Source organism: Dromiciops gliroides, chromosome 5, assembly GCF_019393635.1.
Source record: "Dromiciops gliroides isolate mDroGli1 chromosome 5, mDroGli1.pri, whole genome shotgun sequence".
Lineage (NCBI taxonomy): Eukaryota > Metazoa > Chordata > Mammalia > Microbiotheria > Microbiotheriidae > Dromiciops > Dromiciops gliroides.
Window position 1 is genome coordinate 214,833,371 of NC_057865.1, and position 126,080 is coordinate 214,959,450.

Sequence of the window (126,080 nt, forward strand, 5' to 3'; positions counted from 1 at the left end):
AGCATTGATGCTAAGCTGAGTTCAAAAACACAATTAAAAAAAAATTTCCCAATCTGTCCCCTGCCCACTCCCACCCCCCAAAAAACCCCAAACAAACAAACAGACAAAAAACCTTGCTATTGGAACACTGGAGTCTCCAATCCTTTCACCTAGAATGGAAAAGAACAAATTCCAAGGAAGGCAGGAACACATGCCTGTATTTGCAGACCATATGGCCTTGGGGGAAAAGGATCCAAGGCCTTTCCCCTTAAAGTAGTATCTCTCACAGAATACCATAAGCAAGGCAGCCAAGAGACCAGGCTAAGGGTGCTTTAGGACACTAGATAATGAGTGTGATTCAAGACTGAGGCTTTACATCTCAACTTTAGCAATAAAGGGGCAAGGGATTCAAGAGAAGTGAACAATGTAAAATTGAACTGGTTTCCCAAAGGGTAAATATTGGAAGGGAGAAGAGTATAGTTAATGTAGGGGTGATGGCTTGGGAAAGGGGGAAGGGAATAAGTATGTATAGATTGTCTACTAAGTGCCAAGCACTTTGCTAAGTGCTTTTTTCCCTCCATGGGGCAATGAGGGTTAAGTGACTTGCCCAGAGTCACACAGCTAGTAAGTATCAAGTGTCTGAGGCCGGATTTGAACTCAGGTCCTCTTGAATCCAGGGCTGGTACTTTATTCACTGTGCCACCTAGCTGCCCCACTAAGTGCTTTTTAAAAAAAATGTATTTATTTTATTTTTTTTCTTTTTGCTAAGTACTTTTTACAAACATCTTATTTGATCCCCACAACAACATTGTGAGTTAGGTGCTATTATTACCCTTATTTTACAGTTGAGAAAACTGAAGCAAGCAGAGAGTAAGTGACTTGTCCAGGGTCACATAGCTAATAAGCATCTGAGGCTAGATTTAAACTCAGGCCTTCCTGACTCCACGTCCAGTGCTCTATCCATTTTGCCACTAGCTGTCTCTACAGAACTGAATGCTTAAGGGGTGGAGGTCACAGTGTGGATGAAGGGTTTTGGGAATTCAAGGCAGGAGAGGTGGAATGACAATCGATTTTGACCAAATAAGGGAATCTCAGACTTTGCAAACATGAATGCGGTATGTTCATGGATGTCCCATGGATGTGGGTGATGGCAAGCTTAAAGCTATAATCATCTGTGTGTTGCTGAGGTGGGGGTGGAGGAATATGTCATGGGAAATGATAAAGTTGAGGAATTGTGAGGTTAGTGTGTTTGAGAGAGTATCAGTTAAAGCCCTCTAGTATGAAAGGGGAAGCTGAGGAGGAGACAAAGACTTTGAACCAGGCACTGAATTGAGAAAAGGAGAATGTCTTGGAGGTCAGTAAATGACAGCTCCCAGACTTTTGATTGGGTGGTATATATGAACTGAATGAACCTTGAAGGAGAAGCTACTGAGTGATGGTGGTATATGAATGAACCTGGGAGAGGCCGTGTCATCATGAAGGACCCACATCTCAGTGAGAATAAGAAGATGGAAAAAGTGGGAAAGGGAACAATTTAAGAAGAAAACAAGTTTGTTGTCCACGGAGCAAGCACTCTAACTGGGCATCTTAGATTTGTAGCAAAGCCCAGTGAAGAGCCAACACAGCAGCTTGAGGGACATGTTTGACCCAGTCCAGATGAGCTATTTGTCCAGCAGAGATGTGATACCTACAGAGAAGCAAGAAACTATACTCCAGGGGGCGGCTAGGTGGCGCAGTGGATAAAGCACCAGCCCTGGATTCAGGAGTACCTGAGTTCAAATCCGGCCTAGGACACTTGACACTTACTAGCTGTGTGACCCTGGGCAAGTCACTTAACCCCCATTGGCCCTCAAAAAAACCCCAAAACCAAAACAAAAAAAAACAAAAATAAACTATACTCCAAGTAGCAAGAATGATTCAACCAAAACTAGCACCGGGCCCCACAGTTGACTTCATGAGAACTCCAGGGAGAAAAAGACCTCCAAGGTACTCTTTGCCCATTGTGCTTAAAGTTTGAACCCCTTCTCCTAAGGGACCTTTTGTATGCAAGGAGAGAGTGTGCTCCCCAAAACATCAGAGAAAATTATTTAGTCCCATTGTTATTGCTATAGCTTTTCCATCAATCCCTTTTCCAAAAGCCAGCTACCATTAATGGTTAATGGTGAGCATGCTGTGAGGGCACAGGAGCAACGGTATTAGAAACCCCTGCCCCAGAAGGGAATAGTAGAACTGTGATTACTAGTGTGATTTGGGGAAGTTCCCAGGGGAAGTGTTACACAGGCAAAGAAAACCCAATTCTCGTATGTAATGGTTAATGCCGATGCAGGTGGAGATTTGGGAAGAATTGGAACACGTATTCCTGCTTCTGTGTGGGCTGAGCCAAACCGGTTCTCATTTGGAAGTTCTATATAGAAGAGGGATTTTATAATATCAGAACCCCTAGTCATGCCCTAGTTCCTAATAAAAGGAAGAGCTTATAAGTAGAAAAACATAAACTTATAGATTTACTCCTCGTCCTCACTGAAGCAGAGAAGAGCTGAGTCTGGGTAGGATGAGGTGTTTATGCTTCACAGAATTGGAGCTGTGCCTGCTACCACTTTGGGTGGGGCAGCCCATGCTTTGCTACACACAAGCATGCTTCATGTGGTGCACCACCCCTTACCCCCACAGAATGTCAGCTCCTTTTAAGGCAGAGAGTTTCCCTTTTGTCTTTGCATCCCTTGCTCCCTACATAGTGCCTGGTGCATGGTAAGCACTTAAATGCTTGTCACTTGATTCATCTCTCTCTTATACAAAGCATTACTACCCAACTTAAAAATTATTTTTTTCCAGTTTTAAAACATTTTTATTTAAAGTTTGGGGTTCCACATTCTATCCTTTCCTCTCTCCCCTCCCCTCCCCACTCCCTGAGAGGGTAAGCAATCAGATATAAGTTATACATATGCAATTATGTAAAACACTTTCACATTAGTCATCAAAATTGTTTTCTGGTTAATTGTTTTTAACGGACTTAAGACTTCAAGAATTGCTGAGGTGGCAGCTAGCCTGTACCTGATTCTTTCTTCTAAATAGATTTTTTTAATGATGCAAATAATTGCCTCCTAGTTCAGATTTTTGTAATCTCTATAGATTTCTTTTATAAATCAAGCATATGCCTACACATAAAGCAAGGTTGTTCCTATTGAATTCCATCTAACTCTCCATTACTCTCCAACAAACCCTGAACAACAAAGTCTCGAAGGTTGCTACTTCTAAGTCACATGACACCTAGTGATAGACACTGTTGCTCCACCAACCATCACCACACACACAGGAAGACAGAAGGAATGACTCCAATCAGCAACACTGTCAAGGTGCTGTGTTCCCCTTAGGCAATAATCTTTTCTAACCACACATAATAAAATAAATAGGATTACAAAGGAAATCAATTATATTCACATAGAATTGTCAAGATATTTTTCCCACCACGGGGCAACCGGCTCTGGATTCAGAAGGACCTGAGTTCAAATCCAGCCTCAGACACTTGGCACTAGCTGTGTGACCCTGGGCAAGTCACTTAACCCTCATTGCCCTAAACAAAAAGATCTTTTTCCCAGCAAGTTCGAAGACTCCCCCTCCCCCCAACCCATGTTCTGCCTTACACCACTTTGGCTTCCTTCTGCATCTCTCACTGATATGTACCTCTGTGAGAGGTGGAAAACTGGGACATATGTGGAGGGATTTCTGGCTCTTACTTTCCACCTTAACTGGGTGTGATGGAAAAGAAGTGGATTCCATCGGGGGCATTTACCACCTGGGTGACCATGGCAAATCTTTAAGCCTGAGTTTCCTCAGTGGTAAAGTAAGGATGTGAATTGCACTACTTAGCCCACAAGGGTTGTTGTGAAGAAAGCACTTTACATACTTTATAGTCTTTGAGAATAATCAAAAGGTTGGCAGCACAGTGTGCCCCCTTCCAACACCCTCCCCTCCCCACCCCTAATATACAGAGTTTAAGCTTAAAGCTGCATTGAGACTTTGGTGATACCCTGTGTAAGTATAGACTTGGGGGCTTTGCCTCTCCTGTTTCCTCAAAAGCTACAGGCTTTTGACTGATTAGACTCTTTAAAAAAAAATAATAAACATTTTTATTTAAAGTTCTGAGTTTTGGGTGCAGCTAGGTGGAGCCATGGATAAAGCACTGGCCCTGGATTCAGGAGTACCTGAGTTCAAATCTGGCCTCAGACACTTGACACTTACTAGCTGTGTGACCCTGGGTAAGTCACTTAACCCTCATTGCCCCACCAAAAATAAATAAATAAATAAAGTTCTGAGTTTCAAATTTTATCCCTCCCTCCCCTCCCCCCTTCCTGGGTCAGTCAACAATCAGATATAGGTTATATGTGTGCAGTTATGTAAAACATTACCATATTAGTCATTTTATAAAAGAAGCCTCAAATAAAAGAAAAAAATGAAAGAAAGTGGAAAATAACATGCTTCAGTCTGTGTCCAATCAATATCAGTTCTTTCTTTGGAGGTGGATAGTATGCTTCATCGATAGTCCTTTGGGATTGTCTTGGATTATTGTATTGTTGAGAAGAGTTGTCATTCACAGTTCTTCATACTGATTAAACTCTTGCTTATTGGATTAAGGTGAGAAGGGGCAGCTAGGTGGTGCAGTGGATAGAGCACCGGCCCTGGAGTCAGGAATATCTGAGTTCAAATCCGGCCTAGGACACTTGACACTTACTAGCTGTGAGACCCTGGACAAGTCACTTAATCTCAATTGCCTCACCAAAAAAAAAAAAGAAAAGAAAGGATTAAGGTGAGGAGGGAAGGGGGACCTGTACTTGCAAATTAGGGCCCTGAAGAGGAAAAGAGTCTCAAGTCCTCAGGAAATCTGGAGGAAAAGAGCTTAGTGAGACAGGGATGCAACCCGGGTCTTGAGAACAATGGGGAGGCCCCTAGAGGCATGCTCACAGTGCACTGTTTCAGGATTGGTCACCAGTCCTGCCTGCTAGCACTACCAGCAGCAAAAGGATTTGTTTTTTAGCTAAATACATTCTCTGCTTGTCTCTGGATATATTTATGAGCCTCCTGTGCCCTCTGGAGGCAGATCCTAGCACTTCAGTCTTTTCCCCTCTCTCCAAAGGAGACATGCACCTCAGAACGCCCAACCTTGCACAAACTTCTCATTGATCCGGGTGCTATAGAAGCAGGATGAAAGACATCGTGAGGCCAAGAGGGAATTAGAAGGAAGCCAAAGCATAGTATAAAAGGTTCATGAAAACACTTGAATGTCTGAGACACTAAGATAGGAAGGCATTTTGTAAAACATCATATAAATGGGAACCACTGCCAGATTAATCTTCCTAAAGCACAATTTTCGGGGCAGCTAGGTGGTGCAATAGAGCACTGGCCCTGGATTCAGGAGGACCTGAGTTCAAATCCGACCTCAGACACTTAACACTTAACTAGCTGTGTGACCCTGGGCAAGTCACTTAACCCCAATTGCCTCAAAAATAAAATAAAATAAAAAAACATTAAAAAAAAGCACAATTTTCATAATGCCACTCCCCTTCTCAAAAGCCTCAAATAACTTCCCATCAGAGTCATAATTAAACTAGGGTGGGGCAACTGGGGCTTTGCTCTAGAGCCACAATAGGGTGCTAAGATTTAAAGGAAGTCGACAACACTTAAAATCCTTCAGTGGCAGAAAAAACTGACATGAAAGCCCAGTTATCAAGAATAATGAGTCAAAATAGGAGCACCTTACATTAGTAAATCTATATTTCTTACCTTCTCCTCTCTACCTTCTCTCTTCTCTCTGCAGCCAGAGCTTCTCTGTGTCCTGGAGCTCCTGTCTCCTGTCTCCTATCTCCTGACTATAAGACAGTGGCCTCAGATCTCTCTTTCAACAATTGCATTTGTCTTTAAAAGTTGACTTGAGGGGCAGCTAGGTGGCACAGTGGATAGAGCAACGGCCCTGGAGTCAGGAGTACCTGAGTTCAAATCCGACCTCAGACACTTAACACTTACTAGCTGTGTGACCCTGGGCAAGTCACTTAACCCCAATTGCCTCCCTTAAAAAAAAAAAAAAGTTGACTTGAGGGCTCATTATGCTCCAAGTATATTTTCAGAAGCTCACCTCAGGTGCCATAACGGTTAGTGATGTCGCTGTTCTGTATTTACCTGTAATATCAGGTTGTGCTCTCCATTATCTGTAGAATTAAATTAATTTTAAAAAATTAAATTAATTTAAAAAATTAGAATTAAATTAAATTAAAAGGCCCTCAAGGCCTTCCACAGTTTGATCCAACCACCCTTATCTTATACTATTCCCCTTTGTGAACCCTCTGCACCAGTCTCTCTGTGTCTCTCTCTCTCTTTGTGTCTGTTTCTCTCTATCTCTCTGTCTGTCTGTCTGTCTCTCTTGGACACATGCATTTTAATCTCTGTCTCTCTTAATTCACTCAATTCCCCAAGCTTGGAATACCCTATCCACCCCTCTCAAGTTATGGGAAACTTTCCCATATTCCTCAAATGAACCCTTTGGCCTATAGCATTCAGTTAAACAAAATCCAAACACTGCCCACTATGTGCCAGGCATTGTGCTAAGTGTCACAGGGAAGCTAGGTGGCACAGTGGATAGAGCACTGGCCCTGAAGTTGGGAATTTAAACCTCACCTCAGATATTTATTAGCAGCATGACCCTGGGCAAGTCACTTAACCCCAATTGCCTTAAAAAAAAATCACAGTGAGTGAGTGAGATGAGCAGAACCAGAAGAACATGTACACAGTATCATCAACATTGAGTGTTGATCTACTGTGATGGACTATATTGTTCTCACCAATGCAATGGTACAGAAGAGTTCCAGGGAACTCATGATAGAAGAGGATCTCCAAATCCAAGAGAAAAAAAAAGAACTGTGGAGTATAGATGCTGAATGAACCATACTATTTCTTTTGTTTTTGGTGCTGCTGTTTTTTTTTCTATTTTGAGGTTTTTCATCATTGCTCTGATTTTTTCTCTTATAACAGGACTAATGCAGAAATAGGATTAATGTTATTATGTGTATAGATATATATATGTGTATATGTATATAGATATAGATATATAGATATAACCTATATCAGATTACCTGCTGTCTAGGGGAGGGAGGGAGGAAGGGGAGGGAGGGAGAAAAATCTGAAATTGTAAAGCTTGTATAAACAAAAGTTGAGAACTAATCTTTACATGTAACAGAAAAAAGAAAATACCTTATATGTAAAATAAAATAAAATTAAAAAAAAAATCACGGGCCATCTCCAGGACCCAGATAGTTCTGTAGGAGAGAGTGAGGTCAGTGACCTTGCACAGCTCTGCCTCACTTAAATCCAACTCAGTGCAAATCACCTTGATGTCATGATCCTCTTTTAGAATGAAGGACAAACAAGGACAGTGTGAGGGGAAAAAAACCCATCCTCTTCTCAATAATTCTCAGGAACTAAACAGCGATGTGGCAAAGGCTCTTTATTTCCTTCTCATGAGAAGGAGGCACCCTAGTGTGCAGCTAGTGGGTGCAAAGAAAGGGGGTTCGCAGGCCCTGTTTTATACCCTAGTCCCTAACGTGAATGGACCCTCCCCTTTTTCATCACTGGTCCAATTACTCAAGGATTACAATCTATGCGCAAAAACTAGCTAATCAGAACACAGTATTCCCACCCCTCTTCCTTGGATGGACATAACTCAGGAGTGGACCTTATACTTCCTTATATGGACACAACTCTGGAGCGGACCTTATTGGGACCAGGGCTCTTTGAACTATATGATTTTTTTTTTTTGGTAAGGCGATTGGGGTTAAGTGACTTGCCCAGGGTCACACAGCTAGTAATTGTTAAGTGTCTGAGGTCATATTTGAACTCAGGTCCTCCTAAATCCAGGGCTGGTGCTTTATCCACTGCGCCACCTAGCTGCCCCAAACCATATGATTTTGTTAACCTGAGGGGGAGAAGGGGATCTGAGACCTTTGCCCTACAAACAGGTTAGGAGGAGTGTGACTGACTGTTATATCCACATTGAGAGGAGACAACTACCCATTTTTTCACAAACAACAAATAGGATCAATGTCTATTGCTTCTCCTCTCTTCCCTAACAGGATTGACTTTCTCTAAAAGGCAATAAATCTGTCCCCAGGAGCTGATTGACCTCTGCCTCGGTAAAAAAAAATATTAGCTGCTTCATAATCTGTTAACTTCTGGCTGGCTGGTCAATCTGAAAAATTATATTATATTTATTTATTTATTTATTTATTTATTTTGCAGGGCAATGGGGGTTAAGTGACTTGCCCAGGGTCACACAGCTAGTAAGTGTCTGAGGCTGGGTTTGAACTCAGGTCCTAATCTTAAAAATTATAACTGGCCTGTAAATCCCATCTGGGGTGCCATCTGAAAAATTTCTATAGCTGTAATTAGCTGGCTATCTGACTGCTTTTAATTTAATATGGGGAGGCAGCTAGGTGGCGCAGTGGATAGAGCACCTGCCCTGGAGTCAGGAAGACCTGAGTTCAAATCCAGCCTCACACACTTGACACTTACTAGCTGTGTGACCCTGGGCAAGTCACTTAATCCCAATTGCCTCACCAAAAAAAAAATTAATATGGGAAGAGCCAATTGGGAAGATCCCCCTCCCCCACTGCCTCCCACAGACCAACAAGAAACAAGATTAAAAACCTCCTTTCACTTAAAACAAAACCAGGGTTTATTGAGGTGAATAAATTTAGAGATAAAGATAAAGAAGAATAGGACAATATGACCTGACTGCCAAGGTGAAATCTCCTCCCTCATTTCTATGGGTGTGTCTGGCCCCTGCAACCAAGCCTCACTGGGACCAGTTTGCCTCCCTCTCTTCTCTCAGTCCTCTTTACTGACCTACCTTTTTCCTTCAGCCGCACCTTTCTCCTCTTCTCAGTCCTGTAGCTCCTTCTTCACTTCAGTTCTCCTACTGACCCCCCTCTCACTCCATAGCTCCACCATGTCTTTCCTTCTCTGTCAGCTGCCCCTTTTCAGTCATCTTCTTTTTCTCTCTTACCATCAGCTGCCCAACTTGGGTCTGTGTTTCCGAATAATAAACCCTTCTTTATCACCTGAAACTCAGGTTGAGCTGCCCACACCCCCAAGCTAATTTGCTGGCACCGCTAGGACCATGCCTAAGGCCGTCCTGGGGCATGCCCAGAGCTCCAGAAACCCGTGCATAACCCCTAGCTGAGTGGGGTGTGGGTGTGGGGTGGGAGGCTGTTTTGGGGAGAGCAGTTGTGCTGGGGGAGAGGCAGCTCGTTTGGGGCGCCCAAGGCTAATTTTAGCCTCTTATACCTCCCTTAAAGTAGCTACATGGTCATCCAAGGGTATAAAGTCTCACCTATGGGGAATTTGGACTCCTTCAACTTCGTAGATATTTGAATACCACCCTGCAGACCAAAGGGATTCTCATATGGATATGAGGGATGCCACACCTATAGAAGCTAAGTGCCACTGTATCCTTGCTAAGTTAGGGCTAAATAATTCTTTTGTTAACCATTCAATCATTTCTGAGTAACTCATTTTGTCACAGATTGAAACTGGATTAACAGAATATTGACTTTAGGCCCATCTCTAACATTTGGTATTATAGTTGGAAATTGGAATGAGATGAAATAGTCTCATTGCATGATACATGTATAACCTATATGGAATTGCTTCCCTTCTCAATGAGTGGGTAGGGATGAAGGGAGAGAATTTGGAACCCAAAGTTTTAAAAATTGGTTTTTTACATGTAATGCGGGGGGGGGGGGAGTAAATACTAAATAAAATAGTCTCATTGATCACATGAACCAACTTCAGGGAATGGCAATGCAAGGATGGAGGGAGGGGTGATCTGATGACCTGAAATCTCTCCATGACATTCCAGTAGCAAGAATCATGGCTGTGTATGAAGAGTCCTCTCAACGGGACAGGAAGCAGGCTCTTTCTCAGGCAGAGTAATTAGCCCAGTGAGGTCTGGAGGAGGTTGTCCAGGAGGGTCAAAAAGTGCCATGTCCAGAATTGCCTGGTTGTTTTCAACCTTCAGAAACTGGACTGCCAACATCAAATGATTGGAGTGAACTGACTCAGCACATTCATTGACTAGAGAAAGAGATCTCAGCTTTAAGGGACCATGTAATGAAATCTGAGGGACAACTACTGGAGCTGGTAGCTACAAAAGGGAAGGAACCTCTCCTGATGGCTTGGGGGGGGGGGGACTAACAGGCCCATATGCTTTCCAACCCAGGGGTTCCAATTCTACTTCATTCTTCTGAGATTAGAACTATGAGACAGCAGTGAGAACAGAGGTGAGGAAGAGACTTGGGAATTCCCACTCATGGTTAAAAAAAAATTTTCTAGAATTATCTTATTACTGCTCCTGGAAGAAGGGGATTCACTCCCCCAAATGAGTGGAGGGGTCTTCACCACCAAGGAACTGGGTAAGAAGTTCAAACAGAAACCTGATGAATCACTGGAGCAATGACGAATATTCTAATGTAGACGATGCTGAGTTCCATAGGTTTGGGGAGTTACCTAAAGATTATTGTTCCAGAGTTCACTAAATTTTTTTTTTAGAGGTTTCAGACAAGGACTTTCTTTTGGTTTCTTTTTGGGAGGCTAAGATGGAATTTTTTGCATCTGGACCCTTAAAGATGAATTCTGGTTGTGTATAGCTCCCTGATGGGAATCTATGTACAAAGGAAGAGGTGAAGTTACTAAAGGAAATGGATTAGATTTATTGGATTTATAGGTGGGGGGAGGGCTACTCTTCAATACCCTATCACTAGCCCAGGCCAAGTGGTCCAGGGCCTGGAGAGCTCCCTAGGTATGACTAGTTAAAGGCTATGTCCTCTTTGGGGTCAAGACCAATGGAGAGTTTTGCCAATGCCTCCTATGTATACAGTTGTTCATAGGATATGGAAGCACATATCAGAAATATCATATGCTAAATAGCCAGGTTGAAGCCATTACATGAACAGCAGAAATTGGGGAGTGCGTCCATTTCCAATATGGACATAGAGATAATATTCCCATGTTGTGCCAGGCATAGGCATATGTCACCCTAAGGATAAAGCCTAACTCCTTGTCCAATTAGACTCTCTGTGCCAATCAGAACACACACCTAAACTAAGTGTCCCTCAATTTGTTACCAACTGGCAAAATGTCATTTTCCTTCTAATCTACAACTACATCTTCTCTTGCCCATTGTCATCATCTTACCACGGAAGAAGAATCTGTGCCTGTACTGGAGATATCATCATCTGCTCTGTGTCCTTGATATTATTGGTGCTGTTCCAATTCAGTAGCTCATAGGTCTGTAAGTACCACCTTAATGAGATTTACTTTGAACTGCAAAGATGTGGCATCATTTACTCCTAGACTAGATTATTGAGATCTGAGACTTGGTTCTTCCAAAGAAGGGACAAAAAGCCTAGGATTTCTAGCTTTTGTTCTCCCTAAATTTTTTCATCTTCTTTTTTCTTTATGATGACTCTTTTTTTTTTTTTTTAGTGAGGCAATTGGGGTTAAGTGACTTGCCCAGGGTCACACAGCTAGTAAGTGTTAAGTGTCTGAGGCCAGATTTGAACTCAGGTACTCCTGACTCCAGGGCCAGTGCTCTATCCACTGCGCCATCTAGCTGCCCCTTATGATGACTCTTGGAAGGAGAAAGAGCATGTTTGTTTGTTTCTTCTTCTTTTTGCCTTACTACTGCCCATGACAAGAGGATTGCTCAGTAAAAGTCCTGAAAATATTTAAGTGATGGCAAGTCCTCTAGACAGTGGTGTCAACTCAGATAGAAATGGGATTGCTGGGGGCTGCATATTGACTTGAAAAACTACAAGTTAACATTACTTATGTTGAATTGTAGTTTTATTTATTTTGGGTTTTTTTGGTTTTGTTTTGTTTTGTTTTTTTGCGGGGCAATTGGGGTTAAGTGACTTGCCCAGGGTCACACGGCTAGTAAGTGTTAAGTGTCTGAGGCCGGATTTGAACTCAGGTACTCCTGACTCCAGGGCCGGTGCTCTATCCAGTTTTATTTATTTTGATAAACATTTCTCAATTACAGTTTAACCTTGTTTGGGCCTGCACTAGGGAATTTTGCAAGCACAGATGCCAGTAGGACTCAAGTTTGACACCTCCTTTCCTGGATGAGACCCTCAGGACTTTGCTACAAGGACTGAGATATGAGATAGGAACAATATCTACCAGATTTCCCCCTCCACCCTCCTAACAGGGATTAATTTTCCCCAAAAGGCAACAGACAACAGGCAACAGACCTGATTGACTTCTCCCTCCTTTGAAATAGCTCCCTGGTCACCTAAGGGTATAAAAAAATCTCACTCATGGGAAGTTGGGACCCCTCTAACTTAATTTATATCTGAAAACCATTAAGTTACCATACCCTGCCTTGCTGACCAGATGGATTCCCATCTATACTTATAAAAGCTAAGTGCTGCTGTATCCTTCTTGCGTTATCCTTGTTAGAGCTAAGTAAACCTCTCTTTGTTGACTATTCAATGACTTCTGAGTGTCTCATTTTGTCCTGAATTGAAACTGAACTAACAGGGTGTTGGCCTCAGGCCCACTCCTAACACAGGAGCTGTTATTCCTAGCACAATACCTTATACATGATGGGTGCTTAATAAATGCTTCTTGAATTGAAAAAAATTGGATGCACAAGCAGGCATACACAGAGAGACACTTGAGGACACACGTAAACAGAACTCTTAATCCTAGCCATCCTTTAAGAAGCAGTTTAAGTGACGTAAACAATTCACATTTATATATTGAGACAGCTTCATGGTTTTCAAAGTGCTTTCCCCTCTTTCCAGTTAGTGCAAGGATTATTAACCCATTTTATAAATGTACAAAACTGAGGCTCAGAGAAAATAAGTGACTTCTATATAGTCACACTGCTTGTAGGTGACATAGTCAAGATTCCAACCCAGGTCTCTTAACTCTAGGTCCTCTATTCTGCATTTCTTTTCCAGATCTTCCAAGTCAAAAATGTCGTTTCATGACTCAGAACTATCATAGCTCTTCTGTATTTACAATATTTTATAGTATAATTATTTGTTTTATCTCCCCTAGATTAAAAAGATACTTGGGGGGGGCAGCTAGATGGCGAAGTGGATAAAGCACTGGCCCTGGATTCAGGAGTACCTGAGTTCAAATCTGGCCTCAGACACTTGACACTTACTAGCTGTGTGACCCTGGGCAAGTCACTTAACCCCCATTGCCCCCCCCCCAAAAAAAAAGATACTTGAGGGCAGGGGCCCTTTCTTATTTTTCTTTATAATTCCCTCTGTAACTCAGTTGGTTTCTAATTCTCCTTGAAGTGCCCACCCTCTTTTGATTATCTCAATTCATCCTGTATTCCTGTCTGTACATAGTTGTTTGCATAGTTGTCTTTCCCATTAGACTGTGAGCTTCCTGAGAGGAAAAACTGTCTTTTGACATTCTTTGTATCTCTAGCACTTAGCATAGGTGCTTGGAAGAGAGGTGCTTGATAAATGCTTATTGACTGACTACTTAGTGAACGTTTGCTGAATTAAGGATTGAATTAACCGCCTCAGAACAATTTAGTCATTTACCAGCCCTGACCTCTTCTTTAAACTTCAATCTTAAATTTCCAATTGCCTGCTGGACTACTTTACCTGAACCTTGACATATTGGTGTTGAATTTTGTTGAAATCTGTTGAAACATATTTAATCCTCCCCCAAAATCTGCTCTTTCTTTCTACTGACTTCCCAATTTGTTGATGACACCATTATTTGTTTTTTGTCCCAGGCTTAAAATCTCATCTTTTACTTTCTATTTCAACTCTTATACCCAAGTAATTGCCATGTGTTGTCAATGTGATAGTTCCATACTTGAGTGGATTCTTTAAAAACTCCCTGTTCATGCCCTTTGAATGTTTATCCATTGGTCAATAGAGCTTGTTCTTACAAATCTGAATTAATTCCTTATATATCTTGGATAGATCTTTATTAGACAAACTTACTGTAAACTTATCCCCCCAAGTTACCTGTTTCCCTTACACTTTTAACTGTGTTACATTTGTTTGTGCAAAATCAAAATTTTTTTTTGTAATCAAAATGATGTTTTATCTTCTGGAATCCTTTCTATCCCTTGCTTAACCCCTTTTCATGGCTCTAAAATGTAGTTTTCCCTTGTTCCCTCTTGCTTATGATGTCACCTTTTATGTCTGCATCATGTATCTATTTGGAGTTTATCCTAGTATATGATGTGAAATGTTGGCCTTAAACGATTTTCTGCCAAACTGCTTTTCAGTTTTCCCAACTTTTTTTTGTGTGTGTGTGTGACAAATAGTTAAGTTCTTATTGTAGTAACTGGAGTGGTTTATCCAACACTATACTATTGCATTCATTTGTATGTTAGATGCCTAATCTGGGTGAACCAATCAACCTTGCTATTTTTTAACCAGTAACAATATCATTTTAATGATATAATGCTTTGCTGAATAGTTTGAGATCTGGTACTACTAAGCTCCCTTTATTCTTTCTTTCTTTCTTTTTTTATTATTACCCTTGGGATTCTTGTCCTTTCTTTATTCAAACTGAATTTTAATATATTTTTCTAGTTCTATAAAATAGTTCCATGGTAGTTTGGTTGGTATGGCAATGAATAAATAAATTAATATAGGTAGAATTGTCATTTTGATTATATTAGTTTGACTTATTCATGAGTAATTAATATTTTTCCATTTTTTTTAGCTCTGTCTTTATTTGTGCATTTCTAGATAGGACCAAAAAAAGCTAATTCCTCTATATGAACCTTTGATCCCATTTGCTTTGGCCTCTTCAGGACCTTATTCTTGCAGTCACCCCTTCTCTCTTATGCATTTTTAATTTCTCATTCACCAATGGCCCCTTCAGATTTCCCTATGCACAAACAAGCCTAAAAAAATTTCTCAGCAAGTCTAAAAAAAACCTCCCCTTGACCCTTCCTGCCCAGCCAGCTACAGTGCTATTTCCTCCCCTTCACTGCTAAACTCACTGAATAAAAAGAAATTTTCAAAAGTCGTCTGCCTCCACTTCTTCACTATTCATTTCTGAACCCCTTGCAACCAGATTTCTTACCCCTACCACTCACATAGTTCTCCATATTTGTTTGCCTGCCTCCCCCATTGGACTGTGAGCTCCTTGAGGATTGTCTTTTGCCTCTTTTTAGATGCTCAGTGCTTAGCACAATGTCTGGCACATCTAGGATTGATTTACGGATTAACTGACTGACTTACTTGACACTGTACTGTCAAATGTTAACACTTAACTTTCAGTTAAGATGGTGTTCTAAGCCAGACCTGACTCAGGCCAGTGCAGTGGTTCTGGTTTAGAATTGTAACAAAATGAGAGACATTTGTAGACTGTCTATTATCTAAGGAAAAGGAGTTGAATTAACAATAGCACAGAAGGGGGTATTGAGCAAGAATACAGTATTGACTTGGGCACAGGTTCTTTCTGTCTTTCGATGCCATGGCAGCTTGCCTACCAAGCCTGAGGAACAAGTGATTCCTCACATGCTAGGCTTTTGTACTTAGGTGACAAGGAAGCTAAGTCAATGGCTTGACTCTTAGTTTCTTGGATCAATCAAGTTTTGAGGACATTTTCTTTCCCTTTTTTTTGTTTTGTTTTGTTTTGTTTTGTTTTGTTTTGTTTTGTTTTGTTTTAGTGAGGCAATTGGGGTTAAGTGACTTGCCCAGGGTCACACAGCTAGTAAGTATTAAGTGTCTGAGGCCAGATTTGAACTCAGGTACTCCTGACTCCAGGGCCGGTGCTCTATCCACTGTGCCACCTAGCCACCCCTTTTCTTTCCCTTTTACGGAAAACTAGCCTAGGTTGCATGGTAAATGTCACTTGTATGACTTGTGGTGATGTGAAAAGTTGTGGAGGAGCCCACTTCTCCCACAAACATCCCAGTAAATATCTGAAAAGGACCATAAAACAATGATAAAGAAAACCAAAGGAAAATGGAAGTAAGCAGTGGAGGCAGCTGGTAGTGCAGTGGAGTCTGAAGTCAGGAAGACTTGAGTTCAAGTCCCACTTCACACACTTACTAGTTATGTAACCTTGGGCAACTCTTTCAACTTCTACCTGCCCCAGTTTCCTCAATTGTAAAATGGGGTTAATAATAGTATTCACTTCCTAGGGTTGTTTTTTGTTTGTTTGTTTTGGGGGGTGGGGCAATGAGGGTTAAGTGACTTGCTCAGGGTCACACAGCTAGTAAGTGTCAAGTGTCTGAGGCCAGATTTGAACTCACGTCCTCCTGAATCCAGGGCTGGTGCTTTATCCACTGGACCACCTAGTTGTCCCACCTAGGGTTGTTTTGAGGAACAAATGAGCTATTTACAGAACTTGTCATAGTTCCTGAAACACAACAGGCACTTAATAAATGTTTATTTCTTTCCTTCCTTTTTCCCTCTCTCCTTTCCATCCATTCTTCCTTCCTTCCTTCCATCTATCCTTCCTTCCAGTTCTAGTACAAAATTACACAAAACTACAGCCAAAAGTTAGCAGAGGGCTGGAGAAGGGTCCTACCAGGAAAGAAGACTATACAAAATGTAATGGAAAAAATACTCTGAGAGAAACCCATGAGGTACATCTAGAAGGTAAGTATACCTTCACAACAGATCCAAATAGAGTCTCAGAGAAAAGTATGTCCTAGGTACAAGGAATACAACACTCCCTGAAAGAAATTAAACAAGAGATGCAAAATGTGAAGTTAAAGTAAATGATAGGGGCAGTTAGGTGGCGCAGTGGATAAAGCACCAGCCCTGGATTCAGAAGGACCTGAGTTTAAATTTGGCCTCAGACACTTGACACTTACTAGCTGTGTGACCCTGGGCAAGTCACTTAACCCTCATTGCCCTACAAAAATAAATAAATAAATAAATAAATAAAGTAAATGATAGCCAGGGAGGAAGGAGAATTAATAGCTTAGAAAAAAGAATGGAGAACCTTACCCAGAAACTGAGATTCTTGAAAGTTTGACTAGGTCAAAAAGAAAACTCGTAGTATTTGATAAAGCCAAAGACTCCAGTTACTGGGTGAGGACTTGCTATTTCATAAAAACTTCTGCAAAAATTGGAAAGGTGTTGAGTAGAAATTAGGTGTAGATAAACATTTCACACCAAGATAAGCTCCAGATGGATACATAGTTTGGACATAAAAAATGGCATCATAAACAAATTAGAAGAACAAGGAAGAAATTATCTCTCACATATATGGATAGGAACAGAAAATATAACTAAAGAAGGGACAGTGAGGATTATAGAAGATTAAAATAGATCATCTTTATTACATAGTAAAAAGTAAAAAGCTTTTACACACAAAAAACCTAATGAAGCTAAAAATAGAAGGGAAACAGGTAATGGGGGGGAAATTTGTAGTGAATTTTTCAGATAAAGGTCTCATCTGAAATCTAAGGACTGGATTCAAATTGATAATGACAAGAGCCATTGCCCAATGGTCAAAGGAGATCAGAATGTAAAGCACCATGATTTCAAAGGCTTAGAGGCTATTTGCATAAGATTCTCCCCATTGGTGGAGATAATGCTCCATTAGTGGAGACTGGGCATAGATTGTGCTCAATCATCCACACCTGTGTAAAGGACAAAGCTGGCAAGAGTTTGGGGGAGAAAAGAGATCATGGTCTTCTGGTTTCCAGATTTGAGAGAAGAGAAGCAGTTCCACATTCTCTTCAGGTCCCTGAAGGGAGAGACCCTGGGAAGAAGCAGATATGTAGAGGAGCTACCGCTGAAATGATGTCCCTATCCCCAACTTGCTATACTAGAAACTTTGGGGAATTTCCCCTTGTGTGAGATCCAGGATTCTCTTTTTCTCTCTCTTCATTGAGATGACTTATCTCATTCCCAGTGAGATAACTTATTTATTATGTGTATTGTCTGACATTTATTGTCATATGTGTACTTTTTAAAATGTCTGTTTACTATCAGTTTGAATAAATGGGTTTATTTGTTATTTGCTCAGTGTATTTATTATGGAACTTTGTATCAAGCCTTGGATATATAACTTCAGGCATGCCTTTCCTGTTAAAGAATAGCTATCAGGAGCTCAACTTGAACCTAAAAATTATTTCCCCTAGACTAACATTATTAAAGGGAGCAGGTAGACATAATTCTAGCCTGGTAGCACCTTTTTCTGAAGAGAGCCCCAATTGCTTGCCTCCCTTCTTGGTAGGAATAAATCTCTCTTGAGAAGTTGTGGAGGAGAGACTCTAGACGTATTTTTTCTTGTCTCCATGCAAGCCACATTTAGACAGACACATGTGGACACACATTACCTATATGGGCAAAACACACAGTGCATATACATTCATTTTAAAAGGAAACAATTCGGGCTATCAGCAATCATATGAAAAATGCTCCAAATCACTAGTAAAAAAAGCACAAATTAAAGCATCTCTGAGGTTCTGCTTAGTACTTATCAGATTGACAGAGATAACCAAAAAAAAAAAGAAAATAGGAAAATGACAAATACTGGAGAGGTTCCAGGAAAGCAGGCCTACTAATACAATGTTGGTGTATGTGAATTGGTCAAGTCATTCTGAAAAGCAATCTGAAACATGCCACCAAAGTCATTCAGTTTTGCACACCCTTTGACCCAACAATACCACTACTAGGTCTATTCCCTAAAGAGATTAAAGAAAGAGGAAAAGGACTCATATGTACAAAAATATTTATAGCTGCTCTTTTTGTGGTGGCAAAGAACTAGAATGAAGGGATGCCCATTATTCAAGAATGGCTGACCAAATTATGGTGTATGAATAGAAGATTATTATGTCTTAAGAAATGGCAAAATGGATGATTCAGAGAACCCTAGGAAAACTTATATAATTGGAAGCAGAGTGAAGTGTGAAGAACCCTGAGAAAAATTTCTATAATATTGTAGAGAAAGATAACTTTGAAAGATAAGAATTGTGCTCAGTATAATGACAAAACATCATTTCAGAAGCTTGGTAATGTCACTCCCTGAGAGAGTGATGATGAACTGAAATGCAGAGTGAGACATATTTTTGGACATAGCCATTATAGCATTTTATTTTGCTTGATTATGCATATTTATTACGAGGGTTTTGTTTTTCTCTTCCTTTGTGTGGGGGGAAGAGAAAATAAACTTTTGTTACTAGAAAAAAACTTATATTTTTTAAAAGTATTTGATTTAGCAAAACAAAATGCTGTCTTAAAGGCTCTCTTTCCATAAGGTGTCTCTCAAAAACCATTATAGATGAGAGCAACCTATATAGAGAAGAGGTGTGCCACATCTGCAACCACCAACACAAATTGTCAAACTGTTGCCAAAGATCCCCAGGTAAGTCTAAGAGCACTGTTAATAACAGTGCCCCTCAGACCAATGACTCCACTTTTAGCTCATCCCCTGTAGCCATTATGAAGCAGCATTTTGGAGATGAGACCTGGAAACTTCTTCCTCAGAAACTACAGCTACTGAAGACTTAGAAAAAAAAGTTCTCAGCACAAAAATCCTTGGCATTGTTAAATGACTCAAGATCAGAAAGTGATATGATTTTATTAATGCAAATGACACTAAAGAAGATGCATTACCATCTGCTTTGCTACTGTATCATAAAGACTCTTGGGGCGGAGCCCGCACAATGCCCGGAGTCACAGTGAAGGACTTGAACCAGCAGGAGTTCATCTGGGCCCTGGCCGCCTTCCTGAAAAAGTCAGGGAAGCTGAAAGTCTCCGAATGGGTGGACACGGTCAAGCTGGCCAAACACAAGGAGCTGGCGCCCTATGACGAGAACTGGTTCTACACCCGGGCTGCCTCCACCACCGGCCACTTGTACCTCCGAGGCGGGGCAGGGGTGGGATCCATGACCAAGATCTACGGCGGGCGCCAGCGCAACGGGGTCATGCCCAGTCACTTCAGCAGAGGCTCCAAGAGCGTGGCCCGGAGGGTCCTGCAGGCCCTGGAAGGCCTCAAGATGGTGGAGAAGGACCAGAATGGCAGCCGGAAGCTGACACCTCAGGGACAGAGAGACCTGGACAGAATCGCCGGACAGGTGGCTGCTGCCAACAAGAAACATTAGGACAGACCACACCGGATTCACTAATAAATTGCCTTGTTCATTTAAAAAAAAAAAAGACTCTTGGGCCTCTCCATCTTACTTGTAGCTAAAACCCTTCCCCCACTCCCATGTCAGCTGATATAATCAAAGAAAGTAAGGAGTTAGGAGGCAAAGCCAAGATGGCAGAGTACAGGCCAGGACTCAGATGAAAGATACCAACATTCCTCTAAACAACTTTAAAATAACACCCCAAATCAAATTTTGGAGTGACACAGTCAAGAGACAGCTCAGTGGGAGACATTTTTCCCAGCCTAAGATAATTTAGAAGATCCTCAGGACAGATCTGTAACACTGAGGTGGGTTCAGGCCTGGAGTAGGTACAGGAGCACTAGTAGTGGGCCTTAGAGGCAGATGTGATAGCAGCAGCAGCAGCAGCAGCAGCTTTGGGGGCTCTCAGCCCAGAGATGCTAAGGGGGTTGGACAACTTGTCAAAAAGAGATTGCAGGAGGGGCAGCTAGGTGGTTCAGTGGATAGAGCACTGGCCCTGAAGTCAGGAGGACCTGAGTTCAAATCTGGCCTCAAACACTTGACACTTACTAGCTGTGTGACCCTGGGTGAGTCACTTAACCCCAATTGCCTCACCAAAATAAATAAAAATAAATAAGGAAAGAAAGAAAGAGATTGCAGGGGACCCTTTGCTTACATTTGGTGTTAGTTGGCACTGACTGGGAACTCTCTTGCTCATAAGCAGTTCTAGGTCATAGTTCCAGGGTCGAGAGAAGTGTTTATGATTGGTCATAAGGGAGCAGGGGACCTGATCATAGTTCTAGGGCCAAGAGGAGCACTACTACTTATAGCTGTAGAGAAGCATGGACTTCCTGGGTAAAAAACTGAGCAAAGACCAGGAGAGCAGTGACTACACCTCTCCCAGGATAATATGACCTTGGAAACACCAAAAACTTGAAGACTCCCAGAATTAGTTCTGAAAACATAAGCCTGAAGTTTGAGACAGTGTTTTCCCACTCCCAGGTGATCAGAGCCCAACGATAACAGAATGTTCAAAATGAAGAAATGCCCTGGGAAAATGAACAAACAACAAAAAAGAACTTGACCATAAAAAGTTACTATGGTGACAGGGAAGACCAAGACATAAACTTAGAAGGCAACAAAGTGAAAACAGCTACAAGCAATGCCTCAAAGAGAAATGCATATTGGACCAAAGGCCAGCAAGAATTCCTGGAAGAATTAAAGAGATAAGAGTGGTAGAGGAAAAATTGGAAAATGAAATGAGAGCGATAGAAGAAAATTATGAATACAAAATTAACAATTTTGTAAAAGAGGAAAAAAAGTAATGAAGAAAATACCTTAAAAAGCAGAATTGGCCTAATGGTCAAAGAGACACAAAAATTCACTGAAGAAAAGAACTCCTTTAAAAGCAGAATAGGACAAATAGAATAGGAGGTACAAAAACTCACTGAAGAAAATAATTCCTCAAAAATTAGAATTGGTTAGGTGGAAACTAATGACTCCAAGAAATTTAAGAAACAATAAAATAAAGAATGAGAGAAAAGAAGAAAAATGTAAAATGCTTCATTGAAAAAACAATTGACCTGGAAAATAGATTGAGGAGAGATCATTTAAGAAGTATTGGACTACTTGAAAATCATGATAAAAGAAAGAGCTTAGACATCATATTTCAATAAATTATAAAAGAAGACCACCCCAATATTTTAGATCCAGAGAACAAAATAGAAATGGAAAGAATTCATTGATCACCTCCTGAAAGATCCCAAAATGAAAACTCACATGAATATTATAGCCAAATTTTAGAGCTCTCAGGGCAAAGATAAAATATTACAAGCAGCATGAAAGAAAGAAGTCAAAAATACCATGGAACCACAGTCAGGATCACACAACATTTAGCAGTGTCCACATTAAAGGATCAGAGGGCTTGGAATATGGTATTCCAGAGGGCAAAAGAGCTAGTATTACAACCAAGAATAATCTACCCAGCAAAACTGAATAAAATTCTTCAGGTGAAAAAAAAAAGGATATTTAATGAAAGAGAGGACTTCCAAGCATTCCTGATGGAAAAAAAAAAGCTGAATAGAAAATTTGAGATTCAAACAGAAGACTCAAGAGCAACATAAAAAGGTAAACAGGAAAGAGTAATCATAAGGGACTCAATGGAGTTAAAGTGTTTACATTTATATATTGGAAGATGATACATGTAACTCCTAAGAACTTTATCATTATTAGGGCAGATAGAGGGAATCTGCATAATAGAGGACATGGGTTCACACCATGAGTCTATTACGTTGGGGTGATTTCCAAAAAAAGAATGCATGTATGAGGAAGAGGGATACATTGGGAGAAAGAGGAAGGGAAAGGTAGAATGGGACAATTTTTCTCACATAAAGGAGACATGCAAGGATGAACTTATATAGTGGGGGAGAAAATGGGGGGTGGATAATGGCAGGCAATGCTTGAAAACTTCATTGGAAGTGGTTCAAATAGGGAAGAATATACATGTGGGTGTATATATATACACACATGTGTACATATACACATACATATGTACATGTATATACACAGATACATGTGTGTGTCTATGCACTCAGATGGGTATAGAAATCTATCTTATACAATAGAGAGAAAGAAGGGGACAAGAGATATAATGGGACAGGCTAAGGGAGACAGTAGATTGGGGGAGAAAGTGGTTGAAAGCAAGAAAGACTTTTCAGAAGGGACAGGATAAAAAGAAAAAGAATAAACAAAGGAAAATGGGATGGTGGGAAATGCACCATTAGCGATCATAACTATAATTGTGAGTGGGATGAACTAACCCATAGAATGGAGGCAGATAGCAGAATGGATTGGAAACCTGATCCAACAATATGTGGCATACAAGAGACACACACAAACAGAAAGACACACACAGAATTGAAATGAAGGGCTGGAGGAGAGTATTATTTATGATTTATCTGAAGTGAAGAGAACAGGGTAGGCAATCATGATTTCAAAGAAAGCAAAAGCAAAAATAGACCTAATTGAAAGAGATAATAAGGGATAATACATTTTCTTAAAAGGTACCACAGATAATGAAATGCTATAAAAAATGTTACAGCAGGTTTTTCTAATAAAGATTTAATTTCTCAAATATACAGAGAACTGAGTCAAATTTATAAAAAATAAGAGCCACTCCCTAGTTGATAAATGGTCAAAGGATATGAAATAAATCAGCAGAAGAAATCAAAGCTATCTGTGGTCACATGAAAAAATGCTCTAAATCACTACTAATTAGAGAAATGCAAATTAAAACAATTCTGAGATATAACCTCACACCTATCAGAAATAACATACTGGAGGTTATGAGGGAAAATAGGTACATTGTGGGTGGAGAAGTGAACTGGACCAACCATTTTGGAGAATAGTCCAGAACTATGCCCAAAACTGTATATGCCCTTTGATCCAGCAATATCATTACTAGGTCTGTAGCCCAAAGAGATAAAAAAAAAAAAAAAGAAAAGCATCTTTATGTACAAAAATATTTATAGTAGCTCTTTTTGTGGTAGCAAAGAATTGGAAATTGAGGGCATACTCACTGTTTGGGGAATGGCTGAACAAGTTGTGTTATATGATTGTGATGGAGTACCATTGTGCTATAAGAAATGATGGGGGGGGGCGGTTTCTGAAAAACATGGCAAGACCTATATGAACTGATGTGAAGTAAGAACAACTGGGTGATCATTTTGCTCAGTAATAGCAATGGTCATAATGATGATAATTGTGAAAGACTTGGCTACTGTGATCAACACAGAGATCTAAGATATCTCCAAAGGACTCATGATGAAAAAATGCTACCCACCTCCAGGGAGAGAACTAATGAATTCTGAGTGCAAACTGAAGTATAATTTTCTCACTTTATTTTTTTGCCCCCCCTTTTTGGCAATATGGCCAATATAGAAATTTGTTTTGAACAATTTCACATGTATAATTGATATCATTTTGTTTGTCATCTCAGTAGGGGGCAGGTGAGAGGGAGGGAGAAAATTTGGAACTCAAAATTTAAAAAGAATGTTACAAATAAATAACAAATCTTAAAAAAAAACTCAAAAAAGTAAGGCATTAGAGATAAGAACATATTTATATACTAATGAAGTTCAAAGTGTGTATTCTTTGTTATCCCTTTATCAAGTATGAAAAAGTTTTTTTTATTAAAGTGAAGAGGAGATTGGTATTGGTTAGTCAAGGATTGGTCACATCCCTGGAAACCTCTAAAATGTTAAAAAAAATTTATTATGAACTAGAAAAGCAATAAGAAGCATTTCCAAAGAAAGTCTTAAAAAATAGTATATGAGGGGAAGCTAGGTGGCGCAGTGGATAGAGCATCAGCCTTGGAGTCAGGAGTACCTGAGTTCAAATCCGACCTCCCTTCTCCTTCGGAAGCTAAACCAAAGGACAGACACACCTAAAGAGATAAGAGACACCCTAATGGGGCTGAGTTAACTCCAGGAGCACCACCCTTCATTCCAGTTTCCCCCACCCCTCAGGGAGATAATTCTATTAGGTGTGGCTACTACCTGAGTGGCTCCTAGGGGCCAGATAACTCCAGAAGTCAGGACCACCTCCTTTCATTCCAGCTTCCCCTACCCCGAAAGGTAACTTTCCACAGTCAAATGATCACCCCATTGGTGCCTCCACCATTGGTCCTCTATAAAAGTATTTGACTTTCTCCTGCTCAAGGAGATAGGTATCTTAGAGAACCATGTCTCTGTGTCATGCCATCTTTCTACAAGAAGTCCAAGGACTTCCCTCTTGGTTTCCTTTCTCTAGTGCCTAAATAAAAGATTATTTTATCCTAATTGGATTTGTGTGCATAAGGGTATAATTCTTGTTGTGTGTGTGTGTGTGTGTGTGTGTGTGTGTGTGTCCACTGGCTCTATCCACTGTGCCACCTAGCTGCCCCACGGGCGTAATTCTTTTTTTGTTGTTTTTGGTTTTGCGGGGCAATGAGGGTTAAGTGACTTGCCCAGGGTCACATAGGAACTCAGGTCCTCCTGAATCCATGGCCAGTCCTTTATCCACTGTGCCACCTAGCTGCCCCCATGTAATTCTTTAAAGAGGAATACCTAAGGACCTCCACATTAATCATTTTCTCTATAACACATACACACACATATATTAAATGTGGTAGTACCAACACTTTTCTGCTTGTCTATATCACTTTCTGATTCTCTACTCTCTTCTGCATATTTCAAAGTGGCAATCTTTTCTTTCTTTTTTTCTAATTTTTTTTTTGCAGTACTATATTGCCCCATAACCTCTCCCACCAATTATTAACCTATAAACAAGTAAAATCTTTCCTTTATATATATAAAAAAGTAAGAAATATGTTATAAAACCCACCTAACCTGGAAAAAAGATCAAGGAGAATAAGAATTATCAGACTAAATCAAAATCATGACCTTCCAAAAAAGTATAGACACCACATTTCAAGAAATTGTTATGGGCTCAGAGTGATGTGGGCAGGAAATTTGGGGTCCAATTGATCGTGAGTCACCCCAAAAGAATTACAAGACTCAGTGACTCAGTTTCCCAAGTTTTATTGCAATGCTGTGAGTGATCACAGGGAGAGTACCAGAAAAGTGGAAAGGTATTTCTCAAATAAGGAAAGGAAAGACAGTTATATTTATAGTATAGATAAATTGATTATCAGTCTCATTATAATCACTTTGGGGAGGTACAGGGGAGGGCCTGTCCTTCTCATTAAAATATTCTCCACCTTGGGGTGTTACAAGGGAGGGCTTATCCTAATTTGGAGTTCCTGGGGGTCCTAAGCCAACCCCTGAGGTGGGTACCTTTTTCAGTGGTGTGTTTTGGGGGTTTACACATCATAAGTTGAATCTGGGGACAAATTTCGCCTTTTCTGTGCATGTCTCTTTCTGATTACCATGGCTAGTTTCAAAATAGAATCATTTTTCATTAGAATTTCTATAGGTTGTCTTTTTCCTTTATTGTTATTTTGACCTGACCTATTCTGGTTCTTTATGGATGTTGATCACTATGGGTACGAGAACCTAACATAAGTTATCCATTAACTGAGGTCTGACTCCCTTTTAGAGCTAATATCTGAATTAAAGCTTGGGTCTTAGGTTTTTTCTATTAACCCCTTTTTGCCTTCTACATCAAGAGCACCCCCAGAAGTTCTCTGGGGCACATCAAAGAACCTTCTCCCAGAGAAACTAAACCAAAGGACAGACACACCTAAAGAGATAAGTGGAATCAGATCTTACTGAGCTAGCTCCAGGACCCCCACCCTTCATTCCAGTCTCTTCCACCCCTGGGGAGATAAGATTAGGTGTAGCTGCTGCCTTTGTGGCTGGAGGAGGAGAGAGAGATGGCTTGAGAGATCTGCAGCCACCCCTCACCCAACTCCCCCAGCCACCATCAGAGGGGGGTGGTCCTCCCTCAATAGTGGAACTTTCCACAATCAGACGATCACCTCATCGGACCACCATTGGACCTCTATAAAAGTATCTGCCTGTCTCCTGCTCGAGGAGATTGGTATCTCAGAGCCGTGCTCTGTGCCATGCCTTTCTCCCCATGAGAAGAAATCCAAGGATTTCTCTTTTGGTTTCCCTTCCCCAGCCCCTAAATAAACTATTATCTTATTCTATTGGTTTTGTGTGCAAGAGGGTGTAATTCTTTACAGAAGAATTCCTAAGGACCTCAAACCCCCACCCCTATCCCAACCCCCCTACCCTATTTTCCCCACATCAAAATCATAAACAAAAACTGCTTAGCTTGGGACCAGATGGCAAGATGAAAATAGAATGGTCACCTCCTGAAAACAGAAGTCTAAAGATGAAAATTCCCAGGAACATCATAACCAAAATTTAGAGCTTCCTGGTCAAAGAAAAGAAAAAGAGATGAAGCGCCAAGGAGTCACCATAACAATTACACAACACTTAGCAGCTAACACCATAAAAAAGTGGAAATCTTGGAATATGATATTCTAAAAGGCAAAAGATAAAATCTTACAATGAAGAATAATCTATCCAGAAAAACTAAGTATAATCCTATGGTGGGGGTTGGAGGGTGGGGGGGATGGGTCTTTAATGAAATAGAGAATTTCCAAGAATTTCTGACTAAAAGATGAGAAATGAGTAGATATTCTGAAATGGAAAGATAGACTCCAGGAAAAATATAGAAAAATACACATCTGTTTAATTGGAAGGGGATATATGGGAATGAAAATCTAGCTCTTCTAACTCTCCCCAACCTCTCATTTAGGGGTGGGGCATTTAATAATAAATCTCAGGGGGCAGCTAGGTATTGCAGTAGATAAAGCACTGGTCTCAGGAGTACCTGAGTTCAGATCTGGCCTCAGACACTTGACACTTACTAGCTGTGCGACCCTGGGCAAGTCACTTAACCTCCATTACCCCGCAAAAAAAAATAATAATAATAATAAATCTCCACCAATGAGGAGAGAGTCCTATACAATTAGCCCTATGCAGTCATAAATTTGTACCAAGACACTCCTCTGCATAAGATCCCATATGGACTTTGGGAAATATCAATGACTAAATGCAAATCAAGGTGGAGTCCATTTCCAAAGGAAGGTACTTTTGAATCTAAAAGGATTGTTGAATAAGCGAGGTTGATGCTCTTAGGGAATGAAAAGAGGGTGTATTTTATGAATACTATGTTAAAGGTCAGGAAAGAGCATGATAAATAATCTACTTGATAAGAGGACAGTAACAATCCAGTTAAAGAGAACACAGTGCCACCCAGTGGCTAACAGTACCAAAAAAAAAGGTAACTGCTCTTCAAAAAGAGAGCCTAGGCACTCCAGCTGACTAACCAATCAATCTATGAAAGATTCTTTGCCTTGTGAATAGTCAGATAGCTTAATGACCTGGCCAGCCCAACTTGACAATAGCTGACCTTTGGTAGAATAATTTGCTTGGTGCAACTGGCAGCTCCTGCCCATTGGCAGAGCATCCTGCCTTGACTAGTCCAATAGCAGCTGCCCAACAGCTGAATAAATTGCCCATCCCAATCCAGCATCTGTCCACTGGCTTAGGTGACACAACTGGAGCAGTCCCAAATTAGTAGGACTCAGGGGAGAGGCAACATGGCAGCTTACCAACCTGCTTGACTCAACCCAGCCATAGATTGTCATGTTCAGCTGAAGCACCATGTCCTATGAAAAGTCTACCCAGTAGAACTATACCTAGAAAAGATAACCAGATGGCATGCCATGCAGTGAATTTCATGAGAACTCTCTTGAGAAAGAAATGATATTAAGGCCCAGTAAATTGTCTTAGCAATGTGTACCCTCCACATGTTTGCCACACTAACAATTTACTTTAAATTCATGCCTATTTTCCCCCACAGACTCTGGGTTTATTTGTGGTTTGGGGGAAGGGATGCTTTTTAAAGTAGTATTATTGTCATGTCATTTGAATAAATGACTTTGTTAAAGAACTGGATCTAATGTCTGATTTTTAAGAGGAAGTACAGTAGTGGGGGCTCATAAGATATATTTTTTTTAGTGGGCAATGGGGGTTAAGTGACTTGCCCATGGTCACACAGCTAATAAGTGTCAAGTGTCTGCTGAGGTTAGATTTGAACTCAGGTACTCCTGAATCCAGGGCCTTTATCCTTTATCCACTGTGCCACCTAGCTGCCCCTCATAAGATATTTTAAAGAGAATAGCAATTCACAAAACTGCTCTTAAAATCCTGAAAGTATAGCAGCCTCTTCTCTGGGGATCCAATCTACCAATGCCGATGAGACCTGGGGGAGTGAACTAAAATGGGATGTTACATAGATATAGTCAAGCAAAAGAAATTTATGTTGGTGGTAGGCTTGTTTCATTATCAGTGTTCTGGAGTCAAGCTTGGTCATTGCATTGATCAGTGTTCTTAAGTCTTTCAAAGTATTTTCCTTTACATTACTGTGGTCATTGTATAAATAGTTCTCTTGGCTCTGTTCACTCACTCTGCATCATTTTATACAAGTCTACCCAAGTTTCCCAGAATCTATCCTGTTCATCATTTCATATGGCACAATAATATTCCATTCCATTCCTATACAATAATTTATTTGGAAATCCCCCAATTTGGTGATACCTCCACTAGTTTTCAGTTCTCTGCTATAACAACAAAGTATTTCTTCTTCTTCTTTTTTTTGGTGAGGCAATTGGGGTTAAGTGACTTGCCCAGGGTCACACAGCTAGTAAGTGTCAAGTGTCTGAGGCTGGATTTGAACTCAGGTCCTCCTGAATCCAGGGCCAGTGCTCTATCCACTGTGCCACCTAGCTGCCCCTACACAACAAAGTACTTCTATAAATGTTTTTGTACATCTGGGTCCTTTCCCCCTTTCTTTGAGTTCTTTGGGGGTTATATGCCTAGTAATGGTATTTCTGGGCCTAAGAGTATACACAATTTGGTGAATTGGTAGTTCTTTTTCTAAATTGTTTTACCACACTTGAAGATTCATGATAGTATAGGAAGAACCTTGGTAAGGTGTGACCATTTCAATTATACTGGAGGGCATTTGGGAGGGGTATGTGTGTGATTTTTTTCCCCCCTCCTGCTTCCTCATCAGTCTTGATGCATCAAGATGCAAGGCATCTTGCAGCAGAGCTACTTACCACATTAAGCAAAAAACAGAAAGACAGACACAATGAGTTGGGAGCAGGAAGCAGTTTCAAGGAGCACGACCTCTAGCAGTAGAGAAGAAAACAGACTATAGATTCTCTTTTTTTGGTTTGGTTGTTTTTTTTGTTTGGTTTGGTTTTTTTGGTAGAGCAATGAGGGTTAATTGACTTGCCCAGGGTCACACAGCTAGTAAGAGTCAAGTGTCTGAGGCTGGATTTGAACTCAGGTCCTCCTGAATCCAGGGCCAGATTCACTGCACCACCTAGCTGCCACCCGCCACCCCACCCCCCCATTATGGATTCTTGAAAGAAAATCAAGAGTTAAATAAATCAAGCAATTAAGAGTTAAACTTCATTAAAAAAAAAGCAGACCCAAAGGATCCCAGTTCAGTGAATCACAGTTTCTCCCAGTGGGAAGCATCATTAGAACACCATGATGGGGCAGCTAGATGGCGCAGTGGATAGAGCACCGGCCCTGGAGTCAGGAGTACCTGAGTTCAAATCCAACCTCAGACACTTAACACTTACTAGCTGTGTGACCCTGGGCAAGTCACTTAACCCCAATTGCCTCACTAAAAAAAAAAAAAAAAAAAAAGAACACCATGAGAAAAGACAGTCAACAAGTATCGAGTAAGCATTTACTGTGTCAGGAACTGTGTTAAGCACTGGACATATAAAGAAAGACAAAAACATGGTCCCTGCCCTCAAAGAACTTACATCCTAATGGAAGAGATGAAAGGCAAATAACTATGTATATATAAGATAGATAGATAGATAGATTGATAGATACATACATAGATATATAGATAGATTGATAGTATAAATGAAAGGTAATCTCAGAAGGAAGGTGTTAGGAATGGAGGGGACCTGCTACAGAAGGTGAAATTGGAGGTGAGTAGTGAGGGGAGCTAGGAAATCCAGGAGGTGGAGGTAGGGAAGAAGCGGATTCTAGGCCAGGGAAACAACCAATGAAAAGGCTTGGAATTGGGAGATGAAATGTTGTGTGTGTTTCTAACAGCAAGGATACCCCTGTATATGGAAAGGAATAAGATATAAGATTGGTATAAAGGTAGGAAGGGTCCAGGTTGTGAAGGTTTTAAAAACCAGAAAGAGGATTTTATATTTGATCATGGCTTCAGCCACTAGAGTTTGGAGTAGTGAAGTGTCTACTTGGAGGAACAGGATGACATGGTTGGACTTGCATGGGTACCCTGAAATATCAGAGGAATGAGGCATCTCCACCACATGTTCTCTATGAACTCTAAATTTGTGCCCATTTTCCCCATGGATGCTGTGTATATTTTAGGAATGCTCCCAAGGTTTATGGGGGAAATGCTTTATAGCCATTGTTATTAATATGCCTTTGCTCTGAGAAGTGATTTTTTTCCCTATTGGAGTATACTACAAATCACTCAGATAGAAAAAGGAATTAGATGAAGAATTTGGGAAACAGATCACAGGACTGGAACAGGGGTATGATAAAGTAGTGATGGGGGAATTTAATTATTCAAACATCTGCTAGAGTTTCCTATGCCAAAAGCAGAGCAACTAATAATTTTTTATTTGCCTTAGTGATAATTTCATCCTTTAAAAGGTGTTGGAACTGAACAGTTATTTTTTTTTGTTGTTGTTGTTTTTTTGTGGGGCAATTGGGGTTAAGTGACTTGCCCAGGGTCACACAACTAGGAAGTGTTAAGTGTCTGAGGTCAGATTCGAACTCAGGTCCTCCTGAATCCAGGGCCAGTGCTCTATCCACTGAGCCACCTAGCTGCCCAAAGGTGTTGGAACTAAGAAGGGAAAATTCTATCCTGGAACTGATTCTCACTAACAAGGAGGAACCAGTTAGGGTAGAAATAACAGGAACCTTACATATAAGTAACCACTCAGTCCTTGAATCTGGGTTCAGAGGAAAGATAGGTAGAATCCCATGGATCAAGTGCTCCAGGAGAAAGTTACCCCAGGAGAGATGGGAGATGCTCAAGAATAAAATCATGAAGGCGAAAAGGGAAACTTCCAGTGAGAAAGGAATAACAGTATAGATATGAATGTATTAAGGAATTCACCAACTAAGGTAGATTTTTAAAAATTTATTTATTTTTTATTTTATTTTTTTGGTGAGGCAATTAGGGTTAAGTGATTTGCCCAGGATCACATAGCTAGTAACTGTTAAGTGTCTGAGGTCAGATTCCAGGGCCGGTGCTCTATCCACTGCGCCACCTAGCTGCCCCTAACTAAGATAGATTTTTAAAAGAAATAAACAGAAGATGGAAGCAAAGCCAGTTTATGGAAGATGAACATAAGAATACGTCCCCCTAAAATGTGTCTCACTGCTACTGTACTTTAAGTTTATGATTACATTTCCCTTAGTCCTATACTCTCAGTATGTTTATGGGAGGATGTTGGGTATCCTTGCATTGGGGAAAATGCTTTGTAATATCTGTCCTTACTATGCTATTTGAGTACATGCCTTTGCTGAAGAATTGAGTCTCTTGTATGATTAAGAAAAAGCACAGTGGTTAGGACTCAGCCACATGTTTGCCACTTGAACCATAGCAGTATTAAGAGCCAACCCTGGGGGCAGCTAGATGGCACAGTGGATAGAGCACCGGTCCTGGATTCGGGAGTACCTGAGTTCAAATCTGGCTTCAGACACTTAACACTTATTAGCTGTGTGACCCTGGGCAAGTCACTTAACCCCAAATGCCTCACTAAAAAAAAAAAAAAAAAGAGCCAACCCTCTGGGTACTCAACCTGCCAGTAGGCAGTTGATCGAGTGAGTCCTAAGAGGGAGTTACACAAAAATGACTTTACTAAGAGGAGGCCAGTGAACTTGACTTAAATTTCTAGGAAACATCTTGAAAGCATAATTAAAGAGTTGATTGGTGAACACCTAGAAAGGGAAGACGTCATTAGATGACTTCATCAGGAACAGATTATATCAAACTAACCTCATTTCATTTTTTGACAGTGTTACTAAACCAGTAGACAAGGGGAATCCTATAGATAGTTTACCTAGATTTTAGCAAAGACTTTGATAATGTATTATACTCTTCTTGAGAAGATGTAGATATATGGACTAGATGACTAGAAGGTAATTTCAGAATTGGTCGGATGGCTGGATTCAAAGAGTAGTTAATTGTTGGATGAGGTCTCTAACAGAGTCACTTAGCAATCTTAGTCTGGTCTGTGCTATTTCAGATTTTCATTAATGTTTTGGATAAAGGTATAGATGGTATGCTCACTAAATTTTCTTATGAAACACAGCTGGAAGAGACAGATAATACAAGTTTAGGATCATAACAGTCTAGAACCTTAGGCTGATTTTAAAAAGCTGAAATTCAATATAATAAATGTGAATGTCTTACACTTGGGTATAAAAATCAACTTCATAGATACAAGGTGAGGGAGGCATGAATAGACGATAGTTCTAAAAAAGATGTGCATGCTCAATAAGAGTCAGCAGTGTAATGTAGCAGACAAAAATGTAATCTTCAACTGCATCAAGAGAGGCATAGCTTCCAGGAATAGGGAGGCAAGAGTTCCAATGTACTTTGACCTCATCAGATCTTACCTGGAATATTGTGTTCAGTTCTGAGCATCATAGATTAAGGAGGAATTATCAGTATAAACTAGAATGCATCTAGAGGAGGTAACCAGCATGCCCTGGTTGATGAATAGCCTTGAGTTCGTAACATGAGAGGATTGGTTGAAGGAGCTGAGCATGTCTACTCTAGAGACTCAGTAAGGATATTATGCTTGTCTTCAAGTATTTGAAAGGCTGTCCTATGATTAGGGATTAGGCTTCTTTTATTTGGCCACAGAAGACAGAACCAGGAGCAATGGGTGAAAGTGACAAACAAGCAAATTTAGGCTTAATGTCAGGAAAAATTTAACAATCTGAGCTGTTGAAAAGTGGAATGGATTGCCTCAAGAGTGGGTAGGTTGTTCCTCCTTGGAAGCGTTCAAACAAAAGCTTGATGACTAGTTGCCAGGTATGTTACAATAATATGTTCCATCTATTCCAATTCATTCCTTGCACGAATGGATTGGATTTATTGCTGCCGAGGTCCATTTTAATTCTCAGATCCTGTGAGCTGATTGTTTCTACTGGCTGATTGTTAAAGGTAAGCTCACCGGTAGGAGCCTGTGAATTTTAGTTTTAGGACGATGAACCCAAAGACTAACTTTAAAGATAGAGGAGTAGTCAGACCCCCAGTGACCCAACCTGCAACCTTGCAAATTGGAATGCACATTGTGAGGAGTACCCCTAGAAAGAATGCTGCATATTCCCCCAAAGAATGACTCTCTCTGATCATAAATATCAAGGCATAAAATAGGGAGATTTACGTTCACCAAAAGTGTTTGCTACTGTTCTGGTGGGAATCCAGTGCAGAGTCCAAGTTAGAGAGGGATTCCCTATGGATGATGAAGTCCTTCAGATTCTCTCTCTCTCTCTCTTTTTTTTTTTTTTTTTGGTGGATGACTGATTACATCAAGCCCTGAAATATTACAGAGCCTCTTGGAAAAGATGCAAAATGACTCAAAAAAGTTTGGTCCCACTATCCACACAGGAAATACCAAACAGATGAAGAATGTGTATTAGCCAAATTATGATGAAATTAGATGGATAACCTAGGATGTGTCCATTGTTATATGGGACAGATGAGTTGGGCCTAGAATTTAAGAGGAAATTGCAGAGCTTTTTTAATTATCATGTTTCTCCTACAAACAAAAGACCATTTAAAAAAATGTCAGTTTTCTACCAATGGGTTCTTCTTCTTGTTTAATTGTGAGATATCCAACACAATAGTCTACAAAGAATGGAAAATGAATATCACATGGAGGGAACAAGATGGTTGTGTGTAAGCTGAAAGATACTGTCAATGAGGAACTTCAAAGAAAATTAGGAGTAAAAGATGTCATTAGAAAAACATGATAGGAAGAGAAGTGGGCTGGTCATTTGATCAGGGTGAGGGAAGACAGATGGACAGCCAGAGTTGTCCACTAGCTTCACTGGTATCCTTGATATATCAAAAGAAATTGAAAATGGCCTCCATTCATAATGGGCAGACCCACTGTAGCAAACTTAGGGGAGGACATGGTGAAGAGTTGCACAGGATAGGCAGGGATGATATCTTTGTTATTGGAGGAAACATACAAATTGGCAAGATTGTGGACCCCGTTGATATTTAGAATCATAGATTTAGAGCTGGAAGGGACTTCAGAGGTCCTTGAATCCAACCCTTTCATTTTTCACATTAGTAAACTGAGGCACAGTAAGTGTCTGGGATGCTACTTAAACCTAGGTCTTCCTGACCCAAAGTTCAGTGCCCTCCTCATTACACCACAATGCCTCTCAGATCTCATCATATCCCACCCCTGCCAACAGGGATTTGAGTGGAAGAATATGAATATGTGTGCACTGTGCTAGGTACTTGGGATGCTTCCCAATATGAATGCTTTGCAAGCACACACTTAGAATAACCCTAGAACAGACGGCCCATTCTGGGTTGGAACAGCAGAATCCCCGGGTTCCTGAACAAGGACATCACTATCTATCTAGCCTGATGATTCCTTGGTGTCCCCCTTCCCCAATTCTAGTGGAAAGTAGTTGATACAGAAGCCAGAAACCTTCTGGACTTTTGGGTTACTATGCAGATGTATTTGCTAAGGTAATCTGGGAAAATCCATCCATCTTTTCTGTTGCCCCTCCTTCCAGCTCAGCTCCAAGGAAATGATCATATTCTATTTTAAAGAGCCCCTCCTGGTTAATGGAGTGGGCATAGCTGTTCCCACCCACACTCCAGGCCTCCCAAATCCCTTCTTGGCTTTGCCCACTATGCCCCCTCTCCCTACAGTCTGCAAAGGAGTTGGAAGAACACTGTGAGAACTGAAGTGAAAGGCAATGGGGTACCCAAGGGGCACTCAGCTGTGAGCATGATGCCCTTACCCTCTTTAATAATTCATGCCTGAGGAGGCTGGCCAGCACCATGCCCTCATTCTGAGCTGGAGATGTTGCAACCAGGATCCTTATGGGGAGGACGCTGGGATAGAGAGGGTGGAGGACACTCGGCCGTTCCAGGCGCCCCAACCCAGCCTCACAATTGTTTATAGACCTCATGGTGACATGGAGTTAATGCTGCAGCAGCAGGAATTGAGGGATAGATTACAGGAGAGCAAGATCCACAGTGCAGAGGAGCACATGAAGAATCAAAAGAAAAACGCTCTTCACCCTCATAAACACACGTTTAGCTGAGGGTACCAGAACCCCCCACAGTATCTCAACAGCCCTGTCTCCAATCAGCAGTTCCACAATCCCCCTAAACAAAACCTGGGCATCCAATCTCCCAGATCTAGCCTTTCTCCTTAAATCTTTGGAGGTCCCAGTTAGTCCCTTCACTGGGAGAGGCCCTTCAGTAAGGGGTTCCTACCCTTCAGACCCCCAAGCCAGTAAGGAAAGGAAGAGTTCCTTCTTGGGATCCCTGGTTTCAATCTCATCTGCTCTCCCCTCATCTATTTCACTTTGGATAATAATCAAAATAAGAGTTAAGATTTATGTAGCATTTTAAGGTTTGCAAAATACTTCACAGATATCTCATTTTTTCCTCATGACAACCTGGTAAGGTAGGTGTTCTTATTATCACTATTTTACAGATGAGGAAATGGAGGCAAATTGAGATTAGGTGACTTGCCAAGGTCACATAGTTAGTAAGAATCTCAATCAGGTCTATCCCACTCTGGGTCATCACAAAGATGCCTCGTACTGCCTGGGGATTTTGAATTTAACACCCTGTTCCCCAGTGCTGAGTTTCAGGGTATCTGGAAGTACCAAGGGACCCCCAAGGACTAGGGTGAACTAGGTAAATGTTTCCAGTAGAGAGAGCAGCTGTCAAGCTGAGTTTTCCAACCCCCTTAAGAGGACCTTGCATCTAGCAAGCCCAAGAAAGGCCACACCCAGTCTTTTTACTGGAACTTCTGCCATAGTGTAACATTGTTCTTCCTCTGGTCCTTTTCTTCACTCCAAATTCAAGAATCTCCCAATCAGTGGAACAGACATCACATCCTCCCAACCCTGAGCACAAAATAGGAACAGAGGCCAAAGGATATTTAGGCCTCTGGCAAGGTCTAGTCAGCAACACAGTGAGGATACTTGGGAGAAGAATCCAGGTATCTTGCCTGTTTCAATACCTGATTCCTCTATCCTCTGACACTAGGCGTGTGCCCCCCTAACTTTACAGTAATCACTGGGCAGACTAGAAGGCACAAAACCAGCAGAGTGGGTCTTTAAGCCACAGCCCCAGTCCCCCAGAGAGAAACTGATGGGGGATGGGAGTGCTCACCAGATGCTGGGTCCATAAGCAAGAACCTCTTCAGACATATTTATAGCAAGTGCTGTGTCAGGGGATGGAGCCTGAAACTGCCTGGAAGCATTGAATAACATCCTGGACCCAGAGGAGGAGCCCAGAGAAGGGAGGATACATTTACAACAGGAAGGATCGAGGTTAGATTTTGGAAGAACTTCCCCAGTATAATATTCTGTAATTGGTCATAGAGAATGCTTGAAGAAACTCCCTGCCCAAAGGCCTCTTGGAACAGAAGGAAAAAAGCTTTGTTTTAGCTTGGGTTAAGGGATGGACTGTCTCTTCACAGAGACAGAGGGATGGACAATGTGAACTCTGCTCTCTGCCCTTAGCTGCCCTTTTGGTACTGATTGCAAATTCCCTGAGGTCTTGATTTGGGACAGACCAAAGGAAGTGGAGGGGAGGGTGAGTTGATGCTTCCAGACACTCAGGAGTCTAGCTGCTGAGAAGATGGGGGGTGGGGTAGAAGGAAGAGCTTATTGGTTCCAGTAAGAACAGGGATGTGTTGATAGTCCTTTCTAACACCCCTATCCCCAGTCTCTAGTGTACCCCCAAGAGGAGTAGCCAGTACATCCTCAAGATCTGTGAGGTCAGTGATGTGACCAGGGTGGGAGGATGTCGGCAGGAAGAAAAGATTCCAGGTGAGAAGAAAGGGATCTGGATTTAGGACAGGAGGGGGTGGTGGTGGTGAGGGAACTACTAAATCCTATTAGTAATCCCACATGGGAGACCCTTAGGGGAGGGGAAGTTCAAGGCCAGGCCTTGCTTAGGTGAGGGCCTGAATTCTCCATCTACCCACCCTTGGTGACAAAAAGGATATCTCTAACCAGATATCTAGGTTGGTACAGGGGGAGGGGAACAGTGGAGGGGATAGAGTTCTTTAGCTACTCACCCCAATTTTACCCCCCCTCTTCAGGCTCAGAAAGAAACAATTGATGTTTCTATTTAAAAGCAAGGGGGTGGGGAGAAGTGGAAATGGCATTTCTCTAGACTGTAGGCTCTGAGAGAGAGGGAGAGGACTGAGAGAGAAAAGGGGGGGAGATGCTGTAACCAGGCCAGCCCCCACCCCAAAGCTCCTCCCTGGGTAACTCAAGATGCCCCCAAGGCCCAAAGGAGGCACTCCATTAGCTGTGGTCAGCAGGTGGTACAGGGAAGGGGGGGGTGACTTTCTCCTCCAGCTCACATTGCCAAATGGCTGGCACTATCCCTGCCTCACTCCAAACATATACAAAGTAAAAACCCTCAGGAAACACATAGACACACACACACACACACACACAACCAACCTCTTTATTGCCTCTGAATAGTTGAAGCTGAATAATTGGGGTGGGGGGAGTAGGGAGGAATAAATTCAGTGCCTTTAATTGGTCAGGGGTAGGATGGAAGATAAAATTAAAAAACCCACAACACTCTGCTCTTCCAGACTTCATAGTATTAAGATCTTTTAGCCTGGGTGGGGGGGCAGGTTGAGGGTAAGGGGCTAGTATGGAAGGAGGTCAGGCAAGGTGATAAATGGAGAGGGGGAATCTAATATTCCCAGTGACATTCTTCTCCCACACCAGCTCTCGCTGGAATGAAAGGGAGGGTTGTTGTGTTGGAGTTGGGTTGATGGGTAGGTGGAGGAAGCCTTGACTTCTTGGGCAGGTGATCCTGAGGTCAGTGGTAGGGAAAGTAAAGTTCTCAGATCCCTAGATTAGGAAACGATCTAAGGGAGTATTGGGATTGGGATGGAAAAGGGTGAAGAGCATGTTGACTTGGGGTGGGGGTGGGGGTGGGGGTGGGGGATCTGTTTCAGGGTGAAACCAAGGTCCTAATTCATACTGTCTGCTTATCCTGTACCTGGGGGAAGTAAGGTTCCCTCTGTAGAGCCTCGGAAGGGAGGGGGGGGCAGACTCATAGGGTGGGGGAAGATGGGGAAAAAGAAGAGAGACTGGATAAGGTCTTGGCGGGGAAGGGACATAGAGACAACTAGGCTTAGGTTTCAGAAGCAACATTACTACCACCACCCTGCCCCCATCCTTTCCCTCTCCCCCCTCCCCCCCGTCAGGACTTGGGCTTGTCCTGTTTGACGTGCCAGCCGAAAGGGGGTGGGGGGGGGGTGCTGACCCGGGGAACGGTCCCCGTTGCTCCGGCCACTCCTGTCTTCTAGCCTGGCAGCAGCGTCCAGGGATTCGGTCTGGCTCTGCTAGGAACGCAGAGGGCGGGCGTGCTCCGAGGGGGCGGCGGTGCCAGCCAGGATGGAGGTAAGTCCGAGTGGTTTGCGAGTCTGGGAGCAGGGTGGGGAGAAGGGAAGAAGAGGACAACTAAAGGGTCTGGCCCGGAGGGGAGAAGCCAAAGCGAGGAGTCGTGGCGGGAAGTCACAGAACCAGAGTAAGGAGAAAGAATTGGGTTCCACGGAATGGGGCCCGGGAAGGGCTAGGTACTGGGGTCTTATCGCCTATGGCAAATGTCCTCCTCTAGCGCCCAAGGCAGCGCCTCCTGCTGGCCTAGGTGTACCCCGGCATCCGGAGTTCCCCACCCACTCTGGGCTGCGAGATCCCAAAACGGCTGTAAAGATTAACTGCCCCTCCGAGTTTCCCCCGCCTCACTCCACCTCCGCCCAGTATCACCGGGGATCTCAGGTCTGGAGCAGTTGAGGGGAGACTAAGCTCAGTACACGGTGTGCCTGGTTTGGGAGGAAGGACTGACTGGACGACGACACGGAAACCCTGGGACGGGCAGAGGTAGGAGGAGGGGAGAGAGGCGCCAAATGGGTATCGAAGTGGGAACACACACGTGAGCCCAGCTAGTAACTTGGGTTATCGTCCAAGGATACAGGAGCCTGGGGGTCGGGGGTAGGGATGGGAGAGAGGAGACAACAGGGAATTGGGGAACCAGAATGGGATTTCAGTGGATTTAAGCATTAAGAAAACGGCATGTGAATCACTCATAAGTGACATACAAATTGAATAGTTTATTTTCAGCTCTCAGCTCTGCCATTCTTTGTAGCTATACTGAAGTCTTAACTGTTCCTTTTTGGAAGCAAAGGATTAAGCTAGTTTGCAGAAGTACTAGAAGCAGGTGCCTAAGGGATGAATCTCTAACTACTGGGCTCAGGAGTAGTGGGTGCCTCCGGATGCTTCCTTTACTCCCAGTTCCCTCACCCTTGATCCTCTCCCCTTGATTTCTTTAAGGCTAAGTTATATCCAAAGTAATATAATAGGAGATGCCAGGGCAGCTAGTTTTCAGGAACTGGAGTAGGGGGCAGGGATTGAGGGGGCAGTTCATTTGAACACTGAAGTTGATTAGGATGAGAATGGCATGTTCCCCTTCTTCCACCTCCCCCCTCCCCCCCCAACACACCCCGGGTGTTGTTAGGAGTACCTGCATCCCAATATTGCCTGAGGGAGGAAGGAAAGAAGGGCAAAGGAATTGAGGACCTGAAAAGAAAAGACTGAGAGGGAGATGGGACTAACCGAGACAGCGAGAAAAACACAAAATGAGCAAAATATGAAAACGGGGGGGGGGGGAGGGAGGGAGAGAGAGAGAGAGAGAGAGAGAGAGAGAGAGAGAGAGAGAGAGAGAGAGAGAAGGAAGTAATGGAAAGGGAGGAGAAGGGGAGGGAACCGAAAGGGGAGGAGGCTAGTGGAGCGGGTCCGGACTGATGCTGGGTGAGGCCAGGCAAGCAAGCGAGAGCTTGTGTGCCTGGCGGCTGCCTGCCGTGGTCTTGCTCCCGCCTCTGAGCTGCTGGCCCGGGGGTGCCGCTAACCCTGTCTATGTCTTTTTCTGACTCCAGTGCAACGTTTCTGCTGAACGAGGTAACCACGGCCCTAAGCCAGCGGCTTCCGTGGACCGTCTGGGATAGGCGGGTGGGGGGAGGGATATCGGTACAAGCTGCCTTGGGAGGGGTGGGAGGTGCTCAGTTGGGAAAGGTAGCCGCGATGGGGAGCCAGAAGAGAGCCAGAGCGGAGGGAGATGGAAGAATCAATCACTGGTGTGGGCAGAGGAAAGGAAAGGACCAGAACAGGGGGAAACCTGGGTATTTGGACTGGGGTGGTATCTAGTTCCAGGCTGGCGAGGACAGATTGTAGAGGGGAAAGAGGCAGGAGTCAGAGTTGCCTAGGAAAGGGGGAGAAGCTGTGCCCCTCCCCCCACGGTCTTCGAGGATAACCTGAGTTACTGGGGCGGGGGGGGGGGGGTCCGTCCAATCCTGGAAGCAGCTGAGAAGGATGGCTTCCAGGGAAGCCAGCAGCTTCTTCCTTGATTTCCTAATCAGTGCTCTGGGATATAAATTGCTCTTTTAAGGATTGTTATGCCTTCAACTCACCTGCACACACCTCCCCCAATCCTGGCCATCCTAATCTGAGTTTTGCGCTTCCTTCTCTGGGGCCTGAACACCTGGTAGGTGACATCTCACCAGCTGTGATGGTCGGTGGTCATTTATCACTGAGGAAAGATTAGGGTGTTAAAGTCTGATTTTGTCTCCACTCTTTCAGAGCATTCCTCTTTTTGGGAGGGGGTCCCTGGTTCTCTTATGCCTTCAGCTTTCTCCTCTGAATCCCAGTCTGTGCTCTTCCATGGTGAATAATAGGTGCTGCTGGTGAAAACGAATTCCTGATGTAGAATGGGGAGATTTTAGGTTGGTATGAGGCAGGCATGGGGTCCTGGTGGGAAATTGAAGAGAATGAGAGGGGATAACACTTGGTAAAGATGTTGGCAAATCGGGGCAGATCTTGGACAAGGCATTTAGGTGCCTTAGGCAAGTTTTTCAAATTGAATAACCTCTTCCTTACTTGAAAATTGTCTCTCTCCCCTCCACACCTGATGTGATGCTGTACCCAGATTTTGAGTCTTCTATGTAACATATGTAACTTGAAATCATGAAGATGTACTTCCAAGAAGCTTAATATCTTAGAAAGAGAATTAGTTTTGGAGTGAGACAGCTTTGATTTAAATCCAAGGTCTAGTGCTTCTCACTTTTGTGATTTGGACAAGTCACTTTACCTCCTGAGCCTCAATTTCCTTCCTTGTAAAACAAGAGGATTAGATTAGAAGATTAGAGGATTCCTAGGGTCCCTCCCAACTCTAAATCCTACAGTTCTAGAAAATTGCAGCATTCAATATCTTTAATGTTCCTGGAGTGGCACAGAGTGGACTTGGGAAAGGATGGGACACATCTGTGAGTAAGATAAACCACAGTGAGGATAAGTGTACATATGAAGAACATGGACTTTTTTCCTAAGAAGTGGTTCGAATGGTAAACTATATGTTGAGGGAAGTGTCTGCCACCAGTGCCCTGGATTGGGGAGGGGTACCTTTTCAGAACAAGTGGGGACAGGGCTGCTGTTAATGACACTACAAGTGCGGTCAACCAACTGTCCTTGACAATATTCAGGCTATTGCTCCAGTCCTTGCCTTCTCCCCACACTCACAGACCTAGGCTATACCCTGATGTTTTGTTGCCTCTGAATGTGCTAGTTATTCCCTGGAGAAAAGAGGAGTAATAAAGAGGCAGGGAAGGGGCTCAAGGGAGGAAGGGACAGATCTGGTTCTGATAATCCTATTCTCCAGCTCAGAGAATCTGGTGAAATTTCTCTTTGAATTAATGTATGAATGAATAAAACATGGAGATGTAGATAGAAAAGTAAGATAGTCTCTGCTCTCAAGGAGCTCACATTCTAATGGCAGAGACAACACAGTGGAAGGTTTCAGCTGCAAGTCAAATAGAAAAGCCCCATGGTCCTTAGGGTCTAGTGGCAAAGCAGACGTTAATGTTTCTTCATATCATTTCCACTGATATAATTCTGTCAGTTTGTGATGTTGAGATATTTGATTGTGTTGTGTTTCCTTTCTGCACCTTTAGTAGCTGTGGCTGTAACACATACAGCAGCAGTTGCCAGGCTGCATGTCCACAGGGGCTGCTTCCCAGGATGATACCTGTGGGGCACTGGGCTGGAAGCAGTGCTGTGCTCAAAGCTCTTGGGTTCAAGTTCCTGGTCTGTCTCCTTCAAGGGTTGAGGGGTGATGGTGGTCCAGGTACTGGTGGTGGTTGGTCTGACTTGCCTGGAACATACTATTCCCTCTCTTTCCCTCAGGGCACCTGCCACTTTAACTGCCCTCTCTGTGGCAATTAGTTGACAGTTGTTGGGGATGGCTGGCCCCTTCTCCACAGGGGTTGCCTTCCCAGGTGATGGCTGTGAGGGATTGGATGGAAGCAGGATGGGTAGTCTAGGGGTACTGCCACTTCCAGGGTTCCTATTCCCTCTGCCTGTTGGTGGCAGTTGGTCAGCAGTTGTTGCTGGTGATGATGAGGAAGGTGGACCACCTCTCTGCAATGATTTCTCACCATGTTAATGGCTGTGGGGGCTGGGCTGCAAGCAGGAGGTGTTGTCATTTTTCAATTGTTTCTGACGGCTCTCGGTGAGCTCATTTGGGGTTTTCGTGGCAAAGATCCTGGAATGGTTTGCCATTCCCTTCTCTAGCTCATTTTACAGATGAGGAAACTGAGGCAAGGAGGGTTAGGTGACTTGCCCAGGGTCACATGGCTAGAAAGTGTCTGAGGCCAGATTTGAATTTAAGAAGATGTCTTCCTGGATTCCAAGCCCAGCACTCTATCCACTGCTCCACCTAGCTGTCCCTTTCTGGAGAGCACAGCACCACTATTCTCAAGGTTCTTGTACTCAGCAAGATCTGAGTGAAGACTGTGGTCAAGGTGGTGGTTTTACTTGCCTTGAATATGCTACCTCTTTCCTCTACCTCAGGATGCCCTGCTGCTTCCATCCTCAATTCTTTCTCTATACTATGCTGAAAGAATATTAGAGGTGGGCTCAAAAACATTTTACAGAGCAGGGAAACTGAAGTATGGAAAGGAAAATCAATATTGGGGGGCATCTAGGTGATGTAATGGATAAATCACCAGCCCTGGAGTCAGAAGGATATGAATTTAAATCTGGTCACAGACACTAGCTGTGGGACCTTGGGCAAGTCACTTAACCCTCATTGTCTTAAAAAAAAGTCAATAACAGAGTTGAAGTTAAAACCCAGACATCCTGTATCACAAGCTTTAAAACTCAGAATGCTTAAAATGGACAGGCCTTAGAATCTAGTTCATTTATTCCAATTCCTATTTTTTACAGATGAGGAAAGTGAGGCCCAGAGAGGAGACTAAGTGCCTTGTTCAAGGTCACACTAAACCTTGACTTGGTCTAGAGACAAAGGTGAAACTGGAAGCCAGGTCTCCTGATTCCCATTTTGCTATTCATTTTATCATGCTATGATGTCTCCTGCCAGCCTCTTAGAGACCTCTTGCTTCTTAGACTAGGAGCCCCTATTAGTTTTGAGCTCCTGTCCCCTCATTACAAAAACTAATACTGAGGCATCCATTGGTGCCTCCCACTCCCACACCTTCCCTCATTCCCATTCCCACTATTGAAAGAGGAAGGAACATAGCAGTATAAATACTTTTTAAGACTGAATTGGATTGACAGGCTCATTGGTGCACTCTCCATGGTAAAAATGGAAAATATGAAAATGAACAATTACACTCTCAGTCAAGGAGCTGGAGGTCAGAAGGCCCAGGTTTCTCTTTCTTTCTGGATCAGTTTGCCCCCAGAGGGCAGAATCCCTCAAGACCACAGTTTTGAATTTGTGTCTAGACATAACCAAATGATTTTCCCTTCTTATACTGCCCAGAGAATGGGGAGAGGGAGAGCCAAAATGACAGAGGATCTGGAGGAGATCCTAAATGCTTTGAGGTTGAGGAATGTTTTCAGAAATGTGCCACCCACCTTAATCTCTATAGGAAGGAGGGAATTTGACATCTGCACCAATGACTGGGTAGAGATAAGGAGACTTACCCGATACCCACAGGACATTCCAGTTTACATTCATTCCCAGGTCCCCACCCCAAGCTATGTTCCTGCTTTCTTCCTCAGAGTTTAATAATCCAACTCAACAGTGTTTATTAAACATCTGTTTGGTGCAAGCTATGATTCTAGGTAATAGGTATGTCAAGATAGTTGCAACTAGGATCTCAAGCAGCTTAACGGTTTTTAAAACTCTCAAAATAAGGGGAGATAGGTAGCTAGCTAGTTACATACACATACATACATACACACATATACATACACATACACACCCACATAAATACACACATACACACACTCACAGTAGGATAATCGTGAGACAAGGCAAAGTGTGAAAAGTGCAAAGAAGAGATCGAGGCAGTGTTATGAGAAACTTAAAAAGGAGATCACTTTCAGTTGCTGGCAGATGTAGGAAGTAAATTCTTCTTGGAGAAGGAGGTACCTGAGTTAGGCCTGGAAGGAAAAGTGACTTCAACGCATGGTTTCAGGAACCTTCACGTGGGCAGCCTCCCCGTCTAGCCCTCAGCTCTGTCCGAGGTACTGAGGACTCTTTGGAAACAACCAAAGGGAATAATAGCCCTTTCCCCACATACTTCCCAGCCTACTTTGGGGTGAGTTGAGGGAGGGGAGGAAGTTTATTCTCATCAAGAAAAATGACTCTGTGACATTTACTATATCCCCTCGGAGGGACATTGTCCAACTCACTCGAATAGTCCTTAAGTTGGAGGTGGAAGCATGGCCTTTTGCATCAGCTCCTCATCATTCAGACACCTGCTGATCTTTGGAAGGGGCGAGGAAAGAGCAAAACTGCCCGTAGGCTTTGACATGGAGTCCTTAAGACAGATTTAAAGCCTCCTCATCGGCCTTTTCTGTCTTCCAGTCTTGTCTTTTACCCTTTCCCCCCATCCACTCTACTCCCCCCCCCATACCCCTTCCTCTTGTACTCTCTAGGCCTCTCTACTTTCTAGCTCTTTTCCTTTTCCTCTGCGTCCCTCCCTGCTTTGCTCCTTTTTTATTTCTCTCCTCCTTTGCTTAGCTGCCTCCTTTTCTCTCTCCGTCTTTCCTCCCCTCCCCCTCAGCCCTTTGTTTCCCTGAGGAGTATTTCCTGGGTTTCTGTGTGTCTGTCTCCGCATCTTTCCTCGCCCCGCCCAGTCTCTCCCAAGCCCTCCTCCCCTTCCTTTACCCTCCCACTCCCCCACCTTTCCCTTAGTGGAATAGGTGCTTAGGGATCCACCCTACCTCTTTGCCCCCCCCCCCCCACCGCCTTCTTCCTCTCACCCTAGTCTCCCTCCACCCCACCCCGCCCAAGCCTCCCTACCAGGAGCTGGGGGAGGGGGGACGCTGGTGGGCGGGCGCTATTGTTGTAGGGGCCGGAGCTGGATTCCTCAGCAGCGCTCTGGGTGGGACCAGCCTGGTGTGTGGAGAGGGCTGGGAAGAGGGAGGGGAAGGGGGTGGTCGGGGAGAGAGAGCTGAGATTTGAGCTCCTAGCAGCTGGTCTTTTCCTCTCTCTCCCCTCGTCGCCTGCCCGTCTCCCCGGGCTCCGGTGACATCTCACAGGCCCGGGCGCTGCCCTCGCTCCCTGCCCCGGGTTGTCCCCTCCCTCCCCCCGCCCACCCTCACCCCCGCGGCCCTGATCGCTCCCCAGTCCGGACTCCCCCATGTATGACGACTCCTACGTGCCCGGGTTTGAGGACTCGGAGGCGGTGAGTGCCCACGGCGGTGGAGGTGGGGAAGTTGGGGACATCATCACCCCTTCCCCCTCCACCTCCCATTCTGAGATATGAAAAACATCTCTACAGAGGGAGAGGGGAAGGGACTGTCGGAAAGGAAGGAGGATCATCTTCCCGCTGTTTCTCCGTCGTCGTCGTCCCCCCCCTTCCCCCCCCTCCCCGCAAGAGCCTGTGAACTCTGGGGTTGGGGTTGGGGGTTGGGGTTGGGGGAAGAGACCTTAAGGGAAGATGAGGATAGGAACAGAGTTAAGCTCTTGGAGATCCTGGGAGGGGGGAAAAGAAGCTTGGAGTTGGCAGCAGACCTTGAAGAGGTATTGATAGGAGGAGGGATGTCACTAAAGTAAGGGACATTAGGGGTAGGGTTAACGCGGGATTGTAGAAGGAGGGTGGGAGGACAAGGAGCAACAGAACACCAGGGAAGAGTTAAGGGGCTCTGAACTCCTTGGACAAGCCAGGAACAAATGGTACTGGGCTCTGGATGCATTTTGGAAAGATAGTGCAACTTGGTGGATACCAAACACCTGGGAGACTGAGGGGAGTGGGGTACAGGAGGACTGGGCCCCTTCTAGCCAAAAAGTGGTCAGGAGCCTGCTTCGAGAGGGATCTCCCAAAGGGACTCCAAACTGTAGAAACCTTCCCTTCTCCTGCCCTTACCCCCAGGGTAAAGAAGCCTTTGCTTCTTTCCTGCTTTCAAAACTTCCTCTTCTCCTTCCACACCTCCTGCTCAAACTCCTGATAACAGGCTGAGACCTGAGCACTGCACACATAATTGGTCTACCTGGGCTTGATTTGCCCACCAGACTCCTGATATTGCCCACACAGGGCCATTTTGGGGCCAGATGACTCCTTTGCTTTCTCAGCATAAAAAAAAAAATCTGGGCGATGGGGCTGAGGGAGCCAGAGGATGGAGGAAGCTTTTTGCTCAGGGAAACAGGCGACCGATAAATATTTAATTTTCATCTTTGCTTTTATCTCCTGACTCTTTGGAGACAAATCAGCTCATTAGACAAGGATTCTGGTCATCTGAGGGAGGTGAGGTGGTTGGGGGAAAGGGGGAACATAAGTTGGGGAGGACAGAGCAAAAGGTTGGGTAACAAACAGCTTTTTGGTCCCCTGGATGTTGGCCCCTCCCTTCTCTCCTGATTCCATAGAGAAAATTCCTGAATATCCCAAAAGGTGTTTCTATGATTCCAGGTGGAGATAACCCATATTTAGGATATTAACCAAAGAGATTTTTGAAGGGGGCAAGGTTCAAGCCTTCTTCCATCCATCCCTGCCCCAAACCAAATCCTAAGGTTAAATGTGACCTGAGGGATCCAGGAGGTACATCCTGGTGAGGGAAGTAAAGGCACAAGTAGTTCCCCACAATGGTCCCAGTTGGGGGTTCCCTTTGCTCTAGGTTGCACCACAGGGGGCTAATTGTCTGGCATTCTGATTCATTGTCCAAGGCCTTATGGGTCTCATCTGGACTGTTTGTTGAGGGGGCAGCTGGCACTACCCAGGGTGTCAGCTTGTGCCTGGGATGAGATGTTTGAGGCCAGAGGGACCTGGCAGGTCTTTCTCATCCCCGGTTGAATGAGCAGAGGATTTCTTTGAGAAGCTTTGGCAAGTGGCAGAAAAAAAATGTCACTCAGAAAAGAGGAATGAAAATAAGGAGAGAACTTGGTGGGGATGTTCAAGGGAGAAGCCTTTATCTTGGCCATTCTGGCCCCGTGCCCATTCTCTACCCTACTCTGGTTCCTAGATCTACCACCTCCTCCCCCAACACTCTCCACCTACTTCAATCCTCCCTCTCTCCAGGGTCCTCACTGAAGCAGTAGGAGGCAGATCCGGGCTCTAAATAAATCCACAGGCTCATCTTCCTTCTTTCCTTTCCCTGTGCCAGGCAAGAGCGGTGCTGCAGCCTGCCCACACACTCACCAGGCAAGGGGGGCACCACCAGGGCACCATGCCAACTCCCAGCAGCTCCACAGCACTGTGCCTCTGGCTGACTTGTGTGAGGGGAAAGAAAGAACTTGGGTTTTCAGGGTCTGGCTTGGCAGGACAGCCTTACCCTCTTTAAAGTAATGGCAGGGTGCTAGGTCTATGTGCTGAGAGATCATGAGATTTAGAACTAGATGAAACCTTAGAAAACATCTGCTCCTACACTCTCATTTTTTGGGGGGGGCAGGGCAATGGGGGTTAAGTGACTTGTCCAGGGTCACACAGCTAGTAAGTGTCAAGTGTCTGAGGCTGGATTTGAACTCAGGTCCTCCTGACTCCAGGGCTGGTGCTCTATCCACTGCGCCACCTAGCTGCCCCTCCTACACTCTCATTTTACAGATGAAGGAACTGAGGCCTAGAAAGGCAAAATTATTTGCCCAAAGTCAAATCCGTAGTAAGCAGCAGTCAGGCTTGGAAGCCAGGACTACTGACTACAAATCCAGTACTCTTTTTATTACACCATGTTGCCTTTGGCATGCGACACAGAGGAAAAAGCACTAGCTTTGGAGTTTGAAGACCTGACTTAAAATCTCAGTTCTGCTACTACCTGAGTGACCTCGGACAAGTGTCTTAAACTCTCTGGTCCTTAGTCTCCTCATCTGTAAAATGAGGGAGTTAGACCTGACAGCTTCCGAGGGCCCTTCCAGTTCTAGCTCTACGATCCTGTCTGTTTAGAGACATTTATTTGTCAGTAAGTCAACACAAATTAATTCAATTCTTCATCTCTCACCTTCAGGTGGGGGGAAGGGTTAATCTTGATGCCTCAAACAGGTAGGTAAGTTGAGGCTGGGATTGGATGAATTGTTGATGTGTGTTTTGGAGGAATTTTACATGCTGGAAATTACTTACAAGGATGAAGTTACATATTGGCATCCTCTAATTCTCCTCCAAACCCTAACATGTATATTAAACTCCTTACCTATTATGTCACTCTGCTGGACACTAGGAGTGATATCAATTAAGTACTGGGAGAGGCACACAATATAAATACCACATCATCCCTGCTTACATTCTCAGAAGGCTTATAAGAGGCAAATATTATATGAAATTGAATGATGATAGGTGCTCAGGAGAGGTACAAATGAGGTGCTATGAAAGATAGAGAAGTCACTTCAAACTTGAGGGTAGGTGAAAGAGAATGATGAAGCAGACTCTCAAGTAAGTAGTTAATAATAAAATAAAATGAACAAAATAATAGTATATAAAACAATAAAATAAATAAAATGCTCATGCATTTGTGAGTCAAAGACCCAAATGATTCTTCCTGTTTCTGCCCAGGGTGGGGAGAGAGAGCTTAGATAACAGTGCCTGGGAGTTGGGGTGGTAGAGGAGAAAGGGAGTCTTTGAACAGCTTCTGAATGCCATGAGACTGACTGAGAGACATTCCCATAGCCCAACCCTAGGCAGAATCAGGCCAACCTTCAAATCTCAGAACATATCTAGCAGCCAGGGGTATAATAAATGTTTATTGCATAAATGAGTAAATGGGGGTTCCAGTCAATTTTTTTATTCTCAAGGAAGGTGGAAAAAAAAAAAAAGCAGGTTGCTTTTCTATGTAAAATCAAGGACTTCTTCATCATCCTTTCCCCATGGTTCCAGGGAACCCGTTTTTTGTTTTTTGTTTTCCCTTAAAACTGTAAGGTCTAGAGACTGGACCAATGTGGAACAGAGAGCTACGGGGGGAGGGCAGATTTGTGTCCTACGTGCAGTTTCTTCTCATGCCTCGGTGGTCTCTATCATAAAGCACTGGCTCCCTCTGTCAAAAGTGTTCTTAGATTTAAAGGTAGATAGGAATCCTATCTATAAGCGTATCTATAAGCCTAGGAGTATCCAGGCACCTGGTCTTCCAACAAACTGTCTCTCATCTAAACCCTCCATCCCTTGGACAGAATACTCAAGATTTCCTGTCTTCTAAATACAATGCAGTGAGATGGAGACATGATGTAAGGCAAAGAGCCTTGACTTCCAAAACAGAGGCCTGAGTTCAGATAACAGCTCTGCTATTCACTATCATCGGTGTAACCATAGGCTAGTCACTTCTCTGAGCCTCAGTTTCTTCATCTGTATCTTGGTGGGGGTTGGGGACATGGAATAAGGTCCCTTGCAATTCTAGGTCCTATGGTCCCTGAGGTCCTGTCCAATTTTAAATACTATGAACAAAGTGGTTCAAAACTTTTATACTGAGGGGCTCCCTTCATAGAGCGGGGAGCTAAGATAGAAAGAATCTTTGGGGGCAGCTAGGTGGCACAGTGGATAAAGCACTGGCCCTGGATTCAGGAGTACCTGAGTTTAAATCCAGCCTCAGACACTTGACACTTACTAGCTGTGTGACCCTGGGCAAGTCACTTAACCCCCATTGCCCTGCAAAAAAAAAAGAAAGAGGAAAGGATCTTTGCCTCTTGTTCCAGAGTCCAGTTATCTGCCCTTCTCTATTTCTTTTTTACACCCAAGAGGAAATCTTGTACACTCAACAACTGCCACTCACTGTCCTTGGATCTTTGCCTTTAGAGAAAGGAAACACTGCATCTGAAACTTCATGGAATCCAAGTGATTCAACTGTACCTTCCCCAAATCCAGGTCCTTCTTCTTGCCTGAGTTGCTTGGCACCAGCATAGGCCTCTCTAGAGCCTGGCATCCTCTGGGAATGGGAAGGGAGTGGGTCAAAGAAGGCCAGGTGGGTGGGTGGGGCCTTTCTTTACAGGTGCTCAGGATCTGGTACCAGGGGAGACAGCTTTGTGTTGCTGTCTTAGTCTGGAGCTGCACCCAGCTCTGATGTCCTAGCAAGTGGGGGAGGAGAAGACACCAGGAAGTGACTACCAGAAGCTGGCACTCATTATTTCCCTTTTCAACCTGAGAGGAGGCAGGAACTGAAGAGGGTGGGAGCTCAGTGCCCATGGAGAAGATGGGTATTAGTGGATAAGTAAGGGTCAATGCCAGGCACATCTGATTTTTTTTTTTGGCTATATTTCAGCCAGCTCCCCACGACTGTCATGTATCTTGAAAGGATACAATTCAATCAGCTTTTAGGAGGGAGACAGGATTCCTTGGTTTTATCCCTGCATCTAGGGTTTCCTCTGCCATGGAAGACAGGATGAAGAGGGGAAGAGAGGGGAAAAAAGGAAGCATAACAAGTGTTATATAAAGACATTTTTTTTAAGTGAGGCAATTGGGGTTAAGTGACTTGCCCAGGGTCACACAGCTAGTAAGTGTCAAGTGTCTGAGGCCGGATTTGAACTCAGATCCTCCTGACTCCAGGGTTGGTGCTCTATCCACTGCATCACCTAGCTGCCCCTATAAAGACATTTCTAATAGGGTAGCTTAGCAATTCAGGTCCAAGTGTGGTGGGGGATGGACAGACTGGATCCTGACAAACACACTGATGTCCCATCCATAGGGTCACTTGGTAGTGGGAGGACAATAGAATTCTGGCAGTCCCCATGAATTTCAGGGGACTCTCCTGACTTCTGCGGTCTCCATCCACCTTTATTTGGGATGTACTCTTGCTGGTAGTGCTCAGCCCTGGGATCACTGCCTTTCTCTCCACGCAGGGTTCAGCAGATTCCTATACTAGCCGACCGTCTCTGGACTCAGACGTCTCCCTGGAGGAGGACAGGGAGAGTGCTCGTCGAGAGGTGGAGAGCCAGGCTCAGCAGCAGCTGGAGAGAGCCAAGGTATCCAGTGTGTCCACCTGTCCCATCGCTTTCCCATCCATCTGACGTTTACTCCTTGTCCCTCTTCTCATCCGTGTTCTTTCCTCATCCCGTTCCTAGCACAAACCAGTGGCTTTTGCTGTGAGGACCAATGTCAGTTACTGTGGGGTGCTGGATGAGGAGTGCCCGGTTCAGGGCTCAGGAGTCAACTTTGAAGCCAGAGACTTCCTGCATATCAAAGAGGTGAACTTTGGCCTATTCCCAATCTTGAGGCTCCTTGATTTCCAACGTCTCCCTCTAAGATTCCAGCCTCTACACAGTTTCAAATGAGCATCCAAAGACTAGGTCCCCAAACTCACCAACTCTTACTGTTCTCCTTGCCCCCTCCCCTTAATTTCTCTTCTCTCCTCTCCCTCTTCCTAGGGGTCTCATGGAGACTTCTGGAGAGCACCCCTCAGTTCCTTCCCCATCTTTGGGGGGTGAGTCAGTGCTGAGGTGGAAGAACCCCAGCTCCCTGTTGGGATGAGAAGGGATCAAGGTTCTGGGCAAACCTCCAGACTCTCATTTTCCTCTGGAGGCTGTTGGTGGTTCAGGGGAGGAAGCTAGGGATATGAGGTCAGGAAGAAAAGAGTTCAAATTCTGTTTTGGATACTTTCTAGCTATGTGACCCATGGCAAGTCACTTAACATTTCTGAGCCTTAGTTTCTTCGTATGTAAAATGGGCAATAAGAACACCTTATAGGATGGTTGTTAAGATTAAATAAGATGGGGGCGGCTAGGTGGCGCAGTGGATAGAGCACTGGCCCTGGAGTCAGGAGGACCTGAGTTCAAATCCGGCCTCAGACACTTGACACTTACTAGCTGTGTGACCCTGGGCAAGTCACTTAACCCCCATTGCTGCGCAAAAAACAAACAAAAAAAGATTAAATGAGATATAATTTATAAATGCTGGCTATTATTATTATTATTACATTCCCTTCTTGCCTTCCACCTAGGCCAAATCACTGACCTACTCTATGGCTCCAAACTTAGGATCTAAAACTGTGGAAAAGAAATGAGGAAGGAATTGCCCCTTCTCCTGCACCCTTTCCCTAATTCCCGAACTGCCTTCCCTATCTGCTTCCAGAAATACAGCAATGACTGGTGGATTGGGAGACTAGTGAAGGAGGGGGGGGATATTGCCTTCATCCCCAGCCCTCAGCGTCTGGAAACCATCCGCCTCAAGCAGGAACAGAAGGCTAGGTATGAGACAGGCAATAAATAATATGGGGAGGGCTAAGTGTACTGCAAGGCAGGAGCCATTCATTTTTTCCATTTCTCTTCTCTGTCTTCAACCCTCCTACCCGACTCCTCTAATCCTGGTCTAACTTAAGGAGATCTGGGAACCCCTCTGGTGACATTGGCAACCGCCGTTCACCTCCCCCATCTCTAGGTAACCTCCCCCCTTCCCATCTCAGGTGGATGAAGGGCCCAATAGAGGGAGGGAGAGAGCTTCTTATAATGACTGATTGGGAAGAGGGTGGGGGGAGGGAAACGGCATAGTATTGGGGGAAGCTGGCGCCTCTCCCACAAGGTGGGGCCACCCACACTCCATGGACTAGTGTGGGTGTGGGTGTGGGGAAGATAGGGGCCACCATGTCTCTCCCAGGGCTCCCTCCCCCATCACCAACCTCAGTCTCTTATTTCCTTTTCCAAAAAGCCAAACAGAAGCAAAAGCAGGTGAGTGCAAGGATGGGGTTGTGGGCTAGGGGGGCTAAGAACTTATGGGGAACTGTTAGAATTTTCCCTCACCAGTCTCCCCAGGATCCCTCTTCTCCTCCAAGACAGAACAGAGGAAGTGGGAGTTGAGTCAGCTGCCCAATCCAGGACACATTTTGCGGGGAGGGTGATCTAGGAGCTCCCAAGAGGAGGGGAGGATAGTGAGGAGATAGCTGAGAACTTAGGGTAAAGCTTGAAGAGAAAACTCTTCCTCACTTTCCACATGGTAGGCAAGTCCTCCTTACCTTGGCCTGTCTCTCTCTCCCTGCCTTGCCATCTCATACATTTTCTACAATACTAGGACCTCTAATCTTAGGGAATGAAGCAGAGTGAGGAAGGAAATTGAGAATGAGAAGTCTGGAAGGATTCAGGCACCCTGACTTTCTGCTTGCCCTCCAGTACCTCCTTGCTGCTACCCTCAACCCTATCTATCCTACCCATGCCCAGTGAATACCTAGTGCATTAGGGAGATGTGTCCATTAGTGAATAATGGGACCCCATGTGGCTGTGATGTTTTCTGCCCTCTTCAGGCAGAACATGTTCCCCCATATGATGTGGTACCTTCCATGCGACCTGTGGTACTTGTGGGGCCTTCCTTGAAAGGCTATGAGGTAAGTAGGGCAGTGGTCTTCCAGTCTAACTCCCCATCTTGACTGTGTGCCCCAAGCCCCTTGGAGGTATCCACTGGCCAGGGCATGGATCCCATGGCAAGCTTTCAGAGAATGCCAAAGGCAACAAGATCTGATTCTCCTACTCAATGGAATGATGGCTATGTGTAGAACTGAGATCATGTTATAGAGGATGGAGCATGCTATCTACTTCCACTGGGCTTTTATATCTAATCAATCTATTTCCATACCTTAACTCTATCCCCATCAGGTCACAGACATGATGCAGAAGGCACTCTTTGACTTTCTCAAGCATCGATTTGATGGCAGGTGAGTCTCCCCTGCAGTTGTATAAGAGAGGGATCAGATACTCCCTAATCCACTGTGCCTGCAGTACAGTCAATTTTGAGGGGTAACTGGGTGGCTAGACTTGGAGAGACATTAGAAATCAAGCTCTATTGGCTTTAGAGTCCAGTGGTGAACCTCCACTCCATTCCCCTACTCTCCAGGATCTCTATTACTCGGGTTACAGCTGACCTCTCTCTGGCGAAGAGATCGGTGCTCAACAACCCAGGCAAGAGAACTATAATCGAACGTTCCACAGCCCGATCCAGCATTGGTGAGAACCCTTCCTAGCTCGCACAAAGTCCCTTCTAGTCCCCAGATGCCTTATTGCCTCTACCCCCTCCATTTACTCCCAACCTCATCACATCCCATGCTACAGGGCCACCCCATTACCCATTCCCACCAGGGTACCTTAACTCTGAGTCCTCAGGAAAGCTGAAACAGAATGATGCCTTTGGGAAACATTTCAATTCAACAAATATTTAAGCTTCACCATGTATATGGAACCGGGCTTGTTACTAGAGATTCCCATCTAAAGTTAGACAGCCTCTGCCCTTAAGGAATTTATAATCTACTACAACATTCATGGCCACAAGGCAGTGTGGGGGGAAGGTAGACTCTTGGACACCTCCCAAAGTCCTGGAGTTTCCCCCTCTGGGGTGGGGGGACCTGCTGACCACTCCCCCCACAGCTGAGGTGCAGAGTGAGATCGAGCGCATCTTCGAGTTGGCCAAGTCTCTGCAGCTGGTAGTGCTGGATGCCGACACCATCAACCACCCTGCCCAGCTGGCTAAGACCTCTCTGGCCCCCATCATCGTATATGTCAAAGTGTCCTCACCCAAGGTCAGCAGGGAGGTGCAAGGGGGATGGGGATGGTGCCAATCTGGGTCCCCCAAACCCACCAGGGATAGTCCTGCTTAGCTCGGTGTCACTGCCTAAGTCTGAGGCAAGCATGATTGTGGTCTCTTTCTGCCCACTGGCAGCTGGGCTTATTTTCCTATATTACCTTTCATAGTCACCATACCCAGCTCCACTCATGTCCCTGAAGACAGCATACCCAGAACCTCCCCCATTCCCTTGGGTGACATCATGCCCAATTTTACTCATGACCCCTCCCAAGAGACATCTCGTCTACGTTTATTTGTCCCCTAGGTGCTTCATCGTCTGATCCGCTCCCGGGGAAAGTCACAGATGAAACATGTGAATGTTCAGATGATGGCATATGACAAGCTGGTACAGTGCCCACCAGTGAGTGCATTAACTCTGCTTCCACTTTACTTTTTAAGGTCGGTTTGGGGTGGGTTGTGGCAAGTATGGAAGCCGCTTAGATCTTCGTGTGACCTTAGGCATGGTGTTTCACCTCTCTGGGCCAGTTTCTTCATCTGTAAGATGATGGAGTTGAATTAGATGGCCTCTGAGATTCCTTCCAACTCTAGATCAGTGATCTCTCATGTCTGTTCACTTCTTCTCCCCTACCCCCATCCCCAAGGAATCGTTTGATGTGATCCTGGATGAAAACCAGCTGGAAGATGCCTGTGAGCACCTGGCTGAGTACTTAGAAGTGTACTGGAGAGCTACTCACTACCCAGCCCCAGGGCCTGGCCTGCTGAGCCCACCCAGTGCCATCCCTGACCTTCAGGTAACTAGTCCTCCCTCAGACCAGGCACCCTAGTTACCATTCCCTTTGTAAACTATTGTGAAAGCAGGCACGTTAGGCCTTTGCACAGTAAGGGATAGTGAGTTGGTTTGGCAGATAGTTTCTATCAGTGGGAAGAACTGAAACAAGAAAGCACGGAGGACTTTCTGATGGGTAGGGGAGGCAAACTGCAACTTAGGTGGTTGGAGACCCATTTTCTGGGAGAAGAAAACAACATTCACCTCCTTTCAGACTTGGATGCAGTGCCATGGAAGTGGTGGGGAAAAGTCCCCCATTTCTGAGGAAGCAAATCACCTTCTCTAAGTGTGGTCAGGAAAAGTCATTCTAGTTCCCTTTCCTCCCCACTTCCTGTCTAGAATGTAGCTGGGGAAAGGATGAGAGGGAAGTCAGTTTTGATTTTGCCTTAATGTCATGCCCAGAACCAGCAGCTGCTGGGGGAGCGAGGAGGAGAGTGCTCCCCGCTGGAGCGGGACAGCCTGATGCCTTCAGATGAAGCCAGTGAGAGCTCACACCAAGCTTGGACTGGATCTTCCCAGCGCAGTTCTCACCACCTAGAGGATGAGTACACTGATGTCTATCAAGATCTGTACCAGCCACATCGTCAGCACACATCAGGGCTACCCAGTGCCAATGGACAGGACCCTCAAGACAGGCTCCTGGCCCGGAATTCGGAGCATAATTACAACGAAAGGAACTGGCAGCGCAACCGGCCTTGGCCTAAGGACAGCTACTGAACTCCACCCTCACGCCCTGCCCTGGTCCGTCCAAGGGAGTGTAGGGAGAAGTGGGAATAGCAGGGCACGAGCTTACTGGCAGGTTGGAGTTAAGCTAGCATTAGGCTGGCACTAGGCTTAGCCCCCTAGGTCCCCTTGCCCAGCTCTGGACCCCTCTATTCCAAGAGCTATCGGTGGCCCTTCTACCTTCTGGGCTAAGGACCCCCATGCTCTCCACTTTCCAAATACTAGCTGTATACAGTTCTGTACCCCTGGCACCTCCGTCTTCTCTCTTGCACAAGAAGCTGACCTCACTGGGCAGCACCCTCCAGTCCAGGATTCCTGTAGAAATGACCTTCCCGTTTCTTCCAGACTCAGGAAAGGGATGTCCCCCTAAAGGTGACTGGGAGATGAGGAGAGGCTGTGGCAAGGGACAGTGCCAAGGTCCTGGAGAGAGTAAGGGTCCTACTGCTCCATCAGCTAAGGGATCCAGCCTTTGGGGTCTAATAGGACCCCTCTCAGTCCTGAAACCACACATGAGAAACGAGACAATCGCACCACATCCACACCTGAATTTTGTTTCTATTCATCAATTCAGTGGTCAAGGTGTGGGGGCTGGGGTCGGGATGGAGATGACAAGAACAATCGCCAAAACGGTGTTGGGGAGAGAGAGAGAGAGAGGGACCACTTGGAAATCAATCTTCGGATGGAGTAGGAGTTAAGAACAGGAGATAGTCAGGCCCTCACATTTTCTAGGATTGTTCTGACCAAGTGTTTACCCTTCAGAACTGGGGCCTGAGGGGAAGTAGGAGCAATGATGCATTAGTCAAAAGGGGGTTGTTAGGGGGAGTAGCAGCACTGAGAATATTGAACACTTTCTGGGGGCCCCTCATCTGCTCCTGCATCTTCCTTTAATTCCTTTTCTACCCTGTCATGACCAATAGGGGCCATGGACCCCAGACTTCTTCCTGCCTCATATACACAACTATTTAAGTTACAGTTAGGCCAGGGAAGAGAAAAGGAGCAGAGGTGGCAATCTCTTCTGGCTTCTGGACAACCTAACTGCATCCCTCCCATATGGCTGTGTAGCTGAGACCATGCCCAAGATGGCCATGGCCTCCACCCTGCTGTCATCATCAATAAATACCATGTACTGCCCCACCGCACCCCACCCCATCCTTCCCAGGGTCAATGTCTTTTGTATCAAGTTTGGATGTCATACTGGCTGGCTTATATCTGGAGTGGAATGAAGAAATTATCTGGTTTTCCTTGGAAGAATCCATTGAGTTAGTGGGAAAAGGGGAGAGAAATGAAGCTTACATTGCTCACCCAACCGTATATCCAAGAGCTTAGAGAAAGTATTCAGCAGGACATATGAGAAAGGGTTGGGTTTGATCTAGGTCTCATTTCCTGATTCCTTTTCTTCAGGGACTCAGGATCTCCAGACCTTAGACAGCCTGGTCCCTTTCCACCTTTAAACTTCTGATCCCTTTCTTTCTTTTTTTTAGTGAGGCAATTGGGGTTAAGTGACTTGCCCAGGGTCACACAGCTAGTAAGTGTCAAGTGTCTGAGGCTGGATTTGAACTCAGGTCCCCCTGAATCCAGGGCTGGTGCTTTATCTACCGCACCACCTAGCTGCCCCTCTGATCCCTTTCTAATGTAGTCTAAGCAGCATAACGGAAAGTGTGATGGTCCAGGATTCTTGCCTTGACAATATTGGTAACTCATAAGCAAATCATTTCATCTGGGCCTTAGATAATTTCCAAAGCCCATTTAGCGCTGAGATTTCCTAACTAAATACATTCGGTATTCCCTTAGTCATGACTCCATTTCCTCCTAGAATCTGTCTGGCCCCTTCTGATGGATGGGCAAGGGTACATTAGTAACAGTGAACAGTTGTCATGGGGAGGGAGTGTGGCCTAAGGCTCTAGCTTGTGTTGCCTGTTATAAATGATCCATTAGTGGGGCAGCTAGGTGGTGCAGTGGATAAAACACTGGCCCTGGATTCAGAAGGACCTGAGTTCAAATCCAGCCTCAGACACCTGACACTTACTAGTTATGTGACCCTGGGCAAGTCATTTAACCCTCATTGCCCCACCAAAAATAAAAAAAAAAACCACCACCACGAATGATCATATTGGGTTTTACCTTGAGCTGCTAGTACTGGTATAGTACTAGTTTCTAAGTACATGGAATTTACTATTGTCCAGGAAAGGAAGTCCTGGTCCTGCATCCCCCTTGCATAACCTTTCCCTGTGGGCAGTGGAATCTAGGTAACCATGAAGGACCTGAGGCTCAATGGGCAGTGCTAGACATAACCATGCTCATCCCCACATTTCAAAAACACATCAAGCTGGCTCCCCACAGGATGTTCAGTGTGATCATTGGAATAAGGATGTGATGACTAGCTGCTGACCTCCCATCAAGCACCCCCACACAAACACATAAGCCTCCCAAGTCTTCTCTAGGCTCCAGTAATGGTTCCTCTCTCCCCAACCGTTTGATTGCCCTTTTGGACTTCCACTGGCCCAAAGTTTCTACCCCAAATGAATCTGGTAAAAAATGAGTCCTGCTCTCCTGTACCATTCCCACACACATCTAGAAACCAGGCTTTTCTTTTGTGTCTATCTTTGAAATGTCAGGGAGTGTCCAGGAGGTGAGCCAGGACCTGGAACTGATGAAACAAGTCCATGATGTTTATGTATTTATTCCCAGAACATACAAATTTTCATCTCAGAGAATAGAAAACAGATCTGTTCGCAGCTAGTAATGAGAGCCAGCCAGTCAGTCCCACTCTAAGCCCACAGGAGTGGCCTGAGTGTGCAGAACATTTTCTCCCTGGCACATCAGCCATACCCAGGTCGAATGCTCTTGACTTCCTTTTAAAAGCCACATGGGAAAAGGTGATCAAAGGGACCCTGAAGAAAAGCTGCCAACATCGAAGAGGCTCCACACTAGGAGTACTGCCCTGATCACTCCAGGCAATGCTGCTGTGGCTAGTGCAATCAGAAGACTGGGCCAAAGAAGGTTCCATCCAGGCACCCAGGGGCCGGTTCAGTCTAGGGGAAAATGCCAACCCAAAGCCCAAACGAGAGCCAGAGGGACATATCTACTATCCTAGGAGAGCCCACAGATGGGCAGGGTAAGGCTGGAGTCTGCAGCTGTTTACTTCACAGGCCTTGGCCCCTACCGGAAGGATTAGGTAAGATGGTCTTAAATGCTTCTATCAGCCTTCATCACCCAGTGGGAAGCTGAAAAAAAGATGTAGAGGCCCAAAGGAGAAGCAGCAGGAAACCATGGAGCATCTCTGACACCTGGAGAAGGGGCTGTGGGGTTAGGCAAAGATGGTCTCCTCCCGGCGTTTCTTGGTGAGAATGGTGCCTGGCTTGTGCTGAGCGTCAGGGTGGTTGGCCAGCTCTGGGGGGCAGGAGGACACGGGGCTTTCTAATATGGCCTGCTTTAGCTCATAGAACACAGCAGAGTCCTCCTTGGTGAGGAAGGTGATGGCTACACCACTCTTGCCTGCTCTTCCTGTACGTCCAATACGGTGGATATAATCTGGAGAGTTGAAGAAAAGGTTTTAATTAGGTATAAACCCATTTCACCAATATCTATCTCTTGGCTAAGTCCCTTGTTCTTCTCACATCCTGAGTTGCTACTCTTGGTCTTCCAGGGCACCCCATTTTCCTTTGACTTCCGAGATTTTTCTGTCCCCCCCATCCTACTACCTATGCCCCACTCTTTCCCCCAAAACCCTAGGGACATTTCTTATTTTTCCCAATGGACAGGGACACATCACTGGGATGTGAAAACAAGATAAGGTAGAAAGGGCTGAAAGTCCTCTTGGGGTGAGGAGCAAATGTGAGTCTCGGCAGTAAAAGCTGGAGATAAAGAACTGGAGAAAGTGCCCTTTGATAACGAGTACTAGACATGAAAGTAGGTACCATATGGGAATGATGGGCTTGGGAGATTATCCCGGCACATTCCGGATCGAGACAACTTAATCTCCTTCTTACCTTCAATATTTTTGGCCATGTCATAGTTGACGACCATAGAGACATCCTGAATATCAATACCACGACCAGCCACATCTGTGGCCACCAATATGTCCTTTGCACCAGCTTTGAGATTGGAGAGCGCAAACTCACGCTGCTCTTGCCCCTTTCCACCATGCAGTGTGCAAGCATTGTACTGTGGAGAAAGGATAAGATTAGGAGAGAGTACTTCATTCAGAAAAGGACAGAAGCATTGAGAAGGGAACCGAGAAAAGAGACTGATTTGGAGGAGAGAGCAGTCGAATTGAAGAGAAGACTTCACTATTCTGAGGGGTGGGCTACTAAAGAGAATGAATGAGAGGAGTAAAATCAGAATAGGTAGAGGAGAGGAGAAGATGAAGAATGGAAGGGATGGATGGGGCAAATACAGGAAGACAAGCAGAGGGATAATGAAGAGATCAGGCAGGACAGGGGTGGGAAGAACAGGGAGGCACACAGGACTGACTGAGTTGGTGAAGGTTAAGCAACCAGAGGAAGGAACATACTTGGTCACCACCACTGGAGAGAAGGAGCCCAGGCGGCATGACTTAATCCACCCCCCAGCTCTGGGCTTTTTAGAAGCCCCTCTACTTTGCATGCCCAGACCCATGGCAGGAGAAACCATTAAAACCTTTCCTAGCCCCATTAAAGCTGAGCAGGACTCAACCACAGACTCCTGTGATGGTCACTGCTAGGTTGACCTCGCTCTTCCTGACCCTGAGATCATCCCCATCATACTGTTCTTGGCTTCTAGAATCCTGAAAAAGGGACAGGAAAGGGTTAGAAAAGAATCTCATGGGAGTCTAGGTTTCTTTCCTCTCCCCCACACTCACCCCCATCTTCTCTAGGGACTTGGCCAGCACATCGCAGCCCTTCTTCTGGTTGACGAAGATGATGATAGGTGGGTCGAAGCCCTGCTCCAATATTGCTAAAAGTTTTTTCCTGGGTTATGAAGAGAAAGCTTAGTAAAAGGCAGGATCCTGCAAATGAGCTCTCCAATCACTGACTCGACACCCGGAGGCACAAGAAAGGGGCATGCAATGGAACGACCTACTTTATCCCAATATAAGCTCCCCAAGGCTGCCTGGCACTAAAAGCTGCCAAAGGAAAAATGGCAGAGAAGAGCAAGCAACCCCAATTTGCCCACTTTGAGTCTTGAAATTCATCCTCCTAGCCATTCCCCATGACCCACCTCTGCCCCAAGCCCAGCGCCCTGACTCAGACAAGAGGTATCTTAGAGTCCCTTCCCACCCTACCTCACTTGAGTCATTGCCCTGTGTACCTTTTCTCTGATTCTGACATGAGGAACACCTTCTGTTCTACACGCTCGTGTGGCTTGCCTGCAGAGCCAATGTACACCACAGCTGGGCGCCGCAGGTAGCTACGGGCCAAACGTTCCACTGCTGGAGGCATGGTGGCTGTAAACATGACCGTCTGTAGGAACACACACAAGACTACCATCTCAATCCCTTACCCTTGTATTCCCACCTGACAGTTTAACCTAGGATGTGGGACCTAAACTGGTATGTATGAAGATTAACTTTAAAGTGAAATTTAAGCCTCAAAATGCTGAGGGGGAAAAAAAAAGGGAAAATCATGCCATCTGCCTCTCATTTAAGGTCCTTTTAAGTTCTCATTTAAGAGTGTAGGGCTCTCATGGGACTCTGACTTTCAGGATAATGGTGAAAAACTCTAGGAAGGTCTGGATTAAATACCCTAGGCTCCTGAGCCACTGCCTAATCATGTCCTCACCACCACAGCATCATGTCTGGTTAAGTTTTCTTTGCCACCAACTTAGGCAAAAAAGTACTCTCAGGATGGAGCAGGTTCTTCGAGCGTGCCCAAACCCCCTGAGCCCTGTCCAGAGATCCAGTCTTACCTGGCGGTACTTATGCTTGCCTGACTCAAAGTTTGCCAACATCTTCTCCGGATCCTCGGCCTCATCTGTATCTGGCTTCTGGTTGCTGACAGGCATGTGCTCAAGGATCTTCTGCACATCTGGCTCAAAGCCCATGTCAATCATCCTGTCAGCTTCATCCAGGACCACATAGGTGCAGCGGCTTAGCACCAGGTAACGGTTCTCAAGCACATCAATCAGTCTTCCTGGGGTGGCGATGACAATCTGCAAGAAGACATTTGTTTCTTCTCCTTCCCATTTATAGTTTCTCCCTCAGGAATGGTGCATCAATCCTGGGACAGTTGTTCCCCTGATGCATTTTAACCTAGCATATGTCTGGCAGTGCAAACTGACCAAAAATGATGCCTCCCAAGACCACCTCAAATTTCTCCAAGAAAGAATGGACCAAATAAGTGGGGAGGGTGAGCAGAGATAAGATCCAAGAAAACTTTTATTATTATTATTATTATTATTATTATTATTATTTTTGTTTTGTTTTGTTTTTGGTGAGGCATTTGAGGTTAAGTGACTTGCCCAGGGTCACATAACTAGTTAAGTTGTTAAGTGTCTGACGCCGGATTTGAATTCAGGTCCTCCTGACTCCAGGGCCAGTGCTCTATCCACTGTGCTACCTAGCTGCCCCCAAAGAGAACTTTTGAAGGGGAAAGGATACATGAAGGTGGAATTCTATAAAAAGAGTGATAGAGGCAGATGACCAAAGGCAGAAGGGCTGGGGAGAACTTGGCCTCAGCCCCCTAATTTTTCTGAAGAGATGCTTCATGCTTCCCTCTCCAACTCTGGGAGGAGAACCACATTTTGAACTTATAAACTTATTCCCAGAGGGAGGTTAGAGGCATACACAGCATCAATCAGTCAGAGAAGCCATATTACTCTTAATTCGCTAAACAGCCATAAAAGGAGCTCTCAAATGAGAACCCAAGTTTCATACAAAAGGAGATTCCCTTGAACCAGATGGTTGAGAGGCTAAACAAACCAACCTCACAGCCCATGCGGAGTCTGAAGCCTTGGTCCTCTCGGGAGATGCCGCCAATGACAGCCACAGTGCGGATACCTAAGGGTTTCCCAAATTTGATGGTCTCCTCTTCAATCTGCTGGGCCAACTCACGAGTAGGAGCCAAGATAATCGCATAGGGGCCCTGGTCTGACTCTTCAATCCTGTGACAAATGAAATCACCTCATTGTTATCTACCTCAGTCCCTCCTCTAATAAACCCCTTCCTTTTTTCCCCATTCAGTTCAAGAGGCAGGTCTTAAGGAGGCACAGTCATCCTTAACGGTCATACTGTGGACAAGCAGGGTTATCTAACACCTAATTTCTTACCTGTCTTGGCAGGACAGGCCTAGCTCCTAGCCTAGGAAGAAGAAAGTCTCTCCTATTCTTGAGTCACTGGAACAGAAGATACACTAAACCTTTATTCATCAACTATTACAGTGTATCACACATTCACTGCCAAGAAGTTCTTCCTAATGTTTAAACTCAATTTCTCCTGCTATACTAAGTCTGTTTCTTCTTGTTCAGACATTAAGAGAAATAGAAACTAGCCATTCCCCTTCCTCTGTGTGATATCCCTTCACAGACTAGAAAACAACTATGAAATCATCCCTCTACAGTCTGAACAGTCCCAGCTCCTTTCACCGTGCCTGAGTGGTAGTGAAGCGTCCTGGACCAGGAGTTAGAAAAACCAGGTTCTAGTCACAGTTCTTCTCATTCATTATGTGACGCTGGGTAATCTACTTAACCTCTCTGGGCTTCAGTTTCTTTGGTCTGTAGAATAAGGAGTTGGACTAGATTACCTTTGAAATCCCTTTCTACCTATAAAATCCTATACTTCTGTGACCCTGTCTGCTCTGGACCTCATTTAAGGCATTCCGCAGTGGAGAACCCCAAAATGGACCTGTGTTTAAAGAGGGGCCTGCTCACTGAAGAGATAGAAAAAAGAATTCAGAAAGTTCATCTGTTGCCTCTGCCTTCTTCCACCCAGATTCACTTGCTCCATCAGGTATCACCTGTCAATTTTGGGAAGGGTGGTGATCCAGACCAGCAGGGGAATGAGGAAGGCTGCTGTCTTGCCACTGCCAGTCTCTGCCACACCAATGATGTCACGATTCTGCAGTCCAATTGGAATTGCCTGGCGCTGGATGGGCGTTGGTTCCTGCAGAGACCCAAGGAAGGATCAATGAATCCACACTGGATCATTCTGCCAGGGCTGGTACTGATGTGAGGGATGCACTCACCTAGTGAGTTTCTAAGGTCAAGGGATGTAGGAAAGAAATAGAAATACCAACAGGCCAAAGCTTTTTGAAGGAGGTTGTCCCATTAGTCAGAAGAGACAGCAGGTAGGGAAGAGGCTGAGCACTTGTAAGTGTGCCACACCGGATTCTCCCCGGCTCCACTCACCTTATAGCCACACTTGTCAATGACCTCCAGAATGTGTGGGGGCAGTGAAGAGTCTTTCCAGGAGCGGATGGGATTGGGGATCTTACCACCCTTGGTGGTAATGCTGTAGTCTTCCCGGAAGATGCGCCAATCTCTGTCTGTCATCTCATCCAGCTTTTTCTGTGACCAGTGCCTGTCATCCCAGCGCTGCTTGGCTTCTTTCTTCCGAAGTTTTCGAAGTCGTGCCCTGGGAGAAGAATCAGGAACCTCACACTCATTTCTGTGGGGGCACTGTATTTCACCCCACGACCCTCAGCACCGGTCACTTACTCTTCCTGCTCCTTCTCTTCCAGAGTTCGTCGTTTCTCCATCAGGTCTCCATAGAAACGTGACTGTTCCCGTTTCTGCTGCTTCAGGTCAATGCCAGCAATAAAGCCTCGGCCTAATAACTGTACCTGGTGCCTTTCCTTGTACCTGGGAGTTGGAACAGAAAAGGACAGGAAAAGTTGATGCTCAGCTAGCAAGTCAAGAAGGTAGAAGAGTCAGAGACAAACCTCAGCTCCTCTTCCTGACCAGGGTTCTCTATTTTCCAGAACAGGCTAAGGAATACTGTTTCTGGTCAGTCAGTTCTCCCATTTGTTATTTGAATTACTCTCACTGTTCCCATTCCACTGTTTCTAGAAGCATCTTCATGTACAAGGACTAAGAGTTTGAGTCAAAAGCCACTCACAATGGGTTGTAGTCTATGGAGGTATCCTCGGAGGCATCCCACTCAAAGACAAACTTTCTGTCATTGAGGTGCCTTGTACGGCGTCTCTTCTTCACACCGCCCAAGTAGCGTTCCTGCCAAGGAAGAAAGAGCACTATCTGTGAGGCTTAGGTTCCACCGGCCTTTTTCCTTTCTTAGGAGAGTTGGTGAGGTCAAGTAGATACCTTAATAGCATGCAGCTCCTTGCTCTTGTCCTTCTCCTCACGGATCTTCTGCCTCCCCTCCTCATCCTCATTGCCATTAGTTTCCCTCTCCATTCTCTCTCTTCGTTCTCGGCGCTCCCGCTCTTGAGGGTCTTCTATAGGCCAGAAGAAAACAAAGGAAGGGTTAGCAGAAGAGAAAGAAATGAATGGGAAAGTAAGCACATTACCAAGTGAAAAAAGAAGGAAAATACAGTCTGGGAATAAGGGCTATTATTCCATCTTGCCCATATACCAAGCCCCTGAGGTCTCTCTCCTTCCCTAGCCTCCCTACCCTCTGATCTAAAAGCACACTCACCCAACATCTTCCTTCCCAGGTCTTGGAAGTGTTTCCTTTTCTTCCTCTCCTCCTCAATCAGCTTTTGCCTCTCTTCCACTTCCTGCTGCCGCCGTTTGAGGGCTTCAGCCTCTCTTTCTGCTTTAGAGAGGAACTTGGGCTGTAAAAGTGATTAGCCTCATCAATGAAGATACAAAAAGACCTAACTGATGCAGAGATAGGAAAGAAGCAAACCCAGACTTCTAGGCACCAGAACCTCCAGAGAGAAACAATTAATCCACATATTTAAATTCTTACCTTGGCCTCAGCTTCCTCTTCAGCCTTCTTCTTGGCCAGAAGTTCCTCCAGAGACAAGGGCTGGGCCTGCAGACATCAATGGTACCTATTACTGGCACGTAAGATTCTCCTTCCTCTAAAGACTACATCAGGGGCTAGGGAATGCAGGCAGCAAGTACAGCAAAGGAATCTGTCCACTCCCTTACCTTTGGTTTCTTTTCCCCATGATCATCATCTTCATCCTTCTTGGAATCTCTATCCTTGCGGGATTTAGAGTCTTTTCCTCGTCCAGGGGATAAGCTTCATGGGGAGGGGAAAGAGAAAAATCCCACATTACTGCCTTGTCTCAAGCTGACTGAACCCCTGAGAGAGCATGACAGAAAAGCCAAAGGAGAGTTAGAATGCAACAAGATCTGTCAATCAACCACCTCTCAAGAGAATCATGGCAAGCCAGATAAATGTGCCTTGTCCACAGCTGAACATGGATTGGATCTCTGTTCTCTAGTCTACTTGAATTTCCTCCCTCAGAGGAAATATGGGAAAATATGTCCTCAACTGGCTTTTACAAATACCAAAGCTATTTTCTCCAAATTAGTTGTAGGCATAAAGAAAATCATCTTACTTACCTGTAAATGATCCTAAACTAACACAAATGAGTTCTGAGATCCCACGTCTTAGATCCCTTTCCCATTTATTAACAAATCTTCCCTCTTCCTCTAGCCCCATCCTTTCTCTCCTGAAGTCTTCCACTTGAGCTTAAGCTATGAAGAACAGGAAATGACCTCCAAAATGTCATCATTTTACAAAGTATACCATTCTTCATTCATCTTGTACACTTAGGGCCTGTCAGAACTTTGAGGAAGCTGAGGCAGTCTTACTTCTTATTCCCTTGTGAATAAATTGAGGCAATATGTTAACTCTGGTCAGCACTGGATAGATACTTAATAGGCTTGGACCTTTTGTTTTTCCTTCCAAAATTACATCTAATGTCAAAGGCTATGTAAGAAGAATTTATCAGTGTTTGATAAATCCAGGAATATAAAAATGCTTGAGGGAGAACACTTTATTTGACAAGTACTGTTAAAAAAAAAGTTTGGTAGAAAGTAGGTTTAGACCAATACCTTGCATATATACCACAGTAAATCTGAAATGGATACTAGACTTGACTATCAAAGGTCAAACTATAAAAACAATTAGAAGAAAATAATATCAGGTAACTTTCACAATGATTCTGGCTAAAAGAATTCTTAACCAAACAAGGGATAGAGCTTTTTTTTTTTTTTGGTGAGGCAATTGGGTTTAAGTGACTTGCCCAGGCTCACACAGCTAGTAAGTTTCAAGTATCTGAGGTCAGATTTGAACTCAGGTCCTCCTGAATCCAGGGCCGGTGCTCTATCCACTGTACCACCTAGCTACCCCCAGGGACAGATCTTTTAAAATAAAACAGATAATTTTGATTATATAAAAATGAAAAGCTTTTGCATGAACTCAAGCAATGCAACTAGTATGAAAGTGTTAAGGGCTAAAATTCTAGCTAGTCTGTCTAAAATATCTAATGAGTGGTCGCCAATAAATTATAAGCTTTAGCAAGAGTTAGACTTTTAAGCATTTATTAAGGAGAATAAGAGTTTGGTAAAGAGAGAGAGAAAGGCCTAGATTCCTATCTATTAAAGGGAGAGCACATTTCTAGCTCCCTTCTCCGCCAGCGTCCTCAGGAAAGAGACTGAGACCGAGCGCCAGTCTCTTCCTTCCTCCTCCCACTCCTCCGCATCACTTCCTGATGCCTGGTCTTGCCCTCAAAGACCTTCGCTTCATGGGCAGAACTCCTCTACAGTAAGTATCCAGCAGGTGGCGTTATTCCAATCGTTACAAAAGGGAAATCATGGATTGGGAAAATAAAAAAACTTTCATCAAATATCTCTAAGGGTCAGATATCAAAGATCTCTAGGAAACTAACACAAATACATAAAACCAAGAACCATTTCACAATAGATATGAAGGATATGAACAAACAGTTCTCAAAAGGAGAATTTCAAACTATTAACAATCATATGAAACACTACCCCAAATTACTAATAGTAAGAGAAATGTAAACAAACAAATTTTAAAAACCCTGAAGTTTCACCTCATATCCAACACTGGCAATAATAATAAATGATGGAAAAAGGCACACTAATGTGTTGTTGGAACTGCAAATTGGTCCAACCACTATGGCAAGTAATTAGGAATTATGCAAAGAAAGTGAATAAAATGTCCATCCTCTGACCCAGAGATCTTGATTCAAGGCATATACCCAAAGAAGGTCAAAAGCAGAAATGTTCCCAGATACAGCAAAAGATTAAATTAGTGGAGCTTAGTAGCAGCCACTGCATAACTTTACATGACTTTTTTTTTTTTTGTGAGGCAATTGGGGTTAAGTGACTTGCCCAAGGTCATACAGCTAGTGTTAAGTGTCTAAGGCCGGATTTGAACTCAGGTCCTCCTGAATCCAGCCGGTGCTCTATCCACTGCGCCACCTAGCTGCCCCTCCCCATATGCTTTTTTAATAAAAAGTAACAAGTGAGCAAAGTCATCAACACATGGGATTAAATGCTTCATTGACTTTTATATAGTTTTATTGATAATTCATATTTTTATATCACCTTCATTTCTGAATCTATTCCTCTCACACCTTTTTACCCAGCAAGTCATCCCTTGTTACAAAGAAAAGAAAGGGGGGGGGGGGAAGCAGTTCAACAAAGCACCAAGTCTAACAGTATAGGAAATGTTCCATACTCATAGTCTCCCTCCTCTACAAAGAAAGGAGGGAGATTACATACCAATCATTTAAATCTACTTTTTTATGAACTCAGGGCCATTCATCATGCAGCTGGCAAAGGGCCAGATGAGTTCATCTACAGATTTTTCCCCATTTCTCAGATACCTGGATCTTTTACGGTCTTTGTCTCGTCTATGTCCATCCTTGTCCCGGTCCTTCTTGTTTCGATCCCTGTCCTTGTCCCGATCTCGATCTTTATGTCGTCTTTCCCTGAAAGATAACAAATTTAAGGAATCATTTATGTCATTCCCATTTCAAACACAAGGATTTCCTTTTTCCCTCTCTTTTCCTTTATCTCCAGCAATATTTCCCTTCATTATCACTCTAAAGAAATGTTTCTCAAATTGGGGGATAGGGCTCTTCGGGAGGTCATGAAAGACATCTAAAGGGGTCATGTGATCTTTTATTATACTGAGGGAGAAGGAAGTTGACAAGGAAAGGGAATGTGTGGAAATAGAGTTAGGCCGAGGCACATGTGCACTTTAGGCAAGACTTGAAATTTTTCATCATCTCTATTAATGCAAGTATGAATACAATTTTACTCTTAAAAGAGTAGTTTCAATTTTAAGGTTGTATCAAGAACAGCACAAAAAAATCAGTTACTTATATACCTTTAATAACGATTACAATACTTTCTTTGCTTTAATGGCTGTAAAATCATTGGCCATGTTACAGGGCTCTATCAACAAGTACTTGGTCTATAGTCTTCACATTCCATTGAAATCTACAGTTCTTTCAGCTTTCCCTATCCTGGACCCCCAACATAAGAGAACATAGCAACAAAATGTGATTTACAGAAACATTTGTATTGCTTCATTTATATAGTGCCTCACCACAAAGAGAATTCGCTGTTGTAAACTGCCTTAGGACAGACACTGTTATTTTTATATTCCAACTACTTACTGTAGTATCTTGTACATAGCAGGTACTTAATGTTTATTGAATTCAACTGAATTAAATTCTCATTGGTGTTACTTTTTTTTTTTTTTTTTTTTTAGTGAGGCAATTGGGGTTAAGTGACTTGCCCAGGGTCACACAGCTAGTAAGTGTTAAGTGTCTGAGGCCGGATTTGAACCCAGGCACTCCTGACTCCATCCACTGCGCCACCCAGCTGCCCCTGGTGTTACTTTTCACAAGACATTCTGAATCTTCATTTTAACATGTAAAATTAAACTTAAAAAATATCATTACCTGTGGGCCTCTGAAACAACCAAATTTTCTAGCCTTAAAATGTGTGCTTATCTCCAGCTCCACTCTCCCAACTTCTTTTTGCCACAGCCTAGCTGGCTGCCTATTGTGCTTATCCAGGCCCAATTCTTGGACAAATGCAGTGTGAAGTCATGGGAGCCATCCCAAGGGCAAGCTAGGGTGGGCATGAGTTGGAATCTCCAGTTTGTTTCCCCCACAAGGCTCATTTACCTTTCTGTGGACTTGGACCTGGAACGTGAACGAGAATGGCTGCCTCCTCGTCGTCTGTCCCTTGACCTGTGACGCTTCCGATCTTTGGAAGGGGAAGACTTTCGCTCTCTGTCCCGCTCTCTCTCTCTATCAGGGGACCGTGACCTTTTCCTCTCTTCCTTGGAAGGGGATGCATCACGGTCCTTCTTATCAGTCAGCTCTCCTGCCATCTGTGGATGGACAAGAGTGGTGGTAAGGAGACAGGATACTAACCAGACATCTAAAGACAACACTGTGTCAGCTAGCCCTGCTTAGACCTGAATGACATGTCTAAGGTCCAAAGGGAATGCTTGAGAGGAAGAAAAAAAATGATAGTTAACATTTATATAATGTTGTATGGCATATATATATAATTTGATTTTTGTGACAACCCTGTGACATATGATATACTGATATGACCTGTTTCCATTTTAGAGATGAAAAAATTGAGGCCTGAGAGAGGTTGAATAACTTACACAGGGTCACATAGCTAGAATATGTCTAAGGCAGGAGGTGAACTCTAGTCTTCCTGACTTCAAGCCCAGAACTTAACCCTACCACCCAGCTACCAAAATTTAAAGAAAAACTTATGGAGTTACAACCCATAATGCTGTTGATCTCAAAAGACACCTGGTCTTGGATGTTACAACTCACCTTAGAAAACAGTACCATGGGGCAGCTAGGTGGCGCAGTGGATAAAACACTGGCCTTGGATTCAGGAGTACCTGAATTCAAATCTGACCTCAGACTAGCTGTGTGACCCTGGGCAAGTCACTTAACCCCCACTGCCCCACAAAAAAAAAAAAAAGAAAAAAAGAAAGAAAGAAAACAGTACCATGCAGGAACAAGGAATCCTGGGGTCCTATTCCCCATACTCAAACAAATCTCACTCTCTCAAGGACCTGACACTTGGAGAGTAATACTGCTATTAGGGCCAAACAGATCTCACAGCCTGGCCCAACTGCCATCCTGTCTGCATTACCTTGTCTCACCCTTGAAGGGCTGAGCAAAAGTGATTCTGTTCCCCCTTCTGCAGGGGGTCCTCTCAAGTCCCAACCCAAAGAGAACAACATTGCCACTTTTATTTACTCAGCCCTTCTACTCAGCTCAGTGTTTCCAAATGCCACCTGGTCCACAAAGCCCGCTCCAAGCACTCATAAACTGGGATTTCATCCTCTATAAGTCTAGATCATTGGTTCTCTAAGTGCTGATCACAAAACTTAAAGCTCCTTTTCAGTCTCGTTTCATGCCACACATTCAAAGTGAAGGAGGAGGCTGTGTCAAATGTATACGGGCAAGAAGAGAAAAATCATCAAGACTCTGAGTAATGATCTATAAGGAAGTGTGTCGCTGCCTGTCCCACTGGAGGGAGTTGGACTAGAGGGCTCTCTGAGGTCCCTTCCAAACCCACACCTATGGTACTATAACTCTATGGAGCCCCAAGGAAAAGTCTTATGGAAGCTACTGGTCTGTGGGGTTTTCTCCCTGTATGAAGTAGTCTGTGTTCCAGCACAGGCCAAGTGGTGGAGGCCGGAAAGCTCAGGCAATGCCTTCCCCAGCAAAACCCTGCACTCACGGTATCTGAGCTCTTCAGGGCTGTACTGCCCCCGTCCCCCTAGAGCTGTGTCCTTGACTGAGCAGAGCTTTTAGACAAACATTTCTGAGTTCCATCGATTGCTTGATTCTTTCCCCCGTTTCATTTTTCATAATCAATAAGTTCCCAAGTTTTGTTGATTCTACTTATCTAACATCTCATATCTGTCCCCTCTTCCCTTTCTCTATTACAACTACCCTGGTTAGAATACTAGCACTTATTACCATCTGATGCCTAGACCAGATGTCTCCAGAGTGGGGTGTGCAAAATGATCCACTGGGGTATGGGGAAAAATCCGAAATTCTAAGTTTGTTTATCTAAAAAAATGAATAAGCTTTGCTGATAGTTAATATTCTTTGCATTAGATGGCCAAGTGTCACAGTATGAGAGGTATTCTGAGGGTAAAGTCAGAATTCCAGAGTGCAAGAGGTTGAGGCTAGTGCCCATACTTGGCTATTCCTTTACAGTGTATGACAACCACATTTTACATTTGTGTCTGGTGAAGTGGATTCACATGACCGGCACTCTCAGCCAACAAGAATGGAACGCCTAAGTTCCAGGCACCGTGCCAGCCCTGGGAAGATGAAGACAAAAATGAAACAGGCCTGGGCCCTCCAGGGGCTTATATTCTATCTACTGTGAAGGAAACTAACGAAAGAAAGAAAGAAAGAAAGAAAGAAAGAAAGAAAGAAAGAAAGAAAGAAAGAAAGAAAGAAAGAAAGAAAGAAAGAAAGAAAGAAAGAAAGAAAGATGAACATACATTCACTATAAAAGACCCTCACCCTGAGGGTTTTTTTGTTTTGTTTTTTGGTGAGGCAATTGGGGTTAAGTGACTTGCCCAGGGTCACACAGCTAGTAAGTGTCAAGTGTCTGAGGCCAAATTTGAACTCAGGTCCTCCTGACTCCAGGGCCTGTGCTCTATCCACTGTGCCACCTAGCTGCCCCTCACCCTGAGGCTTTTTTTTTTGTTTTTTTTGTGTGAGGCAATTGGGGTTAAGTGATTTGCCTAAGGTCACACAGCTAGTAAGTCCACTGTGCCACCTAGCTGCCCTGACCCTGAGTTTTTTCTTTCTTTTTTTTTTTGGTGAGGCAATTGGGGTTAAGTGACTTGTCTAGGGTCACACAGCTAAGTAAGTGTTAAGTGTCTGAGGCTGGATTTGAACTCAGATCCTCCTGACTCCAGAGCCGGCACTCTATCCACTGCGCCACCTAGCTGCCCCATAACATTCTTTCTTTCTTTCTTTTTTTTTTGACCCTGAGTTTTTTAATGTGTCTTGAGATATTCAGATGTATTTATCTAGTCCCATTTGGTTTCTCTATGCAGCTTCAGTCCCATATTACTAGATGCCTTCTGGACATTTCAAGCTGGATATCTCAAAAACAATTCAAACTCAACATGCCCCAAAGAGAACTTATTATCTTTTCCCCAAAACCTATCCCTCTCCAAACTTCCCCATTTTTGTCAAAGGTACCACCCTTCTTCTAGTCTCCCAGAGTCATAACTTTGGGAGTTATCCTGGATAAATCTCCTTCACCATACATATCCAATTAGTTACCACATCTTACTCTTTCTACCTCCACCTCATTGCACATCCAACTTTGTTCTCTGTATTCAGTTACCACTTTAGTTCAGATCCTGATCACCTCTCACTTAGAAGGCTTCCTGATTGGTCTCCTTGCTTTGCTGCCAAAGTGATGTCCTTAAGCACAGATCTACCCATGTCACTCCCCTACTCAATCAACTCCAGTGGCTTCCTATTGCCTCTAGAATTAAATATAATTTCCTCTATTTAGTTTTTTGTTTGTTGGGGCAGTGAGGGTTAAGTGACTTTGCCCAAGGTCACACAGCCAGCAAGTGCCAAGGGTCTGAGGCTGGACTTGAACCCAGGTCCTCCTGAATCCAGGGCCAGCGCTCTATCCACTGCACCACCTAGCTGCCCCCTCTATTTAGTTTTTTTAAAGCCCTTCACAACACTGTTCCAAGCTATGCTTCCTGCCCTGTGAGATCTAGCCAAATTAGCTTTCTGTTTCACAAATAGGACATTCCATCTTTCATCTCCAAGTCTTTGCACAGGCTATCCCTGGGATGCCTTCTCTTCTTGTCTACTTCATGCTCCTTCAAGACAGTGAAGAGAAGAATCCCTCTCTGCCTTAGGACAATTCTGAAGATTACCTAGCAAGTACTAGATACCAAGGTCCATTCTCAAGCTGAATTACCAAGCATTCTAACTTTATATGCCCAAATGCCAAATGTACATTTACCTATTTTATGGAGAATTTGAGCACGCGCAAATGCTCACACAGAGGTCAGAAGAAGTGGTACAAGGATACTCTCAATGTCTCTCTGAAGAACTTTAGTATCAATTGTGAGTATGGAGATGCTGGCACCGGATCACCCAGCACAGCATACCCATATCAAAGATACTCTGCTCTGAGCAAAGCAGAATCACAGTAGCACAAAGGAAACATGATATACACAAATCTAGAGATATCTCCATCCCAAATATTCAAATGAACTATTTATGCCTGACCCATGGTAGAACCTTCTAAGCTTGTATTGGACACACTTTGGCCCCAACATCATGATGTCATTGGTCCTCTTTCAGTACGAAGGACAAACAACTCAAAAAGCTTCTCCATGATACCTTTCCTGATCTCAATTGTTAGTATGCTCCCTCCCAAACTGTCTTGTATTTAACTACTTTGTATTTATTCTCTTTTGCATTGTCTTATGATAAATGTACTTGTCTCCCCTGATTGAATGTAAACTTCCTTCCAAGTGAAAATTGTTTCGCTCTTTGTATTTGTATTTCCAGGGCCCACAGCAGCTCTGGTACATAGTTGGTGCTTGATGCATGCTTACTGACTGAGATTAGTGAATGATTGTATGAAGCTGTCACAAGAAATAAAACATTAGAAAAACCACCTTAAATTTTCTTGCCAAAAATGGTAGGTTTGCCACCTATAAAAACACCCATACTTTAAAAACAAAACAAAACAAACACGAAAACAAAATTTTCTAGCCTATTTAAAAAAATCTTCCAAATGAAGAGTTTCAGAAGGTTTTATTTGGGGTGAGGGAGAATGAAGACTTGAGGATAACTCCTGATTAGCTTGCAAGAAGTAATCACTATAAAGGAAGATGTAAATTTACTAGCTGAATTTTGACAAAAAATGTTTGCATGATTGGAAGGGACTGAAAAATGTGTATCATGATATTTTGCTAAGCTTCTTTTCCAGTTGTGACAGCCATTAAAAGCAAGTATTAAAATACACTGAACTTAGAACCAAACCTTCAACCAAAAATCAGAGTTAAACGAGATTTAAAAAAATAATGAAGTGGGGGTGGGGGCAGCTAGGTGGCACAGTGGATAGAGCACCGGCCCTGGATTCAGGAGGACCTGAGTTCAAATCTGGCCTCAGAAACTTGACACTTACTAGCTGTGCAACCCTGGGCAAGTCACTTAACCCCAACTGCCTCACCAAAAAAACCCCCCAAAACCAAAAAACCCCAAACAAACAAAAAATAATGAAGGGGGCAGCTAGGTGGCACAGTGGATAAAACACTGGCCCTGGATTCAGGAGGACCTGAGTTCAAATTCAAAATTTGGCCTTAGGCACTTGACACTAGCTGTGTGACTCTGGGCCTTTGTCATACTTTTAAAATGTCTATTTTTGTGCTTATTTTATTATACATATATATATGTATTATACACACACACACACACATAATGTACCTGTATATAATACATGTCATTTGAAGTCTATGATGACATTAATCATTTACAAACAAACTGGACAGGCACTGGACCTGTGATTTCATTTTAAAATAAATATGCCTATACTGGAGGTGTCCTCCAGAGTTATACACTGATAAATGGAGTGTGAAATAGAAAAAGTGTGGAGACAACTGATCTTGGCTTTGAATATCCTGACAAGTCTTTCTATCTCTCTTGTCACCTTTTTGTTTTGTTTTGTTTTGTTTTTTAGTGAGGTAATTGGGGTTAAGTGACTTGCCCAGGGTCACACAGCTAGTAAGTGTTAAGTGTCTGAGGCCGGATTTGAACTCAGGTACTCCTGACTCCAGGGCCGGTACTCTATCCACTGTGCCACCTAGCTGCCCCTCTTGTCACTTCTTTTAAACTCATTCTTCATGTTGCTCCCAATATAACTTTCTTTGTTATGTCGTTCCTCTAGCCAAAACCTTTCAAAGGTTCCCTATAATCCCAACCTACCAAAAACTGTTCAAATTCCTTGGCACAGCTTTTATCACTTTCTTCAACCTTTCTAGGAGCCCATACTCTGCTCCTGCCAAACAGGTCTATTTGACATCCCCTACAGAGTCTCTTAAATTTTCTTGCCACACTCTTCCCTAAGCGTGGCATCTTCTTCACCTACACTTTTGTTTTAAATTTCCCCTATGTCCTTCCACCTCCCACACCCCCTTCCAACCTACCCATACTTTCTGAAGTTGGAAAAGTGAAACTCGTCTTCCTTAAGTCTCCCCAGATGTAACTGGGAAGTGTCTTTTCCACACTTGGGCTTCCAAAGCACTTATCCATTATTAGTCATTTGTGCTAGGGGGTCTCGGCCCTATAAGACTACAATCTCCAGGAGGAGGGAGGTCTTTTCTGGTCTGAACTTTTGACCTCCCCCCGCGCCTAGCAGAATGCCCTGGCTCCGCAGGCAGCCTATAAAGGCCAGTCGGCCGGAGGGCTTGGGGCAAGGCCCAGTCCGGTCAGGCTGGGGTTGGAGGATCAGTGTCCCAGCGGCCGCTCCCGGGCCCTGGGCTTGGGGGCTGTGGGGGAGACCCGCTGTGGAAGAGCCCCTTTCATGCGATCTCTGGTCCCGGAGAGCCCAGCACGCGTTAGAGGCGGAAACTGCCCCTCGCCGCCCGACGTCCGTCGGGGGCAGCTCGCCGAGGCAGCAGGCAGGTACCAGAGTATCCTTACGGAAGGTACATGGGATGCACCCCGTCCCCGCCCTCCCGAGCTTCCCGTATCCCCAGGGCGCCTTCGCGAGCCCTACTCCCGCTCCTGATCCCTCGGGGGTTGGAGGCCTCGGAGGCCCCAACTCGTCCTCGTTCCCAGAGAGCCCGGGACTCACCACACCGGAGCTGAACCGCTCAACGCGGCCTCAACGTCGCAGAGGGACCGCCATTTTTCCCGGTTCCTAATCACCCAGACGGCGCCTGGGGCCGCGCGCCAAGCTGGGAAAGCGAGTCCCCGGCCTCTTGGGCCCGGGTTTACCATGCGAACCATAAAACTACAGTTCCCAGCGTGCACAGCGCGAGCGACCGGTTGAGTGGGCGGAGCCGCTGGGCAATGTGGTTCTCCCAGGGACTGACGCCTCCTAGAGGGTGGTGTGGTGTCCTGGAAATACTGGGCAGGGTTCTCTTGCTGGGCTTACTTTGGGGTTCCAAAGTTGCGGAAATTAGAGGTGGGAGAGGTCTTAGACGGCTTGGTGTCCAACCCCTTCATTTTAAAGATGATGATGGACAGGCAAAGCTGTCATGCCACCTGTTTTACAAAGACCAAAGACACTTTTTGTGGTAGTATAATAATACTTCCTTTTTTTCCGGCGGGAGTATGGTGGAGATGGGGGAAGCAAGCATCATTCATAAAGCGCCAGGCATTGTGCTAAACGCGCGGTGTACTTTCAGCATTCCCCAAAGCACTGTTTATTTCTGAACCCTTCTTCAATTTGTATGCCCGAGCATATGCACAGGCACATCGTCATCACTTTAAATAGTTCTCCAAAATACACACACACACACACACACACACACATCGACATCACTTTAAATAGTTCTCCAAAATACACACACACACACACACACACACACACACACACACACACACACACACACACACACACACACACACACACACACACATACACGCACGCACAGAGCTGGCTAGCTAGCTTTTTGTATGCCCCAAGGGGGTGTGGGCTGATCCTATCAGTTTCTGCACCTCCATTACACCTCCTGGACCCAGTTATATAACAGTGGGATTTATTTTGTATTTGTGTTGGATTAGAGGGTCACTGAGGTCCCTTTGAACTCTCTAATTCTATGATTCCTTTATATTAGTGATGAAAAGAGTTGAGCTGGAGGCTGGACAAAAACGAAGAAGAAAATAAGACAGAATAGTTTAATTAGTCTTTCAAGTACCTTGAACAACCTTATAGAGTTGGGAATATGAACCTCTAAGGCCACGGACTATAGAGGAGATGATGAACAACAATTGGAGAAGATACAATTTGGAGCAAAGGAGACTAAATGGAAGGAATGGGGTTTTGGGAGAGGGAGAGAAAGGGGTATATAATACCCTTTTTTATAAGATGCAATTACATTATGTCTTATATAATATATGCATATATAAACAACTCTACAATTTCATCGATATCTCAAAGGGCAAGAAAAAGGGGGCAAGGCTACCTAGGTGTTTATTTTCCAAGGCCCAAATGTTGAGACTCTTTGGGAAAGGTTTCCTGGGCCTAATCTTTGATGTGTGTAGTGTCTCTGTTTCCATGTCTCCAGTTTAGGGCTCATCTTTTAATCTGGTTTAAGATACTACTGTGCTTGGATTCTCTGCTCCTTGCCCCTGTTCACTCTTCTACTCCAGAGTTGGAAGTTCTCTGTTGGGCGCAGCATCTTTTCTCCTACAACCACATGCTACTGCAGTAAGACATTTTGCTTAGGAAGGGGATCCCCTCTTTGCACTCTAAAAGGAAAAAGTGAAGACCAAACTTTTCTCAAAGCTGTTTTGATTCACTCTTGAGCTGCTACTAAATTAAATTAAAGCTTTCTACAAACATTATGTCATTTAACCCTTGTGATAGTCCTTGGAGTTAGATACTACAGGTTTTATTATTACTTCTGTTTTACCACTGAGAAAATAGTCTCAAAGAGGTTAAGTTTTAATAAACTTGCCTTTTGGGATTTTTCTATAGTGTGGGTATTCCCAATGGAGGCCTAAACTTACCTGGGAGAGCAGCCTGACTTAAAACAAAATCAAATTTTTCCAAAAAAGAAAGAAAGAAAGAAAGGAAGGAAAGAAGTGAGAGAAAAGACCTTATCTGGACTCTTGTCAGAACCCTAAAGGCAGAGAGTGAGTCTGGTTTCAGGCCCTACAGCTTTGTTACCCAAACCTCCCAGTAGGGGGCCGCCCAGCACACAAGGCTCTGAAGAGCTGAGGCTCAAGCCTGAGCAGGGCTTGAAGAGGGGCCTGGGTTTTGTGGGAGTTGGGCTGGGCTGGGAGTTCACCTTGCAGTGCCAGAAGTGATCCGCATGTGACTTGGAGCTCAAGCCCTGACTTGAATTTTGTTTTGTTTTGAAAGGTTACGTTTACACAAGCACTGTTTAGTGGGGAATGGGGACATTCTTACTCCTGCATAGGGTTGGGGCCTAGTGCTGCAATCTGATTGGTTGACTGATACAAGCTGATTGGTCCTTACAGCTACCATATATGGGAGGTTGGTACTATATGCTGTGATTGGTTGTTTTTGTAATGCTATATGTAAATGGAAACTGTAATGTGATTGGTCCAGAGGGCCCTTTGAGGGGTATAAATAGAGGTGAGGGACTTCACTTCAGTGTACTCTCTGGCACATACAGAAGAGTGCCCATCTTCTTGAAGATAAATAAAGAAGCCTTCATTCACTGACTGCTGCTTCTTTGGAATTTTTGAGTGGTAACCTGCTAGCAACACTAGAGCTGCCCAACACTTGAGCTGCTAACACTAGAGCTGCAACACTAGAGCTGCAACACTAGAGCTGTGCAATACTATTTGAATTGTTAGCTGCGTTTCTAACAATTTGGTGCATTGGCCAGGAACCTGAAGAGGAAGATTGGTCCAGTGGAGATCTGAGAGGGTTCAGCAGGAGCTCCCTGCTGATTTCAGTGGCTGAGCCTGCCTGGGGATCTGCAGCCAGTTCATCTCCAAGGGAACCTGAAGAAGTGGCAGCAGTGTAACAGTGAACACACCAGGGGGAGCAAGGAAAGAAAGGGCAGGAGGAGAGAAGGAGAAAAGGGAACTGAATTGTGGCAATCGAGCAATTTTGTGGACAGACCCAGGTAAGAAAAGGGGTGATTGGGGTATGTTCTGTGGGTACCGGAACTGAAAGTATGTGAAAGAGATGTGCCATAAGCATGAAGTGAGTGCAGAGCTTGCATCTGCAGTTCTCTTCTCCCAGGAGGGAAAGAGTCAGGGAAAAGCAAAGCAAAAGGTGGCACTGTGGAGTAGAGAGACTGAAGTTCCAGGGGTAGGAAGTTTAGGAGGTTAGGGTCAGCCTCAACCGTTAGGACTAAATTTAGCAGAATGGGGATTAAGTCCCAGAAGTAAGGAGGCATCTCAAGCCCTGGGAATGAGCTGAACCCAGGAGGCATCATTACTCCCAATAGTCTTTTGGGTAAGGTGCTGGGAGAGATGAAGGAGAAGAGGTATTTTCCCTGGGAAACTGGTATCTCAGGTCCTGGGGATAAGCTCAACCCAGGAGGTGGCATGCCTTCTGATAGTTCATTAGGTAGGATACTGGAGAGATGGGAGAATTTGAGGACAAAAGAGGATAAAAAGAGGACAAAAAGGAACAAAAAAAGGATAAAAAGGAGATCTCACAGCTGTTGGTTCATTTCTGTGTCTTATGTGTGTAGTTGTGTGCCTGTTGATAGTGGTACTTGTGGGTACAATCTTTGGAAATTTTTAGTTGTAGCCTTTTCCATGCTCTGGCCAGGTTCGGAAGGTGGAGGAGGGTAGAATTTGACTCAGAGTTTGAATCGGGTGTTGGAATGTAAATTCTATACTATGCATTCATAGCCATAGATGAACATTGTAAAAGATAATAGATTTTTAAATTGTTAACAGGGACAGGGCTAGAATCAAACTGGGAGACACCACATGTCCTAAAGTCCCAAAGCCCCTCTCTTTCCTCATGGCAATTTCTGCTGTGGAGGATGGAGGTGCCACTTTTGAAATCATTTGTGGTGGAATAGTTTAAAATTGGGCATTATTGGTAATGTGTAAAAGTAAAAGATTTTTAAGTCCTAAGAATGGCTTTTGGCTTTTATTTAATTTGCATGAAAAATGCCACCCATTGAGCCCCAAGTGTTTTGGCTTGCCAGGGTTGCTGCAAAAGGGAAAAAAAAAGTCGGCACATTTTTTTTTTTTGCAACACATTTATTTTATTTTTTCCAGTTATATGTAAGGGTAGTTTTCTTTTTCTTTTCTTTTTTTTTGTGAGGCAATTGGAGTTAAGTGACTTGCCCAGGGTTACACAGCTAGTAAGTATTAAGTGTCTGAGGCCAGATTTGAACTCAGGTCCTCCTGACTCCAGGGCCAGTACTCTATCCACTCTGCCACCTAGCTGCCCCAAGGGTAGTTTTCAACATTCATTTTCATAAGATTTAGAGTTCCAAATTTTTCTCCCTCCCTCCCTTCCTTTCCTCCCCCCTCCACAAGATTGCAACCAGGTTATATATGTACAATCCCCAAGTGTTCTTTTTATCAGTTCTTTCTATAGGGGTGGATAGTAAACTTCCTCATTAGTTCCTTGGGATTGTCTTGGATCATTGCATTGCTGAGAGTAGTTAAGTCATTCACATTTGCTCATTGAACAATACTGCTGTCACTATGCACAATGTCCTCCCAGTTCTGCTCACTTCACTATACATTGATGTTCATTAGTCTTTTCAGGTTTTTCTGGGATCATCCTGTTTGTCATTTCCTATAGCACAAGTCCATTTCACTACAGTCATATAACACAGCTTTTTCCATCATTCCTCAATTGATGGACATTCCCTTGATTCTCAATTCTTAGCCTCCACCAAGAGTTGCTATATTTTTTTTGTGTATAATTTTTCCCCCTTTTCTCTTTTTCATGATTACTATTCTTAACTGTTTCCCTTCCATCCTATTCCCTTCCCCATGATATTTATTCTATTATCCATCTTCTTTCATCCTATCCCTCTTCAAAAGGGATTTGCTTCTGTCTGTCCCCTCCCCCACTCTGCCCTTCCTTCTTTTGCCCCTCTCTCTTTATCCCCTTCCCCTCCTATTTTCCTGCGGGGTTAGAGAGATTACTCTACCCAATTGAGTGTGCACATTATTCCCTCCTTGAGTCAATTCTAATGAGATTGAGGTCTTTGAGCCAATTCTGATGAGTGTTAGGCTCATTTACTGCCCAGATTAAACAGATTACTCTACCCAGTTGGGTGTGTGTGTTAGTCCCTCCTTGAGGCAGCTCTGATGAGTTTAAGATCTTTGAACCTTTTCTGATAAGTGTAAAATTCATTTACTGCCCTGCTCCTCTCCCATCTCTTCCCCCACTCCATAAGCCTTTTCCTGTTACTTTCATGTAGGATTTCACTTTTGCCCTTCCCCCTCCCCCAATGAATTCCCTTCACCCCTCAATTTAACCCTAAAGATGTTATCATCTAGCTAGGTGACACAGTGGACAAATCATCACTCCTGGACCCAGGGGGATCCCAGCCAAAACCTGGCCTCCGACACAAGACAGTCACCCACTGTACGACCCCAGGTATGTCCCCCAGTTCCAATTTTTTATGGTTCTCTAGGGTCTTGTATTTGAAAGTCAAATTTGCTATTCAGTTCAGGCCTTTTCATCACAAATATCTGAAAGTCTTCTTTTTCATTAAAGTCCCATTTTTTCTGCTGAAAGATTATTCTGAGTTTTGCTGGGTAGGTGATTCTTGGTTGTAATCCCATTTCCTTTGCCCTTTGGAATATCATATTCCATGCCCTCCGGTCCTTTAATGTAGAAGCTGCTAGATCTTGTGCTATCCTGACTGGGGCTCCACAGTACTTGAATTCTTTCTTTTTGGCAGCTTGCAATATTTTCTCCTTGACCTGAGAGCTCTGGAATTTGGTTATAATATTCCTAGGAGTTTTCTTTTTCTTTTTTTTCTTTTTTTAGTGAGGCAATTGGGGTTAAGTGACTTGCCCAGGGTCACACAGCTAGTAAGTGGTAAGTGTTAAGTGTCTGAGGCCCGATTTGAACTCAGGTACTCCTGACTCCAGGGCTGGTGCTCTATCCACTGCGCCACCTAGCTGCCCCCCTAGGAGTTTTCTTTTGGGGATCTCTTTCTGGAGGTGATCAGTGGATTCTTTCAATTTCTATTTTAGCTGCTTCTTCTAGAATTTCAGGGCAATTTTCCCTGAGAATATCTTGGAAGATGGTGTCTAAGCTCCTTCCTTGATCGTGGTTTTCAGGTAGACCAATAATTTTCAAATTATTTCTCCTGGACCTATTTTCCTGGTCAGCAGTTTTTCCCAGAAGATATTTCACATTGCTCTCTATTTTTTTATTCATTTGGATTTGCTTTATTGTGTCTTGGTTTCTCATAAAGTCCCTGGATTCCATTTGTTCAATCCTCATTCTCATTTTCATCAGAGAGCTTTTCCATTTGGCTTTTCAAGCTGTTGACTTTTTTCTCATGTCTTTCCTGCATCACCCTCATTTCTCTTTCCATTTTTTCCTCTACTTCTCTAATTTTATCTTCAAAGTCCTTTTTGAGCACCTCTATGGCCTGAGACCAATTTGTATTTTTCTCGGAAGCTTTAGATATAGGGACCCTGATGTTGACATCTTCCTCTGAGGGTACCCCTTGGTCTTCCTTGTTATTGAAGAAACTTCCTATGGTCCTCACCTTTCTCTGTCTGGTCATCTTGCCTTTCTTTTACTTGACTTTTAGCTCCTTAAAGTGGGGCACTGTTTCCAGGCTGCAGTATCCCAAGCTTCAGAAGTCCCAGGTGGTATGATTTAAGGAGAATCAGGTTCTTCACTCACCTGGCCTGTTCCCTGGTCTGTAGATGACCCCAGACCAACTTGCTAATCAACCAGCTTTGTGTGTTGGGGTTGTTAGCTCTGATGAGCCTGTGCCCCTCCCCTACCCGGGCCACTGCTACTGGGGCCTACCTCCTGGTTCTCAGCAGGGGAGAAAAAACGCAAGTTCTGCCTTAGCACCAGCATAGACCCCTGTAGTCTCCCCCCTGCCCAGGGCTCAGCCCTCTCACCAGACTGTGAGCTTAGTTCCAGATGACACTGGCACTTCAGGTGATTCAGAAGCTCTGGGGGTCTCCTTCTCTGGTGAGGCCTTCCTGGGACTGGATCTGTGTCAGGGTGGCTGTGGGGTTGGGCTCCACTCTTGTCTCAGCACAGCAGCTCCCTCCTGACCTCCCGTAGGCACATTTTAAAACCCCCAACTTGTTATTATAGAGCAAAAGCATGTGCAACTGAAGTAAAAACACTTGATTTGCGAGGTTGGTCTGCTGACCACATGTTCTGAAGTTCTGTGATTAAGAACTTATACTCCAAACTAAGATACCTGGAGTTACATAGAAACAGGGGAAATGGAGAGTCTTTTTCTCTCCTTCCTTTCCTTCCTGATGCTGACTGCAGCGGTATCAGTGGGGTGGGTCAGAGAGAATAAGTCCAGAGAATTTTATGATTGGCAAAAGCAAGTAGAAAGTTGTGCCCTGTTTATATGCTGATAGTAGAAACAATTTGGAAACTTTAAAGAAAAGAAAAAGGAGTGTATGGACACTAAGTGCTAAGCTTCAATTAAAAAGTATATGAGTCCAGGAAGTAATTGAGTATAGACCATGTTTTGTTTCCTCTCTAAGACAAAGAGGAAAGCACTGGCAGAATTTTGGAGCTAAGGGGGAAAGTTGGTAAATTATTGTATGGGAAAAGACACAGAAAAAGAGATTTTCGAAGGTCTTTGTTTTTGTATTTTTGTAGGGCAATGAGGGTTAAGTGACTTGTCCAGGGTCATACAGCTAGTAAGTGTCAAGTGGCTGTGGCTGGATTTGAACTCAGGGCCTTCTGAATCCAAGGCCAGTGCTTTATCCACTGCGAAAAAGAGATTTTCTAGACTCCCTTTAATGTGTAAACTCTCCAGAAAAGAGCTTGGTATAGGATTTGAAATTCCTAGACAGAGAATGGTTTTACTGAAAATTTATGAGGTTGCTTATCATAGAAGTAATCTGGGACTACTGGTGAGAAGAGAGGAATGATTATCTAGACTGGGACAGCAATGACCAGGTCCATAGGGGACATACCAGGCATATGAGAGATCTTAGTGGCAGGAATAAAGGAGGCAATCCCCAAGTCTCAAAATTTAGTTAAAGCTTTTAATGTGAAGCAGGAAAGAGGGACAACATTAGCCTTCTTAGAGAGACAGAAACAGAAGGTTAAAATAATGATTTAAACAGTTGAGGAGGTGATGGAAAAGAAAATGGAAGATTGTCCCCCTGGTATAAAAATCCAAAGTCAAAGGAGGGATAGAGGATACCCAAGAAGAAGCCCACAGGGAGCTAAATGTTATCAGTGTGGGAAACCAGAGCATTTCAGAAGGGAATGTTCTGAATTAAGGAGGGAAGAGAAAGGAATATCCTTCATGACCTTCGATGAATAGGGATGTCAGGGGTTCTCTAGCCTGAAAACCCACCCAGAACTCCTAGTAAATTTAAAGGTGGGACCAGGGATGGAGGAAGTGGCATTTCTTGCAGATACTGGGGCCACAAAGGCCTCCTTGGCAGTATTACCAGTATATAGCAAATCAAGCAGTGAGAAACTAATGGTCTCAGGAGCTAAATAAAGGAGAAGGGTTTCTAGCTTATTGTTTAGAACCTTTCAAGATTCAACTTGATAATGAGATTGAAGCTAAATTTTTGTGCATTCTTGAGGCAGGAACAAATTTATTGGGGAGGGATTTGATTGTAAAATTAGGAATCAATATAGGGGTTGAAGAAGAAATGATAACAATACCAGCGAACATGCTCAGAGTGAAAGACAAGGGGAACATTGATCCGACAGTATGGACAAGAGAAGTTAAATATCTGGGATATTTAATAAGTGAAGGGAAAAGAAGAATCAATCCTGAGAGAATAAAGGGGATAGTGGAGCTCCCCTTGCCGAGAAATAAATGGGAGCTGAGGAAATTATTGGAATTGACTGGGTATTGTAAGCCGTGGATCGACTCTTATGCTCAAAAGACTTTCGTCTTTTATTATATAGAAAACTTTTAGATGAAGCTCCTAACACTTTGAATTGGGAGGAGAAAATTCAATTGGTTGAGGTGTTAAAAAAATCTTTGGAGGTACCTGTTCTAGCTCTACCTTTTTTGGAAAGACCTTTGTGAATGTGGTTAAGGACAAGTCCTAGAAAAGATAGTTGGGCTATCACTTTATGAAATGTTGTTTGTACTCCCCTATCTTGGTAGGGAAAAAGATTCCCCAACTTTTGAGACTAAGGATATATTTGTAAAGAAATTATATACTGGCAGTATCCTCTTCTCTGTCCTAGCTTAGGTGTTCTCACTCAGACCCCTCCTCTGGAGTTCATGGTCCATAAGATCCGACCAGGTGACTGGGATCCTCATCAGATCCTGGAAAGAGACTAAGCTTACTCTGTTTTGGGAAGGACTCTTCTCGTCATTGCTGACCACTAAGACTGCCATTCGAATAGCTGAGAAGGAGTGGACTCATTATACTTGAGTGAAAGGACCTGTGAATTGCCCTCCAGACTCTGAGAACTGGACTGTGGTTTCCACGTGGAACAGCCATTGAAAGTGCCTTTAAGAAGAAATCAGGACTTGATGGAGATTTTGTGGGTGGAGGTTGTTGTGAGTGAACTGGTAATAGGAATTTTAGGTGTCAGATTGATTTACCACCTCTGGAGGGAATACATGAAGAAGTCAGTATCAGGTTGGTGAGTGCAGGCCTTTTGGCCTAGCTCTTCACCATTCACAATGTCATTTAGGTTACTGGTAATAAGATTGATGGTTATTGGATTCTGACAAAGTGGGAGGGGGATTGAGTAAGTTCTAACACATCTAAGGGAAAGTTGTTACCAAGAATAGTTAATATACAATAGGTAGGGAGTCCTGGGCATTTGTATTTTTGGTGCTGGTGAGGTAGGGAAGTAGGTTGGCACACTTTTACCAGAAGCAATGACAGGGTTGATTTGAATGTGGTTCCAGAACTAGAAAGAGGGGTGGGGGGTAGGGGGCAAGTGTCTGAGCCTAGATTTGAACTCAGGTCTTCCTGATAGGCCAGTGCTCTATCCACTGTGTTACCTAGCTGTCCCTCTCTGACAGCTTCTGTAAGGACCCCTTAATGTTTTCATGACTGTGCTGGTACCAGCAGTCTCTACCCCCTTTTTCTGCCTGTCCTAGGAGAACCTGTGAGCAGTGCTTCCATTTAGCTCAAACTTTCTTTTATCCTTTGGCCCTATCTGGAGAATATCGGTATTGATATGATTCAGTTCTTCAAGTAGTATGTCAATTCATTGGCTGTGCAGAAGCCTCATACTTAGAATTTATAACAACTGGATGAGACTTAGCATTCTCTGCCCTCCATTCTGGTACTCTATTTGTTACAGTCAGAAGGGGGCCAGTTTAAAAAATTTCCTTTCTTCTTTTGGTTGCCAGGGCCCAAGAGCCTATTGGTGTAGGATTGATACTCACACAGCAGACCCAGACATTTCAGGATGCTAGACCCATCCAGAGTTTATACTTTGCCTTTGAGAAGCAAGGCTCACTTCCAGACCACAATGAGGTATTGGAGTAGAACTTTTGGAAGAAAAAACCCAAACTGAATAAATCAAGAACACTGGGAATTACCTGAATATGGTTATACATATTATATGAAATAATATTATGAACAAAATCATAACAAATAAATTGTTATGTCCTTTAACTAAGGAAGTGATGGTTAAAAATAATTGTGCCATTTTGTATTTTAATTCCTTCCCCGCAAAGTCTACTTTTTCCTCTTTCCCACATAAGAGAGAACTTTTGCTTTTTCTGTTTCTTCCGCCTTTATGAAATTTCATTTCTCCACTCCCTGAGTATTTGTGTTGTGGTGGAGGATTTTTTTTTTCCCAGTATGTAAACTCTTTGAGGTTGGGAACTTCTACTATAGTTCCTATTCTCCCATTTCCCCTCCCTCCTCTATTTAGCTTATTAATTAGGTCCTTGATAACAGCTTGCTGTTTAACGGCAACTTAGGGAACAGCAGCTCAAAGAAAAAAGAGCTTAAAAACATTCTAAACATAGAGAAATAGCAATCAGCTCTTGGCATGACTGCAATAGTTATAGTGCTCCATAGTTATTTCAATTAAAAAAATAAATTTATACTTATGGGCAGGATACACTAGATACTAGGGAAACAAAAGCAAAAAAACCAAAACAAAACCTAACAAGGCAGTTTGGGGCCTCAGGGAACTTTTACTTTACTAAAAATTGATTGAGGCACAGGGATTGCAGAACTAAGAAACCCAACACTTTCAGCTTCTCCCAAGATCATAATAATTCAAACAAAATAAGGAGTTTTTGCTATGAAGTCCCTGAACATCAGTTGTACCCATATTCTAATATAAGTTCAGTATAGCACTGTGCAAAGAGTGTTTATTCTATCATGGGACTTGGTTTTCAATTCTGCTTCTAAAGCTTCCTACTACTTGTTGTGTGACCTTGAACAACTAACAAACTCTCTGGGTCCCAGTTTCTTTATATGTAAAATGAGAGTGTTGGAACTAGATGGCTTCTGAGATCCTTTCCAGCTGAAAATATACAATCCTATGTTAAGTGACTTGCCCAGGGTCACAGAGCTATGTAAGTGTTGAGGCAGGATTTGAACCAAGGTCTCTTTCACTGTGCAATCATGCGTCTGAGGTATCTTTTTCTCTTTGAAGGTACCTGTTGGGCAGGCCAGACCAAAGTAAAGCTACAATAATGCCCCAACAAGGGCCACAACCACACTGATGAACTGCACCAGAGATGTCGTTGTTGTTCGTCCTGTGTTCTTGAAGAGGACTATGACATTGGGAGGTGATGTCATGACTATCAATGAATTGGATTTAAGTGAGGCAGAGCTTTGCAAAGTCACCAGTACCTCACTCTCTCCTCCGGAATCATCTGGGTCCAGTGGCAAGTTATACATCAAGACAACTGGGGTGGGGGTGGGGGGAGATGTTTTAGGCAATTAGGGTTAAATGACTTGCTCACGGTCACACAGCTAATAGTGTCAAGTATCCGAGGCCAGATTTGAACTCGGGTCCTCCTGACTCCAGGGCCAGTAATCTATCTAGCCACCTAGCTGCTTCTATGAGAGAGGTGATAATAGAGCCAAAGCTGAGCTGAGCATTTGTCCTTCCACCCTTCTCATCATCTACTTAGTGCCCCTAACCTATTTCATTTTCATTTTTTTTTTTTTTTAGTGAGGCAATTGGGGTTAAGTGACTTGCCCAGGGTCACACAGCTAGTAAGTGTTAAGTGTCTGAGGCCGGATTTGAACTCAGGAACTCCTGACTCCAGGGCCAGTGCTCCATCCACTGCACCACCTAGCTGCCCCTCCCTAACCTATTTCTGAACCCCTATTTTGTACAAAATTTATACACACACACATATATAAACTATACAGAGTCTAGCCTGGCCCAAACATAGGCCTCTCTACTCCACCTCCAGTCCAAAGTAACTTGACATGTGACCTAGCTCATTAGATTAATCTTTCATTCCTGGTCATTTCTTTTCTTTCACAACAGCCTAAAGGGCTTCCAGAAGAGTATAATTAATCTAGTGAGCCACCAGAGGGTGCCTTTCTCAGGCTAAAGTCGTCATAATTCCTACCTGTAGATTAAGGAGACCAAAGCCAGCCTGGCTACATGGACTTGGAGGGCATAAGAGCTTGAAGGTTCTGTGACTGGATGAAGGGCACCAAGAAAGCAGCCCAAAGAGGATTGGTGACAAGAGAGGCAGGGGTGGGAATGGTCTGTATTGGACCATGCAAAAACAGGGATCCTGCTTCTTCCCAGCAGAAATACCACCCCCCCGCATACTGTAAAAATAAACTGTCCCTCGCCAATTTCTTTCATGCCCCTGGTGCTCAGGAAAGGTCAAGGCTTCTGGTTTAGGATAAGTAGGATAAGTAGGGAAGGGCTGCAGCTCCCCACTCCTGACCGAGGCGAGAGCAGAACCACGACTCACTTCATTCCTCATGCATACCCAGAACGGATGTTAATACTAAAGTGTTTGGTCCTTACAAACTGGGCCACAGCTTCATTCCTACACCTCCAGGAACAATTTAGAATTGTTTTGACCTCCCTCAATACGGCTCCCTGTGTCAGTCAGGCGATAAATATTTTTAAGCACATTATATGCTAGGCACTGTGCTAAATGCCAGTGATAAAGGCTTAGTAAAATGCCTGGCATATATAGTAAATACTTAATAAATGTTTATCGAATGAATTATTGGATAGAAAAAGAGGCAAAAGATTAGTCTCTGCCCTCAAGGAGTTCATAATCTTGTAGGGCAGGCAACAAGCAAATAAATATGACAAACTATATACAGGATGAACAAGAAATAATTAACTGAGGGAACTCACTAGAATTGAGAGGTTGGGAAAAGTGTCCTGTAGAAGGTGGGATTTTGGCTGGAACTTAAAGGAAGCCAAGGAGCCATTAGGTGTAGATGAGGAGGGATAACAATGGATACCAAAAACTTTGCAAGGGGAAAAAATACCAGACTTCTGCCTGTGCAGTAATTCTTGCTGGGAGGGGAATAGTCATTGTTTCTGTTCTGGCCATAAACTCTGAGGGTCTTCCCCTCCCAGATTGATTCTTGGTTTTGTTTTGTTTTTTAAATAATTTAGGTGATTTTTTTTTTTTTTTTGTGAAGCAATTGGGGTTGTGACTTGCACAGGGTCACACAGCTAGTAAGTGTCAAGTGTCTGAGGCCAGATTTGAACTCGGGTCCTCCTGACTCCAGGGCCTGTGCTCTATCCACTGCACCTCTTAGCTGCCCCAGATTGATTCTTTTATAAAGGCAAACTAGGCCATCTTTTGGCTCTTTCCTTACTATCCTTTAATAACTGAATGGGTGTTGCCTCAAACAAACAGAGACCTGGGAAAGACCTTAGCTTAAAAAGGCCAAGGTCTCCCACTGCATCCAGGGCCATCTCCAGTCATCCTGACCTATGTCTTGCCACTGGACCCAGATGGCTCTGGAGGAGAGAATGAGACGATGACTTTACACAGCCCTGCCTCACTTAAATCCAATTCACTTGCAAGTCAGAACATCCCCTTCCTGAGGTCATTGGTCCTCTTGGAGAACAAAAGAACAAACAAATTTTGTTGGGAAAGGCAGGAGTGTGGTGTGAGAAGAAAGGTGAATTTTCTATTAAAGATTAAGTTAGGTAGTGTCTTGCCACTTAAAGGAAGGCCCCTAAACCAGCTACCAAAATTTTCCTCAGAGAATCATCTGAGAGGAATGGTAAGAAGGATAGGAAGATAATTAAAGGGTCAAAGTAGAGAAAGGAAAGTAACCAAGAAAACCGAGCCTGATTTCATATGTTATATTTTCATTAATAAATAAGTTTTCTTTAAACACAGAACATGTAACAGATTGAAACACTCCCCCATCCCTCCCCCCAACTGACCAACTCCAAAGACAAAAGTCTATAAAACAAATTCCACCTGTGCTGCCCCTGCCCCCTTAGAGGGCTGAGAAAACTTGTGCCCCCGCCTGCCCCTGCCCCTGGCAGCATGCCCCCACCTCATGCTCTGGCAGGAGAAGGGGGTCAAGGCTTCTCCCTTGGGCCCTGGGGACTTGGGTGAGAAGCATATGGATGTTTAATGTCACATCTACATGAGACATGGGCTGTGCAAAGAGATGAGTTTCCTTCTCAATGGCTCTGACTAAACTGTAGCCCTTCTGACTTCAGTTAGGAGGTACCCAAACTAAGTTGTCAGGGCAGACCCCTCTGCTGTCCACTCTATGCATCTCCACTCCCTGGCTGTCTCCTGGGAGGGGAACTAGGGAGCTGGCCTTCCTTATCTGCCTCCCAGACTTGCATGGAAACTCTGCATGGAAGATGCTGAAGAGGGAGGCACCTGGCCCTGGGCCCATGAGGCCAGAGTACCTCTTGCACCCCCCACACTTTTTCTTCTTCCTGGGCAGGGGGGTACTGGAGTAAACTGGCCCCCTCCGTACCTCTATTGCCTAGCCTGGAGTGTGATGATTCTCCCTCTGTATCAGATCCTTGTCCTGGGCCCGTACCGTCCCTGTCACTTTCTAAGCCCTCACCTTGGCTATCTGAAAAAACCCATATCTGGTGTCCTAAAATGTCTCATCCTCCCTCTCCCCATGCCTCCTCTCCTTAGGAGAGGAAGTGGGAGGAAATGGGAGGTAACCCCCCACCCCCAGATCTTCCCTTCACATAATAGAACAGCTTTTGGCTTTTTCCTTCTTGAAGGTAGAAGAGATGAGTTCAGATCTGCTGGGAAGATGCAGGAGTCGTTTGGAGAGGCTGCGCACTGGGCTCTTGGGTGGGAGGGGACTACCCTTGTTCAGACACACCATCGAAGCTGTCCGGAAGATGCTGTGGACACTCTTTTCAGAAGTGAAGGCTGAACATTCCAGGTAAATCTGAGCACCTAGTTGCTTGGCTGTGGCACAACCCTGTGGAGAGGTGAACATTCTAGCATTCCCAAATTGTTCCAGCCTGTCTCCTCCTTGAGGCAGCCCTCAGAGGGCTTTACCTTCAATTTCCTTCTGCCTGCGGGCCAGTGGTGACCAAGAGCAGCCCAGATTCCTTTTCTGACACCAGGAAAGAACAACTCAGGTGTTTTCTTGTGAAATTTGTTTACACTAAACAGATGTTTGTTGTCCATGTAGGGGGGAATGATTTGTAGACTATAGCTATCCACCTTCTAACCAGCTGTTATTTATATCTAAATCTGTTATTTATATCTAAAGGCAGCAGGTAAAGTACTCCAAGGAGGGGTCACGCTGCTCCCAAGGTGTCTTGCTCATCAACAATCCCATATATTGTGGCAACCCTCTTGCTACATACAACCAACCCCTAAAATACACACACGTACACACATGCATACCTGTTCATGGGAGATGGGTGCCTGCTTCTGGTGGGACAGCTCCATCAGTGTACTCAGGTCCGTCCTTAAGTCTGTCTTACAGCCAATGAGCAGCACACGGGTGCTGGGACAGTAATCTAGAATCTCCATCTTCCACTGAAGGACCAGGTAGGTGGAGAGGAAGAGAATAAGTATTTATTAGGCATCTACTAGGTGCCAGACTATAAATGTGCTAAGTACAAATATCATAAACGAGAAGACCAATAATAGAAAAATTCCTAATGGAAGTTTTATATCACCAAGTTCATCAGCAGCCCTGCTCTCCACCAGAATCACAGTTCTCCTCATGCTTAATATGTAATCATAAGCCATTAGCTATGCCATGCTACCTCCCAAGAGGCTTATCATACCACAGAAATGTTCATCCAGCAGGCCCTTGACCCACAGGCCTACCACCATGACTCATATTCCCTTCCTTCCCGCCCCCCTTCCCCCCAATCAAGGGCTTCTCACTACTGGGTTCTTTTACTTCCTGGAGAAAACAGGCAATGAGAGTGGGGAGTAGGGATAGGGAAATAGGGAAAAAGAGGACATGACCTACCCAAGGCATCTGTAGTTATAGTAGACCTTAAAGGGGCCCTGGCCTGATTGAAAAGTATCAAGAAATAGAAGTCCTATGACCTAGACACAAATATGTTCTGTGACCCTCTTAGGTACAGTAGCTCCCTATCAGAGAAAGTACATCCCAGTGATATCTCTCTAGGGAATGGAATATCCCTTCCCACCTGTCAAAAGACCCAAGCCAAGCACCCAAGAAAAGAACCCTAAAGCAGAGACAAGCAGTTCTCAAGGGACCTTGCTAGGGAATAAGTAATCTGTATTTCCTTGGCAAAGGAAAAAAAAGTTAGCACTTCAATAGCAGATTAGTTCTATGCCTATCTGGTTCTCTTGGTGTCCCAGGGTGACCTGGCTTCAAGCTTCAAAAGAAAGAGCTTCCAAAATGGCACTTGTGACTATGATTTTATTGCCTACTCTGTGACCCTCTTACTGAGAAGTTCCCGAGGTCTCTTACCCCATTTCTTCCCTTTTCAGATATCCATTTGCTAAGGGAAAAGTACAGGATAATGGAAGGGACACTAAATTCACAATCAGGAGACCTGGATTTTCATCTTAGCTTCCATTCTCAGGCAAGGCACTTGCCTAATTTGGGCCTTCCTTCTGGTTTTTTGTTTTTGTTTTTTAAGGGGGGGCTGGATTGGAAGATCTCTCAGGTTCCTCTCAGCTCTAATATCCCAGGATCCTTGGAGTCTCACCTTTTTGAGTGCGCTGTCCAGAGTCTCCGGACGGCTGACGTCAAAGCACAGCAATACTGCATCTGAATCGCTGTAGCAGAGTGGACGGACATTGTCATAGTAGGGAGAACCTGGTGGTGGGAAGGGAAAAGGGAGAGGGAAGAAGAGTAGTGAAATTCAGGGAACTGCTGTCACCGCCTCTCTCCCCATTATCACAACCAACATCGGAGCAAAGGACTATTCTATTTATATGTAGACTACCACCCCAAACAAATCCTTTCCCTTTCTACATTGAGAGGCCCCTCGGGCACACATTTCCTTAGCCTCCAAACCAAATGCCAATCTGTTCCCCTCCCCCTAGTCTTCCCAAAGTAGTTAAGCTGGTCCTTTATAAAAATGTCAAGGAAGAAGCAGGGGGGAAGAGGGAGAGGAATGAAGGAAGATGTATAGCCTTTGTCCCCCAAATCCAATGGAGCAGAGAAAGAAAGAAATCTGACCCCGACTGAGGCTCCTTTAACTCCAACAGCATATTTGGTACTAAAATTTAGCCAGTTTCTTCATAGAAGACCATGGCACCAAGCCTAGGGCTTTTACAGGGGCCAATCTATTTCTATGGTCTACTCTCTGCTCATCCTCCTCATCCTCCCTTCTGTCCCAGTGTCTCCCCCGCTTAGGAAATGGCTCTGCTGGTTACATAACAAGCTGCCCAGCTCCCCTACCATGGGGTCAAAACTGGAAGTTGTGGCATGAAAGGGGAGAATGAAGGAGGAAGAGCCTTAAGTCTCCAATACCTCTATCCCTAACTTCTAAAATCCCCTCACACCAGAAAAGGATAAGACAAATTACCAGGATATCAATTAAACATGGCAAGGCCAACAGCTGCCCAGATGTGGGTGGCAGGGAAGGGGTACTATGGGAAGGGGATGAGCCGTTGGTCCGAGTGGTCCAACATGGGAGAACACTGGGGACCAGGCCAGCCTACCCATTTCCTCCCCAGGAGAAGGAACAGCATCAGCTTTGGAACCCAGACACTCCGTGCTGAGAATAGCAAACAGCCTTTCTCTCTGCACCCGCAATTACCATGGAAACTGGGGGGAATCCAAGCTTATGACAGGAGCTGAGAAAAGGGTAGAGAGGACGACAACCCTCTCCCCTGCACCACCGCCCCTTTTTTGGAAATAGGGTCATCTCATTGCAGCACTGAGAAAAGGAGAACATTATGGTACAAAGGGAATGGTGGAGGTGTGTGGTGGTGCTGGTGGTCGTCGTTGGGGGGGGGAATTAAAAGCAATGCCTCCATTTTGGCTTCAACCAGATCCCCTTGTTCAGGTCTGACAAGTAAATCACTGGAACAGGTCTTTGCTTCAAGCCCCTTCCTCAATATGAACGACCCCTATCCTATAGCCCTCTATATTATCTTTCCCTTCCTTATGGATACTCAGCTGATAGAGGGAATTTGAGGACTACTGGGGGGCATTTTCTATTTTTCCAGGAGCCTGGGGAAAGGATGAAAATCCCTCTTCTCCATTGCTCCCCTGCTATGTATAGGGAACCTAGAGGTGCAGTCAGAATCCTGGAGGGGGTGTGAGAGGAGGTGCTAAAGATGCACAACCCAGCCCTGCAGCCCTTCTGCATTCCAGGTCAGCTGGGAGTAGGCAAGGAGGAGTACAAGAGTGCCGGGCTCCCTTTCTGGACCACCTGCCACCTTTCCCATTTGTTCCTTACTCTGAGGAGCTGCCCGGGGAGAGACTGCACAATAGAGCTTTGGGTGAGCAGGGCATTATATTTCTGTAACAGGAGACTGTCTGACAGAGTTCCCCTTTAAACTCAGTCTGAATAAGCACTTGGGGGAGGGATGGTGAAAGGAGGTAAAAAGATTGTTTTCTCCCCTATTCCTTGTTTTTAATCCCTAATCATGGACCTAGGCCCAGTTTGGAAAAAGGAAACAGACACTGAGTCATTCAGCGGTTTGGGATGGTCAGAAGCAAAGCAAAGGGTTTTCTAGCGCAGAGGACATGGCTGTTAGAATCTGTGATGGGCCTGCAAAGACGTCATTTCTCCACATTCTGGGAAACAGAGTGTCTGCTTTTGTCCCCCCTCCAGTAAGTGACATCTTTAGAGCCACCCCCTCCCTTCACTAGCCACTGTTCAGAAAGGAGCTCTGTACCATTAAATGTACACCATTTCCTCATCCTCCCAAACACCAGATAATGCATCTCCTCATCCGTGAGCTGCAGTAACTATTCTGTGTTACTGTCACTGCTGCCATCCTTGAAATGGAATATGGGAAAAAGAATAAACCAGACACAGCACACACACACACACACACACACACACACACACACACTCCCAGTTACATTACTAACCTACTTCTCCCGATTCTACCCCTCACCTCCAACAAGCTAGTTCTCTTTCTTTTTTTAAAGTTTTTTTTCAGTTTCCTTTTAATCATAACTATCTCTTAAAATAGTTCATTCTATCTGTTATTTAGTTTGGGAGAGGAGGGAGAAGGGAAATGACAATGTCATATCTAAATGCTATAACCCTTGACCTCCTATGTCTAGCCTGCCCAGCCTGTATAGTACTAACATGGCCTCTGTCAATTAGCTGATCTTCAGCCTTAGAACTCTCTGGGGTTTGCCAACTTTGCATTCCCAAGACCATCCAACTGGAATGCCTCTTGCCAGGTGAAAGCCGAAACCAACATCCTTTCTTCTCTCTATTCCCTAACCCCACTAAAGGGAGGACCATTTCCAGAGGGAAAACAGCTGCTACAGGTAGGGACAGAAAGCCATTTAGAATCATCATTCTTACCTGAGGTGTCCCAGAGACTGAGCTCTACCCTTTGTTCCTCTGTCTCCAGACAGGCTGTATAATTCTCAAATACAGTAGGCACATAAGTCTGTGGGATGAAAAAGGGAAGAAACAGCCACCATCATACTCTTGCCCAAGGCTCTTTTTCTTCCCAGTCCTTCAGTTAAGCCTCTATGGGCAGTGCCACTCACTCTACCACCTTCTTGTAATGTCAGGTGATATGGAAGGAAAGGGAATCCCAGGTGAACAGGCATACATAAGATATAGGACCAGCCCAGGGAGATAGTCAAATATACTTATTCTCCTTCATTCCATTTCCCCATTTTAGGGTGGGAGCCCAATTCTATTTTCCCCATCGCCAGTCTGCATACAATTCACAGTATAAGGGAACAGTAGAAACTAGAGACAACAGAAGCCTGGTTGGGGAGCTGGCCTCGATCAGAACCCTTTAGAAGGGAAGGAAGAGGTGGGTTACAAGCCAGAGGAAAACCTAGACTTGATCATTCTAAAAATTCCTTCGGACTCCTTTTCAGAGCCTGGGAGGCCCTGGGAAAGGGAGGGGAGGTGCGAACGAGGCAATGCAGAGGCTCCTCTGGGCAATGAGGGCTGATGATAAAGAGGATAAGAATGAGACCTGCAGGATGACAGAAGCTGGACAGGTCCCAGGGGGACCTCGTCTCGAGCGCTCAGTGGTAAGTGGGTCGTAGCTGGGGACAGAAAGCGCCAGGCTTCTGTTCGGGCTGGCCAGGAAGGGAGGGGGGTGGTGGGCGCTCTCTCCATCAGGCAGCTCACCTCTGGGTAGCAGTCCTTAGCTAGCACCTGTAACATCGCTGTCTTCCCACATTGCACATCCCCTACCAGGACGAGTTTACATCTGGCCACAGCCGGCTGGGGGGCCCGTCTCTCCTTCATGGTCTCTTCGGCTTCCACTGGGACACAGATATGAACTGGGAGAGAGAGGGACCCTCAAACAAGAGCTCAAAATTCGACCCACACCACTCCCCTACCTCCCTCCAACTGATGAAGTGGCTGGTATGACCACTTTATATCTTGAGGGTTCAGCCAATCGTGGGAGGAGGTGGTACCTTTCAGAGCCAATCCCTGAAATGAGATTTCCCCCTTCCCCGTCCTGCCAACAGCCAATCGTAGAGGGAGCTGAGTCAGAGCCTTTTCTCTCCCCCCCCCCCTTTCCCCCTATTAAAGCTGTAGCCGCCTGGTCCCCCAAAGGGGGATTCCCGTGCTTCGATTTGCATTTACCTAGGAGTGGAGGAAAGGGGAAGGAATCTGAACAAGAGCTAAACTAGAGTGTCAGCCAAGTAGTGATGAGAAACAATGAACAAACCAGCCCAGAAGGCAGGAAGTTAAGTTAAACTGGAATTTTGAAGGTACTGAAATTTGCCCTGGAGGGGACTTAAAGAATCTGCCGTAGCTACAGATTCTATCCCAGGGTAGATGAGTTGGCTTGTAAAACAGCACCTGGGGGTAGCTAGGTGGCACAGTGGATAAAGCTGAGACAAGGGAGGGGAGAGATGTGGGGAAGAACCAGGTACTGGGTTTTTTTTTTGGGGGGGGGGTGTTTTGGTGAGGCAATTGGGGTTCAAGTCCGGCCTCAGACACTTGACGCTAGCTGTGTGACCCTGGGCAGTCCCTTGTCTCAGCTTCTTTTCTTTCTCATCTTTGAGCTCATCTACTCCAGGAAGCTCTGGAGTCCCAGAGGAAAACCATTTACTACTTAACCTCTCAATGTGCCCCAGGCAACAAACTACCTAAAAGTGCAAGTTACAAAATAGATGTCAGTCTGGAGTGGCACAAGGAGTTTCCTGATTGGGAATTCCCAATATCCACCCCTCCCCCCCAACACACACACACACACACACACACACACACACAAAATGGGAAACTAAAAAGACGTTAAGATGCTTCCCCACATTTGAGAAGATGACACAAATTATTGGGGGGAGAGGAGAGAAAGGTCTGGGAAGATGGAAAAAAAAAGTCCAGAAGTCTTCAAGCAGAAGCTGAATATCCTAGGGATATCGTAGTTTAGATCATGAAATTTGAATCAGGAGACTTTACGGATCACCAGTGAAGACTTTACTGTCCTATTCTCTCCTTTGACAGATAAATTGATGTCCAGAGAAGTTAAGCAACTATTAGTAAGGAACAAAGCTATTCAGAATTCAAACCCAGGTCTTGGGGGTTTCTAACAAATCAAGTCCCATTACCTCTACGCTAGATTGTCATCCTACTACAGAGGAGATTTCCTGTTTAGGTACAGGCTGGACTGCATGACTTTTTTGGTCCATTGCAGTTCTGTGATCCTGGAGATACAGAAAACCAATCCCCCTACCTGTAACAAGCAGCCCTCACTGCACATAGGGCAGGAGGTGCTGGTAATGTTTGTTCTAACGGACTACACTCAGCTTCCTGTCTGAGTCAGATCCAAGTTCAATTAAAAGTTGACACAGAAATCAAGGTGACGTTATCTACATGTCATCTGTATAAAGTCCAACTGAAGCCCGATCCAAGGACTTCTAAGAGTTAGGAGCTACAAGGTCAAAAGTAGCTGAGATTTCTCATACCTTTCCCCAAACACTGCTCTCTCGGAGGCCATCTGGACATTGGAAGGTATCAGCCAAATCCCTCTCTTACTCAACTTTCCTATTTAAACAATCTCACTTAAAAGATCATCAGTTTTTATTTTTTTTAAGTCTAAATAAATAATTCATGGTATTGGGGAGGGTCATACTAAGACATAATGGATTGTGTATCAGGAGGCCTGAGTTCTAGACCCAATTATACCATTACTTTGCTTTGTGACCTCAGGCAAGTCACCCTTCAGTTTTACTCATCTGCATTTTGCTAGATGTTGAAAAACAGGAAACTTAGACTATATGATTGCCAAAATCTGATTATCAGCTTTAAAATTGAGTCTATGAAAAATTGTGAAATAGGTAAAATCCCAACTTCCTTTAAGGCACAGCCTGTTTGTTCCATGTTGGTCCTGTGTCCTATGCCTATAGGACTTTACGACTTTGCAGTCTTCTTCCACACCATGCCCCCCCCCCATTTGTGTTTATTAAAAACCAACATCATAGACAAAATCTGTACAAAAAATTAATGACTTGCTAGGAGCTGCATAATAGTATTCATGGGAGAAGTTATCGTCTGGGAACCTCTCTTCCTCTGCCACAACCACGTTCTCTTCCTCTACTCTGACCTCAGCTCTTCCTGCAAGAGCTTCCCTTTTCTTAGATTTCACCTTTGGTTCAACATCCACAAGTAAAGTATCCAGAGGTAAGCTGTCTGGGAGGATGAAGTACCAAATGTTATTTCCTCGTATACTCAGTGTTTCCAATTGTACGGGCTCTCTGTTCTTCAGGGTCATTTTCACAGCTTTAAGATGTATATTCATACTGACACCCACGCCCGTGATTGTTCCATGCACTTGTGTTCCATTCTTCAATTCAATGGTTACAGTTTCATGACTCAACTTCATCAAAAATCTCACAAGCTTCTTCTTTCATGGTGCCGTCAACCTTTCAGTCTGATAGGCCATAAAATCATGACCACTATGGTGCTAACTCGGGCTGAGGGAATGAATCTGCAGTCTTCTTTAAGACTTGAGTATAGATTTTTTTTTTTGACATCTCAAACATTAACATTCTAATTTATATGTTAATTTTATAAGAAGACAGACATTTGACACTTACTAGCTGTGTGACCCTGGGCAAGTCACTTAACCCTCATTAGTTGGATTTCCAAACTTGTAGATTCTAATTTGCCAACACTTTAATAGGATCCTCTGAGCTTTAGTTATCCTTTAAACAAAAATGCACATTTATTCTGTAAGGTATATTCCTAAATGCTTAAATCATTATTGATCATTATTATTCATTTTGTTTTGTTTTTGAGGGACGATGAAGGTTAAGTGACTTGCCCAAGGTCACACAGCTAGTGTCAAGTGTCTGAGGTTGGATTTGAACTCAGGTCCTCCTGAATCCAGGACCAGTGCTTTACCCACTGAGCCATCTAACTGCCTCAGAAAGTTTTTTTTTTTAAATGAATAGTAATGATTGGGAGCAGCTAGGTGGCACAGTGGATAAAGCACCGGCCCTGGATTTAGGAGGACCTGAATTCAAGTCCGACCTTAGACACTTGACAGTTACTAGCTGTGTGACCTCATTACCCCACAAAAAAAACAAACAAAAAAATCTTTCTTATTATTGCAAAATCATAAGGGTATAAGGATTCCCCAGGTGGAGTGTTTTTGTTTGTTTGTTTTATTTTGTTTTGCAGGGCAATGGGGGTTAAGTGACTTGCCCAGGGTCACACAGCTAGCAAGTGTCAAGTGTCTGAGGCTGCATTTGAACTCAGGTACTCCTGATTCCAGGGGTGGTGCTCTATCCACTGTGCCACCTAGCTGCCCTGGTGGAGTGTTTTAAAAGATGAAAAGGGTTGAGAGGTAGCCACATATAACATTTGTACAGTGTCATTACACATAATGCTTGAATGGAGATGTCTCTCATTTTTTGGGAGGGGGTGGTAGATGAAACCTAGAGACAGCACAGATACCCTGCCCCCAACCTTTTCCTGCCTTAGCCTAATGTTGCCTCAAGGGCTTATCTCTAGGCCTGGAGAAGGGTCAATTTATATTTATATTTTAAATCTTTCTATGCTTATAGACTCTTTTGTTGACTATTGACTATTAGATCCTTGATTTCCCCCCCTTTCTTTATGAAGGCAATCAAGGTTAAGTGACTTGTCCAGAGTCACACAGTAAGTGTCTGAGGTCAGATTTGAACTAGGATCCTCCCCCAGGGTCCATGCTCTATCCACTGTGTCATCTAGCTGCCCCAACTATTGACTATTTGATAAATGTCAATATAAACATTTTTGTAGATAAAGAACAGAAAAAGATTATTGTATATGAAACCATGAGTCTATACATCAAGCAACTTTTTTTGGGTGGGGGGGCAGGACAATGAGGGTTAAGTGACTTGCCCAGGGTCACACAGCTAGTAAGTGTCAAATGTCTGAGGCTGGATTTGAACTCAGGTCCTCCTGAATCCAGGGCCAGTGCTTTATCCACTGTGCCACCTAGCTGCCCCCTCACGCAGCTTTAAAAAATATATATATATATTAAAATTAACAATAATTATAACACTGTCCTGTATATATGTATCCCCTTCAGTCAGTCAGTCCATGAGTCAATAAACATTTATTAAGTACCTACTATATACCAACACTGTGCTAAATGATGAGGATACAAAGAACAACAAAAGTCAGTCCTTACTCTCACAGTTTAATTGGAGAAACAACATGTAAACAACTATGTACAAACAAGATACAGACAGGTAAATTGGAGATGATCAACAGAAAGGAGGCACTAGAATTAACAAATCAAACAGTAATCAGGAAAGGCTTCCTGTAAAAGGCATGGATTTCTAGGCATGAGACACAGCCAGAGAGAATGCCTGCAGTTAGGAGATGGAACAAGGAGGGCAGTCAGTATCACTGGATCAAAGAGGACATGGAACTGAGTAAGGAGTAAAAAGACTGGGAAAGAGGGGGCAGCTAGGTGGCGCAGTGGATAGAGCACTGGCCCTGGAGTCAGGAGTACTTGAGCTCAAATCCGGCCTCAGACACTTACCACTTACTAGCTGCGTGACCCTGGGCAAGTCACTTAACTCCAATTGTCTCACCAAAAAAAAAAAAAAAAAGACTGGGAAGGTAAGGAAGGGGGACAGGTTATGAAGGGTTTAGACAGGATTTTATAGTTGATCCTAGGGGAAATAGAGTGCCATATATATATATATATATATATATATATATATATATTTTTAGTGAGGCAATTAGGGTTAAGTGACTTGCCCAGGGTCACACAGCTAGTTAGTGTTAAGTGTCTGAGGCCGGATTTGAACTCAGGTACTCCTGACTCCAGGGCCGGTGCTCTATCCACTGCGCCACCTAGCTGCTCCCACATATTTTCTTTTTAAATTAAGTTTTATTTAATTTATTTAAAGAGCAGAGACTTTTTAATTCTTTTTTTAGTTCCAAATTTTTTCCCTCCCTATTCCCTCCTCAATCCAATGAGAAGACAATAAAAACAATTATGTGTAGTCATACAAAATAAATTTCTTCATTAGCTATGTTTCAAAAAGAGAAAGAGAAAAAATGTTTTAATTTGCATTCTGAGCCATCAGTTCTCTTTCTAGAGGTACATAGCATGTTTTTATCATAAATCCTTTGGAATTGTCATGGGCCATTGCGCTGATCAGAATTATTAAATCTATCAAAGTTGATTATTTTACTATATTGTTGTTATTGTGTAGATTGTTCTCCTGGTTCTGCTCACTTCACTTTTCATCAGTTCATACAATTCTTCCCAGGTTTCTCTAAAACCATCCCCTTCATCATTTCTTATAGAACCAATAGTATTCCATTTCATTAATATACCATAACTTGTTAGCCATTCCCTAATTGATGAGCATCCCTTCGGCTTCCAATTCTTTGCTACCATAAAAAGAACTCCTATAAATATTTTTGTACACATGGGTCTTTCTCCTTTTTCTTTGATCTCTCTGGCTTACAGATCTAGTAGTGCATCAAAGGGTAAGCACAGCTTTATAGCTTTTTGGCCATAGCTCCATAGTGCTTTCCAGAATGGTTGGACTAATTTACAGCTCTACCAATAGTATATTAGTGTACCTATTTTTCCACATCCCTTCCAGAATTTATCATTTTCCTTTTCTTTCATATTTTGTTGTTGCTCAGTTACTTAGTCATGTCCAACTCTTCATGACCCCATGGACCCTTCGATCTTCCACTGTTTCCCAAAGTCCAAATTCATGTTCACTGCTTCCATGACACTATCTATCCATCTCATCCCCTGCTATTCCCTTTTCCTTTTGCCTTCAATCTTTCCCTTCATCAAGGTCTTCTGCAATGTGTCTTGTCTTGTCATTATATGGCCAAAGTATTTAAGCTTCTGCTTCAGTATTTGACCTTTCAATTAATAGTCTGAATTAATTTCTTTAATTATTGACGGATTTGATTTCCTTGCTGTTCAAGGAACTTTAAAAAATCTCCATCACCACAATTCAAGTGTCAATTCTGAGTTTTCCTCTCACAGCCATACATTGCTACTGGAAAAACCATAGCTTTGACTATATGGACCTTTGTCAGCAAGGTGATGTCTCTGATTGTTTTTTTAGTATGCCCTCCAGATATGCCATAGCTTTCCTTTGGAGGAGCAATCATATTTTAATTTCTTGGCTGCAGTCACCACCTGCAGTGATCTTTGAACCCAAGAATATAAAATCTGACACTGCTTCCATTTCCTCTTCATCTATTTGTCAGGAACTGATGGGACCAGTTGCCAAGACATTAGGGTTTCTTTTTTGTGTGGGTTTTGTTTTTTTTTTGTTTTTTTTTGTTTTGGTGTTAAGCTTCAATTCAGCTTTTACTCTCTTTCACCCTTATCAAGAGACCAAAGTACAGTTTTGCATTTTGCATGATGTACTCTGCATATAAGTTAAATAAATAAGGTGACAATATATAGCCTTGGCGTACTCCTTTTCCAATCTTCAACCAAACAGTTGTTCCATATTTGGTTCTAACTGTTGCTTCTTGGATCACGTGCAGGTTCCTCAGGAGACAAATAAAATGATCTGATACTCCCATCTCTGAGGACCTGCTGCATTTTGTTGTGATCCACACAGTCAAAGGCTTTAGTGTAGTCAGTGAAGCAGACGTAAATGTTTTTCTGGAACTCCCTTGCTTTCTCAATAATCAGCAAATATTCACATTTTGCTTTTTAGTTCCTTTGCAAATTTCCTTTGAAAATCATCCTGCTCTGCTGCTAATTCTTGGTTCATATATTGCGTGAAGAATCTAAGCATGACTTTGTTGGTGTGTGAAATGACATTCTTTGGCATTGCTTTTCTTTAGGATTGGAATGTAAACTGATATTTTCTAATCCAGTGGCCACTGTTGAGTTTTCCAAATTTGCTGGCATATTGAGTGCAACACTTTAACAGCACCATCTCTTAGGATTTTAAATAGCTCCTCTGGAATTCCATCGCCTCCACTAGCCTTATAGTTAGCAATGCATCTTAAACTCCAGGATGCATTCTAGATCAGTAACCCACACCATTGTGGTTATTGGTGATATTAAGATCTTTCCTGTATAATTCTTTTGTGTAGTCTTGCTACCTCTTAATCTCTTCTTCTGTTAAGTCCCTACTGTTTTTGTCTTTTATCATGCCCATTTTTCCATGAAATGTTCCCTTGCTAGTGCTAATTTTCTTCAAGAGATCTCTTGTCTTTCTCATTCTATTATTTTCTTTTATTTATTGCATTGCTCATTAAAAAAAAAAAACAACACTTATTTCTCCTTGCACCTCTATGGAATTCTGCATTCATCTTGGTGTACCTTTCTCTTTCTCTTTGGCTTTTCTTTTTTCCTCAGCTATTTGTAAAGCTTCATCAGAAAGCCATTTTACTTTCTTGCTCTTCTTTTTCTTTGGAATGTTTTTTGTTGCTGCTTTCTATACAATATCTGTCATCTTAGCCAACCTAATAGTTGGAAGGTAGTAGCTCAGAGTTGTTTTAATTTGCACTTCTCTGATTATTAGTGATTTAGAGCATTTTTGTTCATATAGGTCCTTTCTCTTCTTTGGGTCAAAGGATGTGAACAGTTTCGGAGCATTGTTCTAAATTATTTTTCCAAAATAACTGGATTATTTCATTCTTCTGCTGTGCAGCCCATCCAACCACTGTTGTTTTCCATTAGTGTCATCTTTGCCAATCTGATGGGTATAAGGTAGAATTTCAAAGTTGTTTTAATTTGGATTTCTCTTATTATTAATGATTTGAAGTGCTTTTTCATATGGTTGGTGATAAGCCTGTATAATGGGGGACTGGCCAGTGAGGTATCGGTCTTGGAGCATGCACAGAGCCCTTTGTAGGTCCTTCTGGCACTTTAGGAAACCTGCTTCCAGAAATCTGTGATATTGTAGAATGAAAGGGCTCAACTTTCCATTTCAGAACTTGTGGAGGCATTCTGTAACTGTTTCCTCTTCCTTTACTATGTAGTAAAGAAAACGCCTTTTGGTTGGCTGCTGAGCCTGAACTGAGTATGCTTATAAAACACATTGACTGGTCACATTGGTTCTCTTCTTTTTCTAGTGGCAATCATTATGAGTCTCAGAGAGAGAAAGACTTTAGGCACTCTCCATCTGAGCTTACATGTGGACTGGGAAGGCATAGCCTGGCTGTTTTTCTATCTCTGATGTGTTAATTTCTTCCTGATCTTAGGTAAAGGAAAATTGGCAATGGTAGCCATCTTGTGAGTTCTTGCTTATGATTGTTCCCAACATCATATTCTATACCTTAACCTGTCTCCACCCTACCTTCTTTCAAAGACTGAGGAGAAAGAATCTGATCCACACTAGTAATTTGGTATAATATATTGTTTTTATTTCTCTTTCTCTCCTTTCTTGTTTCTGTTTTTTTGTTCTGTGGTTTTGTTTTTTTTTTTTTTGGGTAGGGCAATGAGGGTTAAGTGACTTGCCCAGAGTCACACAGCTAGTGTCAAGTGTTGAGGCTGGATTGAACTCAGGTCCTCCTGAATCCAGGGCCGGTGTTTTATCCACTGTGCCACTTAGCTGCCCCCTTTTCCTTTCCTTTCTTAACAAAGACCAAACCCTGATTTCTTTCTTATACTTTCTCTCCTTTTAATCCTTCCTATATGATCCACCCTCTAAAGCTAAACTTTGTTTATAAATATTCCTACTACTTTAAACCCTTTATCGGTCCCTTACTGTTTCATTGTTGAGTTTAATATATCTATAAGCCAATCTCTTTTTATGTCTCTGTGTGTTAAACCCTCCTTTTCTTTAGATAAAAATGAGGCTCATTAATGCCTTTCCCCTAGTTTTTCTTGCATATCTGTATACTTTTCTTCTTACATACTCCAATTATGAGAAATAGTAATTTCCTCCCCTTTCTTCCTCATTTCTTCTGTAGTATGCTCTCTTTTTCTTCTCTCTTTTTTTCTTTCTCAAAACTAACAAAACAGAACAAAACTATACCTAGCTGTGTATGTCTTTCTTTCTTTAAATAAAAGTATTTTATTATTTTCCAGTTACATGTAGAGATAGTTTTCAGCATTTGTTTATATAAGATTTCCAATTTCCAATTTTCCCCGTCCCCTCAACAGCAGGCAATCTGATATAGGTTTTATATATATACATCGTGTATGTCTTTCTTAATTCTCTCTGTAATCCTTGAAGACAGTGAGATTCTGAAGGGAGTTGTATCTCCTTCCCCATTAGCATATAAGCATTTAAAAAAAAAAAAGAACATAAGCATTTCATCATTGTTTAGCCCCTTCCAGTTGCTAAAATGCATTTACCTTTTTAGGTTCCTTATTTCAAAGTTTCTACTCAGCTTTGGTATTTTTATCAGGAATACTTGAATTTGCTCTATTCTATTAAAGGTAATTTTTTTCCCTTGTAGGATTTTACTCAGTTTTCCAGGGTCAGTTATTCATAGTGGTTTTAAGCCCTTTTGTCTTTTTCAGATATAGTTCTAAGATTTTTCTCTCCTTTATAGTATTTCAGTGTGATTTGTGTGGTTTTGATTGGGGTCCTTGGAACTTGAATATTTTCTTTCAGATTGTTTGCAGTATTTTTTCTTTGATTTGGAAGTTGTGGATTTTAGATCTAATAGTCTTAGGTGTTTTCAGTGTGGGATTTCTTTTAGGTGATGATTGGGGTATTCTTTCTATTTTCATTTTGCCCTTAGGTTCTACTGGGCAATATCTTATCCACCTGTTTTTGTTGTTGTTGTTGCTTGGTTTTCAGGGAGGCTGATTATGTTTTCTTCTATTTTTTCCCCAAAATTTTTAGTCTTAGTTCTGATATTTCTTCTTGTCTCATGGAATCATTAAATGCTGTTTGCTCCATTGCATTTTACAAGGGGTCCACTTAAGGGCAAGGTTTTTTACATTCTTTTCTAAACAATTATCTCTCCTTCTGATTTTTCTTCCAGAGATCTTATTTCAATTTCATATGTTATCTCTCATTTTACTTCTTCCAGCTATTCTTTTTCCTTTCCTGATTTAATTTTTTTTTTTAGTTAATAAGCATTTCTATTTTCTCCCTCCTATTTCTCTCCCCATTAAAAAAGAAAAAGAAAACCCTGGTAGTCAAGCAAAATTAATTCACCCACATTCACCATGACCAAAATTGCATGTCTCATTCTGCAGCAAGTCCATTAGGAGATGGGTAGCATGACTCATTATTGGTTCCCTAGAATATCAGTTTATCATTGCATTGATGCTGGCCTCAGGCCTCCTGGGAGGCCCCTGGCACACCAGGCACCAGACTGACCCTATTTTCTGCTGTGGTTCCCTGTGTTCTGAAGAGTTGTATAACTAGGCCCTGTGTCTCTATGCGAGTAAAACGGATCTGTATCCTGCTTCACTTCTGACAGGACAGGACTGGTTAACTGCTATTAAAATAAGTTTACTTATAAGAAGACAAGAGCTTGTGATGACTTCTGTCATTCTCCCCCCCCACTCCCCCACCCCCTACCCTGGCCCCAGTGTCTCAGTTCAGAGTAACCATAGGTTCAGCTTTATTTGTAGCAGCTCTTGAGCTGCTTTTCTGGGCATGACCCCTCTCTTAGCACCCAGAGGCTTTTGTTTGTTTGTTTGTTTTTTGGGGGGGTTGGGCAGTGAGGGTTAAGTGACTTGCCCAAGGTCACATAGCTAGTAAGTGTCAAGTATCTGAGGCCAGATTTGAACTTAGGTCCTCCTGAATGCAGGGCTGTACCACCTAGCTGTCCCCCCACCCGGAGGTTTTTGACCATCCATTTGTTTAGTCTTGGACCAGATCAAAGAGTTTACTCCATATATCTTCAGTTTTCTTGATTGCTCTATCTGGTCCCCTTTCTAGATATTTGCTGGAGTCCACAGGAGAGATCTCCTTTATGATCTGCTTTTTTGGGTCTTAACCAGAAATTCAGACTTAACTCATGGCATTGTAGAGCCCTTGCCCATTATGTGGCTGAGCCTGTGAATAAGCATGATTAATAGGCCCAGAGACAGAGGGCACACCTGTGGGGAAGAAGGAGGAATGAGGCCATTGCCCCAAGCAGGATCCCAGAAGAGAAACTAAATGCCTTGCAGGGGTCAAAAAGCTCACCAGGAGTCATGGAAGGGAAACCAGAAGGGTACTCTAAAACCAGGGGAAATCAGGACATAATAGGTCAGGAAACACCAGGGAATGAGCAGCATAAGGCTTTGCTGAAATGCTTTTTGCTTCATGAGAAGTCTCCAATTCGAGACAATATCCTTTTATCAGTCAATCATTTAAACACTTATTAAGCACCTACTTTTTTAAATCATAAAAGTATTTTATTCTTTTCCAGAAGATTTCTAGTTCCAAATTTTTCTCCCTCTCTCCCTTCACTCCCCCCTCCCCAAGACAGAAAACAATCTGATATAGGTTATATATGTACATTCACATTAAACATATTTCTGCATTAGTCATGCTGTGAAAGAAGAATCAGGACACAAGGGAAAAACCTCAAAAAAGAAAAAAAGACAGCCAAAAAGTAGAAACAATATGGTTCAATCTGCATTCAGAATCCACAGTTCTTTTTTCTGGATATGGAGAACATTTTTCATCATGAGTTCTTTGGAATTACCCTGGATCATTGCACTGCTGAGATCACAGGTGATCATCACACAATGTTGCTGCTACTACTTCTGGTTCTGCTCACTTCACTCAGCATCAGTTCACTTAAGATTTTCCAGGTTTCTCTGAAATTTGCCTATTAAGCACCTACTTTTTTTAAAGCACCTATTTTTTTCTGTTTAGAATTTTATTTTCCAAAATATATGTAAAAACAAATTTTGACATCAATTTTTGATCTTTTTTTTTTCGGGGTAATGAGGGTTAAGTGACTTGCCCAGGGTCACACGGTTACTAAGTGTCAAGTGTCTGAAGCTGGATTTGAACTCAGGTCCTCTTGAATCCAGGGCCGGTGCTTTATCCACTGTGCCACCTAGCTGCCCCTCGACATCAAATTTTAAAAACTTTGTGTTCCAACTTCTCTTCCTCCCTCCTTTCCTACCCCTCCACCCCCAAGAACTCAAGCAATTCAATATAAGTTATACATGAGTAGTCATGGAAAACATCCCCACATAAGCTAGGTTGTGAGAGAGAACAGTTAAAAAACAAAATTTCAGATTAAGGAATTGTCAAAGAAAAAAAAACGTGTTTCCATCTGTTTTCAGATACCATCAGTTCTTCTCTTTGGATGGATTGCAATTTTCATAAGTTCTTCAGGGGTTATATTGGCATCCTTGTCTTGCTGAAAATAACCACGCTTAAGCACTTACTTTTAAAGCTGTAGCATGCTACCCAGGGCCTGGCGATCGCATCGTCTGTATACTTCCTCTGGACCTGGACAAGTTAGTGCTCACAGTCCCCAGCCAAGGAATAATCCAGGAGTATTTGTATTGCAAAAAAAGACTCTAGAAAATTATCTAAGACCAAAAGCTATGAAGCGCTAATGGCTTGATTTATGGCAGTGACAGACAATATTCCGAAGAACGGATTACCCAGCACCCATCACATCATTCCATTTAGATTTTCTGAGTTTCTATTTCCTCAAAATTCATTGAGGATACTAAGATATAACCCTACATTATTATCCTAATTAATTTCCAAATACTTCTGTCTTATGGGTCCCCCTAGAGTTTATCAAATAAATGATTCAATAAGCATTTATTAAGACCCTAGAATATGCACTGTGCAAAGCAATGATAAAGGAGAATGACAAAGATAAAGAAGAAACCATCTCTGAGCTCAAGGAGTTTACAGTTGAGTCTAGTGAAATGCCTCAGGAATCTATGCTAGGCCCAGTGAAGTGATCATTTTTATCAGGGACTCAGATAAAGGCATGCTTATTGAATTTGCAGATGAAAACAAAACTAGGAGAGAAAGCTAGCAGAACAAGTATCCCCAAAGATTGGACTCAAATGGACGCGATGAAAGGCAATAGGGATAAATGCAAAGTCTTACATCTAAGTTGTAAATAATCAACCTTGGAAGTATAAGATGGGAGAGATCTGATTATATAGCAGTTCATTTGGGAAAAAAAGATCTGGAGGTTTTAGTGAGACTGAAAGCTCTAAGGAGGATATGTCTGAGCCCTCCAAAGATAATATGATGTTAGGGGGCAGTGAGTCAGACATAGTGTCTAATTCTAGGGAAGGGAATAGTCCCATTGTACTCTATACTGGTCACTCCACATGTGTGTCCTGGGCACCAAATTTTAGAGTAGGAAAACTGAGGTTTTTGTTGGCCAAAATATAGTACCAAAGCACCCAGGCTTTGTTACTGACAGAAGGAATGAATGATAAGGAGTTTGGGCAGGTGGATGGAGAGCAGTGACCTTGCTTCCTTATTCTATCTTTGGTGTCTGTCTCAGATTCATTTGCAGCTAAACTAGAGAGATTTTTAGGAGTATGTCAGATTGCCTGAACTTTAAACTAGGTAGTTATTTGAAACACAATACTTTGATCTCTAGTCCAGTCATAGAGATATAAAAGGAAAGACCCAATCTTACCATAGGAGCATTCTGTCTGGATTTTGTTAGCTGGGTATAGTGGCTATGGTTAATGATTATCATTAAAGTACCAAAAGCCTGTCCTTATCAGGTAGAGATTTAGCCAATATACCCTAGTAGACTGAAGCTGAGATGGGTAAACTGGCCTTAAAACTGTGAGATTAGGGGGCAGCTGGATGGTGCAGTGGATAGAATACCCGGCTCTGGACTCAGGAGGACCTGAGTTCAAATCTGGGCCCCCAGACACTTGACGCTTACTAGCTGTGTGACCCTGGGCAAGTCACTTAACCCCAGTTGCCTCAACAAAACAAAAAACTGAGATTAGCAGAAACTGTAGAGAAGAAGAATTCAGAGGAGCAGGCCTGATGATATTTTGCCTAATAAGGAGCTGGCCTCATAGAGAAATACTATAACCAGGAAAATTGTAAGCAACAAATAGTATATCATCAACTCCAAAAATTTCTTTCAAAACTTTCCTACTTTGTCCTTGGCCTTTCCTCTGAACTTATTTCTGTTCTCTTCTGTGCATTTCTTAAAAATGTTTCAGGGTCCTCTTTTGACATCAATACTTGCTATTATCTCTCCTTGACTTGTTTTCCAGGTCAGTTTTTTTATATCAAATATCTTAACATTTTTCTATTTGCCCTGATTTTCCCATGTTATCTGTACAGTAAGAGATACCATCTGCCCTTTGTTCTATTCTACAGTCTGCCAGCCTTGCTGAACCACCTATATTTGTCTGTGCTGGGGAATGTTCTACGAGAATAACTCATGAGCTCATCAAACTTATTCCAACTTCCTTTCTTGATCCTCCTTCCCACCACATCTTCCACTCTACTTTGAGCCTCAGGGTGGGAAGTATTGGTAATCTCCTTGTGGTCTCTGTTGGTGGTGAGGAGCAGTCTACAGGGGGCCTAAGCAAGGAGGGTAACATCCTACTCTCTGCCCTTCCTACATTCTCATTTCTTTCCCAGTCCCATGGACTTCGGGGTCATGAGGGGTGCCCTAATGACGAATGGGATGATGGATCCCTGTATTGTGGGATAGGATAGCAGAAAACGAGTTTTGCAGGATATGGTTGCTACGAGTTCTATGTTGGTCCTAGATCCTAGTTCCCCCTCAAGTTATCATCTTACCTTTCTCTTCCCTTTCTCAGCCAAACTCCTTGAAAAATTTATCTATACTCACTCTCTCCACTTATTTTTCTTTTTTCTTTTGGTGGGGCAATGAGATGAGGGTTAAGTGATTTTCCCAGGGTCACACACAGCTAGTAAGTGTTAAGTGTCTGAGGTCAGATTTGAACTCAGGTCCTTTTTGTGACACCTACTCTCTCCTACTGACTACTCCTCGATTCTTGCTGGCCATTTTACTTCCCCTTCCTGTGGGGTGTTTTCAAGGACCTACCCTATGCCTTTTCCATTATGATCTCTCTCTCTAGTGATTTTGCCAATCATCCCTATGAGATGACTTCAAGTTCTATATATCCAGCACTAGTCTCTCCCCAGAGCTCTCATTTCAACTAGATGTTCGTTCTGAAGATATCTCAAACTCAATAAGTCCTAAAAACTGAGACTCATTATCTTTTCCCCTTCTTCTAAACTTCCTTATTCCTGTTGAAAAAAACACTCATCCCTTCTAGTCTCTCAGACTCATAATCTTGACATTATCCCAAATTCCTTCATGTCCAATATCCAGTCAGTTGCCAAATCTTGCTCTAGCTATCTTTCTTTCTCTCTCTCTCTCTCTCTTTTTTTTTTTGGTGAGGCAATTGGGGTTAATTGACTTGCCAAGGGTACACAGCTAGTAAAGTGTTAAGTGTCTGAGGCTGGATTTGAACTCAGGTACTCCTGACTCCAGCCGGGTGCTCTATCACTGTACCACCTAGCTGCCCCTTTCTCTAGCTATCTTGACAATATCTCTCATAGCTGACCCCCTCTTTCTTACTCAGTGGAACTTATTGATTCAGGTCCCTTATGACCTCTCAAATAAATTATTGCAAAAAGTCCTCCTAATTGGTTGCACTCCAGTCATCCTTTTTTTTTTAATTTAAATTTTATTTTTTGTGAGGCAATTGGGTTAAGTAACTTGCACCAGAGTCACACAGCTAGTAAGTGTTAAGTGTCTGAGGCTGGATTTGAACTCAGGTCCTCCTGAATCCAGGGCCAGTGCTCTATCCACTGCACCACCTAGACTGCCCCCAGTTCATCCTTTTTTAAAAATTATTTTTTATTTGAGACAATTGGGGTTAAATGACTTTCTCAGGGTCCCACAGCTAGAAGTGTCTGAGGCCAGATTTGAAACTCAGGTCCTCCTGACTCTAGGGTCAGTGCCACCTAGCTGCCCCCACTCTAGTTCTCCTATAGATTGATTGTCAAAATAATTTCCTTAAGTGCTGATTGGACCATGGGATTCTCCTACTTAAATCAACTCCAGCAAGTACTTGGATAAACTATCAGTTCGTTGTTTGGCTTTTAAAGCTCTGTACAGCCTGGCCCCCAAACTATATTTCCAGTCCTCATTGGGTATCACTCCTCTTCCTACTCCTCAGCTCTTGATCCAGCCAAAGTGACCGCACCCAGGACACTCTATCTCCAATTTCTCTGCCTTTGCAAGATTCATCACACAATGTCCTCTTACTCACAGAATTCCTTTCTCCTTAAATGAGGCTTCAAGGCACCATCTTCTACTGAAGCCTATAATCCCAGCTGCTAGGGCCCTCCCTCCCACACTACCTTATGTTGAACTACTTGGTGTGTTGTGTTCATGTATATGTATATATGGAAGTATTATAACTTGTTATTTATGTTATATCTATCTGTATGTGTACATGTCAAAGATAGCAGAAGGGGAAAATTTACAGAAGGTCAAATTGTAAATTGAATAGTAAACACTAGGGGATCTGTTCTGGAATTTACAACTAGCTAGGCAACTGTCTATCATGGAGTAAAATAAAGTTAATAAAGTTGTGCCAGATTTTTTTTCTTTTTGTCCTAACTAGTTGGAATTCTCACTAAACTCCAAAAAGCTTCCACTAAATACCTGACCTGACATCTCAGGCAAATGGCAGCTTCAAATCTAATCTGTGGTTGTGTGTCCCTCCCCATCTTCTTCCCTCACTCTGCCTGACTTCTTCTTCACCATCTCCTGTCCCATGCATCGTCTGCCTCTATATCCCTTTCGATATTTGTCTCTGCTTTGCCATTTACCCCCACACCTCTGTGCCTGCTTTAAATTATGATTGCCACCCCATTTCCCACACTGCCAGTTCTGGTCCTTTTCCTGTGTAAGTACCCAAAGTACTGAGTGTGCCTGCCCCCAATTCATCATTTCTAAATTAATCCATTCAGTGGCTATACTAAAATTCTCTGATAACAAAGTAAACATTATGTACGTTAGAACATAGCTCATTGTAAGGATTGACACAGTCTCTAGCTAAGAGGAGGCACTTAATAAATAGTTGTCGATTGTTCTATTGATGAGCTGTTGAGTCAGTGTGGTATAGTGGCAAGAGCGCTGGACTCAAAGTTGGGACAGATAGGGTTCAAATTCTACCTTTGACACCTTCTAGGATATGTGAACCATAAGCAGTTACTTCCTCTAAGCTCAGTTTTCCCATATGTGGGGGATAATACTAATGTGGAATAAGTACATGTAGTGTGTACATGCCAGTGTAGCCTTTTGGGTTCTGCATGGGCTAATATGTTATGTTTATTCTTAATACATTTTAATTTTAAACTAATTTGAACTTGGGCAAATGTCAACAATATGAACATTTCTTATGTAGAGAAGAAAAGAAAAAGAGAATTATACATGAAGCCATGAATTTCCATTGCTTGAGATCCAAAGCTGTCATGCTCATCGTATTGTCATCTGAACCTTTTTCCATTGGCCAAGCGTAACTCATTGGCCTGGCACTAGAGGGGCCTTCGAGTCCTTTTCTTCCTCTTCATGAGGTTCCTCATGAAGTTCATCCAGGATATGACCTCAGTTGTGGCTGTGTCACTCTCAGGATCAACTAGCTGGGCTGGCTTCTTGCAAGCTCCAGCCATTGGGTGGACAGCTCAGCTGGGGTGTTCCCTTGTAGGGTGTGTTCCTCTCAACTGGATGGGTCAAATCCACTTCTGGGCTAGGCCAAGTCATCAGTCAACAAGCACTTATCAAGTTGCTCCCTGTGTCCAGGCACTGGGCTAAGTGGTTGGGATACCAAAGAAAGACAAAACTAGACCTTGACCTCAAGGAGCTCACATTCTCATAGCAAGTGATTCAGCTCTTGAGTTGGCTCTTCAATGGGGCTTGGTTTGCTGGCAGCCACTTGGTCACTGGGCAACAGTTGTGAGGGACTGGGCTGGCCAGCTCTGCCAAAGGATAGCTGCTGCTGGAGTGGTCTAGCCGGGTTGTCCTGCCTCTGGGCTGCTGCTACCGGATGGTAATGGGACAGGTCACTTGGCTACGGAACTATACTCAGACTGGGCACACCCCTCAGCTGTGGGATACATCTTAGGACACAGGTTGTCTGCTGGATGAACGATCTAGGCTCACTCTCAAGTGGGCAGCTTAGGCTTCAGTCTTCCACCACCTGTGTGGTGGCTAATACTGTGCTCTCTTCAGCTGAAGTGTTACAGTGGACCTTTTTTTTTTGAGAGGCAATGAGGGTTAAGTGACTTGCCCAGGGCCACCCAACCTAGTAAGTGTCAAGCTGTCTGAGGCTGGATTTGAACTCAGGTCCTCCTGACACCCAGGCCTGGTACTTTATCCACTGTGCCAGCCTAGCTGCCCCCCATCACCGTGGCTTTTTGGGCTGAAATGTTATTGTACTTTTTAGCCAGGACTATGACAACTAGCCTAGAATTGGGGGTTGGTTGGTTCCCAGGTTTTTTGTTTGTTTGTTTTTAGTGAGGCAATTGGGGTTAAGTGACTTGCCCAGGGTCACATAGCTAGTAAGTGTTAAGTGTCTGAGGTCGGATTTGAACTCAGGTACTCCTGACTCCAGGGCGCGTGTATCTATCCACTGTGCCATCTAGCTGGCCCCGGTTGCCCAGTTTTAAACTCAGATTCCTTTAGCAGATGAATGAAGGAAAACAAATCATACAGACCTCATTAATCAAATCATGTCTCTTCTACCTACCTAACCACATTTCTGGCTTTTTGATATACAGATACTGTCAGTCAAAGCCTCAGAGTGTATTGAAACATGCCCTAACAAACATATACCCACATAGCATAGAGGAATAGAGACCTGACCTTGGTATTTAGGCAGATCTGGCATTCAAATCCAGCCTATGTTAGGCAATGGCCAGGCCTCTATACATTAAAGGGGCAGCGGGTGGCAAAGTGGATAGAGTTCCATGCCCGGAGTCAGGAAGACCTGAGTGGAAATCCAGCTTCAGACACTTAGTAGCTGTGTGATCCTGGACCAGTCCTTAACTCTGCCTGCCTCAGTTTCCTATCTGTGAAATGAGCTGGAGAAAGAAATGGCAAACAACTCCAGTATCTTGCAAGAAAACCCCAAAATAGGGTCATGAAGAATCAGACACAACTGAATAATAACAACAAAATATACATTAAAAGGTAGGAAACGAGGGGGTGGCTAGGTGGCGCAGTAGATAAAGCACCAGCCCTGGATTCAGGAGTACCTGAGTTCAAATCCGGTCTCAGACACTTGACACTTACTAGCTGTGTGACCCTGGGCAAGTCACTTAACCCCCATTGCCCCGCAAAAAAAAAAAAAAAAAAGGTAGGAAACGTGTCTGAGGGAGCAGCCATCTTGTTGAGCAAAATTCCTTGGGCTTCGGTGTGGATAGAATTTCACAAAGAAGTCCCTATCCTATAGAGCAGAAAACCCCAGGGAAATAGGAGATGCTTTTATTTATTTATTTTTTAAAGTTGTGGGGTTTTTTGGGTGGGGCTATGAGGGTTAAGTGACTTGTCCAGGGTCACACAACTAGTAAGTGTCAAGTGTCTGAAGCTGGATTTGAACTCAGGTCCTCCTGAATCCAGGGCTAGTGATTTACCCACTGTGCCACCTAGCTGCCCCAGGAGATGCTTTTAGACAGTAGCCTTTCCCTCCTAGGTTGCTACAAATGTTCTTTTGTTTCATCCTTTTCACTGGTGGTGTGGTAGCCCCCAGAGACATGTAAAAAACAACCAGGAAGCCAGATACATCCTCAAACCTGAGGGTTCCCTATACCCATATGGGCTGTACCAGCCACTAACCACCAGCCACCAGCCACTGCTGAGAACATTTCTCTCATATGAAAAGGGAAACAAATGGAGGTCTTGGCACTTAACTGAACCAGGGACTAGGTCCGGGGTTAACTGCAACTGGAGCCCGCATTGAATACCAGCACCAGGATTACCACCATAAACCTTGTTTTGTATTCAACAATATATCTTTATGATGTAAATAAACCCTATTTTTATATACCCCTATAGTGGGACTGGCTCCCAAGTCCTTTGCACCATCCCGAAAACCTGGACTGAGAACAGCATTCCTGAGTTTCAGAACACACTGCATGGTCTCTGACACATATTATGTGACCATAGGCAAGTCTCTTAACCTCTTTGGCCAGGCAGCTCCCTGACACTGTAAATTTCAGAGAAAGTCCTGACTAGTCTTGGTCAATTCAGTCAATAAACATTAATTAAGCACCTATTTGTACCAGGGACCTAAGCCTTGGGATACAAAGAAAGGCAAAAGACAGTCCCTGCCCGAAAGGAACTCACTGTCTAATGAGGGAGACAATATACAAACAACTATGTACAAACAAGCTAGAGGGGGAGCTGGGGGGGGCAGGGGTGGATAAAGCACCGGCCTTGGATTCAGGAAGACTTGAGTTCAAATCCTCCTCAGACACTTGACCACTTAACTAGCGTGTGACCCTGGGCAAGTCACCTAACCCTCATTGCCCTGCAAAAAACCAAAAAACCAAAAACCAAGCTAGAGATGGGATAAACTGAAGATAAACAACAGCGAGAAAGGGATCTTAGGTAGGATTTTTAGCTGGGACTTGAAAAAAACTCAGGGAAGTTATAAAGCAGAGATGAAGAGCAGATAATTTCCAGGCATGGGGAGGGACACCCAAGCTGAGGAGATGGAGGTTCTTATAGGACACCAAGGTGGTCAGTGTCATTGGCTTGTAGAGTATGGAGGAAAGAGAATATGAGGAATAGGTAGACTGAAAAGGTAGAATGGGGTCAGGCTATGGAAAGTTTTAGAAGTCCAAAAGAGGATTTTATATTTGATCCTTTAGGCAATGTGGAGCCACTGGAATGGATTGAATCAGGGTAGGGGTGGGGTTCAAACAGGGTCAAACTTCAACTATAGAAAGATCACTTACAGATGAGTGGAGGATGGAGGGGGTGGGGGAGATGCTTGAGGCAGAGAAACCAACCAGATTTTTGCAATAGTCCAGGCATGAGGTGATGAGGGCCTTTACCAAGGTTTCAACGGTTTTAGAAGGGGAGGGGGTATATATGAGAGAGAGTCAAAGATGATATCTAGGTTGTATGACTTCGTGACTTGGAAGAAATGGGGAAGTTAGGAAGAGGGGAGGGTTTTGAGGGAAAAGATAACAAACTCAATTTTAGACATATTGAGTTTAACATGTCTATGGGACATTCAGCTTGAGATGTTCAAGAGGCAATTAATTATAAATGTATGACTGGAGATCAGGAGAGATGTTAGGAATGAACAAGTAGATATGAAGGTCATTTTCACAGAAATGATTATTGAATCCATTGGAACTGATGAGAACACCAAATGAAATAGTATAGAGAAGAGGAGAGAGCCTAGGACAGAGCCCTGTGAGATATCCTCAGGTAGTGGGCATGACTTGGATAAAGACCCAGATGATTTTCAGAAGACTGAGAAGAATGAATCAGACAGTTAGGAGGAGAACCAGAAGACAGCAATATCAAAGAAACCTAGAGAGAAGAGGGCATTAAGAATATCAAGGACAAGAGGGTGATTGACAGTGTCAAAGGCTTCAGAGAGATCAAGAAAGACAAGGATTGATAAAGATAAGGCTATTGGATATGTCTTTTTTTTTTTTTTTTTTTGCAGGGCAATGGGGGTTAAGTGACTTTCCCAGGGTCACACAGCTAGTATGTGTCAAGTATCTGAGGCCGGATTTGAACTTAGGTCCTCCTGAATCCAGGGCTGGTGCTTTATCCACTGCACCACCTAGCTGCCCCCTGGATATGTCAATTAAGAGATCGATGATAACTTTGGAAAAAGCAGTTTCAGTTGAGTGATGAGATGAAAACTAGATTGTAGAGGGTTTAGTTGTGAATGAGAAGAAAGGAAGTGGAAGCACCTTGTATAAACAGTCACAAAAGGGAGGAGAGACCATAGCTAATAGGGATGGATCTTTTTTTTCTTTTTTTTTTTGGTGAGTCAATTGGGGTTAAGTGACTTGCCCAGGGTCACACAGCTAGTTAGGTGTCAAGTGTCCAAGGTCAAATTTGAACTCAGGTCCTCCTGAATCCAGGGCCGGTGCTCTATCCACTGCGCCACCTAGCTGCCCAGGGATGAATCTTTGATGGAAGAAGTTCTCACTGGGAATTCTCTACACCAACATAATTATAGATCTAGTCAAATAAAAACATACGTACATGTATATGTACACATACACATTCATCTACAAATACATATTTTATAACTTACTGTGAGATCAGGTAACCTGTATTATTTAAGTACAGTAGTTAACACCTATGTTAAATCCCAACTCCTTAGCTCACTCACTACTTAATTTACTAATTCTCATTCTGGGTTCTAAGACAAACAAGGGATATGTTCCATTATCTCCACATAAAGTAGTAGAAATGTACTATCCCTGTTATCAATTAATCAATTTGCCCTGAAGGGCCTCAAGCTCCTGATTTAGCAAGGAATCCACATTCAGACTGCAAGAGAGCTAAATGCTGACTAAGGATATATTTGGAGACAATTTTTGTTGGCTTTCTGTCTAAGTCTCTCAAAGAGGCTTGCCTGGGTGCTGATAGATGCAGCTCATGTGAATGGGTGAGGGTCTTGCCAGGTCATAAAAATAATGACTTCCTCTTCCCCATTTACAACAGCTTTGGAGTCACTCATTAACTATAACTATTTTACAATTTTGTTTTTCACAGTTAATTTTCCATTGTTTTGCCACCTTAAGTATACTTCCTTACCTAATTCTCTGTAAAACACCAAGACTTGGAAGGAGAAGGGGGGTTACAGGAGGATCTAGCCAGAACTCACTACAGCTTTAGTTTATTGAATAAACTGAAGAAATTTTTCACCCTAAAGTGTCCACTTATCTCATTCTATATACTGCCCCCACCCCTGGTCTCATAGGCTTAAATAAATATCAATATTACTGGTTTTACAATGTAAATGTACTAAGACTATAACAAACAATACAAAGCCATATTTAAATGCTTCAATAATGTATCATAGTAAGAAAGATAGCCAGATCTGTCAACTGTAACTCCTAACATCTTTTCTCTGGAAATAGAGCCGCTCCCCGCCCCCCCCCCCCCCATTCAGCTCTCTTGGAATGTCAGTCAAACTTGCTCAAGAGTTCTTTTTTTAACTATATCTTTTACATAGGCTAAGATTTGAGCTAAGTTTCTTAGGAAAGAAGTTTTCTCAGAGCTTTCTTTCTGACCTCAGTTTCTTTGTGGACATGATAGCTAATAATTTCTCCAAAATTAGAATATAACACCTTTCTCCTAAGATTTCCTCTTAAAGATGGAGTGACTGTTAGAGCATATATGTGCATATGCATATATATGTGTGTATATAGATAGATTACACAGTGGTCCATATAGTACTTAGATCAAGGGAAGAGGAAAGAGAAGAAGTATGTGCATAGCATTTATTGTGCGCAAGGCGCTTTGCCAAGTGCTTTTTACAGATATTATTTCATTTGATCCTCACAACAACCCTGCAAGGTAGGTGCTGTTCTTATCCCCATTTTATAGTTGAGGAAGCTGGGACAAATAAAAGTTAAGTGACTTGCCCAGCGATATACAGCTAGTAAGTCTCTGAGGCTGGATTTGAACTAAGATGTTCCTGACTCCAGGGACTGGAGGACTCCAGGCATTTAATAATTGTAATGCATGTGTACTTCTACTGATACTAAAATGACTTAATATTTTATCTTGATGAGATAAAACTGGATTGAGTTGATTTCCTCACATTTAGTGAGTCCCCTGTCAGTTGAATGCTTATAGTTGAATTTTGTAACATATTATTGAATATTCAACAATAATGCTTACAGTTGAATTTCATAACATAAATACATATTTCACTGCTTTCTTTTATTGCTTTTAATTCTGTGGTTTTAAGAATGGATATTATTTCTAGAATATCACAAACGTAGTGCACAGAGATATTGCTGTGGCTATTGGTATGAGTATGAGTACATCAGCTATTTCAAGGATGATTTAAGACTGCAATGAATCCAAATTAGTTACACCAAAGCTCAAAGGGAAGTGCTGTAGAAAATGAACTTGTTAGAAGCAAAGGATTGCTTTAAATCAGCTTAATAAGTCCTTGGAATAAGTCCTTCAGAAGCACCTGACATCTTGAGGTGGTTTTCTTAAAGCTGGAAGACATTGAGAAGACAAGTTGCTGTTGTTTTTAAAATCAGCTGATGGGGGCAGCTAAGTGGCCCAGTGGATAAAGCACTGGCCCTGGATTCAGGAGGACCTGAGTTCAAATCCAGACTCAGACACTTGATACTTACTATCTGTGTGACTCTGGGCAAGTCACTTAACCTTCATTGTCCCACCTCCCCTCCCCCCCCCCATCAGCAGTTAACCATTGCTATGCTTTAATAGTGATGAAAGATTATTATTATTATTTGCAGGGGCAAATAATGCCTAACATGGAGGTACCCTTGCATCTTGTGTTTTCCTGTCACATTAGTGGAGGTAGCCTCCTTTGCTGGCCTGTGTAGCCAGAACAGGCTGCATCTTTAAAACTGGACAGCCTGGGGGCAGCTAGGTGGCACAGTGGATAAAGCACCGACCCTGGATTCAGGAGTACCTGAGTTCAAATCCAGCCTCAGACACTTGACACATACTAGCTGTGTGACCCTGGGCAAGTCACTTAACCCCTATTGCCCCACAAATAAAACAAACAAACAAAACCCCAACCAAACAAAAAAAAACTGGACAGCCTGAGATAGTCTCTCTCTTTCCTGAAACCACAGGGATCATGAACTGAACCAGGAGTCGGCATACCTTCCCCTGTCTCCCTCCTTTTACATCCCATGCCAGCTGTGTTTGTCTGGTTCTGTTTGATTCATCCTTCTCAGTTTCAAGGAAGATGATTCCTATCACACCCAGAGTTTGAGCTCTGGTGACCTTGGAGTCAAGATTGCCGGTTTATGGCTAGCTGGCCTGGCAGGAAAGCCCAGAGAATCCAGAGTGCCTGGGAATCCCTGGGTTATGGATTTAGGACTGTAGTCTGTAGGAACTAAACTAAGCTATAAACCTAATCCCCTTTTCTATCAGAGGCAACTAGCTAGTGGTGTAGAGAATAGAGTGTTAAGCTCAGAGTCAGGAAGACCTGAGTTCAAATTTGACCTTAGACACGAGCTGTGTGACTCTGGGCAAGTCATTTAATCTCTCCTTGCCTCAATTTCCTTTCTGTTAAATGGGGATAATAACAGCACTTACATAAGGGATTATTATGAGGATGAAATGAGATAATATTTGTAAAAAAAAAAGTGCTTAGCACTAAATATAAATAATTATTCTCTTCCCTCTCCTTCCCAGACACTGAAGTGATCAAGTTTCTGTGTGGGATTAAGCCTCACACATTGGGAAAGTAAGTTTTGTGATGATACCTTTTGAAGTAAATATTCTTTTGTAAAAAGCCCCATCTGACTATTGAGTGGAACTAGGTACATGGGGTTGCTACCATGCTTGAGGGAACACCATGGGTAGAAGCTGTAGCTCTAAGAAAAGAGCCTAGATATATATCCCACCCTACTGGAGGGTGCTGGAGAACCCTGGGGGACAGGGGTGAAATGTACTATACCTGGCCTTCAGCAAAAGGAGCACTTATTATTGTTGTTGTTATTCTTATTTGCCCCATTGATTCAGTTACTAAGATACAGAACTGGCCCAGTCTGCCTGTTTGGGGGATCAGGACCTGGTGAGAATGAAGATGGACTTGCTAGGAGGAAGGACATTAGGGAAGGAAGGAAGGGGAAAAGACAGAAGCATTCCTATTATAAGGTCGATTCCTATTATTCAGTGGAGAAGGAATTATGTGCTATATGCAATGAGTTAGGGATGAGTTTGGGGCCTGGAAGTGTGTGTGTGTGTGTGTGTGTGTGTGAGGACAGAGTGTAAAATCCCATAGGATTCACCACGTCTTGGCTAGTTACAATTGAAAACCTGGTCACTGAATCAACAAAAGCAAAACTAAATGAGACCAAGCTAGTTCCCCACACGGAAGGTGAAACGGTCAGGTGATGGATTGCTTGACAATCCAGGTGAAAGAAGGCTTGCTTTACAAAGATGATCTCCTTTGATCCTCACGACAGCCCTGGAAAGTAAAGTGCTATGATTAGCCTCATTTTACAAATGAAGAAACTGGGACAGACAGTTAAGTGACTTCTCCTGGGTCACACATAGTAAATGTCTGAGGCCACATTTGAATTCAAGTCTTCCTGACTCTAGGCTCAGCCTCCTCTCCATTGCACCATCTAGTGGCCTGTGTGAGGGTCTCCATTCCCACTGGGGACTGACCAACAGTGGGCATCAGAATCAGACCCTAAATTAGCCTGGCTTCTCTAGGAAATTAGAGCTATTAGAAAGGAGATTTAGAAGACTGGGGCTTGGAATGAAGATTTCCCATGCTGGCTCCTTGGCCTTCCCAAAGTTCAAGACTGAAGATATAGCCAATCACCACTTTAAGGAGGCTCTGGTGGAGGTGATGGTGGTGAATAGGAAGAGATTAGGAGTAATCTGGGAGAGAAATAATCTTCCTGGAGGCTTTATATGTGTAGAAAAAGGAAATTGGATAAATAAACCTGACAGATTCATTTACGGGTAGCCAATGGTTTGTTTACTGAGGCTGAATTCCATAAATTGGGTGAATTGATGCAGAGTTCCCTATTGCAAGATCATTTTTAAAAAAATGCTAATTTGTTGAAATAGGTGATCTGTCTATTCTAATGGGTTGAGATGGGAATCAGGTAGGCTTAGCGTTCTATTTCTCTTTTTTTTTTTTGCAGGACAATGAGGGTTAGGTGACTTGCTCAGACATGTCAAGTGTCTGAGGCTGGATTTGTGAACTTCTTCTTCTTCTTCTTCTTCTTCCTCCTTCTTCTGGAGAA

The 126,080-nt window shown here is 43.6% G+C and overlaps 4 protein-coding genes and 1 pseudogene across 8 annotated transcripts; 2 read left to right on the forward strand and 3 right to left on the reverse strand.

Moving 5' to 3' along the window:
* Nucleotides 1-19,645: 19,645 nt before the first annotated feature.
* Nucleotides 19,646-20,130, forward strand: LOC122729559 (40S ribosomal protein S19-like). The gene has a single exon (XM_043968505.1). It carries the CDS (start codon nt 19,652-19,654, stop codon nt 20,087-20,089), a length of 438 nt encoding a protein of 145 aa, XP_043824440.1. The 5' UTR covers nt 19,646-19,651; the 3' UTR covers nt 20,090-20,130.
* Nucleotides 20,131-39,195: 19,065 nt separating this feature from the next.
* CACNB3 (calcium voltage-gated channel auxiliary subunit beta 3) lies at nt 39,196-58,553 on the forward strand. 5 transcript variants are annotated; one of them, XM_043968722.1, is made up of 13 exons: nt 39,196-39,345; nt 52,208-52,330; nt 52,430-52,552; nt 53,436-53,551; nt 53,683-53,741; nt 54,009-54,028; nt 54,598-54,678; nt 54,947-55,005; nt 55,185-55,294; nt 55,712-55,863; nt 56,173-56,268; nt 56,510-56,659; nt 57,097-58,553. In XM_043968722.1, exons 1-13 carry the CDS (start codon nt 39,340-39,342, stop codon nt 57,409-57,411), a joined length of 1,410 nt encoding a protein of 469 aa, XP_043824657.1. In that variant the 5' UTR covers nt 39,196-39,339; the 3' UTR covers nt 57,412-58,553. The 5 variants fall into 5 exon arrangements, with proteins under 5 accessions (XP_043824657.1, XP_043824656.1, XP_043824655.1 ...); XM_043968721.1 differs by lacking the exon at nt 39,196-39,345 and adding an exon at nt 40,715-40,899; XM_043968720.1 differs by lacking the exon at nt 39,196-39,345 and adding an exon at nt 46,214-46,649 and having other exon boundaries at nt 53,686-53,741.
* Nucleotides 58,554-60,081: 1,528 nt separating this feature from the next.
* DDX23 (DEAD-box helicase 23) lies at nt 60,082-78,353 on the reverse strand. The gene is made up of 17 exons (XM_043967206.1): nt 78,196-78,353; nt 71,478-71,686; nt 70,164-70,268; nt 67,447-67,540; nt 67,262-67,327; nt 66,986-67,124; nt 66,652-66,785; nt 66,449-66,561; nt 66,049-66,192; nt 65,740-65,965; nt 65,349-65,494; nt 64,320-64,497; nt 63,304-63,546; nt 62,707-62,858; nt 62,258-62,366; nt 61,407-61,581; nt 60,082-60,948 (listed from the first exon to the last, which is right to left on the reverse strand). The coding sequence occupies exons 2-17, from the start codon at nt 71,684-71,686 to the stop codon at nt 60,725-60,727; spliced, it is 2,457 nt and encodes an 818-aa protein (XP_043823141.1). The 5' UTR covers nt 78,196-78,353; the 3' UTR covers nt 60,082-60,724.
* A 14,098-nt stretch (nt 78,354-92,451) lies between these two features.
* Nucleotides 92,452-99,107, reverse strand: RND1 (Rho family GTPase 1). Its single transcript, XM_043964886.1, has 5 exons — nt 98,884-99,107; nt 98,092-98,179; nt 95,299-95,408; nt 94,007-94,141; nt 92,452-93,572 (listed from the first exon to the last, which is right to left on the reverse strand). Exons 1-5 carry the CDS (start codon nt 99,001-99,003, stop codon nt 93,327-93,329), a joined length of 699 nt encoding a protein of 232 aa, XP_043820821.1. The 5' UTR covers nt 99,004-99,107; the 3' UTR covers nt 92,452-93,326.
* Nucleotides 99,108-101,252: 2,145 nt separating this feature from the next.
* LOC122728941 lies at nt 101,253-115,893 on the reverse strand (annotated as a pseudogene).
* Between the last annotated feature and the right edge of the window lie 10,187 nt (nt 115,894-126,080).

What these genes read in the sequence shown, in the direction of transcription:
- LOC122729559 (XM_043968505.1), top strand. Translation starts at nt 19,652, where the DNA reads ATGCCCGGAGTCACAGTGAAGGACTTGAACCAGCAGGAGTTCATCTGG.
- CACNB3 (XM_043968719.1), top strand. Translation starts at nt 46,605, where the DNA reads ATGTATGACGACTCCTACGTGCCCGGGTTTGAGGACTCGGAGGCG. An exon ending in AGCAGCTGGAGAGAGCCAAG is followed by an intron (nt 52,331 to 52,429) that starts GTATCCAGTGTG and finishes TCCCGTTCCTAG; the next exon opens with CACAAACCAGTGGCTTTTGC. An exon ending in TCAAAGTGTCCTCACCCAAG is followed by an intron (nt 55,864 to 56,172) that starts GTCAGCAGGGAG and finishes TTTGTCCCCTAG; the next exon opens with GTGCTTCATCGTCTGATCCG.
- DDX23 (XM_043967206.1), bottom strand. Translation starts at nt 71,686, where the DNA reads ATGGCAGGAGAGCTGACTGATAAGAAGGACCGTGATGCATCCCCTTCC. An exon ending in AAGAGGAAGCTGAGGCCAAG is followed by an intron (nt 67,125 to 67,261) that starts GTAAGAATTTAA and finishes TCACTTTTACAG; the next exon opens with CCCAAGTTCCTCTCTAAAGC. An exon ending in TCCATAGACTACAACCCATT is followed by an intron (nt 66,193 to 66,448) that starts GTGAGTGGCTTT and finishes TCCAACTCCCAG; the next exon opens with GTACAAGGAAAGGCACCAGG.
- RND1 (XM_043964886.1), bottom strand. Translation starts at nt 99,003, where the DNA reads ATGAAGGAGAGACGGGCCCCCCAGCCGGCTGTGGCCAGATGTAAACTC. An exon ending in CTAAGGACTGCTACCCAGAG is followed by an intron (nt 98,180 to 98,883) that starts GTGAGCTGCCTG and finishes TTCATCCCACAG; the next exon opens with ACTTATGTGCCTACTGTATT. An exon ending in CAGTCTCTGGGACACCTCAG is followed by an intron (nt 95,409 to 98,091) that starts GTAAGAATGATG and finishes TCCCACCACCAG; the next exon opens with GTTCTCCCTACTATGACAAT.